Genomic DNA, 144,179 nt, shown 5'->3' with positions numbered 1-144,179 from the left:
ATTAGATAAGGTCAGGCTTTTGTTCCTTTTACCTGTGATCCTGTTATCATACAGGAACCCCTCTGGAGGTGGTGGCAAGGTCTGGGGAGAGGAAGCTTTCTACAGTCAGGTTAGGTCTTTGGGTTAGCCTGATGTGGGTACTTCCCTTCCCCCAGGTCAGTTGGGCTTTAGTAAAACCCTAGTCAATTAGACCTGGCAAAATGGTTTCCCTTGAGCCCAGGCCTTGTTAAGGAGAACAGAGAGATAGGGAAGTAGTTCAGAATGGTTACTTATCTCCTCCTACTGCTGAAAGCACAGGAAGCGGTTTGTCTCCAGTCTTCCACTGTGAGAACTTAGCAGGGGTCCTGGAGGTAAAACTTAACAAAAGGGTGAACCCTCCCCAAGGAGGAAGGGAGTGGGCCCCCTGGAGTTTGTAACTCAAGCTTGTCCACACCAGCAATCCAGCAAATTTTTCATTACAGCTTAAAGTGTTTCTACTGGAGCTGGCTTCAGTGGCAGTTTTCTCCTAGGCTTCTGATCCCACTAACTGTGACTCTTCTGTGTCTGCCTGTCTGTCTCTCCAGTTTGTCTTCATTTTTTTTTTTTAGAGCCACACCTGAGGCATATGGAGGCTCCCAGGCTAGGGGTGGAATCGGAGCTGTAGCTGCCAGCCTACACCACAGCCATAGCAATGCCGGATCCAAGGCACATCTGTGACCTACACCACAGCTCATGGCAATGCTGGATCCTTAACCTACTAAGCAATGCCAGGGATTGAACCCGAGTCTTCATGGATACTAGTCAGGTTTGTTACCACCGAGCCTTAACAGCAACTCCTGTCTCTGCAGTTTGGGGGCAGCAGTTTGCATTGTGACTTCAACTTTCAAATGGATCTAAGAAGAGCTGTTCATTTTCAGTTTGTTCAGCTGTTTCTTGGGATGAAGACAGAAGTGATGAATTCTAAGCTCTTTACATTGCAGATTGGAATCTCTGGACATTTTTAGATGATCTCCCTCAAATATTCAGCAGAGTACAAATCAGTGCAGGTGTGTGAAGAAGCTTCCTGAAACCAAGATTTAGAGGAGTTCCCTGGTGGTCTAGTGGGTTAAGGATCCAGCATTGTCACTGCTGTGGGTTTAGTTACAGCTGTGGTTCAGGTTCAGTCCCTGACCCCAGAACTTCAGGCCACCGGCATAGCTGGTGCAGGTGGGGGAGGGGGGAGAGAGAGAGAGAAGAAAAAACATTAGAGTGGATTAGAGAATAGTGTCTGGCACTCACTCAGGGCTGGGAATAGTGCAAGGTCCTACCAGCCGGACTAGAAAAACTCATAATTCTCCATGCATTAGAAGAATACTTGGGAAGATTTTGCATCAGTCTAATTAGCCCTAGACTGAGCACTCTTCAGAGCTGCCAAAAAAATTATGAATTAAGAACAAAAAGGATCAAACTATTTCCAAGTAACTGAACTGAATCACAGAACAAAGCTCAAGGAGGTTCATAAAAATACAAAAATATTCAGTACCCCACAAGGTAAAATTAACAATTTCTACTGTTCAATTGATAATTACTAGGCATGCAAAAAAAGAGGAAAACATGACCCATGTTGAAAAAAAAAATCCCCAGTGGATGCATGCCCCCGCCCCCCAAAACAGAGCTCATATAGATTATAATCTTAAAAGCAACTCATCCTAGTGGGTTCCATTTTCCTTCTTTTGCAAAAGAGAAGTGTTAGATGACTTGCCTGAGACTTCCTCACTAACAGGTGCCAGAATTGGGATTCAAACCCCATCCAACTGATCCCAGAACTGGAGCTTCTTGGACTAAACTGTGCTATTCCCAACCATCTCCATTGTTTGGTCATGTCTTTATGAGAACTGAAACAAGAAGGCAGAGTGTCCTCTTGTTTTATTTTTTTATCATTACTCAATGAATTTTATTACATTTATAGTTGTACAATGATAATCAGAACCCCATTTTATTGCATTTCCATACCAAACCCCCCACCCCACAACCTGTCTCATTTGGAAACCATAAGTTTTTTCAAAGTCGGTGGGTCAGTATCTGTTCTGCAAAGAAGTTCATTGTGTCAAAGTTTTTTTTAAATTCCACAGCTAAGTGATAGCATATGACATTTGTGTCTCACTGTCTAACTTCACTTAGCATGATAATTTCTAGGTCCATCCATGTTGTTACAAATGCCGTTATTTCTTTCCTTTTAATGGCTGAGTAATATTCCATTGTGTATATGTACCACATCTTCTTTATCCATGCCGCTGTTGATGGACATTTAGGTTGTTTCCATGTCTTGGCTATTGTATATAGTGCTTCAATGAACATCGGAGTACAGGTATCTTTTCGAGTCATGGTTTTCTCTGGATAGATGCCCAGAAGTGGGATTGCTGGATCAAATGGTAATTCTATTTTTAGTTTTCTGAGCAATCTCCATACTGTTTGCCACAGTGGTTGTACTGATTTACATTCCCACCAACAGTGTAATAGGTTTCCCTTTTCTCCACACCCTCTCCAGCATTTATTGTTTGTAGACTTTTGGATGATGGCCATTCTGGTCTGCGTAAGGTTGTACCTCAGAGTGGTTTTGATTTGCACTTCTCTAATAATTAGTGATATTGACCATCTCTGCATGTGTTTTTTGGCCTCTGTATGTCTTTGGAGAAATTTCCATTTAGATCTTCTGCCCATTTTTTGATGGGGTTGTTTGTTTTTTTTGGTATTGAGCTGCAGAAGGTGTTTATAAGTTTTGGAGATTTATCCCTTGTCAGTCGCTTCATTTGCAAATATTTTCTCCCATTCTGTGGGTTGTCTTTTTGTTTTATTTAGGATTTCCTTTGCTGTGGAGAAACTTTTAAATTTAATTAAGTCCCATTTATTTTTATTTTTATTGTCATTACTCTAGGTGGTGGACCTGATAAGATACTGCCGTGATTTATATAGGAGAGTGTTCAGCCTATGTTTTCCTCTAGGAGTTTTATTGTATCTGGTCTTATATTTAGGTCTTTAAGCCATTTTGAGTTTATTTTAGTGTGTGGTGTTAGAAAGTGTTCTAGGAGTTCCCGTCGTGGCGCAGTGGTTAACGAATCCGACTAGGAACCATGAGGTTGCGGGTTCGATCCCTGCCCTTGCTCAGTGGGTTAACGATCCGCCGTTGCCGTGAGCTGTGGTGTAGGTCGCAGACGCGGCTGGGATCCCGTGTTGCTGTGGCTCTGGCGTAGGCCGGTGGCTACAGCTCCGATTCAACTCCTAGCCTGGGAACCTCCATATGCCGCGGGAGCGGCCCAAGAAATAGCCAACAACAACAACAACAACAACAACAACAACAACAACAAAAGAAAGTGTTCTAATTTCATTCTTCTACTTGTAGCTGTCCAGTTTTCCCAGCATCATTTATTGAAGGAACTGTCTTTTCTTCATTGTATATTGTTGCCTCCTTTGTCATAGATTAGTGGGTTTTTTTGGTGTGTGTCTTTTGTCTTTTGTCTTTTTAGGGCCACACCTATGGCATATGGAGGTTCCCAGGCTAGAGGTCTAATTGGAGCTCTTGCTGCTGGCCTACACCAGAGCCACAGCAATGCCAGATCCGAGCCGTGTGTGCAATCTACACCACAGGTCATGGCAATGCTGGAGCCTTAACCCACTGAGCAAGGCCAGGGATCTTTGATTTTTGACCTCATGGTTCCTAGTCAGATTCGTTTCTGCTGTGCCAAGATGGGAACTCCTCTCATATATTTGTTGACTGTAGGTGCATAGGTTTAATTCTGGGCTCTCTATCCTGTTCCACTGATCTATATTTCTGTCTTTGTGCCAGTACCATATGATTTTGATAGCTGTAGCTTCGTAGTATAGTCTGAAGTCAGGTAGATTGATTCCATTCTTCTTTCTCAGGATGGCTCTGGCTATTTTTGGTCCTTTTTTTTTTTTTTTTTTTTGTCTTTTTGCTATTTCTTGGGCCACTCCATGGCATATGGAGGTTCCCAGGCTAGGGGTCGAATCGGAACTGTAGCCGCCGGTCTACACCACAGCCACAGCAACATGGGATCTGAGCAGCGTCTGCAACCTACACCACAGCTCACGGGCAACGCTGGATCGTTAACCCACTGAGCAAGGGCAGGGACCGAACCCGCAACCTCATGGTTCCTAGTCGGATTCGTTAGCCACTGCGCCACGATGGGAACTCCTCTTTCTGATTTTTCATTGTTAGTGTATAGAAATGCAGTTGATATTTGTGTATTAATTTTGTATCCTATGGCTTTTCCAAATTCATTGATGAGCTCTAAGAGTTTTCTGGTAGAGTCTTTAGGATTTTCTAGGTATAATATCATGTCATCTGCAAATAGTGATAGTTTTGCTTCTTCCTTTCCAATTTGGATTCCTTTTATTTATTTTTCTTCTCCGATTGCCATGGCCATAGGATTCCTTTCAGGCCCTTCAGAATAACTAACTGTATGTCCCTTGAGAGGGATGTTGAAATTTTGGGGGAGGTTAACAGTCTGATTGCTAAGAATGTTCTTCATTCTTATAGATGCAGCAAAATGAATCAATAGGATAAAATGGCAATAAAGATTTTAATAATGACTTCAATCTTTTGATTCACATAGCTTAAAATTTTTCATGAAGTCCAACTTGTCTATTTCTTCTTTTTCCTTTTTTCTTTTTGGCCTTGCCCCCTGGCATGTGGAAATTCCTGGGTCAGGGATCAAACCTGGGCTGCTGCAGTGACAATGCCAGAGTTTTAACCTGCTGTGCCACAAGGGAACTCCTATTTCTTCTTTTTTTAAATATGTACATTTGGTGTCATATTAAGAAATTATTGCCAAATCCAATGTCTTGAAGCTGTGCCCAATGTTTTCTTTTAAGAGTTTTATAGTTTTAGATCTTACACTTAGGTCATTCATTTTGTTTTAATTTTTGTTGATGGTGTTAGGTAAGAGTCCAACTTCATTCTTTTACATGTAGATATCCAGTTTTCTCAGCACCATTCAATGAAAAGATTTTTCCTTTTAAATGGTTTTCAAACTCTTGTTGCAAATCATGTGACCACATATGTGAGAGTTTATTTCTGGGCTCTCTATTCTATTTCATTGTTTTTTTTTTTCTTTTTTATGGCTACACCTGGGCGTATGGAAGTTTCCAGGCTAGAGGTCAAATCAGAGCTGCACCTAAGCCACAGCCATAGCAACACTGGATCTGAGCCACATCTGCAAACTGCACTGTCCTGCAGCAGTGCCTGATCCTTAACTCACTGAGTGAGGCCAAGGATCAAACCCATATCCTCACAGAGACAACATCATGTTCTTAACCTGCTGAGCCACAACAGGAATTCCCCAATGTTCTATATGTTTGTCTTTATGCTAGTACTACACTGTTTTGTTTTTTCAAATACATTCACCTCTTTATTTTTTTTAGCCGTGCCCATGGCATGCAGAAGTTGCTGGGCCAAGGGTCAAACCCTGAGCCACAGCAATGACAACACTGAATCTTTAACTGCTAGGCCACCAGGAACTCCCACACTGTTTTGACTATTGTAGCTTTGTGTATTTTCCAGGTTTTCTCCTGTGATTGATTTCCACAGTGGTCAGAGAAGATGTTTATACTTAGGTCCACTGAAACTAGTTACCTAACACATAGTCTCTCCTGGAAAGTGTGCTATCTGCACTTGAGAAACATGTGTATTTTATTGTTGGGTAAAGTGTTCTATAAACACGTGTTAGATCTAGTCAATTTATTATGTTGCTCAAGTCTTCTATTTCCTTATCTTCTTTGTGGTTGTTTTTTCCATTATCCTGACTCGAGTATTAAAGTCTGCACCTATTATTGTAGAACTATTTCTCCCTCAGTTCTGTTAATTTTTGCTTCATATATTTTGATAATCATTATGTGCATAATTTTTATAATTGTTGTCTTCTTGCCATATTTGACATTTTATTAATGTATAATGTCCATGACTGTTGTAACCTAAACTTAAAAAAATTTTTTTAAGTCTATTTGGAGTTCCCATGTGGTGTATTGGGTTAAGGATCCAGTGTTATCACTGTTGCAGCTCAGGTCACTGCTATAGAACTTCCACATGCCATGGATGTGGCCAAAAAAAAGTCTATTTTCTTTGATATTAAGTAGTTACTTCTGTTCTCTTTTGGTTATTGTTTGCATGAAATATCTCTTTCCATTCTTCCACTTTCAATCTACTTGGCTCTTTGGATCTAAAGTGAGTCTTTCATAGACAGTGTCTAGTTGGATCACATTTTTTCTTTAATTCATTTTGTCACTCTGTCTTTTTTCCCTGTTGTTACACTCGTGGTATGCAGAAGTTCCCAGGCTAGGGATCAAACCTATGCCACAGCTGTAACCAGAGCCATAGCAGTGACAACACCGGATCCTTAACCCACTGAACCATGAGGGAATATGTCTATTGACTGGAGAGTTTAAACCATTAGTTGTTATTGATAAGGAGGGACTCCTGTCATTTTGCTATTTGTTTTCTATATGCCTTATAGCTTTTTCACCCTTCATTTCTTGCATTACTGTATTCTTTTGGGTTCTATTTTTTTTTAATCATTTCCCTTCCTTTCTCATTTGTTAACCATTTCAGTTCCTTTCTCATTTCCTTTTTTTTTTTTTGTATATCTGCTAGCTACTCTCTTCAAACTACCTTTTTTTCAGTTCTTTATTTCAATAATTATACTTTTCATACCCAGTACTTTCCCTTTATAACTTTTTATTCTTCCTTCATGTTTTCAATATTATCCCTTATCACTTTGAGGCTCTTTATTATGTTTATTTAAAATTTTTGTTCTTGACATTTCTTTGCATCTTCTTTTTTTATTTTTTAGGGCCACATCAATAGCATATGGAAATTTCCAGGTTAGGGGCTGAATTGGAACTGCAGCTGCTGGCCTGTGCCACAGCCACAGCAACTCAGAATCAAAACTGCATCTGTGACTTACACCATAGCTCATGGCAACGCTGGATCCTTAATCCACTGAGCAAGGCCAGGGATCGAACTTACATCCTCATAGATACTAGTTTGGTTCACAACATGCTGAGCCACAATGGGAACTCCTCTTTATATCTTATTCTATTGTTTAGTCAACGTATTTAATTTCTTCAATATTGTTTATCTCCTTAAATGTCTAATCTTTACTCAAGTTTGTATTCCTCTGGAAATATCAGCTTTATTGGCTAAGTAATTTTACCACGGAGAAAGGCAAAAGGCCAGGTATTGGTCATCTTTTTCTACCTCAGAGAGAACTCCTTGAAAATGAAATCAGTATGGAAGAAAAAGCAAAGCTTAACAATGAAAAGAAACAGAGCTGTGATGACATCATTTGCATGGTTTCCAGTTCTACCTGACTTCAATTTCATAGTTAAGTAATCTGTTTGCTTAAGCTAGTTTGACTCAACTTCTGTCACTGATTTAATAGCCTTCACTAATTCAGCTGCCTTCATCATATACTAAATTCCTTTATGTATCTGGTCCAGTGAGCTATCTATACCTATATAAATGTTATATTTCAAATTTCATTGCTTTATATACGAGTTCTAGTCTTTTTTTAACCTTCAGTTTTCTATGGACTTATTTTCATTAGTGGAATAAGTATATGTATTTTAGTCAGGGTTCTTCAGAGAACCAAGAGGAGGAGATTATACATATATAGAAGCAATGCCGAGTAGTTATGCTGCAAGCCACACGTGAGGTCCAAGATTATACATACATAAATTTGAGGGTATAATTTTGATTAAAGAAGCAAAATATAAGAGTTCCCATTGTGGCTCAGTATTAATAAACATGACTAGTAGTATCCATGAGGATGTGGGTTTGATCCCTGGCCCCGCTCAGTGGTATAAAGATCCAGCATTGACATGAGCTGTGGTGTAGGTTGCAGACATGGCTCAGATCTGGTGTTGCTGGGACTGTGGTGTAGGCTGGCAGCTGCAGCTCTGATTCAACCCCTAGCCTGGGAACTTCGCCATGTGCTGTGGGTACAACCCCCCAGCCAAAAAAAAAGAAAAAAAAAAAGACAAAGACAAAATAAAAGGCAAAATATAGCTTCTACATATTTGGATGAAAACCAACTAATATTAAAACTATGTTGGAGTTCCCGTCGTGGCTCAGTGGTTAACAAATCCGACTAGGAACCATGAGGTTGTGGGTTCCATCCCTGGCTTTGCTCAGTGGTTAAGAATCCGGTGTTGCCATGAGCTGTGGTGTAGGTTGCAGATGTGGCTTGGATCCTGCATTGCTATGGCTCTGATGTAGGCCGGTGGCGGCTGCAGCTCCAATTTGACCCCTAGCCTGGGAACCTTCATGTGCCAAGGAAGCAGCCCAAGAAATGGCACAAAAGACAACAACCCCCCCCCAAAAAAAAACTATGTATAAGGAAGAACCAAGCAGACACTAATATAAAGTACTAAAACAAGATGGGTGTAAAAGCATAAGTCTACTTGGGGAAAGAAAGTGGGTAGTCAAAGAGTTGATACAGGCTTCTTCAAGGGACATACTGGTAGAAACTCAGAGTCAAATAAGAGAATGAGAGGTTCCCTGGTGGCCTAGTAATTAAGGACTCAGCATTGTCACTGCTGTGGCTCGGGTTTGATCCCTGATCTGGGAACTTCCACATGCCATGTGCTCAGGCATTAAAAAAAAAAAAAAAAAAAAAAAAAAAAGCAGTAGGCTCCACTCGCCATGCTGACTGTCAGCGTGAAGCGCGATGTGCTCTTCCGAGCTCTGGGCCGGATCTACACCAATGAAGAATTTGATGAGGGAGTTCCCGTCGTGGCGCAGTGGTTAACGAATCCGAGTAGGAACCATGAGGTTGCGGGTTCGGTCCCTGCCCTTGCTCAGTGGGTTAACGATCCAGCGTTGCCCGTGAGCTGTGGTGTAGGTTGCAGACGCGGCTCGGATCCCGCGTTGCTGTGGCTCTGGTGTCGGCCGGTGGCTACAGCTCCGATTCGACCCCTAGCCTGGGAACCTCCATATGCCGTGGGAGCGGCCCAAGAAATAGCAACAACAACAACAACAAGACAAAAAAGACAAAAAAAAAAAAAAAAAAAAAAAAAAAAAAAGAATTTGATGAACTATGTTTTGAATTTGGTCTGGAACTCGATGAAATTACTTCTGAGAAGGAATTTATAAGTAAGGAACAAGGTAATGAAAAGGCACAGGGGGCCTCTGATGTTGTTCTCTACAAAATTGACGTCCCTCCCAACAGATATGATCTCCTTTGTCTGGAAGGATTGGTTCGAGGACTTCAAGTCTTCAAAGAAAGGATAAAGGCTCCAGTGTATAAACGGGTAATGCCCAATGGAGAAATCCAGAAATTAATCATCACAGAAGAGACAGCTAAAATACGCCCGTATGCTGTTGCAGCGGTTCTACGAAACATGAAGTTTACTAAAGATAGGTATGACAGCTTCATTGAACTTCAGGAGAAATTACATCAGAACATCTGCAGGAAAAGAGCACTTGTTGCTATTGGTACCCATGATTTGGATACTTTGTCAGGCCCATTTACTTACACTGCAAAGAAGCCTGCAGACATCAAATTCAAACCTCTAAATAAGAGCAAGGAGTATACAGCCTGTGAATTGATGAACATATACAAGACTGACAATCAACTTAAACATTATTTACATATAATTGAAAACCTCTGTATCCAGTTATCTATGACAGCAATGGTGTAGTCCTTTCCATGCCTCCAATCATCAATGGAAATCATTCCAAAATAACAGTGAATACTAGAAATGTATTTATTGAATGCACAGGAACTGACTTTACTAAGGCAAAAATAGTTCTTGATACTATTGTCACCATGTTCAGTGAATATTGTGATAATCAGTTTACGGTTGAAGCAGCTGAGGTAGTTTTTCCTAATGGAAAATTACATACCTTTCCAGAACTGGCTTACCGAAAGGAGATAGTGAGAGCTGATCTAATTAACAAAAAAATTGGAATCAGAGAAACTCCAGAAAATCTTGCCAAGATCCTTCTGACCAGGATGTGTTTAAAGTCAGAAGTCAGAAGTCATAGGCAATGGGCATCAGATTGAGATTGAGGTCCCTCCGACCAGAGCTGACATTATCCATGCCTGTGATATCATAGAAGATGCAGCTATTGCTTATGGATATAACAACATTCAGATGACTCTCCCAAAAACATACACCATAGCTAATCAATTCCCCCTAAATAAGTTCACAGAACTCCTGAGACATGACATGGCAGCTGCTGGATTCACTGAAGCACTTACCTTTGCCCTGTGCTCTCAAGAAGATATTGCTGATAAACTGGGTTTGGATATCTCTGCAACAAAGGCAGTCCACATAAGTAATCCTAAAACAGCTGAATTTCAGGTGGCACACACTACCCTTCTTCCTGGCCTCCTAAAAACCATAGCTGCAAATCGGAAGATGCCCCTTCCTCTAAAACTGTTTGAAATCTCTGACGTTGTAATAAAAGATTCTAGCAGAGATGTAGGTGCAAGAAACTACAGGCATCTCTGTGCTGTTTATTACAACAAGAATCCTGGGTTTGAGATAATCCATGGGCTCCTGGACAGAATCATGCAGCTATTTGCTGTGCCTCCTGGTGAAAAGGGAGGATATGTGATCAAAGCATCAGAAGGCCCTGCGTTCTTCCCTGGCCGCTGCGCTGAGATCTTTGCCCGGGGTCAGAGCATCGGGAAGCTGGGGGTCCTTCATCCTGATGTGATCACTAAATTTGAGCTGACTCTGCCCTGCTCCTGCTTGGAAACCAATATCGAGCCGTTCTTGTGAAGATGGGTCTCTGTTGTGTGGTTATCACCCCTCGGGCCCCTCTCTCCTTCCCAGTGCCCTTTTAGTTGTCCCCAGATGAATGTCCACTTGTGTTTGTGCATTAATGTTGAATAAAATACAGAGAAGTGTCAAAAAAAAATGAATCTATATTTGGAGTTCCCACTGTGTTTCAGTGAGTTAATGATCTGGCTTGTCTCTGTGGCAGTGCCTGCTGGATCCCCGGGCCAGGGCAGTAGGCTAAAGGATCTGGAATAGGTTTCAGCTGGGGCTCAGATTCAATCCCTGGCCTGGGAACTTCCATATACTGCAGGTGAGGCCATAAAAATGAGAAAAAATTAAACATGCATGTTTGAGAACTTTTAGGGTTCTATAGCTGTGTTGCTTCTCCCAAGGACTCTAGAAATGTCATTCTAATTAATAAATCACATAATTGTATATCTTGTTTTGACTATTTACCATTTTGTAGATATCACTGCATGAAGAAAATGTTGAACAAAAGAAAAGGGGCAAGGAGGCTCACAGGGAGGCTCACTCTCCTCATATCCCATGTGAGCTAGCCTGCGATTGTAGTAATCTAGAAATATTTTTCAGCTTGCTTATTGCCCTTGCCATCTCCCTAGAAGATTCAGCCTGCCTAAAGAGGGAGTACAATGAAGAATCAAAACCACTTCCTAGATATAAGAATGGATAAGAAGCTTATTTTTTACTTTCCTATTTTTTAGTGTTCCTAGTAGATAGTAGGTACTCAATGAAATGGTAGATACTTAATACTGATAATTTTAATTTTGCATTGCATACGTCTTAACTCCTCTGTCCTACTTTTGCTTAATTGAACTCATCTAGCAAAAATCAAAGTCATGATCAAATCCAATTCTGCCTATTCCATAGACATCGACTACTCTCTTTAAATTCTGCTTATTGCTATCAAGGGGTCTCTTTTTAGGCTGTCCAGAGATCATATGATTTTCTCTTTATTACATTGTTTCATGCTATATTCTCTTTCTTCAAACCTCCAGTGCCTCTTTTTTCATCTTCATTTTCATAAGATGACCTTGTTTTCTGTTTTGAGAAAATAGAAGCCCTCAGAAAAGAACTTTCACAGGAGTTCCCGTTGTGGCACAGTGGAAACAAGTCCGACTGGGAACCATGAGGTTGCGGGTTTGATCCCTGGCCTTGCTCTGTGGCTTAAGGATCTGGCTTTGCCATGAGCTGTGGTGTAGGTCACAGATGCAGCTCAGATCTGGAGTTGCCGTGGCTCTGGCTCAGGCTGGCAGCTGTAGCTCAGCTTTGACCCCTAGCCTGGGAACGTCCACATGCCGATAGTGTGGCCCTAAAAAGAAAAAAAAGAAAAAAGAGAAAAGAACTTTCACAAGCATGGACAGTCATATCTCTCCCACCCACCTAAATTTGTACTAACATATTCCTTTTCTTTTGTTTCAATGGCTGAATTTTTCATTTTCTAGCGAAGGCCAACTCTTCCACCAAAGAGGATAGCAAATAATCACATGCAAATATTCTCAACATCATTACTCTAAGAGAAATGCAAATTAATGGGATATGTGTGTATATATATCTCCAATGGGATATAACTACACACCTATCAGAGTGGCTAAAATCAGTGACAGGGAGTTCCCGTCGTGGCTCAGTGGATAATGAATCTGACTAGGAACCGTGAGGTTGAGGGTTCGATCCCTGGCTTTGATCAGTGGGTTGAGGATCCAGTGTTGCTGTGAGTTGTGCTGTAGGTTGCAGATGTGGCTCGGATCCCACGTTGCTGTGACTGTGGCGTAGGCTGGCGGCTACAGCTCTGATTAGACCCCTAGCCTGGGAACCTCCATATGCCGCGGGTGCAGCCCTACCTAGAAAAGGCAAAAAGACCAAAAAAACAAAGGCAGTTACAACACCAAATGCTGTGAAGGATGCCGAGGATCTGGATCTCTCATACACTGCTGGTGGGACTTTTCCCATTTGGTACAGTTTGGTAGCTTTTTAATAAAACTAAAAATGTAATTACTATTCAACCCAGCAGTGGTATTCATGGACATTTAGGCTAGAAAAATGAAAACTTATGTTTATACAAAAACATGTATACAAATGTTCATAGCAACTTGATTTGTAATAGCCTAAAACTGGAAACAATCTAAGTATCCTTCAATGGGTGAATTTTTCAACAAGTATATCGATAACATTACTCAGGGACAAAGAGGAATGCACTGTTGAGACACAAGGCAACTTGGGTAGATTTAAAGGTATTATGCTGTAGAGAAAGCCAGTCCTCAAAGTTATATGTTGTATGATTCCATTCACTCTTTTTCTCCCCCCTTTTTTTCTTTTTAGGGCAACACCCATGGCACATGGAAGGAAGTTTCCAGACAAGGGGTCAAATTAGAGCTGAAACTCCCGGCTTACACTACAGCCACAGCAATACCAGATCCAAGCTGCATCTGCAAGCTCCACCACAGCTTGTTGCAATACCAGATCCTTAACCCACCAAGTGAGGCCCTGGATTGAACCTGCATCCTTATGGATACTATGTCAGGTTCTTAACCCACTGAGCCACAATGGGAACTCCCCCATTCTTTTTATTTTTCTTTTTAGGGTCGAACCCAGAGCATATGGAAGTTCTCAAGCTAGGGGTCAAATTGAAACTACAGCTGCAGGCCTACGCCACAGCCACAGCAACATGGGATCCGAGAGCTGTGTCTTTGACCTACACCACAGCTCAGGGCAATGCCGGATCCCTGACCCACTGAGCGAGGACCACATCCTTGTGGATACTAGTTGGATTTGCTTCTGCTGCACCACAATGAACTCCCCATTCATTCTTGGAATGATGAAATTATAGATATGGCGGTAGATTAGTAGCTGCCAATGGTCAGGGATAGAAGTGAAGAGGAAAGTGGGTGTATTTATAAAAAGCATTACAAGGGATTGTTGTGTTAATGAAATCATTTTATATCTTGATTATGGTGGTGATTCCATGAATCTGTACATGATAAAAATGCACAGAAATACAATCACACTTTAGTACGTGTCAAACTGGTGAATTGGATTAAGATTAGTGGATTGTATCAATGTTTAATTTTCAGCTGTAATATTGCATTATAGTTATACAAGATGTTACCCTAGGAGAAACTGGGTGAATAATATGTGAGATCTTTCTGTATTATTTCTTGCCACTTTATGTAAAACTGAGTTATCTAAAAATAGCCTAATTTAAGTGTTAAATAAGATAGTTGATGGTGAGTATCCATGGCTTGTTTCTGATACTTTTATGGTTGTGCTCCTAATATTTACCTTCAAGTACGATGTTATTAGTAATATTGACTAGGTATATATATATATACTACATTTTACTGTTACAGAGATAACAATTTGTTCTAATTTTACCAAGGTTCTAAAAGGTTTTAAAAAATCAGGCATGGGGAGTTCCCTGGTGGTATAGTAGTTAGGATTCAGTGCTTTTACCACTGCAGCCTGGGTTCACTCCCTGGCCTGGGAAGTGAGATCCTACATCAAGCCACTGTACAATACAGCCCCTCTCCCTGGCAAAAAAAAAAAAAAAAAGCCATAAAATTTAAAGCTTTGCCAATGCTTTTATAACATTTACTGATCACTTTATTATTTTGTTGCCTTTCATAATTTTTCTAATATTTAAAACACCTGTAGGAGTTCCTGCTGTGGCTCAGCAGTAACTAAACTAATACCCATGAAGATGCAGGTGTGTTCCTGGCCTCACTCAGTGTGTTAAGGATCTAGCATTGCCCTTGAGCTGTGGTGTAGGTTGCAGATGTGATTTGGATCTGGTGTGGCTGTGGCTGTGGTGTAGACTAGCAAATATAGCTCCAATTCAACCCCTAGCCTGGGAATCTCCTATACTGTGGGTGTGGCCCCAAAAAGACAAAAAAAAAAAAAAAAAAAAGATTGGATGGAACAAATCCCTTTTCCTTCAGATTTGCCATCTTCTTTTTTTTTGTCTTTTTGCCATTTCTTGGGCCGCTCCTGCGACATATGGAGGTTCCCAGGCAAGGGTCGAATTGGAGCTGTAGCCACTGGCCTACGCCAGAGCCACAGCAACGCAGGATCCAAGCCGCGTCTGCAACCTACACCACAGCTCACGGCAACGCCGGATCGTTAACCCACTGAGCAAGGGCAGGGACCGAACCCGCAACCTCATGGTTCCTACTCGGATTCGTTAACCACTGCGCCATGAGGGGAACTCCTGCCGTCTCCTTCTAGTGTCCCCTACTGGCAGGGGATAACATAAATCCAGGCAGGGCAGAAATGTGCAGTGTTCCCTTCCATCACAAAGCTGAGTAAAGATGGGTGGGTATATAGACTACAGCATAATAACTGGTATATAGTTTTTCGTATTTACTCTTTTGCTTATTGCTTTGCATTCCTTCAAAGACTCACATGGGTATCAGGTTTTCAATATGTGATATTACTTTCTCTTGAATCGTTTTTATAGTCTAAATTTAAAATATTTTCTTTCCATTTCCACTCTCTATTTCTCTTAGGGACTGTCAACTGTGTTTATTCACTTTTGAGTTCCTCTAGCTTTTTTTTTTTTTCCCCCCTCAGGGCTGTCTACATGCAGCTCACAGCAACACCAGATCCTTGACCCACTAAGCGAGGCCAGGGATGGAACTCACACCCTCATGGATATTAGTGGGATTCATTACCAGTGTGCCACAATGGGAACTCCCTGTTTAGCTTGATTTGATGAATTAAATTTTTTGTTTTATCCAGATTTACTGTTCAGGAGTTCTCTTGTGTTAAGGATCTGAATGGTCACTGAAGCAGTTCAGGTTGCTGCTGTGGCATGGGTTCAGTTTCTGGCCCGAGAACTTGTACATGCCATGGGCGACACCAACAAATCTTATTGTTCTATATAATTTTGCATCATATATCACAACTCTTTTCTATTTCTCAGTCCTAAGTGAAACATATTTTCCTGTACTTCATTATTTTTGGCCTGCTCCTGGCATGCGGAAGTTCCAGTACCAGGGATCAAACCTGCACTACAGCAGCAACCTGAGTCACAACAGTGATGACAAATCCTTAACCCACTGAGGTTCATTCTTTTTTTTGGTATTTTTGCCTTTTTCTTGAGCTGCTCCTGCAGCATATGGAGGTTCCCAGGCTGGGGTCAAATTGGAGCTGTAGCCACCGGCCTACACCAGAGCCACAGCAACACGGGATCCGAGCCACGTCTGCGACCTACGCCACAGCTCACGGCAACGCCGGATTGTTAACCCACCGAGCAAGGCCAGGGACCAAACCTGCAACCTCATGGTTCCTAGTCGGATTCATTAACCACTATGCCACAACGGGAACTCCTATATCCTATTATTTTCACAAAGTGATTAAAATAAATGACCTGCTACTAAGATGTTTCTTTTGCTTCTCTCCCTCATTTCAATCTGTACATTCTTTCCTTTGCCTGTATTGTCTCTGTCCTATTGAGTTTGGGTCCACAGCTAGCAGTTTCTCCTTAAATGGGTTTTGTTTTGAAATGAAGCTTACTTTGTTAGTTTCAAGAGTTCATGAGGACCAAGACTACAACAAATTTGGAACTTAGCACAGTTCCCTTAACCCTACCAGGAAGGCAGTTCTGGCTCAGGATGAAGTTTCAGTCCTTGGACTCAATCAGTGGGTTAAGGATCTGGCATTGCCATGGGTTGCAGGTCACAGACTCAGCTCAGATCCCACATTGCCGTGGTGCATAGGTCAGTGGAGGCAGCTCTGACTTGGCCCCTAGTCTGGCAATTTCATATGCTGCAGGTGCGGCCATAAAAAGAAGAAAAAAAAAAAAAACCCCTGCAAATTGGCATGTGCAAGAACCTTCACTATTTTGACTGTTGTTTTCTTTTTTGAGGGGGGCTGGGCCCTGGGGCATGGAGAAGTTCCTGGGCCAGGGATGGAACCCACAACACAGCAGTGACACTGCTGGGTCCTTTACCCACTGAGCTATCAGGGAACTCCTTAGCTGCTGCTTACAAACTGTTTATTTGGGAGATTCCCTATTCTCAAGGTCATCAGATGTCCCATTGCTTTTCTTCCATGACTTTCCAAGACAGCCGGCACTACTTGCGTTTTACAGCTGCTTTGGAGCTTGTCATTATCTAATCTTATTTTGGGATTGTGGGCATACCATGTCACGAAGACTTGTAACTGCCATGCATGGGTGTTTTTGCTCTTATGCAGAGATTTGGGAGATTAAAAAACTAACACTGCTATTTCTGTCATCTTCTACTCTTCAATGTACTTCTGGTAATTAATTTTTTTTTGTTTTTTGATTTTAGGGCCACACTTGCAGCATATGGAAGTTCCCAGACTAGGGGTTCAATTGGAGCCACAGCTGCCAACCTACACAACCACAAGCAACGTGGGATCTGAGCCTCATCTGCGCCTATACCACACACAGCTCATGGCAATGCCAGATTCTTAACCCACTGAGCGAGGCCAGGGATCGAACCCGCAACCTCATGGTTCCTAGTTGGATTCATTTCCGCTGTGCCATGACAGCAACTCCTATAGTAGACAATTTAAAAAGTAAAAAAAGAAATAGGGAAAAACCACCCAACCTCTTGAAATTAACTTACTTCCACAAGATAGAAACCACAAATTCAAACAGCTAGAAATTAATGAAAATGAGAAAACACACTGTAGGCAAAGGTGACTTTTTTCAGAGGAAAGTTGATAGTGGTTAAACACCTTCATTACAAAGTAGAAAAGAATGAAAATACATGCAAAAAGCACTGAATACCAAAGATTATCTGTCCTCTATTTTTTTTTAAGAAATCAATGAGGGAGTTCCCGTCGTGGCGCAGTGGTTAACGAATCTGACTAGGAACCATGAGGTTGCGGGTTCGGTCCCTGCCCTTGCTCGGTGGGTTAACGATCCGGCGTTGCCGTGAGCTGTGGTGTAGGTTGCAGACGCGGCTCGGATCCCGCGTTGCTGTGGCTCTGGCGTAGGCCGGTGGCTACAGCTCCGATTCAACCCCTAGCCTGGGAACCTCCATATGCCGCGGGAGCGGCCCAAAGAAATAGCAAAAAGACAAAAAAAAAAAAAAAAAAAAAAGAAATCAATGAATTTTAAAAAGAATAAAATGACAATATTAAATGCTGGCAAGAATGTGGACCAACAGACACTCAGATATTGTGGGTGGGGACAGAAAAATGGTATAACCGAGAGGTCTAATTAAAGTGGAAGATTCATGTAGTCTTAGCCAATGATGTTCACCTTTAAGCAAGCACCTTCCCAACCTGTGGGCCAGGGATGGGTGGCTGAGTAAGGCCTTAAATGGCCACAGATCTCAAAGCCTCATTTTTCATCCTACACAGCAAGGAAATTTTTTTTTTTTTGTCTTTTTGCCATTTCTTGGGCCGCTCCCGCGGCATATGGAGGTTCCCAGGCTAGGGGTCCATCGGAGCTGTAGCAACCGGTCTACGCCAGAGCCACAGCAACACTGGATCTGAGCCATGTCTGTGACCTACACCACAGCTCACGGCAACGCCGGATCGTTAACCCACCGAGCAAGGGCAAGGATCAAACCCGCAACCTCATGGTTCCTAGTCGGATTCGTTAACCACTGAGCCACGACGGGAACTCCAGGAAATTTTTTTTTATACTATCATCTATTTAAGCAACCTCTTCTAATATTTTTCTTGGATTTTTACATTTGAAAGCACAGTTTTGTTGTAGTCAAGGCGTTATTTTATTCTCTACAGTACCTCCAGCCCCTGGAAGTGTCTGGTGCATAGTACTGGCTCAAAAAATATTTGTTGAATATATACCACATAAAAAATGATCACTGGAATACTATAAAAATGCAAAATCAGACAACGTAAGATGTCTATGTAATTAGAGGATGAACTTGGAGCTTCTGTTACGCCTCAGTGGGTTAAGAACCTGACATATTAGAGTTCCTTTAGTGGCACAGCAGAAACAATCCAACCAGTATCCACAAGGATGCAGGTTCTATCCCTCGCCTTGCTCAGTGGGTCAGGGATCCGGGTGTTGCTGTGAGCTGTGGTGTATGTCACAGACAAGGCTTGAATCCCCTGATGCTGTGGCTGTGGTGCAGGCCAGCAGCTGCAGCTCCAATTCGACCCCTACCCTGGGAACTTCCACATGCCACAGATGCGGCCCTAAAAAACAAAAACAAACAAACCCACCCACCCAGAACCTGACATAGTGTCTATAAGGATGCGAGTTTATCCCTGGGCTTGCTCAGTGGGTTAAGGACCTGGCTTACTGCAAGCTGTGGCGTAGGTCACAGATGTGGTTCAGATCTGGTATTGCTGTGGCTCAGGTGTAGGCTGGCAGCTGCAGCTCCAATTTGATGGATTGCCTGGGAATTTCCATATGCCACAGGAGTGGCCCTAAAAGGAAAAATAAAAAAATAAAATAAAAATGAACCTGTATACTCATATATAGAGGTTAGAATAAATTAGAAATCCATTTATAAATCTCAAACAACACTAAATGAAAAGAAGCAAATTGCAGAAAGGTTTAAGTACAATGCAACTTAAAGTTTTATGTAAAGTTTACAATCACGTGGAACAAGGCTATGTGTTAGGTACAAAATGATAAATGCATGGAATGATGCACACCAAGTAACCGTTGCCTCTGGGGAAAAATGAGGAAAATGTGATCAGGAAAAGATGTGCAAGGGAGCTTTAACGCCATCTGTAATATTTTATTTCCGAAACAAAAATGTGGAGCATGGCAAAATGTTAGGATTTAATAGGACTAAATGTTAATTGCTATGTTTTGTTCTTATATGTTAAAATCGACCATAATTAAAAAATAAAGTAGGGGAGTTCCCATCATGGCACAGCAAAAACAAATCTGACTAGGAACCATGAGGTTATGGATTTGGTCCCTGGCCTCACTCAGTGGGTTAACAATCTGGCGTTGCTGTGAGCTGTGGTATAGGCTGCAGATGTGGCTCAGATCTGGTATTGCTGTGGCTCTGGTATAGGCCGGCAGCAACAGCTCCCACTGGACCCCTGGCCTGGGAACCTCCGTATGCTGTGGATGCAGCCCTGAAAAGGATAAAAGACGCACATAAATAAAGTAGGGTTGATTATAAATATAAGAATGTGTATGAAAAACAATGAAACAACGAATCCAAGTAGGAACCATGAGGTTGTGGGTTCGATCCCTGGTCTCATTCAGTGAGTTAAGGATCTAGCGTTGCCCTGAGCTGTGGTGTAGGTCGCAGACGTGGCTTGGATCTGCCATTGCTGTGGCTCTGGTGTAGGCTGGCCGAGACAGCTCCAATTGGACCCCTGGCCTGGAAACCTCTATATGCCATGGGTGTGGCCCTCAAAAGACAAAAGACCAAAAACAAAAACAAAAACAAAACAAAACTAAAAAAAAAAAAAAAAACCCAATGAAACAAAATAAATTTGTTTTGGCCTACTCAAGCTAGAAAATGTGTGTAGAAATCAATGAAGAAAGGAAGTGTAGGTAGAGAAGAAATTAAGAGAATACTTTCTACAACTCTAAGCAAACATATGCAAAAGACTCAATGAAATGTATGCTCTTTACAGAAAAATTACAAGTTATAAAACTGATGAGGAGTTCCTGTCATAGCTCAGTGGGTTGAGGATCCGGCGTGGCTGTGGCTGTGGTGTAGGTTGCAGACGTGGCTCGGATCTGGCGTGGCTGTGGCTGTGGTGTAGGCTGGCGGCTACATCTCCGATTTGACCCCTGGCCTGGGAACCTCCATATGCCTTGGGAGCGGTCCAAGAAATGGCAAAAGAAAGCAATGAAACTAGAACACACCTTCACACCATGCACAAAAATAAACTCCAAATGGCTGAAAGACTTAAATATACGACAGGACACCATCAAACTCCTAGACGAAAACATAGGCAAAACACTCTCTGACATCAACATCATGAATATTTTCTCAGGTCAGTCTCCCAAAGCAATAGAAATTAGAGCAAAAATAAACCCATGGGACCTCATCAAACTGAAAAACTTTGGCACAGCAAAGGAAACCCAAAAGAAAACAAAAAGACAACTTACAGAATGGGAGAAAATAGTTTCAAATGATGCAACTGACAAGGGCTTAATCTCTAGAACATATAAGCAACTTATACAACTCAACAGCAAAAAAAACCAATCAATCAATGGAAAAATGGGCAAAAGACCTGAATAGACATTTCTCCAAAGAAGATATACAGATGGCCAACAAACACATGAAAAAATGCTCAACATCGCTGATTATAAGAGAAATGCAAATCAAAACTACCATGAGGTACCACCTCACACCAGTCAGAATGGCCATCATTCATAAATCCACAGATAATAAGTGCTGGAGGGGCTGTGGAGAAAAGGGAACCCTCCTGCACTGCTGGTGGGAATGTAAACTGGTACAGCCACTATGGAGAACAGTTTGGAGATACCTTAGAAATCTATACATAGAACTTCCATATGACCCTGCAATCCCACTCTTGGGCATCTATCCGGACAAAGCTCTACTTAAAAGAGACACATGCACCCGCATGTTCATTGCAGCACTATTCACAATAGCCAGGACATGGAAACAACCTAAATGTCCATCGACAGATGATTGGATTCGGAAGATGTGGTATATATACACAATGGAATACTACTCAGCCTTAAAAAAGAATGACATAATGCCATTTGCAGCAACATGGATGGAACTAGAGAATCTCCTACTGAGTGAAATGAGCCAGAAAGACAAAGACAAATACCATATGATATCACTTATAACTGGAATCTAATATCCAACACAAATGAACATCTCAGAAAAGAAAATCATGGACTTGGAGAAGAGACTTGTGGTTGCCTGATGGGAGGGGGAGGGAGTGGGACGGATCGGGAGCTTGGGCTTATCAGACACAACCTAGAATAGATTTACAGGAGATCCTGCTGAATAGCATTGAGAACTATGTCTAGATACTCATGTTGCAACAGAAGAAAGGGTGGGGGAAAAAACTGTAATTGCAATGTATACATGTAAGGATAACCTGACCCCCTTGCTGTACAGTGGGAAAAAAAAAAAAAAAAAAGAAATGGCAAAAGGACCAAAAAAAACAAAAAAAACCCACAAAACCTGATGAGAGAGGAGTTCCCTGGCAGCTGGTGGGTTAAGCGTCTGTTGTAGGCACTGCTATGGGCTAAGGTCACTGCTGTGGCATGGGTCCAATCCCTGGTCCAGGAAGTTTTGCATGCTGCAGGCATGGCCAAAAAAACCTAAAAACCAAAACAACCCCCTCACCCCCCACAAAACAAAGTAAAACTGATGAGAAAAAGAAATAGCAAGAGAAAAGTGGCGGAGAAATATTCTTGGAAAAAAAACAAAAAAACAAAAAACAACCCAGGCTCAGATATATCTACCACTAAATTCTTTCAAGTCTTAGAGGAACACATTTCTTTTGTTATCTAAACTCTTCTGAAGTATAAAGATAGAAAAAGAGTCATTTTTTTCAGAATTATTTGAAAATAGTCATAATTTAATAAAGTACATTAAGAATTCCTATTATGTCATCAAGCTATTGTATCAACCAAAAATACAGCAATATTTAGATTTTTAATGTTTAAATGTGAGATTTCACAGAAAAGGAAATACAAATGGCTCAAGCAGATATTCAACCTTATTCTTAAGTGAAAATAAAAAAATTCCACTGTGATTTAATCTCTGCAGAGATTAACATACCATACCATTATTCAACTAACAGATTGGCAAAGATCAAAATGTTTGTTAACACTTTATCAAGATTCAAAGAAACAGGCACTGTTACACATTGTTGATAGGACTATAAACTGGCATAATCCTTGTAGAAAGCAATTTGTTAATATATCAAATAAAAAATGCAAAAATCTTCTGACCTAATAATTCCAATTTAAAGTTTTATCTTATAGCAATTCACTCATGTGCAATATGACCTATGTACTGGTTATTAAATGCAGCATTATTTGTAACACTAGAAGATTAGAAAGAATTAAAATGTCTATCAGTAGGGACTACTCCAATATTTTTCTGTTCTTTTGGCCACACCTGCAGCATATAGAAATTCCAGGCCAAGAATCCAACCTGTGCCACAGCAGAGACCCAGGAAGCTATAGTGACAGTGCTGGATACTTAACCTGCTCTGCCACAAGGGAACTACAGGGCTGCTCTAATATATTATGATATATTCATAGAATTAAATCTCATGCAGTTGTAAAAAAAAGAATCAAGAAATTCTTTAGGTACAAATATGGCACAATCTCAAAAATATGTTAAGTGAAAAAGGCAAGTTAAACAGTGTGCACTGCAGAGTACATTGAATAAGTATCTCCAGAAGGATATTTAAAAAACAGGTAATACTTCTGGGAGTGGGAACTGGGTATTAAGAGAAGGAGACATTTCACTGTACATCACTGTGTCATGAATTTTGAACCTAGTGAATATTACATGTTCTGATTTTTCTTATAAGACAGAAAAACTGAAATAAAAACTGCAATATCCAAAAGAAAAATTCTTTAACATAAATTCAAGTTAGAGACTATTATATTTCTTTCACCTGAAGGATAAATTTTTCCACAATTTCATTGAGTCTTTCAGGCTCCATCAGTTTACTTACTAATTCCTGCTCAACAGCCATTAGGGCCAAGCCACTAAGCTTTTCTTGTCCCCTGGTATGACATAAATATGTTTTAAGACGAGCCAGTATAGAAAATGAATTTTCAACACTTGCTGAAATAACTGGCCAAGACAAAGCAGTATATAATAGCTCTGATATGCAAGGAATATTATTGTGAAGACCATGCTGAATAAACAAATAACCAAGATTGCTGAAGTTGATACAATCATACTCTAGGACAAAGTTGAGCTTTGCATATTGCCGATAAAATCTAAGTTCTGGGATGATGTCTGCATCAAGTTTATAAAATTCTTGGACATCTTTGGCTGCTGCTTCATTTAATGGTTCATTCCATTTAAATAACAGTTCTGAAATTTGCTTCATCTTACAGTAATCAAATTCTGAAAAACACAATTTTAAATTTTGTAATATAGTATCCAAGCCTTGGTAATAAATGCTAATTTTATATTGTTCTTCTGTTGAGGCAGGAAAAAACGTGCACTCTGAATTGCCAAGATCTACTGTTTTCTTAAGTTTTTTTCTTTTCTGAAATGAAGGTCTTTCAACCTCAAAACCTTTACAAGTTATTTTTTGACAAATTTCTTCTGCTCCATTCCAGAGAGTTTTGAAATAGTTATCATTTCTTTCAGATGATAAACATTCCAAGATTGCTTCTATTTTTGAAGACAAAGAAAAAATGTCTATGGTTTCACTTTGAAGCTCCTTAGAAAGAATTCCTGTAACACTTAGTACTCGATAAAGAAATTTCAAACAAAAGATAAATTCAAATTTGGAAACCAATGCCAACAAACCACTCAATTCATCAGCTGAACTTGTGTTTGAAGAATGGCTTGACAGAACTTCCAGTGTTTCAATGATCTCTGGAAGACCCTCAATCACAGACAGTAATGTACGATCACGGACTGTCCAACATGATTGCGAGGTATCTTTCTTGCATGTTTTGTTTTGACTTAGTTTATAAATGTTTCGAAAATGTGCAGACATTTCCCTAGACATATGAATAGTGTTGAACAAAGAACTGAGAGTATTTAGAGCGCTTCGGAGCTCTTTTACTTCTTTACAAAATCTAATCACCGCTAAATCCAAAAAATGTGCATAACAATGTAAGTACAAAGCTCTTGGCTCTTCCTTCTTGAATTCTGCTGCAATTTTATTAAATTTCTCCCTCCAATTACTGGTACTATCATATGCCTGGCCTCGTATTTTATTCAAATCAATTCCAATTTGCTGCAGGTAAGTTTTAATAGTCCCATGTAAGCTAGTCCCAGTCTTCTCTTCAAAATCCATGAAACCCAAAAATCTTTCTTTAATTAATATAGTTTTTGATGTTTTTTGTGGGTACCTTACACAAATTGAGAGCTGCCCTTTAGTGGCACTATCAGTTATCTCATCACATATTATTGAAAAAGCTGAGGAGACATTGATCTCATTCACAATATCTTGCAACATTTCACTCTTTATTATTTCAATAATATCATTTTGAATTTGTGTACTATTATAGAAGTCAACTTGCGAATTCATAAGTTGAAATACCTGTTCTCCTTTATCTTTTGCTCGAATTTCTAACAATTCTAAAAAATTGCCTTTATTCACAGATGAAATAGACTGGTCATTTCCTCTTATAAGTAAACACTGCTTTCCAAGAAATAAAATATTTTCAATTATAAGCTTTAGGTATTTTTTATTTCCATCAATCTGTTTCGAATGTTTAGATAAACTGTCATTAACAGCTTCATCACTAACAACTTCTTCACAAAACTGGTGTTCCTTCCAAAACTGCAATGACTTCAAATGCATTTCACTTTTTTCATGCTTTCTAAATTTTTCCAGAGCTTTTTTCCAATTGGAAATTCCTTGGGCTGCAAATGATTCTCCTCTACAGCTAAAAATTTTCTGGCAGAACAAATGGCACGAATAACAGAATATCACATCCTTTTTAATACTGTTTTCTAATTGCTGAAAATTTGAACACCAAGATTTTTTAATACTTCGTGATTTACCTTTAACTTTTTGTACTTTGGATGTAAATTTTGGATGACATAGTCCATCGCTTATTTTCATAGATTTCATATTGTATGTAGCATCTTGGTTTGACACATGATCTTTTTGTACTTCTGTACTGGAGCCAACTGTGTGCTGACCAAGTACTGATGAAGATGGTGAAAGGCTTGGCTGCTCCACATCAGCAACACCATTACTTGATTCACAGGGTGAAATCTTAGAAATCTTGGGAGAAGAATGATAACATTTAACAGTTTTCAAATAATAAATTAAAATATCAAACATGGAGTTCCCGTCGTGGCGCAGTGGTTAACGAATCCGACTAGGAACCATGAGGTTGCGGGTTCGGTCCCTGCCCTTGCTCAGTGGGTTAACGATCCGGCGTTGCCGTGAGCTGTGGTGTAGGTTGCAGACACGGCTCGGATCCCGCGTTGCTGTGGCTCTGGTGTAGGCCGGTGGCTACAGCTCCGATTCAACCCCTAGCCTGGGAACCTCCATATGCCGCGGGAGCGGCCCAAGAAATAGCAACAATAACAACAACAACAACAACAACAAAAAGACAAAAGACAAAAAAAAAAAAAAAAAAAAAAAAATCAAACACATCCATTCTAATAACAAAATCAATAGATGATAGTAGTTATAGTATGAGCTCCAATAGGGGGAAACACTAGCAATTATATATAATTTAGTATTCTTATTAATAATTTCATGTCAAACTTGAGATTTCAGAAGCTGAATGTGAATACAAAAAGGTGTTTACTGGGAGTTCCCATCATGACTCGGCAGTAACGAACTCAACTAGTAACCATGAGGATTCGGTTTTGACCCCTGGCCCCACTCAGTGGGTTAAGCTTTGTCGTGAGCTGTGGTGTAGATTGCAGACCCAGCTGGGATCCAGCACTGCTGTGGCTGTGGCTGCAGGTGAGGCTCCAATTCAACCCCTAGCCTGGGAACTTCCATATGCTGCAGGTGTGGCCCTAAAAAGCGAAAAGAAAAAAAAAAAAGAAAGAAAAAGAAAAAGAAAAAAAAAAGTTTATTGCTGTACATTGAGACAGGAATGAATATGCTCACTCTCACACACACACACACAGAGTACGTTTAAGAAAAGGAAAAGTTAAAAGAGACTGTGAGTCCCCCAGTGGCCTAGTGGGTTAAGGATCCAGTGTTGTCACCATAGTGGCTCAGGTTGCTGCTGTGGTGTAGGTTCAATCCTGGGCCCAGGGAACTTCCACATATTGCAAGCACAGCCAAAAAGAGAAAAAAAGAAAAAAAGAAAAAAAAAAAAAGAAGAGACAGAGCAAAAACAGTAAGAATAAAACTTACATCCGAAATGACATTTGCTGTTACTGAAGAAACTGTACCTGTTAAAATAAAGCAGTAATTCAAGGTCTTATACCAATCTATAAAATAGCATCATTAAGTATAATTGCTTATTTCATATTAGGCAACAAAAGAAAACTTAAAAGAGAGATTCTATATTCTAATCAAGTATGGGAAAACTGTATGTCAGACATCTTCACATCAATTTTTACCTTGTAATACATCAGCGTTCATGATGGGCAGGGTATCATGAGTATCTGCCAATGACATTATATTGCTTATAACTGGAGTTGTATCTTTCTTTGGAGAAAGGAGATCCATTGAAGCATCATGCACCATGGGAACATTTACTGATAAAACAATTTAAAAATTTCTTATAAATTAGGCAGAATCAATTCATCAGAAAATACTGTTTAATAACAAGTGTTTCAACAAATACTGCCAATATCTGATAGCTTTAAGTACTGCTGGGTATTAGAGTAATTTTTATTAGGGTTTAGGGATAGCCAGGTTCTTTAGGATAACATTTATACTGATAATTTACATTTCCCACCATTTTATCTTTCACCTTTGCACACAATTTCTCAGTTCTTTCATTCTATTCACTTAAAATGTCACACAAATCTTTACTGAGATATTACCCATGAAGAACAGAAAAGAGATTCTATAGAATCCCCTAATGAATATCATTTGTAACTCTTTCAGGATTCATCTTTCTCAATACAAATGGAGCTAGGTGGTATCTAAGTTCCTACTGGAGAGATTTCTATAATAAGCCAATATGCATGATGGACAAGCCTCAGAGGAATCATTCACTCCACTGTCCATGTAATTACTAGAACGACTGCTCCTACATGAGGCTATTTGATGGAATATATAGTTGGCCCTGAATTATCTGGCTTTGTCTATTAGTGAACATCAAGGAATTTCCAACTAACTCTACTTCATGTGAAAAATGTAATCGAATAGACTCATTTTTATAAAGCGGGGCTAAAGAGAAGATTCTATATTCCAATACAACAATCTTTACAAATAAATATTAAATTTCTGGTGGTGAAGTAGTCTTCCTTTTATGCAAAAATACTGGAAAACATTTCTTAGAAACAAGTTTTAGATTATTTTGACTTTTAAACTAAATCTTTGATAACTGATAAACAAGTATTACCTGTAGAAGAGTCCATCTTAGTTTTACTATAAGTGGAGAAACAATTAATAGAACAGAAAAGCTCTGTCTTCCCCAGGTCATTGGTAGTCTCAATTATTTCATCTGAGGACTTCAATGATTTGCAAACAACAGATATAAGTGTTTTGGCTGGTTTCTGTCAGAAAGTAAAATAATATTTATATTCCTAGTATATGACATATACCCACTACCATCCCTCTTATTTGAAATATTATTAATAACAACAATGAAGTTATATTTTTGCACTTCCTTAAAAACCAGAAAAAGGGAGTTCCCACTGTGGTGCAGCAGAAATGAATCCATGATAGTGTAGGTTGAATCCCTGGCCTTGCTTAGTGGGTCAGGGACCTGGCATTGCTGTGAGCTGCAGTGTAGGTCACAGATGAGGCTAGGATCCTGAGTTGCTGTGGCTGTGGCGTGGGACAGGAGCTGTAGCTCTGATTCAACTCCTAGTCTGAGAACTTCCATAGGCAATGGGTGGGCCCTAAAAATCAAAAATCAAAAACAAACAAAAAAACCAAAACCAGAAAAAAAGGCACTTGTAGATTTGTAAAGACTAAAATGAAGGAAAATCAATGCTAGAGAACTATTTGTCGATTTGTAGTACTTGTCAGATAGATAGATTAATAGCAATCGTAATACAATGAAGAAAGTAGTCATAAAAGATTCTCATCATCCCAGGCAACCAAAGCCAACTGGATAAATGAACGAAAGTCTTATAGATCTTTCCTCAATGCCAACTTGAGCATCAACTTAAGAAAGCCTTCTACTGGTGCTAAGGAGGAGCCAAAGAGGTCTGCCTAACACATATTACAAGATACTGTGGGAAATCACTGTTTTCTTTTTGTCTTTTGTCTTTTTAGGGACGCCCCCGCAGCATATGGAAGTTCCCAGGCTAGGGGTCTAATCTGAGCTGTAGCCGCCAGCCTCCACCACAGCCTCGCTGGATCCTTAACCCTCTGAGCGAGGCCAGGGATCGAAGCTGCAACCTCATGGTTCCTAGTCGGATTTGTTTCCAGTGCGCCACGACGGAAGTCCTGAAATCACTGTTTTCTAGGCTAACTTTAGGTAAACATTGCAAGCACATTTTAAGAAAGCAGCACGGAGTTCCCATCGTGGCGCAGTGGTTAACGAATCCGACTAGGAACCATGAGGTTGCGGGTTCGGTCCCTGCCCTTGCTCAGTGGGTTAACGATCCGGCGTTGCCGTGAGCTGTGGTGTAGGTTGCAGACGCGGCTCGGATCCCGCGTTGCTGTGGCTCTGGCGTAGGCCGGTGGCTACAGCTCCGATTCAACCCCTAGCCTGGGAACCTCCATATGCCGCGGGAGCGGCCCAAGACATAGCAACAACAACAACAACAACAAAAAAAAAAGACAAAAAAAAAAAAAAAAAGAAAGCAGCATACAAGCAGTGGAGGTATAGAACACAGTACATTGTGAATACAGATTTTCTGTGAAAGAAAGGGATACTGGCAAAGGAACAATGATACAAAAAGCAGGGTAATTTTCTGAAAATTACTATTTTTTGTCACAGTAATTATATTTGTCAAATAAAAGTACATATTTATTAGTATGAATTTTGACATTTTCAGAAATATAACAACTCACCAATATTTAACATTAACTAAAAAATTATAGTGTAATAATTTTAAAATAATTTTTTATTTATTAGAAAAGCTAATACTTAACTAATATACTCTATTAAGAGGATGTGGCAGTTCCTGTTTGGCTCAGTGGGTTAAGAACTCGACTGGTATTCATGAGGATATGGCTTCGATCCTGGCCTTGCTCAGTGGGTTAAGGATCTAGTGTTGCCATGAGCTGTGGTATAGGTGGCACATGTGACTCAGATCTAACATTGCTGTGGCTGTGGTACAAGCTGGGAGCTATAGCTCTGATTCGACCCCCAGCCTGGGAACTTCCATATACTGCAAATTTGGCCCTAAAAAGCAAAAAAAAAGAAGAAAAAGAGGATGTGCTTGGGAGTTCCCACTGTGGCACAATGGGATCGGCGACATCTTTGCAGGGCCTGGATGCAGGTTTGATCTCCAGCCCGGCACAGTGGGTTAAAAGGATCTGGGATTGCCACAACTGTGGCTGGGATCTGATCCCTGGCTTAGGAATCCCATATTTTGTCTGTGGTGCAGACAAAAAAGAAAGGAAAAAAGAAAAAAAGATGTGGCCAAATTATTTACAATTAAACCAAACAAGCCATTTTTTAAATTAAAAGGCACTTATCAGACACAACCTAGAATAGATTTATAAGGAGATCCTGCTGAATAGCATTGAGAACTATGTCTAGATACTCATGTCGCAACAGAAGAAAGGGTGGGGGAAAAAACTGTAACTGCAATGTATACATCTAAGGATGACCTGACCCCCTTGCTGTACAGTGGGAAAATTAAAAAAAAAAAAAAAAAAAAAAAAAAATTAAAAGGCACCCCATTTTTGGATTCATAGGTTTGAATATTTTTCTAATTCTTGATTATAGTTCACTAACAATATGGGTTTTCTCCATTATCACTATCGCACGATTTTTTTTTTTTTTTTTTTTGCTTTTTTTAGGGCCGAACCTGCAGCATATGAAGTTCCCAGGCTAGGGGTCCAATCGGAGCTACAGCTGCCGGCCTACACCACAGCCACAGCAATGCAAGATCCAAGCCACGTTTGCAACCTACAGCTCAGCTCACAGCAACACTGGATCCTTAACCCACTGAGCAAGGCCAGGGATTGAACCCGAAACCTCATGGTTCCTAGTCTTAATTGTTTCCACTGGGCCACAATGAGAACTCCACTATCACAATATCTTAAATGCAGCAGAGCGTATTAGGTGGTGCTTTTTAACTCATATAGCCACATGAACCCTGCTCTATCACATAGGCTGAGTAGTCAAATACAGGCTCTTAAAAATAGAACAAGATTTACTGAGTGTGAGGGATAAAGAAAGGAAGGAATGGCATTAATTGCTTTCAGATAAAGGGTTCTATGCCTTCTATTTTCCTATTTTTGGTCCCAAGGCAGGATATTCTCATGGTGTAGGCTTTCTGCCATAGAAAAAATGTGGCTCACAAATTACCTATTTGAATTGTAGCTTGTTTTAATTGTTCAATTGCTTGTTTTTAAGGAAGAATTTATACAGAGAGTTGAGTTTCAAGCATCATCTGAAAGAGTAAAATATTTTGACAGTCCACCTCATGAAAGGGGCTCAGATCGCTAATTGTGATTATCTCACTTAGTCCAACAGATCAGGGCCAGCTTCTCTGCTCTCACAGCCACCCACCCAAGCCTCTTCCTATCAGCAACAGGGGGGATTACTTCTCTTTGGTTTATTGCCTCCTATGACTCCTGATTGAGGAAAAGCATGTGACATTCTTGATTCACCTTAACCTTGCTTAGGTGTAAGAATTAAATACATGGAATTAAAGATAAAAACACTTTTGTGGTTGAGTCTCACTGACCATAGACTATTCTATTCCCAATGATACTAAAATCTATACCCTCACATTTTCCTAAAGTGCAAACAATCACAAGCCAACTAACCGAAGGGACTCAATCTTCCTTTTATTTTCCCCGAGTCCTATACAATCAAATTCAAATTTCAAATGGAGTAGTCTCACTTGATGCAACAGATCTTTATTCATACCTGCTTATATGCTATGATACTCTTTGAACTATTAAAGGAATGAGACTGTCCTTCCATCTGAAGCATATCAAACAGATTAGAGCTGGTGTAACAGTAAGCTCCACAGTTCTCACAACAGTTCATGATGAGGTTGTTAGCAGAGTGAAACTTGGAAAAACAGGCATTACTGCAAAGACTATGTTTCACGTTCTGGTATTTTACTTCATATTGAATCTAGGATTAAAAAAAAGATTCAGTAAAAATTCTGATATTTAAGCAGAATAATAAGAGCCCTTAAAGGTTAAGAAAAACTGCAACTTACAAGAGTAGTCTTCTGACACATACTGCACTTGGTTGAAATACTATTAGAACATATGGTAACAAATGGTTTTCTTTTCTCATATGATGAAAGGCAAGACTGGCTGCAAAAATTTTTACTTGTGGTAGTATCTTCCAGCTGGACACTGATCACATCCTTTAGATTTAAAATATCTCTAAAAATAAACAATAAGGGCACTATTAAACTGTTTTACCACAATCTCTTTCTCTTCATAAACTAAATCACTCCCTTAACTACTCTCTCCTGTTGTTTCATGTACTTGAAAAACTGTGAAATAGTAGGAACATCATCAGCCTTGAAATACGAAAACCTAGATTTGGTATCTAGTTCTATCACTTACATTAAGTAGTAATGATTAAGTCGTTTATAATCCCTAAATGTTAATTTCCTCACCTATAAAGTAAGGATTATAAACACATCTGACAGTACAGTTTTGAAGATTACCTGGGCCTCCATTAGTTGGTGCTAGTGATGATAAAATGCTTTTGAAAAAAGTCATATATTCATACCTGATGAACTCTGCAATCTACAAGACAGAGGATTTTAAAGTTTGATCTACAAATCTCTCAGGACTTCCCACATACTTTCTGGAAGCCTACAAGATCAAAACTATTTTCATAATATTAACATGTTATTTGCCTTTTTCACTGTGCTGACATTTGAGCTGATGGTGTAAAAGCAATGGTGGGCCCCTGCAATTCCACTTCTAGGTATATACCCCAAAGAACTGAAAACGAGTACTCAAAAAATTACATATACACAAAAGTTCCTAACATCGTTATTTACAATAGTCAAAAGATGGCAACAGCTCAAATGTTCATCAACAAATGAATAAACAAACTGTGGTACACAAATTATGATACATTGTTCAACTATAAAAAAAGGATGAAGACTCCAATAAAATTTTTTAAAAAGTAAATAAATAAAATGAATCAGTAAAACCAACAAGGACCTACTATATAGTAGGGAACCTACTATATAGCACAGGGAACTCTACTCAATATTGTCATAACCTATATGGGAAAAGAATCTGAAAGAGAATGAATGTATGTATATGTACAACTTAATCACTTTGCTGTACACCTAAAACTAACACAACATTGTTATAGTGAATCAACTATACTCTAATTAAAAAAAAAAAAGGATGAAATACTGATATACATGCCACAATATGGATGAATCTTGAAAACATGCTAAGGGAAAGAAGCCAGACACAAAAGATCACACATCTTATGACTCCATTTACATAAAATATTCACAACAGATAAATTGATAGAATGCAGACTGATAGCTGCCAGGGGTTGAGGGGACTGGACATAGAGGAATGGGGAGAAACTGATTGATAATGCTCTTTAGAGTGACAGAAATGTTTTGGAACTAGATAGAGGTACTAGTTGTACAATACTGTGAATGTACTAAATAGCACTGAAATGTTTGGGGTTTTTGTCTTTTTAGGGCCGCACTCATGGCATATGGTAGTTCCCAGGCTAGGAGTCCAATAGGAGCTGTAGCTGCCAGCCTATGCCACAGCCACTCGGAATTAGAGCCACATCTGCGACCTTACACCACAGCTCACGGAAACGCCCGATCCTTAACCCACTGAGCGAGGCCAGAGAATGAACCCACGGCCTCATGGATACTATTTGGGTTCATTAACCACTGAGCCACGACAGGAACTCATGAAATGGTTTTTGTTATATGAATTTCACCCCAACAAATTGGGAGGGGGAAAAGAAAGCAATGGTAGGTAAAACTGCCAGAGCCTTACTTAAGACAAATCAGGGCAGTGATACAAAAATGTACCAGTATTTGTGCTATTCACTGCCATGAATTTGCTGTAAAGTTATTTACTTTATTAAAACTCAACCCTTGAGTACATCTTTTTAATATTCTGTGAGATGAAATAGGACAGAGGCATAAAGTATTTCCCCTACATGTCAAAGTATGATGGTTATCTCAAGAAAAATCCCATGTGGAAATGTTAAGAGTTACAACCTGAGTTAGCTACATTTTTCATGGAATACATTTTTACTTGAAAGAATGACTATTAGACAAACTATGGCGAGAAGTGGCTATCTGGCAGGTATTTTCTCAAAGATGAATAAAGTAAGACCGTTACTTCAAGGGAAAAAACCAGTAGAAATCACTGCCAATGGTAAAATCTGAGCTTTCATTGAAAATGAGAATTGCGGAGTTCCTGTCGTGGTTTAGTGGTTAAGGAATCTGACTGGCATCCAGGAGGATGCAGGTTCAATCCCTGGCCTTGCTCAGTGGGTTGAGGATCCAACGTTGCCATGAGCTGTGGTGGAGGTCGCAGGCTCAGCCTGGATCCTGGATCCTGCGTTGCTGTGGCTGTGGCATAGGCCAGCAGCTATGGCTCCAATTCAAGCCCTAGCCTGGGAACTTCCATATGTCTCAGGTGCGGCCCTAAAAAACAAAAAGAAAAAAAAAAAGAAAATGAGAATTGTGGGAAACTTCTGACACCTTCTGCTTGATAACTTCTTAACACGTAAGACTTTCTGGATGAGATCAGTGATTTTTGAAAAAAATATGATTTTTAAAATACTACAAATGAAACATGACAACATTTGAAAGATCTGCATACCTCAGTGAACCAATATTTTCCAATAATGATAGCAAAAATTATTCATGGGTAAAAAAGTACAAATAGACAAATAAATTTTAACATGACAATATAAAACTCACTGACATGGTTTCAGATTCCACACTGCAACTAACCTTTAAGAAACTATCACTCATATAGTATCAAAGAACATCTACAATTATCTGAAAGGCTATTAAAACACTCCTCCCTTTTCAAATATTTATTGTAAGGTCAGATTTTCTTCAGACTTCAACCAAAACAACTTTTGGTAACAAAGTGAATGCAGAAGCAGATATAAAAACTCACCCAGATAGTAGTTCACCAACTAATAAAACAATATTAATTTTTTTTTGAAACTTCTCCTCACCAAGTTTTAAAAAGGCTATCTTTCATAAAAATACCATTAGCAACATGCACCAAGTTTACTACTTTTAAGTGAGTTAACAATTAGTTAAAAATTACTCAGTTTTAATTTCTAACATATGTATAGGTAGATGTAACCTACATAAACTCTTTGGGTCTTCAAAAAATGTTAAGAGTGTAAAGGGGTCCAGAAACCAAAAAATTTGAGAACAGCTACTACAGGAAATACTAAGATACCTGGCAACCTAGAACTCTTAAGAGTATCAGTCTTCCAGGATAATGGTTTTCCATATGAAATATTCTTGAAATAAACATTATTTTTTTTTTTCCTTTTTGGTTACATCCATGGCATATGAAGTAACAGAACATCATAGCTTAGCCTAGCCTACCTTAAATGTGCTCAAAACACTTATTACCTACAGTTGGGTAAAATCATCTAACACGAAGCCTATTTTATAATAAAGTGATATCTCATGTAATTACTGAATAGTGTACACAACATAAACAACAGAATGGGTGTATGGGTGTAGAATGATTTAAGTATATGAGCTGTTTACCCTCCTGATCATGTGGCTGAGTGGGATCTGGGCTCACTGCCGCTATTCAACATCATGAGATTATCATACTGAATGCTACCGTACTAGCCTAGTAAAAGATCAAAATTCAAAATTCAAAGTAGGTTTCTACTGAATGTGTATCACTTTAGTACAACTGTAAAGTCAAATCACTGTTAAGCAGAACCACTGCAAAATGGAGACTAACTGCATTATAATTTTCCTATCTACTAAAATAGCACCAAAATAACAGGTTAATTTTCAGTATCACAAAATCAGTTATTTTACTGACTTAAAATGTAGCTCTACATGCAGTATCTGCAAGTTCCTGCTGCGATGCAATGGGATCAGCGTCATCTCTGGAGTTCTGGAATGCAGGTTTGATCCCCAGCCGGGTAAAGTGGGTTAAGGATCCGACACTGCCACATCGGGAACTCCATATGCTGCAGGGTAGCCAAAAAAGAACAACATAACAAAATAAAATAAATGCAGTATCTCAGTTGTGACACACTTTTTTCCTATGATTCACTACATGCCAGGCAGTGTATAGGCCTTGCAGTTATAAAGATGAGTATGGGCTGGGAGTTCAGTGGAAACGAATCTTACTAGCATCCATGAGGACGCAGGTTCAATCCCTGGCCTCACTCAGTGAGTTAAGGATCCGGCGTTGCCATGAGCTATGGTGTAGGCCAGTTCCAATTCAACCCCTAGCCTGGGAACCTCCATATGCTGCAGGTGTGGCCCTAAATAAAAAAAAAAAAAGAAAGAAAAAATGAGTATGGGGAGTTCTCTTGTGGCACAGTGGGTTAAAGATCTGGCACTGTCACTGCAGCAGCTTGGATCATGGCTGTAGCACAGGTCTGATCCTTGGCCTAGGAGCTTCTACAAACTGTGGGAATAGCCAAAAATAAAAATTAAAAAAATTGAGGATAATCTGGTCACTAACGTTAAGAGATTCTGAGAGTTCCCTGGTGGCCTAGTGGGTTAAGGATTTGGTTTTGTCACTGCTGTGGCAGGGGTTTTATCCCAGGCCTGGGAACTTCTGCATGCCATAAGTGAAGCCCCCCCAAAAGAGAGAGAGGTTCATAGTCTAACTGAGGCAACATCAATTATTTAAAAAATATTACTTTTGTGATCAATGCTTTGGGAATTAAGAACACTATAAAAAACACAGACCATGGAACAACTGTCTGGATGTGGGGGGTGGGTAGTAAGAGGACAGGAAGGAATGGTATGGGAATAGACAAGGGGGGAAGATATTTGAGGCAGACCTTTAAGATAGCAAGAAATCACCCATACAGAAAGGAAGGCAGAAGAAACTACACTGGCAGAAGCATGGTAGTCTGAAAATGCTTACTGGCTTTTACTGCAACTAGCATGCTAGATTGCTAGCTTCTAATCTACTAAGGCCTTATTTAAAAAGAAAATCAAAGAGTTCCTGTGTGGGTGAGTGGGTTAAGGATCCAGTGGCACTGGCACTGCCTGTTATGGTACAGGTTCCAGCTCTGACCCTGGAACTTCCATATGCCTTGGGCACAGCCAAAAAATAAATAAATAAATAAATAAAAATAAAAAACTTTAGGAGTTCCCGTCATGGCGCAGTGGTTAACGAATCCGACTAGGAACCATGAGGTTTCGGGTTCGGTCCCTGCCCTTGCTCAGTGGGTTAACGATCCGGCGTTGCCGTGAGCTGTGGTGTAGGTTGCAGATGCGGCTCGGATCCTGCGTTGCTGTGGCTCTGGCGTAGGCCGGTGGCTACAGCTCCAATTTGACCCCTAGCCTGGGAACCTCCATATGCCGCGGGAGCGGCCCAAGAAATAGCAACAACAACAACAACAACAAAAGACAAAAAAAAAAAAATTTTTTTAAAAGAATTTTTTTTAATAAGTTCCTAAAATTAGCTTAACCAAATGCTGAGCATAGGTCTGAACAACTTTCCTACAAATAATACAGCATTAATGCCTGGGCCTCTTTTGAACTCTATTGATTTCTTTCAGGATCTATGGATGGTTTTAACTGGGATACAGTATAAAAATTGGAATTCTCTTCTAGCTCAGCAGATTTAAGGATCTTATGTTGCCACTGCAGCAGCTTGGGTCCCTGCTACAGTGTCCAGAACTTCCCCATGCCTCAGGTATGGCCAAAAAAAAAAAAAAAAAAAAAAAAAAGTATGGAGACGACACTTAAACTCGTAGCTTTCAAAAAAGGAGTCTTATCTTTCTAACGTAATTTACAATGTCCTTTTCAAAGCTATCATTCATTTGATTCATGAAGCAGAATAAAAACTATATCACACAAAACAGATTTTAAATCATTGTTATTTGGAGTTCCCATCATGGCTCAGCAGAAACCAATCTGACTAGTATCCATGAGGATGCAGGTTTGATCCCTGGCCTTGCTCAGTGGGTTAAGGATTCAGCATTGCCATGAGCTGTGGTACAGGTCACAGACACGGCTTGGATCTAGCATTGCTGTAGGCCAGCAGGTATAGCTCCCATTCGACCCTTAACCTGGGAATCTCCACATGCCATGGGTGCAGCCCTAAAAAAAGAAAAAAATCTCATCAGTAACTGATAATTAAAATCTTGAGAACTTTATATCAATACAAGAGGCTAATGAACGTAGAATAAAAAGTTCTAAAAGAGATCACATTGTGGTTCAGCAGGATAAGAACCTGACGGTCTGTGTGAGGATGCGGTTCCAACCCCTAGCCTAGCTCAGTGGTTAAAGATCTGGTGATGCCGCAAGCTGCAACATAAGTTGCAGATGCAGCTTGGATCCAGCATTGGTGTGGCTGTAGCTCTGATTTGACCCCTAGCCCAGGAACTTCTATATGCTGCAGGTGTGGCCATTAAAAAAAAAAAGTTCTGAAAAAAGTACAGATTACTCTGAACAATGGATGGCCTCTCCTAGCCTAAGCATCACTATACCACCTTTCCACCAACCTATAAAATAGTATTTTGTACCAAAACAATTTTATTCCAAAGGAAGTAAAATTTGTTTTATGTTTTGTTCATATTGGACTCCTCTGCTTTAATGAACAACTTACACACTAAATCTTCCCTGTTTTGGCCTTTACAATCTTAGAGCTCTGCTGAAGCTGTGTAATGGGTAAATTCCAAACATAGCAACATGATACCTTAACTTCTCAGGGCCTCAGTTTCCTCAAAACCAAAAGAGAATGTTTGGATTAGATGATCTCTAAGGTCCCTTCCAGTTTTTTGATTCTGTAGAGAGAGAAAGCATGCTAAAGAGAGTGCCATATAGCCCACAGCAAACAAGAAAAAGGACAAAGTATAATATTAAAGTGTTTAAAAAGCACAGGAGAAAGGTAAGTAGAGTTCTGGGAAGGAAGACTTGGAGCAAGGGGTAACTCCTGAAGCAGCAGCCAAATGAAGAACTGAAGCAACCAATATAAAGGGTTTGTGAGTTTGTTAAGAGAACAATAGCAACAGCTAACATACATTGGGTTCTTACTATATGTCAGGATTGTTCTGATCACTTAAATATATTATGTAATGATTGTAATTCTTACATTTAACAAAACAGGTGGGAATACTAAGACAGAAGTTCTCACTGCTTTTCAAAACTTTAGCACATATATGAATCACTTGGGGATAAGTGCAGTTCTGATTCAATAGGTCTGGTGAGACCTAGGATTCTGCATTTCTAACAAGCTCTCAGATGTCGCTGATATAACTGCTCAGGGATCACAATGAACGGCAAAATGTAAACTGAGGAAGCAAGGTTCAAATTATGGCGATCTGATTCCAAAACAAGAGATTATTTGAAGAGAATTTATTACATTTAGTAGCAAAACTGGTGGACTATGTGTTTTCTTATTCTGAAACAAAGAAATTGAAAACATAACATTAGAATTTAATGAATACTAGGACTCAAAGCACTCATCCTTTATACATCTCAGTGTAGAGTTCAAAGTTCTGGACGTTACGAAATACTACTACTTCCTTTCTCCTCACCTAAAAAAGTTAACAAAAAAGACCCCAATAATAGTTCAAAGAAAACTTTAAAGATAACATACATACATCTATGTTCACCAAAGACTATTCTATTTTTCAAAAGAATTAAATATCTCCATTTGCTATTACAAGAGAAACATTATATAATTTTATACCTTGGAAGATCCAAAATAACTGTTACATGATTATTTTTTTAGTAGGCTTCTCCCTATACATTTAAACAGTAAAATAGAATGGGTATGCAATAACTCCACTTACAGAGAATTTCAAATAAAAAGAAAATGAAAATAAGTTTCGGAAGTCACATTATTTAAAGCTGAAGTGAAACACAACTCCTATCATTTTAACTTCTGCAAATCTCTTGATAAACAAAGAAACTATTTCTGAAGAGTCTATTAGAGGAACTGAAGCTTCCTTTCCCCAAACCAAGATGATTACTTCTTAAGACAAAAAAGAAAGAAAGAAAATGTAGAAAATTATAACCAAGATCTATGTGGGGAAGTAAAAGGGGACATAATTTAGAATGATATACTTTGAGCAGTTTGAACAACTTCTCTTGGGAAGAGCTGGTGAATTGACAGATGAAATGTATTCCGTGATGCATGGCGTGGAGCAGAAAAGCTGAGTAGACCCTTTCCTCTGATAAGCAGTTTGTCCCTTCTGAAAAATTTTTTTACAACCAGAACAGGAGACCTGAATTGCTGTAGTTGAAACCGAAGGAAGCATCTTATTCATGCCAGATGACTCCAGAGAAAGCTGAATGCCTGTAGTCAACTGAGAAGCTATAAACACAAAACAGGAAGGAAAAAAAATTGTGTTTACATAAAATTAAGTACTTTTTCATTATCTTTTAGTGGTTACTTCTCCTGGACTTGAAACCCAAAACAAATAATGCACTATTCAAAGGCATTCTTGGAGTTCCTGTTGTGGCTCAGCATGTTATGAAGCCAACTAGTCTCAATGTGGATGCGGGTTCCATCCCTGGCCTCACTTAGGGGGTCAAAAAGGATCTGGCGTTGCCATGAGCCATGGTGTAGGTCGAAGAAGTGGCTCTGATCCCATGTTGCTGTGGCTGTGGTGTAGGCCAGCAGCTATAGCTCCGATTCAATCCGTAGCCTGAGAATTTCCATAGGCTGCAGGTGAGGTCTTTAAAAAAAAAAGAAGAAAAAAAAAAGGCATTCTTAAAAAGTAGACTAAATTATAAATTGGCTGTCATATGGGTCAGATTAACTTAAGTAATTCTATTACCACTGTCTGAAAATGTAGTGTTTATTTTCAGGTCATTCTCCTGAGTTTTGGGCTGCTGGGCTTGACGATACTCCTAAAAAAAAAAAAAAAAAAAAGTTGAAAATAATGAAAACAACCAGTCAATCAATAGAAAATGATAAATGATACTTAAGTCTGTTTAGTGAACTGTATAATTGAATTGAATATGGACGTAAGCACTCTCCTTTTAGTGACCTTCAGCTGATAATACCCATCAGTTAGTACAATATTTTCTACTGTACCTAGATATGACTTTACTTTCCCTCCTTGTTCTGATCACTGACAGCTAACATGTATGAAGACCTTAAACACAAAAATTGTTAGAATGGGCTGAATGAGTCTTACAAAGCAGGATTTTTTCAGAGCAGCAGGCAATCTACCTAAACTTAATCCATGTCTGAATATCTGTGGTTTGAAAAAGCAACAGGTACTTCCTAGATGGACAACATTCTCCTCTCTTACCAACAAAACAGGAGTCATACACTCACTTGGTATTGATTTACTTTAGGCTATTTCTAAACAGAATATAAGAGATAAATTAAAAATGAAACTAATTTGGATAAATAATAAAGAAAAATTCTAAGAATTTAAAATGTACCAATTCTACTACTTGATAGAGACAGCAGCATAAAAACACATAACTACTTATTAGTACAGTTTCAAATTAAGAAAAATGAAAACAAAAATGTGTTAACCTCAGTTAAGCCCATAATACCATAAGCAATCCTTTTATGAACCCCCAAAACTCATCTCCAGTCTATCCTACTCTCATATTCTTTTTTTTTTTCCCCCTGCTTTTTGGGGCCACACTTGAGGCATATGAAAGTTCCCAGGCCAGGGGTCGAATCAGAGCTACAGCTGCCAGTCTACACCACAGCCACAGCAACAAAGGATCCAAGCTGCATCTATAATCTATACCACAGCTCAGGGCAACACCGGATCCTTAACCTACTGAGCGATGCCAGGGATGGAATCCGAATCCTCATGGATCCTAGTTGGGTTCATTAACCGCTGAGCCGCAAAGGCAACTCCCCTACTCTCATATTCTTTCATATACTCACTACGGCACTAACCATACACCTTTGTGTTACCTGGTCAACTGCTTTGGGGAAAGAATTAAGATTTTCAACTAATAAAGCTGCATCTGCATAACCAAAATTTATAATTAATGCTACTCTAGAAAAAATAAAGTAAAATATTTACCTGAGCATTGTCGGGTTCTGTCTTAATTTCGTCTAGCCCCTTCAGTTGTGGTGCCACTGTTTTGTCACATTCACCATCTATTGGTAATTCTTTCATTTTAGCATCTGATGCAAAGAAATTCTCCAGTTTCCAACTAATGGGGTTCTTCTTGGAGAACAGTTTCCAGATTTCTAGAATAAAATATGAATGATGGCAGTCTGATTTTTAAAAATTAGTCCTTTCAAATATAGTAATTTTCTGGAAGCACAAAAGGCTCTTAAAACAGCTTGCTCTGAGGTTCTTCACATTACCAACACTGGCTTCCTTCCATCTATTACTCCCCAGTATAGCTTTGCTTTACACTTCTCCAGGAGATAAACCTCTACGCTTTCTTCTATCATAGAGACTAGTATTCTCTACTTCCATTCCCCCAGGCCTGACTATAACATAAAGCCACAAAACCTATCGGGTTCTTAGAAAATGTAAAGCCTTCTGAGGTTAATCCAATCATCTATACTCACTACCTTTCCACCACATTGCCCTCCTCTAGAGCTAGTTATCATCTGCATCTTTAACTCTTCTTCTCCTTACTGGTTCTGAAACCAAGTAGGACCCTACGGGGCTCTCCTGGATACAAGTCTTTTCTTTATCTGTTCCCTGCGTGTAGGAAATAGGTTTCATTCAGCCCCCTTGACCTTTCCTAGTTGCAAAGGGCAGATTCAAAATAGTTGCTATGAGTTCCAATTGTGGTTCAGCAGGTTAAGAACCTGACACAGTGTCTGTGAGGATGCAAGTCAAGGATTCAGAGTTGCTGCAAGCTGCTGTGTAGGTCACAGATGTGGCTCGGATCTGGCGATGCTGTGGCTGTGGCATAGGCCGGCAGCTGCAGCTGATTCAACCCCCAGCGGGGAACTTCCATATATGCTACAGGTGCAGCCTGAAAAAGAAAAAAACTGGTTGCTAATCAGGGAAGGGAGGGAAAACAGAAACAAGCGAGGAATAGTCAGGAAGTTCCCTTCGTGGCTCAGCGGTTAACGAACCCGGCTAGGATTCATAAGGACGTGGGTTCGATCCCTGGCCTTGCTTAGTGGGTAAGGATCTGGCGTTGCCATGAGCTGTGGTGTAGGTTGCAGACGCAGCTTGGATCCCACATGGCTGTGGCTGTGGTGTAGGCTGGCAGTTGGAGCTCCAATTTGATCCCTAGCCTGGGAATTTCCATATGTTGCAGGTGCAGCCCTTAAAACCAAAAAGGAAAAGAGAGGAGTAGTCAAGATACAGTAGTGCAGCTTTGGGGGCAGGGTCTTGGTTCCTCCTCAAGGAATATGTTATATCTTTGAGCGCTTCTGCAGAAAATAAGGCCCCTACCCAGGTGGAGGATGGTAACTTTGACCTGAACACAAGATTCCTAGAACACTGCCCTGTTACCAAACAATCAGTAGAAAGTCACACCCTCACCTCAGATTTTGTCTTTTAAAAACTTCTCCCAGGGGAGTTCTGGTCGTGGCGCAGTAGTTAATGAATCCGACTAGGAACCATGAGGTTGCGGGTTCAATCCCTGCCCTTGCTCAGTGGGTCAAGGTTCCGGTGTTGCCGTGGGCTATGGTGTAGGTCGCAGACGCGGCTCGGATCCCGCGTTGCTGTGGCTCTGGTGTAGGCTGGCAGCTACAGCTCTGATTCAACCCCTAGCCCGGGAACCTCCATATGCCACAGGAGTGGCCCAAGAAATGGCAAAAAGACAAAAAAATAAATAAATAAATAAAATTAAAAAAAAAAAAAAAACAAAAAAAACTTCCAGGGAGTTCTCTTTGGTGGTTCAGGTTAAGGACTCAGCATTGTCACTGCAGCAGCTTGGATTGCTGCTGTGGCATGGGTTTGATCCCCCATCTAGGAACATTCACATGCTGTGAGTGCAGCCAAAAAAATAAATAAAAACTTCTTCCAGAAAACCATCAGGGAGTTCAAGGTTTCTGAGCATGAGCCACTCATTCTCACTGCTAAGCCCTGCAATAAACCTTCTTCTGCTCTAAACTCCAATGTTTTGGTTTGTTTGGCCTCACTGTGTATAGGACACACGAACTTGTGTTCAGTTATAGTTCATCTCATAGAAGCATTTAAATACAGTCAAAAATCCAACTTCTAGAGCTACTTACTGCTCCCCTCTGACCACTCCTTCTCGTCTTTAAATAAAAAATTCTGGAGTTCCCTTCGTGGCGCAGTGGTTAACGAATCTGACTAGGAACCATGAGGTTGCAGGTTCGATCCCCGGCCTTGCTCAGTGGGTTAAAGGATCTGGCGTTGCCCTGAGCTGTGGTGTAGGCTGCAGACATGGCTCAGATCCTACGTTGTTGTGGCTCTGGTGTAGGCCGGTGGCTACAGCTCTGATTCGATCTCCAGCCTGGGAACCTCCACATGCCGTGGGAGCGGCCCTAGATAAAGCAAAACAAACAAAAACAAAAAAAAATTCTCTCCTTCCTTGAACCCTATGACTCTAAGACCTATTTCTCTTCCTCTTTGCCAGTCTTTTCAAACATTCAATTCACGTGTTTCTAAGTTTTGGGTTTTTTTGTTTTTTTTTTTGTCTTTTTGCCTTTTCTAGGGCTGCACCCACAGCATATGGAGGTTCCCAGGCTAGGGGTCCAATCAGAGCTGTAGCTGCCAAGCCTATGCTAGAGCCACAGCAACGCAGGATCCAAGCTGTCTCTGCAACCCATACCACAGCTCACGGCAACGCCAGATCCTTAACCCACTGAGCAAGGGCAGGGATTGAACCCTCAACCTCATGGTTCTTAGTCGGATTTGTTAACCGCCATGACGGGAACTCCACCTGTTTCTAAGTATTTGTGTTCCTCCAGAGCACAGTTCCTCAGGACTCTCCTTGCATTTTCTATGAGCACAACCTGGAATTCGACCATCATCTAGGCTAATTTTCTCCTGATCTCTAGCCCATATACCTAACTGCCTATTAAACAGCCCTACTTGGATGCTCCACAGCTTCTTCAAATTCAAGAGATTTAAAACTATGTTCTTATTTTATCCCCATAAAACTGCTTTACACATGTTCCCTTTCTTGGGAACTGGCACTACTGTATATACCCAATTTCCCAAGCCAGAAATCTAGAGAGTCCTAAGTTCCTCTTCTTGCAAAGTTCCCACATCTAATTGCCAAATTGGATCAATATACCTTGTAATTATGTCTCAAATCTATTTTTCCATTACACTTAATGCCTCCCCAAAACCCCACCAATGATTTCCTTTTTGGTAAGTAATGTTAAAAAGACCACAAGCCCAAAATGGACTTACTTGTGCTAAGTCCCACCAAGACTTAATACCTAACCTAAATGCAGTTTTAGCCTTTCCAAGAGGAGTGGAATTTTAAGCCAATCAGTTGGTTAATTTCCTGGTTAGCACTGGTGAAGTAATCTACCCAAGACCCCCTGCTTTCCTTTAAGGGAAGGTGACCTTGCCTAAAATAATCCACCCTTTTAGCTTCCTTGTCCTACCCTCTTTCCGCTACAAAAACCTTCCTTTTGCACATCTCCATGGTAGCTCCCTGCTATTTACTAGATGGGATACTGCCAGATTCATGAATAAAACCAAATTTACTAGGTTGAATTTTTTTTTGAAGTAGCTATTTATTCATTCATTTATTTATTTAGCAGCACTCATGGCATATGGATATTCCCAGGCCAGGGAATGAACCCACACACCACCTCAGAGATCCTGATCTTTAAGTATCAGGCTTTGCCACAGTGGGAACTCTGAATTTTTGTGTTTTTTTTTTTTTTTTTTTTTAACAATAGCTAAAATCCAAAATCAAAATATAAAAGATTGCTGTGAATTCAAGCTTAAAAAAGAATTCCATCTTGTAACTTTTGAGGAACTACAAGAGCCTTGATTGTGCAGCCCCAAGTTCTCTTTTTCAAAGACAGACTGGTTCCTTGTGCTCTTTTTCCTCAAATGAGGTCTATTTTCCATTTTTCTGGTAACTGCTGTCTCCAATTCTAAATCCTTTGGGATTCTTTCTGTTCCTGCAATCCTAACTTGGCTATAGATTACAAGTCTCCTAGATTCCCCTTCTTACATCATCTCCAAGAGAAATGGATACATTAAAAAGAGGGGAGGGGGGCTTCAAGTTCCTTTTTTTTTTTTTGTCTTTTGTCTTTTTGTCTTTTGTTGTTGTTGTTGTTGCTATTTCTTGGGCCGATCCTGCGGCATATGGAGGTTCCCAGGCTAGGAGTTGAATCGGAGCTGTAGCCACCGGCCTACGCCAGAGGCACAGCAACACGGGATCCGAGCCGCGTCTGCAACCTACACCACAGCTCATGGCAACGCTGGATCGTTAACCCACTGAGCAAGGGCAGGGACCGAACCCGCAACCTCATGGTTCCTAGTCGGATTCGTTAACCATTGCGCCACGACGGGAACTCCGGCTTCAAGTTCCTGTTGTGGCTCGGTGGGTTAAGGACCCGCCACTGTCTCTGTGAGGATGTGGGTTCAGTGCCTGGCCTGACTCAGTGGGTTAAGGAACCAGTATTGCTGTGGCTGTGGCATAGGTCACAGCTGCAGCTTCAATTCGCCCCTAGCTTGGAAACTTCCAGCTAGGGTGTGGAAGTTACGCAGCAGGTGTGGCCATAAAAAGAAAAAACTAAAACTAAAAAAGGGCTTTACAACTAATGATTATGGAGGGTAAGAGATAATTAGAACAGATACGGTTAAGTTAAAGTTCTTACTGGAGTAATTCTAGGTCTATGATTTTATTCTGAGTTAGTATATTGAAAACCCAAAATTCTGTCATTTTTTATTTCTGAGGTTCCTGATCTTTAACTCAGCTTTAACTGAAAGCTCCCATCCCACAGCAGAAAATTAAAAAAGACCAGTCTGTGAAGTGCAATAAAAGCTGATATGATCTCTGCTTAGCCCATATGAGCATTACATACAACCAGCAAAGCAAAAGTCACTGGAAATTAACTACTAGACTACCATTAAGTAGATTCCCTTCACCTGAAAGTAAATATGCTATGTAAACCTAAAGATGAATTAAAAATAAAACATTTATTTGGAGTTCCTATTGTGGCACAGCAGAAACGAATCTGACTAGGAACCATGAGGTTGCTGGTTCAAACCCTCAGTGGGTTAAGGATCCGGCGTTGCTGTGAGCTGTGGTGTAGGCTGAAGATGCGGCTCAGATCTGGCGTTGCTGTGGCTCTGGCATAGGTCGGTGGTAGCAGCTCCAATAAGACCCCTAGCCTGGGAACCTCCACATGCCTCAGGTATGGTCCTAAAAAGACAAAAGACAAAAAAATAAAACACCTATGAACTCTGACATCTTGGAATCCCTTGATGCATGTCAATTATCACACAGGCAAAGAATAGAAAGTACCCGGAAAATATAATTAATCTAAAATGTATTTCTGAGGCAAAGGAAAATAGTATATAACATTTCTTTTTTTTTCTTTTTTCGGTTGTTGTTATTTCTTGGGCCGCTCCCGCGGCATATGGAGGTTCCCAGGCTAGGGGTTGAATTGGAGCTGTAGCCACCGGCCTACGCCAGAACCACAGCAACGCAGGATCCAAGCCGCGTCTGCAACCTACACCACAGCTCACGGCCATGCCGGATCGTTAACCCACTGAGCAAGGGCAGGGACCGAACCCGCAACCTCATGGTTCCTAGTCGGATTCGTTAACCACTGTGCCACGACGAGAACTCCCTTTTTTTTTGTTGTTGTTGTTGTTGATAACATTTCTTTACTACTAAAAACTACTAAAAAAAAAAAAAGAGCAAAAGACATACATGAATAACAAATTCAATACTTCCTTTCTAGTAAGATCAACACAGGAAATATACAAGTACTAGAGACCTCTTAACATAGTTCCACCCATCTTTCCAAACTGTGGCTAAACCACACATATGCTGGAGACTATCAATAGTCATAGGATAAATGTGGCATAACTTCCTACTGGTTAATATCACTTGGTAATAGGGTTTTTTTTTGTTTTTTGTTTTTGTCTTTTTGCCTTTTCTAGGGCTGCACCCACAGCATATGGAGGCTCCCAGGCCAGGGGTCGAATCAGAGCTGTAGCCACCGGCCTACGCCAGAGCCACAGCAACGCAGGATCCGAGCCGCGTCTGCAACCTACACCACAGCTCACGGCAACGCCGGATCGTTAACCCACTGAGCAAGGGCAGGGACTGAACCTGCAACCTCATGGTTCCTAGTCGGGTTCGTTAACCACTGCGCCACGACGGGAACTCTGGTAATAGGTAATTTAAAACATTTTAATTTAGCAATCTGTATCAAATTACCCATGACTTTTTTTTCACAGAATTAGAGCAAATAATTCTAAAATTTATATGGAACCATAAAAGACCTGGAATTGCCAAAGCAATCCTGAGGAAAAAGAACAAGGCAAAGGCATAACACTTCAGACAATATAACAAAGCTACAGTAATCAAAATAGCATGGTACTGGCACAAAAACAGACATAGAAATCAATGGAACAGAGTAGAGAGCCCAGAAACAAACTTGCACACCAATGGACAATTAATCTTTGATAAAGGAGGAAAGAATATACAATGGGGAAAAGACAAATCTCCTCAGCAAGTGATGCTAGGAAAGTTGGACGGCCACATGTAAATCAATGGTGTTAAGAAAAACAAAATGCAGTTCCCTTTGCGGCACAGCAGAAATGAATCCAACTAGTATCCCTGGCCTCACTAGGTGGTGCTGTGAGCTGTGGTGTAGGTCACAGACACAACTCAGATCCTACTTCGACTTGATCCCTAGCCTGGAAACTTTCATATGCTGCTGGTGCTGGCTCTAAAAAGCAAAAAAAAAAAAAAAAAAAAAAAAAAAACCAAAAAACCAAAACAATTAAGTTAGAACACATCCTCACACCATACATAAAAATAAACTCCAAATCGCTTAAAAACTTAAAAACAAGATAAGACATTATAAAACTCCTAAAAAAGACTATGGCAAAATATTCTGACATAAATTGTAGCCATGTTTTCTTAGGCCAGTCTCCCAGGGCAACAGAAATAAAAGTAAAAATAAACAAATGGGACCTAATCAAACATAAAAGCTTTTGCCCAGCAAAGGGAACCATAAACAAAACGAAAAGACAACCTATGGAATGAGAGAAAATATTTGCAAATGTTGCAACCAACAAGGGCTTAATTTCCAAAACATACAAACAATCCATGCAACTCAACAACAAAAACCAAACAACTCAATCAAAAAATGGGCAGAAGAACTAAACAGACATTCCTCCAAAGACTACAGATGGCCAATAGGCACATCAACATCACTAATTATTAGAGAAATGAAAATCAAAACTACAATGAGGTACCTATCACCTCACACCAGTAGATGGCTATCATCAAAAATTTATAAATAATATGGGAGAGGGTGTAGAAAAGGGAACTCTCTTACATGGTTGGTGGAAATGTAAACTAGTGTGGCCACTATGGAAAACAACATGGAAGTTTCTTAAAAAACTTAAGATAGAGCTACCATATGATCCAGCAAGTCTATTTGTAGGCATATATCCAGAAAGGATGAAAACTCTAACTCAAAAAATACATGCACCCCAATGTTCACAGCAGTAGTTTACCATAGCCAAGATATAAAAACAATCCAAGGGCTTATCAACAGACAACTGGCTTCGGAAAATCTGGTGTAAACACACACACATACACACAGGAATATTACTCAGCCATAAGAAAGAAGGAAATAGTAGGATGGACCTAGAGAATACTAAGTCAGGCAGAGAAAGAAACAAATAATATATATCACTTCTATGTGGAATCTAAAAAAATACAAATAAATCTATATACAAAATAGAAACAGACTCACAGAAAACAAACATGATTACTAAAACTGAAGGAGGGGGAGGGATAAATTAGGAGTATGAGATTAAGCAATATAAAACAAAAATTTATTGTATGGCACAGTAAATATAGATATTATATACTGTAATAACTTATAATGGAAAATAATCTGAAAAATATGTGTATAACTGAATCACTTTGCTGTACATCTGAAAACACAATATTGTAAATAAACTATACTTCAATAAAACAAAAAATAAACAAAAACCCATGAGGCTGCAAAGAAATTGCACGTTATCAGGAGTTACTTCCAAATCCTGTGAAATTGGATTGTTATGATCATTATATAACTACAGATGTGATAAATTCAAGTAATAAAAATAAAATGGTAAAAAAAAAAAGAGTTACTTCCAGATACACAAATTAGTACAATACTGCATACATAAACCAGTTGAAGAAAAATTAATCAATAGTCAATCTAAGGAGTTCCATTGTGGCTCAGTGGGTTGAGCACCAGAACCTTGGTTGTCTATGAGGATGCAGTTGTTGCTGTGTCGTAAGCCTCAGCTGCAGCTCTGATTCAACTCCTAGCCCAGCGGTGGGGTGGGGGTGGGGAAGGGGAAGGAAAGGAAATGACAGGAACGGAAAGGAAAGGAAGAAAGCAAGCTGAGGACTGTTTCACCTGTCAGAAGTTAAAGGCATAGTATTCATGTCACTGCTGTGGCCCAGGTTTGATCCCTGGCCTGGGTACAAGGGAGTAGCAAGTCATCGTGACCCCTCAAAGAGTTGGGGAAGAATGCCAATCTTTTTTTGTTGCTGTTGTTGCTACTATTTCTTGGGCCGCTCCCGCGGCATATGGAGGTTCCCAGGCTAGGGGTTGAATCGGAGCTGTAGCCACTGGCCTACGCCAGAGCCACAGCAACACGGGATCCGAGCCGCGTCTGCAACCTACACCACAGCTCACAGCAACGCCAGATCGTTAACCCACTGAGCAAGGGCAGGGACCGAACCCACTGAGCAAGGGCAGGGACCGAACCCGCAACCTTATGGTTCCCAGTCGGATTCGTTAACCACTGCGCCACGACGGGAACTCCCAAGAATGCCAATCTTTTAAGAAGTTACCTTGCTAGCATCAGAAGAAAGGGAAAGAAAAGTTGATCTTAATAGTCCAACAAGCATTCCCACCTTTGAGGTCTGGTTAATGTATAATGCATGCAGAGATTTTTTTTTTTTAAGGGCTGCACCTGTGGCATATGGAGGTTCCCAGGCTAGGGGTTGAATCGGAGCTGTAGCCGCCGGTTTACACCACAGTCACAGCAACGCAAAATCCGAGCTGCGTCTGCAATCTACACCACAGCTCACAACACCACCAGATCCTTGACCCACTGATTGAGGCCAGGGATCGAACCCATAATCTCACGGTTCCTAGTCGGATTAGTTTCCATCGCGCCACGATGGGAACTCTGCAAAGTGATTTTTGCCTATTCAAATTCTACTCAGATTCTCCTTTTTATTTATTTATTTGTTGGCCCCATGCGGAAGTTCCAAGGCCAGGGATTGAACCGGAGTTGCTGCAGTGACAAGACTGTATCCTTAACCTGCTGCACTGTGCCAGAGGGGAACTCCAAATTCTACTCAGCTTCTAAACCAACTCAACTCCAGATTTTGTCAGACTGGCAAGAATTAAAAATAATATGCCTGAAGTTCTTTTGTGGCACAGTGGGTGAAGGATGTGGTTTTGTTGCAGCTGTGGTACAAGTAACAATTGTCATGGATTCTGCCACATGCTGTGGGTGCAGCAAAAAAAAAAAAAAAAAAAAAAAAGAGAGAGAGATATGCTTAAATAAGATAAATTTAGTTATAGCAGAATAGCTTTTAGCATGCTAAAGCCTTCCAGTGGAAACAATTATAAAATTAAGAGGCTTTACCTCTGAGGGCACTTACCAGGATAGAGTAAAAAGCCCAAGCAGAAAACAGCAGCATAGTGAACTGAAGAAAAAGGAGTTTTTGGCTGCCTAAGTAGCTGAAACTCAAAGGTACAATCTGGGAGGAAAGAATCTCAGAGACATCAGCCTCCAAATTTGCACACACATATTCCCCTCTTCCACTTATTAGCTAAACTGCACATCCACAGAGCAAGACTCCAAAAATCCCAGCAGAAAATAGCAGTTAGGAGGCCTAAGACCTGAAAAGAGGTTACAGCAGCTTTGCAAGGCTAAGAAGAACTGAAATTTAAGCCTAGCTAAGGTAGAGAGGACTAGGTGTGGACTTTCAGTTGAGACTCCAGGGGATCAAACCCTAGGTCTAAGGGCACAGCCCAGGAGAAAAGACTACATCCCAGAAGAAAGAGCAAACCCAAATAGATCAGTCCTATTAATGCCTTACAGGATCCTTCAACAAGATCAGTGTAATCTGCTAGTACTACCTGCCTGCCTAAATGAAAAGTAACCATCTCTGGCGGAGTCTCTAAAAATTTTCAGAGGAGTTCCCGTCGTGGCGCAGTGGTTAACGAATCCGACTGGGAACCATAAGGTTGCGGGTTCGGTCCCTGCCCTTGCTCAGTGGGTTCGGTCCCTGCCCTTGCTCAGTGGGTTAACGATCCGGCGTTGCTGTAAGCTGTGGTGTAGGTTGCAGATGCGGCTCGGATCCCGTGTTGCTGTGGCTCTGGCGTAGGCCAGTGGCTACAGCTCCGATTCAACCCCTAGCCTGGGAACCTCCATATGCTGCGGGAGCGGCCCAAGAAATAGCTAAAAAGACCAAAAAAATAAATAAATAAAAAATATCATAATAAAAATTTTCACCCACAATGTCCAGAATAAAAATGTATGGGCAGGATTTCCCATTATGGCTCAGTGGGTTAAGGAACCATCGTCTCTGTGAGGATGTAGGTTTGATTCCTAGCCTTGCTCAGTGGGCTAAGGTTTCAGCATTGCTGCCAGCTGAGGCACAGGTCACAGTAGCAGCTCCAATTCAATTCCTGGCCAGAGAACTGCCATATGGCCACCAGTGCAGCCAACCAAAACTCAACAAGACCGAAAACAACAACAGAAACAAACCCAAGAGACCCAAGGTGACTCATATTGGTATTATCAGGTAAGGACTTTGATGGGTTTAGGAAAATATGAAGATGGAAAAGTTCAGCAGAATCCTGGAATTCACTTAAAAAAAAGTTAGTAGATAGTAGTAAGACTGATGCATAAAAGGATAAAAATAAAAAGCAAATAATGGAGTTTCCTTATGGTGCAGCGGGGTTAAGGGTCCAGCACTGTCACTGCAATGGCTCAGGTCACTGCTGTGCATGGGTTCAATCCCTGACCTTCCACATGTCTTGGAGGTGGCCAAAAAACCCACAAGTAATGTAAACAACCTGTGACACAGAGCAAAGAGGTCTGACACACACGTAAACAAAGTCCGAAAATGAGAGAAAACAGCCAATGCGACAGAAGCAATGTTTGAAGAATACTGGCTGGACAATTTCCTCAAAATGAACAAAAACACAAAACCACATGAATTCAAGAAGTTCTATGAATAAAAGTAAGGCAAATATAAAGGAAAACACAACTACACACATCACAGTCAGTGTGGTGAAAACCAAAGATAAAAAGAAAATATTAAAAGCAGCTAGAGAAAAAGGACATTAACATACAGGGTAACAAAAGTAAGAATGAAGGCTGTCTGGTCAGAAACAATGAAGGCCAGAGAGCAGTGGGATTATCTTTAAAATGCTGGGGGGGTGAGCAACGTAAAATTCTAGTCAGTAAAAATACCCTTCAAAAATAAAGGTGAAATAAGGACATTTTTAGATAAGTGAAAATGTAAGAATTTACCACCAGCAAAACCTACACTGTAGAAATACTAAAGGGCTTGTGTGTATGTGTGTCTTTTTAAGGCTGCACTCTCAGCATATGGAGATTCCCAGACTAGGGGTCCAATTAGAGCGGTAGCTGCCAGCCCACACCATAGCTACAGCAACGTGGGATCTGAGTCTCATCTGAGACCTACACCACAGGTCACGGCAATGCCGGATCCTTAACCCACTGATGAAGGCCAGGGATTGAATCTGTGTCCTCATGGATACTAGTCAGATTCGTTTCCACTGAGCCACAATGAGAACTCCTAAAGGCAATTCTTTAAGCTCAAGTGAAATACATGATAGAAATTTGGCATAAGGATCGGAAAAGAAGTAAACAAATTGTCTTTATTTGTAAACAGCATGATTGCATATATAGTAAACCCTAAGGAATCTCCTCTTCCTTTCCCCCTGCCCCCATAAAACTACTAGAGTAAAATTCAGCAGGATCATGGAATAATACAAGGCGTGCGTGTGTATTTTTTTTTTTTTTTTTGGCTGCACCTGCGGCATACAGAAATTCCTGGGTCAGAGACTGAACCTGAGCCACAGCTGTTGACAATGCTGGATCCTTAACCCACTCGCCACCAGGGAACTCCCACAAGGTCAATATTTTAAAACATCCTGGAGTACCCTGGTGGCCTAGGGGGTTAAGGGTCCAGAGTTGTCACCACTGTGGCATGCGTTCTGTCCCTGGCCTGGGAACTTCCACATGGCGCAAGAATGAGAAAAAAAAAAATCCTAGCGGGAGTTTTTATGGAACTTTAAAGAAGATTATAATGTACATAAAATGAAGACACAACCTAGAATAGGCACTACAATCTCAAAAAAGAAAAAAGTTGGAGAATTTACTAAAAGTCATAGTAATCAAGATGGTGTGGTATGGATACAAGCCACAGCAGCAACTCCTACAGCTACTTCTTTATGCATTACACTTTGCAAAGGTTTGCTGAGTTCTGCAAGCTCTTTTGCTGGCATGAGAGGGAGAGGGAGGCAGAAGCCTAAATGCTTCTCAAAAGAAACTAAAATGTGTCCATTCTTAGTTCTGTGGTAATGGGGAGCCACTACTTATGAAGTGCATAGATATGGGGGTTAGACTAGGGTGTGCAGACTCTCATAAACCTCTGCCTAGAGTTCCTGTTGTGGCTCAGCGGTAACAAACCCAACTAGTATCCATGAGGATGCAGGTTCAGTCCCTGGTCCCACTCAGTGGGTCAAGGATCCAGTGTTGCCATGGGCTGCAGTGTAGGTGGAAGTTTCCACTCTGATCTGGAGTTGCTGTGGCCTAGGCCTGCAAAGATTCAACCCCCTAGTCTGGGAACTTCCATATGCCTCAAAAGCAAACAAAACAAAACAAAACCTCTGCCTAGAACAGTATGATAACTGCAACAATGTAAACATATATGAGGTACAAAGCAGAAATGAGGGAAGAGAAAATGGTCAAAGAAATCTTCTAAAAGGTTAAATTTCAACTAGGTTTTAGTTTACTTTTTTAATTTTAATTTTTTTAAGGCCGCATCTTTGGCATATGAAAGTTCCTGGGCTAGGGGTCGAATGGAAGCTGCAGCTGCTTTATAGCAATGTCAACACCAGATCTGAGGCTCATCTGTGACCTATGCCACTGCAGCAGCACCAGATCCTCTGAGTCCAGGGATAGAACTGCATCCTCAAAGACACCATGTTGGGTTCTTAACCTGCTGAGCCACAAGGTAAACTCCCTTGAGCTGGGTTTTAAAGTAGGGGTCTGGAGTTTCCCAGTGGCTCAGCAGGTTAAGGATCCAGCGTTGTCACTGCTGCGGCTGGCTGGGGTCGCTGCTGTGGGGAGGGTTTGATCCCTGACAGGAGAACTTTGGCATGTGTGGGAGCTGTCAAAAACAAACAAGCACCACCATAAAGGAGCTGTCTATGAAACAATGATGGGGGATAGTCAAGGTATAGGGATAGCTTGTGGAAAAACACAAACATATGAGAATTTTAAGAAATGAAGTTATTGTTGAAGATAAAGTAAGCGTGATAGTGGAAGGAAATTAAGTTAGAAAAGCATGGGTCATATCGGGAAGATCCCTGAACACCAAAAACCTTGAACTTAATTTTGTACATAGAAACTTTTGGCGTTAAGGAATCATTTCATTTGTATTTTTTTTTAATCTAAAAATTTATTTAATGCTCTTGCCTCAACCTAAGAGTTAAATGGGCAAAGTGTTGATTCCCGCTTCCATCACGGTTAAGAGTAATACAGTTCTTGCACCTTCATCTAATCCCCATTTCAAATCAGAATACAGCACGAGCCAAGATTTTAAAGTAATTAAAAATAAAAAAAACTTCTTTTGGCTCAGATCCTGTTACAACTCTACTTGCAAAAGGAGTTCCACGATTTTTTTAAGTTTGAAAAAAAATCATTCATTGCTTAACGAAGGAGAGCCACAGGTGTGATCAAATGTATGCTTTAGAAGCGGAAGCCGAGGAGGGAGACCAAAGGCTGAAATCCCAGTTACACCGCAGGAGCAGCAGGCGGCCGGCGAGAAACGTTGGAAGCTGTAGACCACGACACCCTACTCGGAGCGCAACGTGAAAGGAGACGACAAACACGACCCGGCGGCGTGACCCTGAACGCCCACCCCCATAAGGCGACATCCACACGCAGGCCGGGTCCCCAGAACCCGGGCCTCCCGGACACTTCATCCTCCCTCCGACTGGCGAAACTCTCCACCTACCTCGGGTAAAGCACAGGACTAAAGACCAACGCCACAGCCGCTCAAGGAGGTTCACAAGTTTCGCTGAAGGACGTTCACCGCGCCAGGATTCTCAAAGAAACTGCGACGCGAAATGGTCACACAGACCCCACCCCCTTCCCGTAGTGCTTTGCGGCCGAGCCTGCGCAGTGCACTCCGCTGGGCTTGGCTCCTGCTCCAGCAGTCGAAAAAGGAGGCTTTGGGACTAGAAAAGGGGTGGGAGAGGGGCGGGTTGGACTGGGCGGATAGGCGCTTAGCTATTAGCCCTTGAAGCCTTGTCTAGATGGCAGTCAAATTTAGCTAGAGCAGCAGCCGACGTTGACTTAGATAGAGCTCAGGAGAGGCAATTACATTTACTGAATTCGAGATATGGCTCTGTTGGCAACTTCGGTAACATACCAATTTCTTCACCAATTATCTCGGGATAATTATAGTGCCTACAGTATAAACTTGCGAAGATTAGGAAGATAATGGTTAGGAGTTCCCGCCAGTTCCTGGCATGGCGGGTTAAGGATGTCACCTTGCTGCACGTGGCTTGAATTCAGTCCCTAGCCCAAGAACTTCCACATGCCTTTGAGTGTGTCCAAAAAAAGAAAAGGCAATGGTTAGTAAAGTGCCAGGTATAGAGTATATTCCCACCAAAAAGAATTAATCTGCAGAGATAATGATAGGGATAGAATAGGATAGTTACACAGGTAGTTGTAGAAGTCCCACTAGGGGATTATATATAGGGAAAACTAAGGAACTTTGGGAGATCACTGTAAGTTAATAATTACTCAGGAAAGCCATCAGAATGTGGTGGAATGAAGCAGGTGTGCTTACCTATAAAACCATAAATAGAAGCATGATAAAGATGAAATGGGACCTACATTCAAGTTCAGCAAAAATAATGATCCTTAGGCTCAAGGACAGGAATTTAAGCTAAGGATGATATTCCAAAATAGGAGACCCTCATTATACAGAAACCTGAGATGATTCAACATATTTTAGTTTATGTTAGGTCCCTTCTGCTGATTTGAATAAGCACCACGAAAATCCTAGTTTGATCTCATAGGGTCAAATACTCTCTTACCTGATACAAAGGAGGAGCTAATGCTGTAAGCCTGAAAAATAAGGAAGAAGGAGGTCTTCTTCCCCTCCCCACTTTCCTTGGATTGTAATCTGATCCTAATCCTCAGGACAGAACCACCCCATCTGCCTGCTTGTATCCCTCACTGTCCTAGCCCAAGCTAGGGGTCCAATCAGAGCTACAGCAGCAGCAACACCAGATCCGAGCCACTTCTGCGACCTGCACCACAGCTTAAGGCTGTGCCAGATCCTTAACCCACTGAGCGAGGCCAGGGATAGAACCCGCAACCTCATGGTTCCTAGTCAGATTCATTTCTGCTGAGCCACGAAGGGAACTCCTCATGTCCTATTTTATATATCCATTTCTTTCCTATCACGTTGCCGCTCGCTGAGTTCCTTCTGCCCTAAGACACAAAAAAACTTGAGCAAGTCCAGACAACAGGTGAATGATTCTAATTTAAAAACTGTGGGTTTGGCAGTCCCACTGTGGTGCAATAGGATCAGCAGCCTCTTGGGAGCACGGGACGCAGGTTCAATCCCTGGCCTGGCACAGTAGGTTTGGCTCGGATCTGATCCCTGGCCTGGGAGCTCCATGTGGTGTGGGGCGGCCAAAAAAAAAAAAAAAACAACAACCAAAAAACACCTGTGAGTTCAAGTCCCAATCTGGGTTTTGGCTGCATTAAAGTCAAACGTGTTTTGGTTTCAATAAGAGAAAGAGAGTTCAGGCTTCTTCCATTTTGAGGAGCTCTCAGTATATTAACATTAAAATAATCTCAAAACGGTGTGGCAAAAAAAAAAATCATGGTTGTTTTAAACGCTATTTAAAAAATTTAACAGTCTCAACACCTCAACAAATAAGTATAGGATCAAACAGTTGTGCTATTCCTCAGGTCATAATAGGATGATAAAAGATAAAGTTTAATGATGAATTTAGGGGACCATGGAGATGTTACCACTAACAAGCTATGGCTTGAGCAAGTCCCTTGAGCTTTCTGAGCCTCAGTTTCTTCATCTGTAAAAATGGATTACAGTAAACCCCACTGGAGCTATTGGGAGGATTTGAGATATTTTATTTTATTTTTAGGGTCACACCCATGGAATATGGAAGGTCCAAGACTAGGGAGAGAATCAGAGCCACAGCTGCCAGCCTGCGCTACAGGCACAGCCATAAAGATCCGAGCCACATCTGCAACCTACACCACAGCTCAAGGCAATGCTGGATCCCTGACCCACTGAGTGAGGCCAGGGATCAAACCTACATCCTCATGAACACTATGTTGGGTTCTTAACCTGCTAAGTCACAATGGGAACTCATAAAATGTTATCTATTTATCTCCTAAATAGCCCCAATCATAACCTTGTATCACTTTATTTATTGTCTTTTTAGGGCTGTACCCATGGCATATGAAGGTTCCCAGGCTAGGGGTCAAATTGGAGCTGCAGTTGCTGACCTATACCACAACCACAGCAAGGCAGGATCCGAGCCACATCTGTGACCTACACCATGGCTCATGGCAACACTGGACCCTTAACCCACTGATCAAGGCCAGGGGTCAAATCCACATCCTCATGGATACTAATCAGGTTCATTATCGTTGCACCATGGCAGGAATTCCCTGTATCACTATTATAATGAGGAGAAACTTCATAAATTCAGGGGAAAAAAAAATCAAGAGTCATGGAGTTCTCTTGCGGCACAGTAGGTTAAGGATCCAGCACTAGCATTGCAGTGGCTTGGGTCACTGCTGTGGCATGGGTTCAGTCCCTGGCCAAGGAACTTCCATATGCTGTGTGCGTGGCCAAGAAAAATAAAATCAAGAGTCAAAGAATGATGCAAAATAGTAATACATGATTACTTGTTAGTACACAACAAGCACTAATCAGCTTTTTAGTACACAGCTAATTGGCAATAAGTGAAAAATGTGCAACGGAGAGAATAAGAATGAATCATAATTCTGTTTTTCTCCTGGAAGAGCCCGTCTCCATCCTTAAGATTGTTTACGCTAAAATAAGTTTTTTTTAAAAAGCACCCTAATTATGTGTCTCAGGACAACCATTTGAAATACATTCTGGGTTTTATTTTCTGGTTATCACACAAACTCAAATGAAACTTTCTGTCTAGGTCTTGCTCTGCATCTCTGCCTGATATACACTTTCTCTGGTTTTGAAAATGGATATCTTTGTTACATCTCATACCCTAGTAGGTAACACAATAGGGGGGCAGCTAGTCACTAGGTAAATATTTGTTTAATGAACTGAATAGGTGAATGTATCCTTTCTGCCTCAGGATATATTTGTTTCTATTTCTCAATGTAATTCTTTCGACTATGAATTCAAATGACAAAGTACTAAATAAACTCACCTTGAAACTGGCTTATTTTTTCTTTTTTTCTTTTCAGGGCCACACCCATGGCATTTGGAAGTTCCTGGGCTAGGGGTTGAATAACAGCTGCAGCTGCTTGCCTACACCACAGCCACAGTGAAGCCAGATCTGAGCTGCACCTGCAACCTATGCCACAGCTTTCAGCAATGCCGGATCATTAACCCTCTGAGTAAGGCCAGGGACTGAACCTGCATCCTCATGGATACTATTCGGGTTCTTAACCCACTGAGTCACAGTGAGGACACCCAATAATACTTTCTTTGTGGAGTTGCTGAGATCAGATGGGATAATGTATGTAAAGCATGATATCTGCCCTAAAGTAGGTGCTGAAAAGGAGTTCCTGTTGTGGTGCAGTGGTTAATGAATCTGACTAGGAACCATGACGTTGCAGGTTCAATCCCTGCCCTTGCTCAGTGGGTTAACGATCAGGCGTTGCCTGAGCTGTGGTGTAGGTTGCAGACGCAGCTCGGATCCTGAGTTGCTGTGGCTCTGGCGTAGGCCACTGGCTGCGGCTCTGATTGGGTCCCTAGGGAGCAGCCCAAGGAATGGCAAAAAGAACAAAAAAAAAGAAGTAGGTGCTGAATAAATTAATTATTATTAAAAAATATCTGTTGAGTGTTGTTTATGTGACAGGCACTGTACTAGATGGTGGTAATTTTTTTTTTTTTTTTTTTTTGTCTTTTTGCCATTTCTTGGGCCACTCCCGAGGCATATGGAGGGTCCCAGGCTAGGGGTCGAATTGGAGCTGTAGCCACTGGCCTACGCCAGAGCCACAGCAACGCGGGATCCGAGCCGCGTCTGCAACCTACACCACAGCTCACGGCCATGCCGGATCCTTAACCCACTGAGCAAGGCCAGAGATCGAACCTGCAACTTCGTGGTTCTTAGTTGGATTCGTTAACCACTGCGCAAGGACGGGAACTCCCAGTGGTGGTAGTTTTTTAAAAAAACGCACCAAGATAGACAAAAGTTCCTCCCTTCCTGAAGCAGCTCTAGTGGGGGATTTTGACATGTAAATAGATATTGCCAACTTGAGGCTATGATAATGGAAATGAAACAGGAGGGAAGGGAGTAGGATACAATCCTTTAAAGAATGACATAGACCATGAGGATACAACAAAAACCTATTGGAACCAACCAGGTCCAAGATACCATTAGACCTTGAACCTGATTATATGCTCATTGTAATACAATGGCAGCTAAATGACACACCCAGAGGCACAAAAGGCCAAAAGCCAAAAGCGGCCCAATTCCTGGAAATTTCCCCCCTTTCCCTGAAATAGTTGGAATAATCCTCCCAATTATTAGCCTATGCAATAACCCAGCCTATTAAAAAAATCACCCATTTCAGGGCTGCTGTCTTGCCTTTTGAGACAGGAACTTAAGTATGTCCTGAGACCACGTGTGTAATTATTTTTTTTTCTTTTTAAAGCTGCACCTGAGGTGTTGCAGAGACATGTTTCTACAACATTTTCTTAGCCTCTTTGCTGAAAACTCCATCTTGTCCTTCTTTACTTTACCTCATCTTCCTGCTTTATCCAATCTTCCTGCTTGGAAAAACAGTCACAGTGCTGGTTAAATGACTTAAGCTTAAGAACAAAGACTGTTATATGCCTAAAGGTCAGAGTAAAAGCTTAACTTTTTACCAGCTAAGTGGCTTTTAAAATAGTAAAAGAGGAGTTCCCGTCGTGGCGCAGTGGTTAATGAATCTGACTAGGAACCATGAGGTTGCGGGTTCGATCCCTGCCCTTGCTCAGTGGGTTAACAATCCGGCGTTGCCGTGAGCTGTGGTGTAGGTTGCAGACGCGGCTGGGATCCTGCGTTGCTGTGGCTCTGGCGTAGGCCGGTGGCTACAGCTCCGATTCGGCCCCTAGCCTGGGAACCTCCATATGCCGCGGGAGCAGCCCAAGAAATAGCAACAACAACAACAAAAGACAAAAGACAAAAAGACAAAAAGAAAAAATAATAATAAAAGAACTTACAAAATAGTAAACAAACCCTATATCCTCCACCCATAGCCCCTCCTCACTTGATCTCATCTAAAGAGCCCAATAAAAGTGTGTGGTTTCTTGAGGCAGTGCTCTTGGTCCCTGAGACCTTGAGTCCCCCAGTTCCCACCTTTACTTAAGATAAATGTCTCTGTGTCTTGTTTTATGTTAACTCTTTTCCTTAAGTTCCACAGCACCCGTTCTTCAGGCCTATCCTGCTGAGCTGGTCTCGGCACTGAGGCATGTGGAATCCTGGACAAGGGGGGAAATCAGAGCTGCAGCTGCAGGTCTCTGCCAGAGCCATAGCAACGCCAGATCTGAGCCACATCTGCAAATGATGGTGCAGGTTGCAGCAATGCTGGATCCTTGACCCAATGAGAAAGGCCAGGGAGCGAGCCCACACTTTGTTGGGTTCTTAACCCACTGAGCCCCAATGAGAACTCCCAGGTGTGTAATTTTATTTTATTTTATTTTATTTTATTTTATTTTAGTCTTTTTGCCTTTTCTAGGGCTGCTTCCGCAGCATATGGAGGTTCCCAGGCTAGGGGTCGAAATGGGGCTGTAGCCGCTGGCCTTCACCAGAGACACAGTAACGCAGGATCAGAGCCACGTCTGCCACCTACGCCACAGCTCACCACAACGCCGGATCCTTAACCCACTGAGCAAGGCCAGGGATCAAATCTGCAACCTCATGGTTCCTAGTTGGATTTGTTAACCACTTCGCATGAGGGGAACTCCCAGGTGTGTAATTTTTGTTAAAAGACAATGTGTTTGAGGAGTTCCTGCTGTAGTCCAGAGGGATTAATGATCCAGTGTTGCTGCTGCTGTGGTGTAGGTCACAGCCATGGCTCAGATTCCATCCTGTCCTGGGAACTTTCATATGATATGAGTGCTGCCTTAAAAAAAAAATATATGGATCAGAGATGATGGTGGCCTGAACCTGGAGAGTAGAAGTGGGAATGGAGAAAAATGGATAGATTTAAAGAGATGTTTAAGAGAAGAATCACCATGGATTAGCATGGAGATTAAGAAGTTAAGCATAATGATCAGAAGGCCTGGTATCTTTCCATGAGATAGTATACACAGGAGAAGGGGAAGCAGTTGAGGGAGTGGGAAACTGGGGCAAATAATTGGCTCAATTTTAGATATAATAAGTTTGAGTTCCAATGGAATACTCAAAGGGAAATATTTAATAGGCAGCTGAATCAGTTCTGAAAAAACATCTGGGAGAGAATTATAAATTTGTGAGTCATCACAGAGCTGATGATTTTGCCATAGAAGTGGGTGATGATATTACACTCATTGTGGGTAGAATGAGGTGAAAAGAAGGCCAAAGAGAGGAATCTTGAGGAATATTGATAATAAAAAAATAATCTAGATATGGGAACATAAGAAAGATTAAGACGAAATGGCCAAGGCATATGAGAACATGGTATCACAAAGCAGTAAATATGGTATCATAGTAGTGGATTGAAGAGTAGTTGTGATACAAAGAAATGAAAACAGTGAGTGTCATCAGGTTTTTTTAAGAGACGTGTAAGACAAAGTAGATACAGTGGTAGCTGGAGAGACATTCCCTCCTTTGTAATTGGAGGAAAGAAAGAACAGTATGTCTAGTTGCAGAAAACCTTGTGAGTTCGGCGCCAGGAACAGAAGTTCTGATTTAATGACTTCTATGGTATTTTTTTCTGTAAAGTAAAGAGGTCAGATCATCTTCTGAGTGAGGAGACAGGGTCAGAGATTTGAAGAGTAGGGAGAAACTCTGAACAGTCATTGTGAAGAATGTAAGAGAGAACTAACAAAAGAGGCATGGAAAGGTTTCTGGTCAATACTATTAGCACAGATTATTTATTTATTTATTTATTTTTTTTGTCTTTTTGGTCTTTTTGTTGTTGTTGTTGTTGTTGTTGTTGTTGTTGCTATTTCTTGGGCCGCTCTCGCGGCATATGGAGATTCCCAGGCTAGGGGTTGAATCGGAGCTGTAGCCACCGGCCTAGGCCAGAGGCACAGCAACGCAGGATCCGAGCTGCGTCTGCAACCTACACCACAGCTCATGGCAACGCCGGATCGTTAACCCACTGAGCAAGGGCAGGGACCGAACCCGCAACCTCATGGTTCCTAGTCGGATTCGTTAACCACTGCGCCACGACGGGAACTCCAGATTATTTATTTTTATTATTTATTTATTTATTTTGGTTTTTAGGGCTGCACCCTAAGGCCATACCCACAGCATATGGAGGTTCCCAGGCTATGGATCTAATCAGAACTGTAGCCACTAGCCTATGCCACAGCCACAGCGATGTGGGATCCGAGTGGTGTCTGCGACCTACACCACAGCTCACAGCAATGCCAGGTCCTAAACCCACTGAGCAAGGCCAGGGATTGAACCCATGTCCTCATGGATGCTAGTCGGGTTCATTAACCACTGAGCCACAGTGGGAACTCCCTTGATTTTTTTTTTTTATGGCTGCACCTGTGGCATGTGAAAGTTCCTGGGTCAGGGATCAAACCTATGCCACAGCAGTAACAATGACAGATCCTTAACTGCTAGGCCACCAGGGAACTCCTGTCCCCAATGTTTATAGCCACATTATTTACAGTAGCCAAGGTATGGAAGCAATCTAACTGTCCATCAACAGGTGAACAGATAAAAAAGGAGTCTCACACAGACACACACACACACACACACACACACACACACACGCACGCACGCGCGCGCACACACACACACAATGGAGTATTACGCAGCCATTAAAAGAATGAAATTCTCCCATTTGCAATGTCATGGATAGACCTAGAGGGTACAATTCTTAATGAAAGAAGCCAGAGAAAGACAAATACAGTATCTTATCACTTACAGGTGGAATCTAAGCAAACAAATGAATATAACAAAACAGAAACCGACTCACAAATATAGAGAACAAACTAGTGGTTATCAGTGGGGAGAGAGTTGAGGGGAGAGGGTATCAGGCACAGTGGAGGGTAAGCGGGGATGAAAATAGGATATAAAACAGTGAAAGTCTGCAAATGGAATGATGAAACTTGGAGTCCTCTGCTCCCATATTTTGCCCAGGTCACTGATTCATCAGGCAAGAACTTGAAGAGCTGAAGAATTTTTCCCTGGAGAAACTGAACGCCTTAGAGAAATCCTTTTTTTTTTTTGGCCACGCTTGGGGCATGTGGAAATTCTAGGACCAGGGATCAAACTTGAGCCACAGCAGCAACAAAACCAGATGCTTACCTGGATGTACCACAAGAGAACTCTGAGATATCTTTAGATGAGCCACTTGGAGATCCCTCAGTGAAAAGTCCAAGTGAGTCCACTTCTCCATGTGCTTCACTAAAAAATTAATACAGCACCAAGGATCATCAGATACATGAGGAAAAATTTAAGGTGAAAAAGAGAAACCAAAACTAACAAGCAGGAAAAAGAAATCTGGAATAAATAGACACAATATAGGAAACAGAAGAAAATGACCTAAAAACTCACCAACTTTAATTAATTAATATACCCAGAGGATTAAGATAATTTATTACATTTACAAAATAAGAGCACAATGCTTGAAAAAGTTGAACAGGAGTTCTATTGTGGTATAGGCAGTTAAGGATCTGGTGTACTTGCTTCTGTGGTGTGGGTTTGATGTCTGGCCTGGAAACTTCCACATGCAGTAGGCATGTCCAAAGAGAAAACTGAGGAGTTCCCATTGTGGCTCAGCGGAAATAAACCTGGCTAGCATCCATGAGGATGCAGGTTTGATCCCTGGGTTAAGGATCAGTGGGTTAAGGATCTGGCATTGCCGTGAACTGTGGTAAGGTCCCAGACGTGGTTTGGATCTAGCATTTCTGTGGCTGAGGCCTAGGCCAGCAGCTGCAGCTCCCATTCAACCCCTAGCCTGGGAACCTCCGTATGTTGCCTATGTAGACCTAAAAAAAAAAAAAAAGAAAAAAAAAAAGAAAGAAAATTGAACACAATAGAGAATAAGAAAGAGTTCTTGGGAGTTCCCGTCATGGCTGAGTGGTTAATGAATGCAACTAGGAACCATGAGGTTTCAGGTTTGATCCCTGGCCTTTCTCAGTGGGTTAAGGATCTGGCATTGCCATGAGCTGTGGTGTAGTTTGCAGACGCGGCTCGGATCCCTCGTTGTGGTGGCTCTGGTGTAGACCGGTGGCTACAGCTCTGATTAGACCCCTAGCCTGGGAACCTCCATGTGCCCCGGGAGCGGCCCTAGAAAAGGTTAAAAAAAAAAAAAAAGAGTTCTTGGAAATTAAAGAACATGGTATCTGGCATCAGAAATTCAACAGCAAATAAAGTTAAGGAAACAACTAGGAAAGTAGACAAAAAGATACTATGGCAGCTCAACTTTCTTTCCCAGAAGTGAGGAATGCTGAATTAAGAAGAAATATACCCATATCAAAACCCCAGCAAGCTTCTTTGCAGAAATGGATAAGCTGATCCTAAAATTCATGTGGAAATGCAAGTGAAATGATAAGCTGATCCTAAAATTCATGTGGAAATGCAAGTGACCCAAAATAGCCAAAACCATTAAGTTAGAGGACCCATACTTTCTGAATTCAAAACTTACTACAAATCTCTAGTAATCAAAACGATGTGGTATTGGCATAAGTATTGACATATAGATCAAAAAATAAAATTGTGAGTCTAGAAATAAACCTTCATATTTACTGTCAATTCATTTTGACAAGGCTGCCAAGACAATTCAATGGAGGAAAAAAACAGTTTTTCAACAAATGGTGATGGGACAACTGATATCCACATTCAAAAGAATGAAGTTGGACGCCACTACCTCACACTATATACACAATAACACAAAATAGATTGAAAAGACTTAAATGTAACATTGGATTAGGCAATGGTTTCTTAGATATGACACGTAAAAGCCCAAGCAACAAAAGAAAATAAATTGCACATCAGCAAAATTAAAGAGTCCACCAAAAGAGTAAAATTGTAGCCTAAAGAATAGGATAAAATTTTTGTAAATCCTATGTCTGAGAGTGGTATTATAACTAGACTATATAAAGAAATTTTACACCTCAATAACAAAAATACAAGCCAGTTAAGGGCAAATAATCTAAATAGATATTTCTTCAAAGAGGATAAACACATGGCCAATAAGCGCATAGTCTTCAAATATAAATCAAAAACAGTGATATACAACTCCACACTCACTGAGACAGCTATCATCAGAAAGAGAGATAATAATAAATGATTGTGAGGATGAGAAGAAAATGAAACTCATACACTGCTAAAAGGAATGTGAAAATGGTACAACCACTTTGGAAAACAATCTCAAGTGGTTAAACACAAACTTACATAATTTAGCAATGTCAGTCCTAGGTATACACCCAAGAGAAATAAAAAGATACATCCACACAAGAACTTGCTGTTGATAGCAGCATTTACTCATTACAATAAAAAAGTTAAGGGGTTTCCACTGTGGCACAGTGGGTTAAGGATCTGGCGTTGGCACAACTGTGGCATAGGTCACAGCTGTGGCTGGGATTCGATCCCTGGCCCAGGAACTTCCATAGGATTTGGGTATAGCTGAAAAAAGAAAAAAAAGTAAACAACTCAAAAGTCCATTAAATGACAAATGGATAAATAAAATGTGGTATGTCCATACAATTGATGAGTAAAATATGGTAATCCATCCATACTATTTGGCAATAAGAATAAAATACTGATACATGCTACAACATGGTTGAACCTTGAAAACATGCTAAGTGAAAGAAGCCAGTCATAAAGGATCACGTATTGTATGACTCCATTTATAAAAAATGTTTAGGCATTCCTAGGTGGCTGAGTGGGTTAAGGATCTGGCACTGTCACTGCTGTGGCTCAGGTTGCTACTGTGGCATAGGTTTGATCTCTGACCTGGGAGCTTCTGTGTGCCATTGATGTGGCCAAAAGAAAAAAAGTTTAGGTGAATCTATAGGGAATGAAAGTAGATTGGTTGTTGCCTAGGAGTTGGGAGGAAATGGGAAGTGATGACTAATACACATAGGATTTCTTTTTGGGGTGATGAAAATGTTTTAGTATTGATGGTGGTAATGGTTGCACAACTCTGTGAATACACAGATTTCATTGAATTGTACACTCTAAATGGGTAAATTGTATGTTATGTGAATTATATCTCAATAAAGCTTAAACATTTTTTTCTTCTTTTTTCCTTTTTAGGGCCACCCCGGCCACATATGGAAGTACTCAGGCTAGGGGTTGCATTAGAGCTGCATTTGCTGGCCTACACCACAGCCACAGCAACATGGGCTCTGAGCAGAATCTGCAGTCTACACCACAGCTTGCAGCAACACAGAGGTCCTTAACCCACTGGGCAAGGTCAGGGATCAAACCCTCATTCACAAGGATACTAGTCCGGTTTTTTTTGTTGTTGTTGTTGTTGTTGTTGTTGTTGCTATTTCTTTGGGCTGCTCCCGTGGCATATGGAGGTTCCCAGGCTAGGGGTTGAATCGGAGCTGTAGCCACCGGCCTACGCCAGAGCCACAGCAACGCGGGATCTGAGCCGTGTCTGCAACCTACACCACAGCTCATGGCAACGCCGGATCGTTAACCCACTGAGCGAGGGCAGGGACCGAACCCGCAACTTCATGGTTCCTAGTCAGATTCATTAACCACTGCACCACGACGGGAACTCCACTAGTCCGGTTCTTAACCTGCCACACCACCATGGGAAGTCCTGAAAAAAAAAATTTTTTTTTTGGTCTTTTTAGGGCCATACCCGAGGCATATGTAGGTTCCCAGGCTAGGGTTGACAGAGCTGTAGCTGCTGGCCTATGCCACAGGCATAGCAACGTCAAACCCAAGCTGCGTCTGCAAGCTACACCAGAGCTCATGGAAACGCTGGATTCTTAACCCACTGAGCAAGGGCAGGAATGGAACCTGCCTCCTCATGGTTGCTAGTCAGATTCATTTCCACTGAGCCACGACGGGAACTCCGTGGTTTCCATCTCTTGATGGGAGAATCATCATGCTCATATACAGAGAGGTGGAATTATTGGTGCCATCTTTGGAAACAATCTTTCATAGTTCACCTTCTGGCCATAACAATTCATGTCCCTTATTAATATAAATGCAATCATCTCCTCATCCATTATGACAGCAGATCAAGTCCAGGATCTCTGTATAACTGTTGGCATAACTGACCTCATCTTGGGCCCATTCAGTTCCTCTTGTCCTTCTACTGATCCTACCTAGGACTGTACTCTGTAGTAAATTTCTGCTCTGTTGTCAAGGGCTTAGCAGTTAATAAATATTGTTTAATGATCTTTAGGTCCAGGTAGTCCCTCTGCTCCGTTAGTCTCTAAACAATCTTGAAGATCTTTGCTGATATATTCCTGCTGCCCACAAGACTAGTTACCCAATCATCTGTCTTGATTTAGGATTGTACTTCCTATTTCCAAGCAGGTACCCCCATACCCTAGGATAAGTAGAAAATTATTCCAATGGTCCCTCGGTGGTGTGGAGTTTAGCTGGAAATAGTTCCAGATCATAGTCCTCCTAATCTTACGCAGTGTGCATGTTACCCTGTAATAAACTGATCCATTGATTATATGAGCTTCCTGCTTTGTTTTTCAGTTTCGAAATAACCTTCTCAGTTCAGTAGGCATTTTTTATTCCCTCCATCCTCCAACAATCTCATATAAATCAAATCTATCAAAATGAAACTCCTCAGTTGCAGCTGCTCAGGTGCAACTTTCTAGAGGCCTGATAACTAGACAGACTGGCTATCTGTTTCCCCTACCACCTGCTCCTCACACCCAATACATCTGATGATAGAGACATAATGACTCCCATAGACACTCCTGTTCAAAAAGAGGACGAACATAAAACACGTAACAGTGGTTTATTCATAGTGATTCACAACCTGGGTACCTGTTGTTAGATTCTCTAAGGACAGGGAATGTTCTTTGACTTTCCTGTTCTCTGGGAACAGTGTTATAATCCATTTTTCAGGTGTATTTGTTTCTGCTCTCTGGGCTTGTGGCTTTGCCCTCTGAGAAATTTTCCTTTTCCATAAGAAATGGTCCATTTCTGCAGCTGAGTAAACTTTCAGCTTCTCTCTGCCCATAGAAAGTTGGAACCCAGAAATCTTTTTCATTTCAAATTGCTATTGTGCTTTATAGTTTTGCTTTTACCAAAATACTCCTTTTAAAAACTTTGTGGGTGTTTGTTTTATGAGTTTTACTGGGATTCACTCTGTGCCCCCAAAACCACATCCATACTTCTTTCTGAGACAGTGCTTTCTCTACTTTGGGTGTGTCAGATTGCTATGGGACCATGTCCTTACATTTCTTAGAAGCTCTTCAGTTTATTTTATTATTATTATTATTATTGTCTTTTTGCTATTTCTTGGGCCACTCCTGCGGCACATGGAGGCTCCCAAGCTAGGGGGTCCAATCGGAGCTGTAGCCACCGGCCTGCCACAGCCACAGCAACGCAAGATCCAAGCCGCGTCTGCAACCTACACCACAGCTCACAGCAACGCCGGATCGTTAACCCACTGAGCAAGGGCAGGGACCGAACCCGCAACCTCATGGTTCCCAGTTGGATTCGCTAACCACTGCGCCACGATGGGAACTCCCAGTTTATTTTTTAATTTATTTATTGTTTTGTATTTTAGGGTCACACCCACGGCATATGGAGGTTCCCAGGCTGGGGGTTGAATCAGAGCTGTAGCTGTTGGCTTACACCACAGCCACAGCAAGCAGGATCCAAGCTGCCTCTGTGACCTATACCACAGCTCATGGCAACGCCAGATCCCTGACCCACTGAGTGAGGGCCGGGATCGAACCTGCACCTTCATGAATACTAGCTGGATTCGTTTCCACTATGCCATAACGGGAACCCCAGCTCTTCAGTTTAGATGAGAGGGTCTATGAAGTACTGTTTAACTCCTTATGAGGTCTTACTGCACTCTCTCTTTTTTTCCCTTTTAATAACCACATCTGAGGCATATGGAATTTCCTGGGCTAGGGGTTGAATCGGAGCTGCAGTTGCTGGCCTACACCACAGCCACAGCAATGTCGGATCCTTAACCCACTGTTCGAGGCTAGGGATTGAACCTATATCCTCATGGACACTACAGCAGGTTCTTAACCTGCTGAGCCACAATGGGAGCTCCTCTTACTGCACTCTTGAGTTGATCTTGACCTCACAGGTTATTACAAAAATTCTAAAGCAAATATAGTATTTAATGATTTTATGTTGAAAGCAACATAGGAAGAAGATACAGATTCCCAATGTCATTATTTCCATTTAACACATTACTAGAGGTTTTAGCCAGTGCAATAAGGCAAGAAAATTAAATAAATAAAAGTTAGTCATATGCTTGGAAAAAAAAGTCATATGCTTGGAAAAGGGAGAGATAATTTGTCATTATTCTCTATATAGTTGGAAATTTAAAAAATTTAAAAATATATGGATAAATTATTAGAATTAATAAATGAATTTAGCAAAGGTGCTGGCTTCAAGACCAATATACAAAAGTCAAATGTAGTTCTATACATACCAGAAATAAATCACTAGAAAATGAAATTTTTCTATTTAAAATAAGATAGGTCTTCTCGTCATGGCTCAGTGGTTGGCAAGCCCGGGTTCAATCCCTGGCCTTGATCAGTGGGTTAAGGGTCCCACACTGCCATGAGCTGTGGTGTAGGTTGCAGACGTGGCTTGGATCCTGTGTTGCTGTGGCTGAGATGTAGGCCAGCAGCTATAGCTCCAATTGGATCCCTAGCCTGAGAACCTCCATATGCTGTGGGTATGGCCTTAAAAGACAAAAAGACCAAAAAAAAAAAAAAAAATTGGAGTTCCCATTGTGGCACAGTGGAAAGGAATCTGACTAGGAACAATGAGGTTGCAGGTTTGATCCCTGGCCTCGCTCAGTGGATTAAGGATCTGGCATTGCTGTGGCTGTGACACAGGCCAGCAGCTGTAGCTCTGATTTGACACCTAGCCTGGGAACCTCCATATGCTGCGAGTGAGGCCCTAAAAATCAAAGAAAAAAAAATAACAAAACATCAAAGATCTAGAAAAAAATCTTAACGAGATGTGAACTCTATACACTTAAAAACAATAAAACATTATTAGGAGAAATTACAGGCATTTAAATTAATGGAGAGATAGATCATTTTCATGGATTGGAAGATTCAACCCTATATAATCCTATTGTTGTTTCCTGGGCCTGTGGTTATAAAGTGCTAAAAATAAAAATTTATTGTCTCAATCCTGGAGGCCTGAAGTCCAAAATCTGTTATCAACACAGCCATTCTCTCTCTAAACCTGTATGGGAGAATCTTTCCTTGCTGCTTCTGGTGTGCATCAGCAATCCTTGGCATTCCTTGGCTTGTAGCTGCAGCACTTTTTTTGTTTTTTCGTTTTTAGGGCTGCACCTGAAGCATATGGAAATTCCCAGGCTAGGGGTTGAATTGGAGATCCAGCCTTTGCTAAAGCCACAGCAACACCAGATCCGAGCAGCCTCTGTGACCTACACTACACCTTGTGGCTATGCCTGATTTTTAACCCACTGAGCAGGGCCATGGATCAAACCTGCATCTTTATGGATACTAGTCAGGTTCATTACTGCCGAGCCACAATGGGAACTTCCAGCTGCAGCACTTCAATCTCTGCCCCAATTGTCATCTGGCAGTTTCCACTCATATGTCTATCTCTCCATCTCTTCTTCTTATAAGGATAACAGTCATATTAAATAAAGGGCCAACTCTACTCCAACATGACCTCATCTTAAGCAATTACATCTGTGACAACCCTATCTCCAAATAAAGCCATATTCTGAGGGTCAAGACCTCAACATATCTTTGGGGGGACACAATTCAATACTATGAATAACAAATGCCATTTCTTCAAAACAAGTCTATAGCTTTAGTGTAATACTAGCTGATTCTAAAATTAATTAATTAATTAATTAATTTTGTCTTTTGTCCTTTTAGAGCCACACCAGCGGCATATGGAGGTTCCCAGGCCACTGGTCTAATCGGAGCTGTCGCTACCAGCCTACACCAGAGCCACAGCAATACCAGATCCGAGCCTTGTCTGTGACCTACACCACAGCTCATGGCAACACTGGATCCTTAACCCACTGAATGAGGCCAGGGATTGAAGCTGCAACCTCATGGTTCCTAGTTCTAAAATTTATAAGGAAAATTTTGTTATATTTGGCAAGCCGATTCTAGAATTCATGTGAATATGCAAAGGGTCAAGAAATTCCAAGACAATCTTGACATAATGAGACAGGACTTTTTCTACCAGATGCCAAGATTTATTATAAACTTGTTATAGAAATTAAGACAATGTGATATTTCCCCCAAAAGAAACAAAAAGAATAGATTACATTGTCTTTAAACAAACCCACACATTTATAGACAATTTATTTATTTATTTATTTTTTATTTATTTTTATTATTATATTTTTTTGTCTTTTGTCTTTTTTGTTGTTGTTGTTGTTGTTGTTGCTATTTCTTGGGCCGCTCCCGCGGCATATGGAGATTCCCAGCTAGGGGTTGAATCGGAGCTGTAGCCACCGGCCTTCGCCAGAGCCATAGCAACGCGGGATCCGAGCCGCGTCTGCGACCTACACCACAGCTCACGGCAATGCTGGATCATTAACCCACTGAGCAAGGGCAGGGACCAAACCCGCAACCTCATGGTTCCTAGTCGGATTCGTTAACCACTGCGCCACGACGGGAACTCCTATAGACAATTTATAATTGCAAAGTTGACAATAAAGAACAGTGGATGAAAGACAGACTTTTTAAAAAAATGGCGCTTAATTAATTTATCATTCACATGGAAGAAATGAAACCTGAGTTACCTCATACCATCCACAAAACCCAACTTCAGATAGATTGTAGATTTAAATGAAAAAGACAAAGTAATAACATTTCCATAAATTAATCAGGACCTTTGGTAGGAGTATTTTTTCTTGACAGGCACAAGAAACACTAAGCATAAAGATCTTTTATATTCATCAGAAGACACCAATAATAAAGTGAAAAGGCTGACCACTGAGTGGGAGGAGATATATGAAATGCACATATTCACAAAGAACTCATATCCAGAATATATATCCATAAGGAAATGGCAGACAATCCAATACAAAAATGGGTAAGAGTCTTGAACAGGCACTTCATAAAAGAGGCCATCCAAATATCAAAAAACATGAAAATGGGTTCTCATTAGAAATCTGGGACCTCCAAATTAAAATCACAATATGATACCAATAAGCCCCCGCCAGAATGGTTAAAATCAGAAAGATGTACAGTAGTAATTATTGGCAAAGATGTGTGGCAACGGGAAATCTTATAAATGGCTAGTGGCAGTACAAACTGAAGCAACCACCTTCTAAAATTGTTTGAAACTATTCTCTTAAGTTTCACATATACACAACAAACAATTTCATTGCTAGGGATAAACTTAGCATATGTGTCACAAAAGGCAGGAATGTTTACAGCAGACTATAACTAGTAGCCCCAAACTGGAAACAATTAAAATGTCCATCAGTAGTAGACAGTTACTTTGCAGCACTGCCATTAAAATGTAATACTATACAGCAGTCAAAATGAATGACAGTCTAATCTATCATAGCTGTATCTCCAAAACAATGTTGAATGAAAAAACAGTAAATTTTGACTTTGAACAAGTTAATTAATCTCCTGGATAAAATTTGTGCATCTGAGGATTGTGGTGAGGATTAAATGGAAGATTCAGTCAGATTTGTTTTTTTTTTTCTTTTTTCTTTTTAGTAGCAGTCATGGCATGAGAAGTTCCCAGGCCAGGGATCAAACCCATGCCACAGCAGTGACCAGAGCCACAGCAGTGACCAGAGCCACAGCAGTGACCATGCTGGATCCTTAACCTACTGAATCACCAGGGAACTCCTCATGTCAAGTGTTTGGCTTAATAAATATCAGCTATTATTTATTCATAGCAGGCCACATCCTTGGAAATGATCATTAAAGTATGGTGCAAGAATTCCCTTGTGGCTCAGCTGGTTAAGGATCTGGCATTGTCACTGCTATGGCTCAGGTTACTACTGTGGCACAGGTTCAGTCCCTGGTGAGGGAACTTCCGCATGCTGCCCCACCCCAATGTGGTGCAGCGAACTTACAGCATCAACTATATACACCCCTAAGAGTCTCCCCTCAACCACTTTCTCTACCTTTTCCTCATTGGGTCTCGGTCTCTTTAAGAAGTCAACCATAGCTGAAGAAAGGGGAATGCTGGGAAGGTCCACTCAGCTCAGGTTTGGAGCACTATGGGAAAAGGGGCGGAGACTATGGCTGCGCACGCTCAGTTGTCCGGGTGTTGCGTTGGGATGGATCAGGCGGAGGAATTCCAGTAAAAGAAAATAATCTTCATCCCCGAGCAGGGCCCTTCGGTTTTATTCCTCTTTTCTTCGTCGGTGTTCCCCGGGAACAGGAAGGCCACTAGAAGGTGAGCGCGGCAGGTGGCAGCGGGAGGGGCCGCACGGGGCGGGGCAGCGGCTGCGCCACGTGACGAGGCGGGCGCCGGGCGGAAGCGGAGCAGTCGGACTGGGCAGCTGACGCGTTGCGGTTTTGCTGCTGGGACGCGCTGACAAGCATATGCGGGTTGTGTTCTCACCATTCGATACAACGTTGCCGCGTTTGTACTCGGTGACCGGCGTGGGAATTACTGGTGGGGACGAGATTTTCGGAGCGAATATGACACGAGCGTCCATAGATTATTTTAACTGTGGCAAGTGGTTAGAAGTTCTCATCTGTAGTACAGGCTATTAAGCCAGCTGCCCATTTCCATGTCTGGCTTGACTGTTTGGATTAAAAACAACTTTGAAGAGCCTCTTTTTTGCTTCAGGTTTACTGCGTCCTATTTAGTACGTTTATTTTTAGGGGATGGGAAGTCTGCTCGATGACTAATAAGAGTATCTTGTTTACAAGAAGGCGATTGGAAAGTGGAGCTATGAGGGGCTCATACCAGGGCACGGCCCCCTTGGAGACCCTGAAATGTGCAGGTGGTCAACTTTACCTGTGGTGGCATCTTGCGCTCTGATGTATCATTAGGCCTTGTGCTCTGATCTAGCGTTAGGCCAAAGAGGTTGGGTGCTTAGGGAGGCTTCCAGTAAAGACTGAGTTCGAGGTAGAGGTGGGGAACTTCATGTGCCTCACTTTTAAAGGTAAAAGCTGCTGTGGGCCTCCAAATACTAATTCTCATGGAGTCAGAAACTGTATTTCTGAGTCCTTTCTTCTAAGAGCTTGGTAACTTCCTCCCACGTCTTGCTTTGCTAGTCTAATTTTCTCAGTAACTTTCAACATATAAAAGACCAATGTTTGTCTTTAAAGATATTAGGGAAGTGGGAGTTACTGCTGTAAGACTGTTTTCTTATGTGAAGGTAGCTACTAAAAGAGCAGAAGGCAGGAAGAAGAGAGAATAGTCGTGGCCCCAGAAGGGTTGTTTTTTCAAATGCCTGCTCCTGAAACCTTGTGCTCAACATAAAGCTTTTGATGTAAATAAACATGGGAAAAAAAAGAAAGAATAAACCCGAATACCAACCCTTTATGTTGTGTTTTAGGAATCCAGCTATCCATCACCAAGAAGAAATCTATTAGTTTTAGACTGGGGAATTCCTTTCCATAAAAACTTAGAATGAAAGAACCTTTGGATGGTGACTGTGGCAAAGCAATGGCACCACAGCAGGGACTTCTGGACAAAATTAAAGAAGAACCTGACAATGCTCAAGTAAGCATTTCATCTTTATTTTTAAAAACTTTTTTTTTTTTTAAATTTCTTCTTTTCTAGCTGGTGAATTCAAATTTTTAGGTAGTTTCTGACTTACAAGGTAACCCAAGTTGATTTTTTTCCCTACTTTAGATGAGTATATCACCTTTTCTGCTCTTTGAATGAAAAAAGATCTTGGTAACTCTATGATATTTCTTTTTGTGAGAAGAAAGTAATCTTTGAATGAAAAAAGATCTTGGTAACTCTATGATATTTCTTTTTGTGAGAAGAAAGTAATGTGTATTACCGTTTTTCCGTTACTTCTTAACTTAAAAAAAAATTCTCTTGTATCTGATAGTGGTTGCTTTTTATTCTATACGTGTTTGTGGCCTACTCTAGCCAGGCTTGGGGGATCCAGGTGTGAGCACAGTCAGTTTTAGTCCCTTTCCTTACAGAGCTTGCAGGTTGGTAGAAGAGATAGACATTACATAAGTAATTGTTCAAATAATATATATAATTACAAACTATGATGAGTACTGTGGAAGAGAAGTCTAAAATGGGGAATCTGACCTAGTTTTGATTGGGGACAGGGGGCTAGAGAAAGATTTGTAAGCTGCATTATGAAGAATGAATTGACTAGGTAAAGGCATGGAGGACAGTGTTCCAGATAGAAGGATCTGTGTATAGGAGAGCTCTGAGTTGGGAAGATGCATGGTTCTTTTGAAGAACTGCAAGACCAGTGGGCCTGGAACAGAAAAGGTGTGAAAATGGTGAAGATGAGGATGACAATGATGATCATAACAGCAATACTAACTATTAGTGATATTAATATATTAATATGTAGAGTATATCATTATAATGTGACATTATAACTATTAACCTATTATTATTAATACTTATAGTGCTTAGAGTGTGCTGGGCACCAGTCTCACAACCATGTTATTATGTCCATTTTATTTTTTAATTTTTAAAAAACTTTTTGGCTGCGTCGGTGGCATGCAGAAGTTCCTAGGCCAGGAATCAACTTGTGCCACAGCAATGACAATGCCAGATCCTTAACCCACTGAACCATCAGGAAACTCCCTTATTATCTCTGTTTTAGAGATGAGGAAACCAAAGTATAAAGAGGTCATGCGGTTTACCATAGCTCACAGCTCATAAAGGGCAAAGACTGGATTCAAATCCAGGTGGTCAGACTTCAGAGTCTATGCTGTCCTGCTTCTAGAATGAAACCCTGTAGGTGGTTTGAGGCCAGATTATGTAGGACCTTGTGGACCTTGTTACGAATTTTGATCTTATACTGAGAGCTTTGGGAAGCTGTTGTAGGGTTTGATGTTGGAGAATAAGATGATCATGTTTGGAAAGATCATATGGCTACCATTCAGAGACCCAGATTGGAAATCTGTGGAGATAACGTGGAGAGACCAGTTAGTTGCTTTGGTAAAAGATGATTTTTTTTTCCCTTCTTGGACAGTTCTTTTGCTTTATCCTCGAGTTAGTGGCTTTCTTGTATAAGTAAGCCATTACTACCAAAAGTATTAATAATAAAATAATTAAATAATAATGATAATATTTTATTTCTCATACTATCTCAGAGGAAGTAGTATTCCAGGATAGGGAGGCCAAATAGGTTTTGTCGTGTTCTTTTTTTTTTTTTTTTTTTTGCTTTTTAGGGCTGCACCTGCAGCATATGGAAGTTCCCAGTCTAGCGGTCTAATTGGAGCTGTGGCCACCAGCCTATGCCACAGCCACAGCAATGCGGGATCTGAGCCGTGTCTGTGACCCACACTACAGCTCATGGCAACGCTGGATCCTTAACCCAGTGAGCAAGTCCAGGGATCGAACCTGCGTCTTCACGGATACTAGTTGGGTTCGTTAACCACTGAGCCATGACGGGAACTCCAGTTTTGTCATATTCTTCAACTTCACGCCCTCCTAAAGTGCTGTACTTTGAAGGGTTCTGAGGTAGTGTCTACAGAATGAGGGGTGGGGGGGTGGTGGTATCCATGACACTTGTTTTCCCTCCAAATGGTAAATTCTTCTTCTTCCATTGCCAGAAGTAACCATTTGTTTGCCAAGTTTTCTGGATTCTGCCTCTGAAGAATTTTAAAATTCTGTCTCTTCCCTTTCCTCCCTGTTTCATTATTTCTCCTCTGGACTCTTCAACAGTTCCCTATTCCTCCTCATCTCTTTAGACACATATCTCATCAGAACATTATATAGTGATACCATGGTACTTTTTTTTAAGGACAGGAGCCAAGTTTTTTACTTGATCATTTCTTGCCTTTTTTTTTTCCCCCCATTGATTTTTAGGGCTGCAAGTGTGGCATAGGGGAGTTCCCAGGCTAGGAGTTGAATCATAGCTGTAGCTGCCAGCCTATACCACAGCCACAGCAATGCTGGATCCTTAACCCAGTGAGCGGGGCCAAGGATCGAACCTGCATCCTCATGGATACTAGTTGGGTTCATTACTGCTGAGCCACAGCAGAAACTCCCATTTCTTGTCTTTAAAGTAAAGACTTTAAAGTACTCCTCAATGACACTCTTGGTATGAGACACTTTACTATAGTCCTTAACCACCACACAACTGCAACCAAATGCTTTACAGGGTTTTCCTTCTCTGTCAGTTTTACGGAGGACTATCCATTCCCTTAGTTTCTTGTTGTCATCAATCTTAATTAGGTTGATTTGTTGTTCAGCACAAGAGCTTCCACCAACTTGACATAAGCGAATCAGTTAGAGGCAAGCACACAAAGATCAGCCTGGTGCTTGTCTGAGGCTTTGGTAGCTTCGGAATTGTGTGTACTAGGAAGTTGTGTAAGAGGGCATGAGGGTCGTGTCAGCACCTCTTGTGGAACAATATTAATGTCCATTACACCTCCAGCAGAAAATGCCTTCCTTCACTGAGGCAGTGGGTTACCACCAAGATGCCATGGCAGTAGTATGGGTAGTATTGACCACACCTAAGGCATGTGGGTGTTCCCAGGCCAGGGATTGAATTCCAGCCTTAGCCACAACCTGCACCGCAGCTGTGGTAACACCAGATGCTTAACCTGATGCACCACAGTGGGAACTCCTGGAGCCAAATCTTGAATGCACCTGAGCCTTCATCTCCTGCATGACTTCCCAGAGACAGGGAAAGAGCATCATGGTTCTCATTATAGATCTAATGCTATTGCTCTCTTTAAAGATCCTGCCTCCTTATGTGGGATAAAACATAAACTTTTTAGTGTGACATTCAAACTATCCATGTTTAGGCCTTGGCTTCCCTTTTCAGTATCATCACTCATCCTTCCCACCTTTTCTATCCTGTGCTCCTGCAAACTATCTGCATTTCACAAAAAGGTATACACTGTTGATTTTTATTTCCTTGTCTTTGCACATGCCATTTCTTCTGCCTGAGTGTCTTAAACTAGGTAGCTTGGTGAAAAGTTTCTCCTCTTTTATTTATTTTTTTTATTTTTTAAATTATTTCTTTTTTAAATTTTTTATTTTATTTTATTTTATTTATTTATTTATTTATTTTTTGTCTTTTTGCCATTTCTTGGGCCGCTCCCGCGGCATATGGAGGTTCCCAGGCTAGGGGTCGAATCGGAGCTGTAGCTGCCAGCCTACGCCAGAGCCACAGCAACGCGGGATCCGAGCCGTGTCTGCAACCTACACCACAGCTCACTGCAACGCCGGATCGTTAACCCACTGAGCAAGGGCAGGGACCGAACCTGCAACCTCATGGTTCCTAGTCAGATTCGTTAACCACTGTGCCACAACGGGAACTCCCTCTCCTCTTTTAAAATACAGTTTGTCACTCAGAGGTAGAGTTAACCATTTTTTTTCTCTCTTTTTGTTAAAGGTATAGTGCCTTCACTTTTATTTTGGCATCTAAAGGTCAATGAATTTTATTTTCAAAGAGATGGTTCTTATTTGACCAGAAACCTTAATTTCAGGTCAAACCTTAATACAACAACTGTACAAAGTATAGGCACAATAATTAGAATAAAATGTCCTGTGTTTCATAGATGAGGAAACTGAGACTGAAAAAATAAATGTTTTCACCGAGCTCTCATGGCAAAGTTGGGATACAAAATTCGTTTTTTAAAATTCCAATGCAGTATTTCTTTCATTGTACTTTGCCTGTAATATAAAAGTTTAACAAATATTGTATTGTGAGTTAAGTGCATGTTCTTTCTAATAAAAAAATTGTGGTAGGAGTTCCCGTCGTGGCTCAGTGGTTAAAAAATCCGATTAGGAACCATGAGATTGCGGGTTCGATCCCTGGCCTTGCTCAGTGGGTTAATGATCCGGCGTTGCCTTGAGCTGTGGTGTAGGTTGCAGACGCGGTTCGGGTCTTGCGTTGCTGTGGCTCTGGCATAGGCTGGCAGCTGCAGCTCCGATTGGACCCCTAGCCTGGGAACCTCCATATGCCGCAGAAGCGGCCCAAGAAATGGCAAAAAGACAACAACAAAAAAATTATGGTAATGAAAAATCCCACTGTCAGCTTACATTGTAAATTTAAGTGAAAAGTGACCTACTCAGTTCTCTTTGGTTTATATTAATGCTTCAAGGTAAATAGGCTGTAATTTTTCATGATTGAGCGTCTGGACTATGATGGAAAAGCCAAATGAACAAATGGTGTGTGCTGTTTTTAATGTTGTATTTGAATACTGGAAAATAGACAAAAAATGAAAAAGATTAATCTTTTCAGATATACTAAGGGTCTGTTCTGCATATTAAAGCTATAGTTAAGCTCTCATTTTGTTTGTTTGTTTGTTTTGTCTTTTTGTCTTTTTAGGGTCACACCTGTGGCATATGGAAGTTCCCAGGCTAGGGGTCGAATTGGAGCTGCAGCCGCCAGTCTGTGCCACAGCCACAGCAGTGCAGGATCCAAGCCGGGTTTGCAAATTACGCCACAGCTCATGGCAATGCCAGATCCTTAACCCACTGAGGGAGGCCAGGGATCAAGCCCACATCCTCATGGATACTAGCCAGGTTCATTAACCGCTGAACCACGATAGGAACTCCCCATTCACTGAGTTTTTGTTCCTGCTTAAATAATCTATAGCACTTATTGAACATGGTTGTAAGCAGTTTACATAATGAATCCATGGGTCGCTTATAACCCTACAAGTACTGTTCCTATTCTCACTTTAACACATAAGGAAACTGAGACACAAATAGTCACTTGCTAAATGTAACACAACTAATAAATGGTTGAGCTAGCATTTGAGCCCAAGCAACCTGATTTAAGGGCCCAAACCCTTAACCAAGATACTAAGCCATGTTAGTTATTTTGTTTTCAGAGAGCTACAAAGATGAAAAGATGGGGCCTCTGCTTTCAAGTGAATTGGTAAGGGGGAGTAAAGGTATGGAAATGAGGGAGGTAATTATTTGTTGTATGACTGTGCCCTGCCAGAGGTATTCTAAGTGTGTCTTAGGCATTCTCATTCAAGCTCTACCACCATAGGAAGAAAATATCCTTACCCCATTTTACAAAGGAGGGAACTGAGGAAACGACTGGTTAAGTAATTTACAAACTCAAAAGAAGCATCAGAGCTGGAATTGGAACTAAGTTTTGACTGGCTTCAAACTTGTATTCTTTCTGTTGCTTTGTGCCATCTCTGTACAGTTACAGAGTCACAGTATTATGTAATTACTGTAATTAAAAAAAATTGTGTAAGGTGCATGCATTGGGAGTATAGGGAAGGGAACCCTTATGTCTGTCTAGGGTGGAGAGGAAGCCTTCTTCACAGGGCAAGTAGCACTTGAATTATAACCATCGATTACAACCTTCAGACAGGAGTTCCCTCTGTAGCGCAACAGGATCAGCAGCATCTCTGCAGTGCCAGGACACAGGTTCCATCCCTGGCTGGCACAGTGGGGGTTAAAGGATCCAACATTGCTGCAGCTGTGGCATAGGTTGCAACTGCAGCTCTGGATCTGATCTGGGAATGCCACATGCTGCGGGGCAGCCAAAAAAGGAAAAAAAAAAGACCTTTGGACAAGAGAGAACTGCTAGTCATGCAGGTGGAGGCGAGAGAATATAGTATGTTTAGTGGTTGAGTATTTAAACAGTAAAGTGGGGGAAGAGAATAGATCTTAGGTATTTAGATATAATTGATTTAACTTGAGGTAACATATGCGATATGAGGGTCAAGGAAGAGTCCAGGAATGCTCAGAGGTTTCTGGCTTCAGTAAGTTGACTTCGTGGTGATGTGGTGATACCATTTACTGAGGGGCTAGGAACAGGATTTAAGGGAAAAGTAGTAAGTGTAGTTTGGGATCTGTTGTGTTTAAGGAGCTTGTGGGACCTTCAAGTGATAATCTGCACTAGGAGGCATTTGTACGTATGGATGTGGTATTGAGAGATTAGAAAGTTAGCTACCTGTAAGTGTACGGTTGCCAGATAAAGTATAGAGTGCTCAGTTAAATTGTGCCTGGCAAATAAACAGTGAGTGCTTTTTTTCATACAAGTATGTTGCATGCAGTATTTGGGCCATACTTATACTAAAGATTATTGTTTATTTGAAATTCAAATTTAACTGAGTGTTTTATATTTCATTTGCTACATCTGGTAGCTGTATATAGGTGATAGTTGAAGTCATGACTGTGGATGAGATTGTTCAGGGGACTAGAGTAGAGAAGAGTAGAGCTCAGGATATAAAGCTGGGAACTGGATTAATCTGAGGCTTCAGAATGGCTTCAAAGTAGTTGCCCAAGCAGCAGCCTCATCATTGTCTGGGGACTTGTTAGAATGTATATTCTTGGGCCCTGCTCCAGCCCTGCTGAGTCAGAAACTCTGAGGCTGAAACCCAACAGTCTGTGTCTTAACAAGACTTCAGGGGCTTCTGATAGCTGTGATTTGGGAACCACTGACATAAGGGGTGAATGTAAGAAGAACAGTGAAGCTTACTAAGAAATCAGAATTCCTTTGTGGTGCAGTGTGTTAAGGATTTGGCGTTGTTGCTGCTGTGGTGTGGGTTCCACTCCTGGCCCCGGAACTTCCACATGCTGCTGACATGGCTCTCCCCCAAAAAAGGGTGAGGGGGAATACTAAGAAATAGTAATAAATTGAAGTAACAATCAAAAGACAACCAGTGGAATTATTGGCACTGTCAGATGTATCTGAAAACCCAAGTAAGATAAAACCTAAAAATAATTATTGAATTAGGCAATTGTGAGGTGATTGGTTATGTCAGTTGAATCAATACCCTGACTGCCTTGCATTCAAAGTGAGGAAGTAGAGGAAGAATGGAATACTTTTCCTCTAAGTTTGGTTGTAAAGGAAGAGAGTAAAGAGAGCAGTAGTTCCTTGGAGACTAGATAAGCTGGAAGGAAGAAACCAATATGGAGGCTGTGAAAGGCGCAAAGGTAAGAATGACAGAGACTGCCTCGAGGAGCTCCATATGTGCTGCCCATGCTGAACTTCAGCTGAACTCTAACATGAAACTGCTGAATAGTTGCTGAGTTGCCAAAAGGAAAGAACAATGCTGAAAACTGGACTTTTTCTGGACGAAGGAAACCATACCTTTCTCTAGTAAAAGATGGGATGTGCTTGGTAAACCCACTCATATGTATAGACCAGACTTACCCTCCAATCGAAATTCTTGGTAAACAGCCTGTGTAAGCCTGTGTGAACTTCCTCCTTTTCCCATAAAAACCCCTCCCCACCTTCCTCCCGTGGCCACTATTCTGGGTTGCTCCAGAATCTGTGATCCCTGAATTAAAATTCTAAGAACCCAAATAAATTACCTTTTTGTCTCTTTACAATTCATGCTGCTTTCAGTTGACAAGGTGGAGAGAGGCTGAAGATATACAAAGATAGTATGAAGTGCTGTAGGAAGAGAGAGGGAAAGAGATCCTGAACACAAGCACTATTTTAGCCATGGATGAGAAGGTTGCCTTTCCTTAAGGTTCAAGGACAGTTTGCTGATTCATTTGTAGGCATAATGGAGGGAGAAATCAGGATGTTGAGGGAATTCGTGCATAGCTGTTTCTATTTTCTTGGTGAAATAGAAATATTATTGAGCAGGAAATGTGTGGGGTTGGGATTTAGGAGTGATGAAGGTGTGGAACAGTTACTTTGCGAAGTAAAAGCAACTGATCAGGGAAATGTAACAGGTGTATTAGAAAAATATTAGAGATTAAGTTGATGATAAGGTGAAGTAATTTTTATTGAGTCTTAAGTGTTCTTTTGGTAAGTCGAAGGAGGTACTTTTAACTTCCTCCTCATTTTGCACATGCCAATAAATAAATACCATTATTTAAGTACAATACTAAGAACATCCACTTTGAATCAAATGAACTTGGATTCAGTCATTTAACAAATATTTATTAGATGCCATCATTGTGAAAATAATAATAAGAACATTTTTGTTTGTAATTATGTCTAACTTTTGGCCAACTGTAAGGCATCATGCTACATATGTTATTTGTGTTAAATCATTTAGCTACCATAAATCTAGTCCTATGGGTTAGCTTATATTATTTTCACTTTATAGATAAGGAAGTTGAGACTGGGAAAAGATTAAATAACTTGTTTAAAAACTAGGATCACAGAGTTCTCGTTGTGACTTAACAGGTTAAGAACCTGACATGGTGTCAGTGAGAGTGTAGGTTTGATCACTGGCCTTGCTCAGTGGATTAAGGTTTGGCATTGCCGCAAGCTGCGGCGTAGACCCAAGCCACTGCAGTGACAGTGCTGGCTACTTAACCCCCTGAGCCACATGGGAACGCCTTTATTTGCACATTTATGAGGGAGATAGCATGGGTTTGAAATAGACCTCGGTTTGATTCCCATCTGTGTGCTTAGTATTTTTGTGACCTTGGACAAGTTGATGAACATCTCTAAGCCTCATTTCCTCATCTGTAAAGAAGATACCAAGAAAAAAAAAAGAGGAAGGTAGAAAAGTTCCTACCTTATTGGCAGCAGCTTGTTTGGTCCCTTAACATACATCATGGAAAGTAGTAAATTACTACAGTGGTTCCTAGTCTTTAGCATTTAGTAGTCCAAAGAAATTTCAAAGTAACTTTGGGACCTGCTGTATTAGTTATTTTTTTTGCTAAGTATAGGGAGATTGAAAATACAACTACCATTTGTTATCACTATTGTTTCAAAAAAGTAAGACTATTTTGGAGTTCCCTGGTGGCTCAGCAGGTTGGAGATCTGGCATTGTCACTGCTGTGGCTCAGGACATGCTGTGGTTGAGCCCCACCCCCCAAAAAATTAGATTAAAAAAATACTTTTTCTTTTGAAACATATAAGACTTTTTTTTTTTTTTTTTTTTGATCAGGGAGTGCTGTGCTTGCAGCACACAGAAGTTCCCGAGCCAGGATCAAACCCATGCCACAGCAGTGACTTGAGCCATAGCAGTGACAATAGCAGATCCCCAACATGCTGAGCCACCAGGGAACTCCTGAAATATGTAAGACTATTTTATCAACTCCCTCCCCAAAGTAGGATGGCTCTGATCTCAGAATAAAGGGCAGTCTTTTTCAAGATAGGTATGTGTATTTAATTTGTTTTCATGATTATGTGTTATTTTAAAGCATTTTGAAGGACATTTTAGGATAAACCTGATTTAGTGTGTGATGATTTTGTGTATAATGAACAGATTACATCGAAACTCTTGTCTTTCCTGCCTGTAACATACATGACAACTTGCAAACCTATTGGCTAAAATTGCTAATTTGATCCAAACTCTAAATCATTCAGATTTAATTTCACTTTTTGCTCCCTGATAAACACAGCCTAAAAAAGGGGTAATGCTCAGCATTGAGATTGATGTGCATTACTCTCATATATCAAGATTACATTTGAGGAATTCTCTTTGTGGCTCAGTGGCTTAACGAACCAGACTAGTATCCATGAGGATGTGGGTTCTATCCCTGCCCTTGGTCAGTGGGTTAAGGATCCAGCATTGGCGTGAGCTGTGGCGTATGTCACAGACAAAGCTCCGATCCTGCGTTGCTGTGACTGTGGTGTAGGCTGGCAGCTACAGCTCCACTTCAACCTCTAGCCTCAGAACTTCCATATGCCACAGGTGTGGCCCTAAAAAAAGAAAAAGAATAATGATAATTAAAAAAAACCTGAAAAGATTACATTTGAAAAGTAGATATAACTATCATAAAAGATTCTCCAATTCTAAATATCCTTTTTGTAGCAATTAAATCTAGCCTAATAACTTGTAAATTTTGACTTTTGAGGTATTTGTGAAGGTGATTATGATTGTAATGTAGAAGAGATGAATATGACAATTATTTTTTGTTTCAATTTCTAGTTTAGTTTGATACTAACACTGTATTAATTTCTCTCTTTTTTTTTCCATTAAGGAATATATACATGATTCAAAGCCAAAAACTCAAGAAAGTGAACTGAAAATTAGCGCTGTGTTTTCAGTCAGTGACAGTCCTCTTGGTAAGATATGCAACTATAAGTTAGTTACAATTAGTATTTTTTTTTTATTATTATTATTATTTTTTTTTGTCTTTTGTTGTTGTTGTTGCTATTTCTTGGGCCGCTCCCGCGGCATATGGAGGTTCCCAGGCTAGGGGTTGAATCGGAGCTGTAGCCACCGGCCTACGCCAGAGCCACAGCAACGCAGGATCCCAGCCGCGTCTGCAACCTACACCACAGCTCACGGCAACACCGGATCGTTAACCCACTGAGCAAGGGCAGGGACCGAACCCGCAACCTCATGGTTCCTAGTCGGATTCATTAACCACTGCACCACGACGGGAACTCCTACAATTAGTATTTTTATATTCTCACTAGTAAAAGTACCTCTCGATGTCAGTCTTTTTCTTCCTTTAGCTGAAGCAGTGCTTTACAAACTGGCTAGCTGGTCTTGACCAACATTTTAAAAAGTGGACTATAATAAGATTTTAGTTGGCCCTTGAACAACACCAGTTTGAACTGTGTAGGTCTACTTATATGTGATCTTTTTCAATAAATGCAGTACCTGTATTTTCATTTTACAGGTCTTTAACTACGTGTGGGAAAATATTTGTGTCTGATTGGATTTCACGGTATATGGAATCAAAAGAACTAGGTGAAAACAAAAACAAAACAAACAAAAAGAGAACTAGAGTTCGAGTCCTGATTCTATCCAGACTGTTTCAGTTCTGTGCCCTTGGATGAGTCATTTATTGTCTCCTTTGGTTTTGAGGCAGAGACAGCCAGGCACAGATTTTCGATTGTGTGGGGTGGGTGCCCCCTAACCCTTCAGTTGTTCAAGGGTCAACTGTATACAAAATGTGATGCGTATAGTAAGAAAACATTATTTCATGAAACTATTATTTCAGTTATTAAAGTTTATATACAAACACACGTATACACGCGCATGTGCACACACACACACACACACACAAATGCTGTATGTGTCTCCTGGGTTATAATGTGAAATGTAGTTCTTACTATGTGCCATGGTTTAGAAAGTTTGAAACTGCCTGTTTTATTAGATTGCTTATAGCCTCAATTTTGGATTTCAAGACTGAGGGAATTTGTCCTAAAAAGTAGAGAATATGTGTATGTTCATGTTGATATGAAAACTATTTTTTATTTATTTTTCTTATTTTGTTTTTATAGCCCAACAGTTGACCCCAGGCTTTCAGCTTTCTCCTGCATCATCTGGCCCAAATATATCACTTCCTTCTGTTCCAGCCGTAGCTATTCAGGTTTTTTGTTCTGGTTGTAAAAAAATGCTTTATAAGGGGCAAACCGCGTATCATAAGACAGGATCTACTCAGCTCTTTTGTTCCACAAGGTGCATCATTGGATATTCTTCACCCGTCTGCCTACCACCTCCTCCCAGGAAAACCTGTGCAAACTGCTCAAAGTATGAAATTCTTAATTACTTTGTTTTTTTAGCATGTTTAGTTCAAACATACCATTGTGATTTTAAACCTCTTTAGCACATTTCCTGGGAAATACTTTTTAGCTAATTGAGAAATTTGCAAATTCTGAAGTTTTATAAAGTTAATACGTGATGTAAAAAAGTATTACCTAAACTAGTTTTCCTATCTTTTTCAGTTTATTTTTGTCTTTTTAGAGTCACACCTGTGGCACATGGAAGTTCCCAGTCTAGGGGTCGAATCAGAGCTGCAGCTTCCAGCCTACGCTACAGCCACAGCCCCACCAGATCTGAGTTTTGTCTGCAGCCTATTTTGCAGTTCATGGCAATGCTGGATCCATAACCCACTGAGTGGGGCCAGGGATCAAACCTCATGGATACTAGTTGGGTTCATTACTACTGAGCCACAACGGGAACTCCTTGAAAGTTATTGAAATATAGAATGAAATAATATTAACCCTTATAATAGTATATGAAAGTTATTTAATTCTTTAGAAGAGTAAAATCTCTAAATGGGCACAGAAATAGTGAGTGTATTTCTAAAAAATCCTTTTGAGCTTTTGTGGGTCACTGTCCCTTTGTAATAATACATACGTGGAGAGAGAAAGAAATAGCAACAAATTCACATAAACTTCTTTCTTTGCCTCAGTAAGTTTGAAGAATTTGGCGTGTTTTGCCTATTTGTGTGGTAGTATAATTCTAGGAATATAGTGTGTTGTCAGTAGTCACTAATATAGAGCAGAAAAATTAAGAGCTTGGTTTTCAGTTGTGGCTCTATCACTTATTTGCTCTATGATCTTGGGATAGATATTTCACTTTTCTAGGCCTTAGTTTCTTCACTGGTTAATGAAGAAACTAAGGTTTTAATGAGACAGGTTTTTAGTCTAGCACAGGACCTAGCACATAGCAAATGGTTAATAAAAAGGGTCCTGTTATTTTTAATAACAAATTTGATACTATTGTGTATATTTAAACATATAATTTATGGGCCACTATTTTGTCTTCGGGGTATCGATAGTTTCTTTATCTGCTTAATGCGTTGGCCTAAAGTTTCTAAAAGTAGATCCTATTAAAATGGAAATCTTCAACTAAAAGGAAAGGGGAATTTTAAAATATTTTACTTAAATATTCAAATTTAGTTCTGTTCCAAAATACCTTTATAATAATTCCTTACTTTAACTCTTCTATGTCATTCTCATGAAACTGATTTGAAAGAGTAAATTTAGTTTCCTGTTTTTATTTATTAAATTAATTGATTTTTTTTTTTTTTTTAATGGCTGCACCTGTGGCACCAGGCCAGGGATTGAGTCTAGCTACAGCTATGACCTACAAAGCAGCTGCGATGACGTTAGATCCTTTAACCCACTGCGCTGGGCCAAGGATTGAACTTGCACTTCTGCAGAGACCTGAGCTACTGCAGTCGGATTTCTAACTCATTGTGCCACAGCAGGAACTCTTAGTTTTCTGTTTTTAGTTATTCAGTTTTGACATAATATCAAAAGAAAGCGAATTAAATTTTAAAGAACATAAGAGGACATAGATCCAAATACATGTTGTTCTCTTAAAAATACTCTCGGAGTTCCCATCGTGGCGCAGTGGTTAACGAATCCAACTAGGAACCATGAGGTTGTGGGTTCGATCCTTGCCTTGCTCAGTGGGTCAAAGTTCCGGCGTTGCCGTGAGCTGTGGTGTAGGTCGCAGACGCGGCTCAGATCCTGCGTTGCTGTGGCTCTGGCATAGGCTGGCAGCTACAGCTCCGATTCGACCCCTAGCCTGGGAACCTCCATATGCCATGGTGCGGCCCTAGAAAAAGGCAAAAAGACAAAACAAACAAACAAACAAAAACAACAACAGAAAAAATAGTTACTCTCCTCATTGGCTTTTTAACCACAGTGCTATTGTTATTCAAAAACTTTTTCTTGTCTTGATTTGACATCGCCTTCAGAACCTTTGAAACATTCCTTTAGACTAAGATAGGTGATAAATCTATCTTTTCAGCCAGAGTTTGATTTTTGCAAATTGCCGAAATTTACTTGATGTCTTACCAGCTAACTATTGAGAAGATTAAACTGAGTCATACTGTTAAACATGATATCTGATTATAAAATTTAAAGTTGTGTTTAGGAGTTTCCATTGTGGCTCAGTGGGTTAAAGGCCCAACATAAGCTCTGTGAGTATGTGGGTTCAATTCCTGGCCCCCCTCAGTGGATTAAGGATCTGGTGTTGCTTCAAGCTGCAGTATAGGTCACAGATGCCGCTTGGATCCAGTGTTGCTGTGGCTGTGGCATAGGCTGGCAACTACAACTCCAGATCAATCCCTGCGCCAGGAACTTCCATATGCCACAGGTGTGGCCATAAAAAGAAAAAGAAGGTTGTGCTTAGAGTTCTTTTTTTTTTTTTTTTTTAAGAATTAATTTTTTCGGAGTTCCTGTTATGGTGCAACGGAAACAAATCCGACTAGGAACCATGAGGTTGCAAGTTTGATCCCTGGCCTTGCTCAGTGGGTTAGGCATCCGGCATTGCCGTGAGCTGTGGTGTAGGTTGCAGACAGGGCTCGCATCTGATGTGGCAGTGGCTGTGTTGTAGGCCGGCAGCTATAGCTCTGATTGGACCCCTAGCCTGGGAACCTCCATATGCCATACGTGTGGCCCTAAAAAGCAAAAAAAAAAGGAAGAAGAATTTATTTTTTCTATTATACTTGATTTACAATGTTCTGTCAATTTCTGCTGTATAGCAAAGTGACCTAGTCATATATATATACATTCCTTCTAACATTATCCTCCATCATGTTCCATCACAAGTGACTAGATATAGTTCCTTGTGCTACACAGCGGCAGAGTACTTATATACTAAAAGAGAAATTAGAGAAAAATGTTTGAGCCACGTTGTTGGAAGAGGAATGTTTTTTCTAAGACAAATGTTAAGGTATAATATTCATTGGATGTGTAAGGTTTAGAATGCCATTCTCATTGGTTTACTTATATATACATGGCACCTGTAGATTTACATTATTAGATAAAAAAATTTTTTTACCCCTCCCTGCAAGGCATGTGGAGTTCCAGGGCCAGGGATCAGATCAGAGCTGCAGTTGCAACCTACGCTGCAGCTGTGGCAATGCCCGATCCTTAATCCACTGTAGTGGGCTGAGGATCAAACCTGCATCCCAGCACTCCAGCGCCAGTGCCGATCCCGTTGTGCCACAGCAGGAATTCATATGAAATAAAATTTTTATTTTTTTGGTTTTTGTTCTTTTTTGTCTTTTTAGGGCTGCACCTGTGGCATGTGGACGTTCCCTGGCTTAGTGTCAAATCGGAGCTGAAGCTTCTGGCCTATACTCCAGCCATAGCAATCCCAGATACAAGCTGCAACTTCAACCTGTACCACAGCTCACGGCAACACTGAGCGAGGCCAGGGATCGAACCTGCATCCTCATGGATACTAGCTGGGTGCTTAATCCCCTGAGCCACAATAGGAACTCCTTAGATAAAATTCTTAATTGCTTTAATTTTAGTAGGAAAATCACTGTATAACATTAATGTACATGTAAGCACATCCACTTGGTTTCTAAAACTCACTGTCATTTTTAAGGTTAGGAGAGTTTTGGAAAATTAAAGTAGTGCTCTGTCACTGTTTTTTCATAGTTTATCATGTAACAGTTTTCATAATGAAGGTACAGAATGGAAGGCAGAATAGTGGAATGATGAACTCCATGAACTGTAGAATCAGACTGCCTCAATTTGTATTCTGATTTTACTGCTTACCAGCTGAATGCCTTTAGCAAATACATATATATACACACACATATATATTTGCCTTTGATAAATATGCAGGTTCCCAGGCTAGGGGTTGAATTGGAGCTGTAGCCTCTGGCTTACACCACAGCCACAGCAACGCCAGATTCAAGTTGCGCCTGCAACCTACACCACAGCTCAAGGCAATGCTGGATCCTTAACCCACTGAACGAGGCCAGGGATCAAACCTGGGTCTTCATGGATGCCAGTCAGATTCATTTCTGGTGAGCTACTACAGGAACTCCACCTTTGACAAATATTTAACTTTTCTGATTTGGTCTCCTTATAATACTTACCTTACAGAGATTTTGTGATAATTAAATTGGATAATTTGAGTAAAAAGAACAATGTCTGGCACAAAGTAATCAGTATACATTATTATAGTACACAATATTATTACCATTATTATTCTTCACTTCGTGGCCTGTACTCATGTCTCTAATTAGTGACTATTTCCTTCAGTTTTTACACTTGTCAGAAGAATAGCAATAACTTTAGCCTTTGTTTTTATTGGCAGTGCTTATTGCAACAATGAGCTCCTATGAAATAACTCTAGGAATCTCATAGAGAAACTCATTTGTGTCTTTTTGTCTCATTCTTCTTTCCGTCTGTCCTCTGGTACCAAGCCTTAATTGCCCTTTTGTCATTTCTTTGATCTCTTCAGTTATAGCAAAGTTTCAGATATCATGCAGTGCTAATCTTTGGTAGTTCATCTGTTTCTCAAAACTTTCATTTAAATAAAAATTTTTTTTCACTCCTTGTCTCATTCATGTTTCTATTCTGGCAGCTCCTGGCTAGTAAGAGGACAAGTGTTTTGTGGTCTGGAGTTGAGGGATGGCCACTTGTTCCATTGGCTCCAGTGGATGAAACTTGATTGGAGCTGGAAGCCTCTGTGTTTTTTTCATGAGCATCTGGCTGTATATATTTTAAATATAATTATTCCTCAACACATCTATAAATTAGGTATTTTAAATCCCATTTTATACATGAGGAAATTGAGACAGTAATTGCCTCGCTCATTGTCACTCAGCTGATAAGTAACAGAACTAATCATCAAACCCAGTTTTCCAGATGCCTTATCCAGAGCCAGCCATTTTCTACTCTACAATAGCTGCCCTTAGTAAATGTAGTTATTTTAGCTCACAAAGAGGAAGAAATTACAATTATGAGGAACACATTTCATTCTGCCTTTGTTATTTATTTTTAGAGACATTTTAAATCCAAAGGATGTGATCACAACCCGATTTGAAAATTCCTCTCCTAGCAAAGATTTCTGCAGCCAATCATGCCTTTCTTCTTATGAGCTAAAGAAAAAACCTGTCGTTACCATATATACCAATAGCATTTCAACTAGGTGCAGTATGTGTCAGAAGAATGCTGATGTAAGTTACATTTCACCTTTATTGGGATTCTGCTCAAAGATGAGAGATTTTTAACTGGCCCTGCTTATTTTGTATCTGTGTGTTTTTATTTCCTAGATTCGATTTGAAGTTAAATATCAAAATGTGGTACATGGTCTTTGTAGTGATGCCTGTTTTTCCAAATTTCACTCTACCAACAACCTCACCATGAACTGTTGTGAGAACTGTGGGAGCTATTGTTACAGTAGCTCTGGTCCTTGCCAGTCCCAGAAGGTTTTTAGTTCAACAAGTGTCACAGCATATAAGCAGGTATGAATATCAGTCTATTGCATACAGTTAGGCTTAGTCCTCCTGAGATGGCTGCACAGGGATGAAGTGCAGAATAAAAGCGTGAGCTCTTCCTACTAGTTGATCTTGTGTGATTTCCCCTCCAGGAAAATGGGATAGATTCTAATACTGTAAAGGCTGATTTTGGTAGTGAGGTGATGCAGATGAACTAGATCGTTTTTTAGGGAAACTTCATGGCCAAGAATTCACAAATGTAATTTCATGATTTGCTATGAGTCTGAAGTATTTTGTGACATATATGCCATATAATTGTGAATAAATCGTGACTGAGTTAAAAGATGATAAAATCAGTGAATCTAAAGGATCTTTTTTCCTTTTATTTATTATTATCATTATTATTATTTTTGCTTTTTTTAGGGCCACACCCTTGGCATATGGAGGTTCCCAGGTTAGGGGTTGAATCGGAGCTGCAGCTACTGGTGTACACCACAGGCACAGCAGTGCCAGATCTGAGCCTCGTCTGAGGCCTACCCCACAGCTCATGGCAACGCCAGATCCTCTACCCACTATGCGAGGCCAAGGATTGAGCCCAAGTCCTCATGGATGTCAGTCAGGTTCGTTAACCACTGAGCTGCAATGGGAACTCCCTTTTTTCCTTTTAGAAAATATATTTTTAAAAGGTGTTAAAGTGTTTTTTGTGTTTTTTTTTTTTTGTCTTTTTAGAGCTATACCCGCGGCACATGCAAGTTGCCAGGCTAAGGGTGGAATTGGGGCTGCAGCTGCCAGCCTATGCCGCAGTCATAGCAATGCCAGATCTTTAACCCACTGAGTGAGGCCCAGGATTGCACCCAAGTTCCCATGGATACCAGTCAGCTTCGTTTCTGCTGAGCCACCGTGGGAACTCCTTAAAGTCTTTTTTTCTTCTGTGCCAGTAACGTGGAAGTTTCTGGGTCAGAGATCGAACCCATGCCACAGCAGAAACCCCAGCCTCTGCAGTGCTAATGCTGGATCCTTAAACCACTGCACCACAGCAGGAACTCCAAAAAGTTATTTTTTAAAAAACGATGTAAATAATGATTAATTTTTTTTTCAGTTAACAAGTTTTTGATTAAAAAAAATTTTTTTTTTTTTTAGTACCACACCTGTGGCATATGGAAGTTCCCAGCTTAGGGGTTGAATCGGAGCTGCAGCTGCCAGCTTATGCCACAGCCACAGTAACGTGGAATCCTAGCTGAGCTCACGGCAACACCGGGACCTTAACCCACTGAGCGAGGCCAGGGATTGAAATTGCATCTTCATGGGTATTAGTTGGGCTCATAACCCGCTGAACCACAATGGGAACTCCCAAGTTTTGTTTATTTTTAGTTCCTCTAAGCAGTTGGTAATGGACATTCATTTTTGGAAAGTATTCCTTTTCTAGGACTTAGCCACTTTTGGCAGTCTAGTTACTACTTTTACAAGAATAGAATCCATGTTATTTATATATTATGTGTCTTCGTGTGCGCGCGTGTGTGTGTGTGTGTGTGTTATTCCCAAATCAGTTCCTTCGTAATTCTGTTACCAGTATACTCTGTCAATTGCATAAATGATGTTCTTTTTCTACCAGGAAGATTATGTATTGAAACTTCACAATTTATATTCTTCTGCTGTTTACCTCTCTCTATAATATCTTAATGAAAGACCTTACATTGTGTTAGTGACAGGAGTAGCAGATAGGAGCCTGGACTTTGGAGCCTGATGAAGTAAATTTAATCTCTTACTTTTCTGATCATTAAGTTAATCAAAGTTATTTTAAACTTTGTTAATATAATTTTAAAAAGTATCTCACTGTGTTATTGAAAGGGTTTTGTGGTACAGTATATATTAATTGCTTAGTAGGGAGCCTGGCTCATGGTAATCACTCAGTAAGTAATAATATTGGTAATTTATATAAATGGTAGCCATTATTATTATTGTTGTTGTTTCTTAATACATGAATATATTTACAGGCAAATTTTTTTTTTTTTTGTCTTTTTTTTTGCTATTTCTTTGGGCCGCTCCCACGGCATATGGAGGTTCCCAGGCTAGGGGTCAAATTGGAGCTGTAGCCACTGGCCTACGCCAGAGCCACAGCAACGCAGGATCCGAGCCGCATCTGCAACCTACACCACAGCTCACAGCAACGCCGGATCGTTAACCCACTGGGTAAGGGCAGGGACCGAACCCGCAACCTCATGGTTCCTAGTCGGATTCGTTAACCACTGCGCCACGACGGGAACTCCTACAGGCAAATTTTATTATGAGACTCAGCTTGAAAAACAGGTAGTTCTGTAGGATCTCCTAATATACGTTAAACACCATTTCTACCTCCTGCTAAATAGTCTTACTAGTTATGCCACCTTCAAGGTGGTTGACCCTCTCCTAGATTGATGTCCAAGTCTGTCCTGAGGGTAGTCCTTTGGTTCCTGGATTACTTGGTTTTCTCTGATTATTTGTGATGAGAGAAATACATTATGAGCACCTAATTGATGACTTTTAATGTGTTGTTGCTAATATATTTGAATAGTTACTGATTTTCTTCAGTTTGCATTTTATGGGCATACCTTGGAAATATTGTGGGTTGGCTTCCAGACCAATGCAAGGAAGCAAGATTTTATATATGTATGTATGTATGTATGTATGTGTATGTGTGTGTGTGTATGTGTATATATATATATATACACATACACACACACTTACATACACATATACACAAATATAATTATATATATATATATATAATGGCATATATTCTTGGTTTAAAGAGTATGTTTTAGGTCTCTGTAGTTCTTTTCAAAAAGTGAACAACAAATCCTTAAAGAATTCTAAAGTAGCATTTATAAAGAAGTTTCATCAATTAAGAGTTTTAGAGACATGATTAAATTCATCCGTTTCTATAGCTAGGAAAGCAGTTTACTAGATGACTAACTTACATAGATTATGTCTTTTCCTTACTTTTATAAAGAGAGCATTTATAGGCACACCTCAGAGGTACTGCCTGTTTAGTTCCAGACCACCACAGTAAAGCAAATATTGCAGTAAAGTGACTCAATGAATTTTTGGTTTCCCAGTGCATATGAAAGTTCTGTTTAGAAGTTCCCACTGTGGTGCAGTGGGTTAATGATCCAGCGTTGTCTCTATGGCAGCACGAGTTTGATCCCTGGCCCCATGCAGAAGGTTAGGGATCCAGCATTGCTGCAACTGTGGCATAGGTCGCTGTCGAGATTTGGATTTGATCTGTGGCCTGGTAACTTCATATCCTCTAGGTGTGGCCTAAGAAGAGAAAAAAAAGTTGTGTTTACACTATACTGTAGTCTGTAACGTGTGCAGTAACATTATGTCTTAAAAAACAATGTATATACCTTAATTTAAAAATACTTTATTGCTTAAAAACGCTAACCATCATCTGAGCCATCAGTAAGTCATGATCTTTTTGCAGAGGAGAGTCTTGCCTTGGCATTGATGGCTGCTGACTGATCATGGTGGTGATTACTGAGGTTGGGAAGGCTGTGACAATTTCTTAAAATAAGATAAAAATTAAGCTTGTTGCATGGATTGACTCTTTTTTTCATAAACTCTTTCTCTGTAGCACACAGTGCTGGTTAATAGCATTTTACCCACAGTAGAACTTCTTTGAAAATTGGAGTCAAGTTTCTCAAACCTTGTAGTTGCTTTATCAACGAAGTTTATGTAATATTCTAAATCCTTTGTTGTCATTTCAGAGTCTTCACAGCATCTTCACCAGGAGTAGATTCCATCTCAAGAAGTCACTTTTTTGCTCATCTATAAGAAGTAACCCCCTGTTCATTAAGTTTTTTCATGAGATTGCAGAAATTCAGTCACATCTTAAGACTCCACTTCTAATTCTTTTTCTCTTGTTATTTCTACCACATCTGCAATTATTTCCTCCACCAAAGTCTTAAACTCTTCAAAGTCACCCATGAGGGTTGGAATCAACTTCTTCTAAACCCTGCTAATGTTGATATTTTGATCTCTTTCCATGAGTCACAACTGTTCTTAATGGCATCTAGAATAGTGAATCCTTTCCAGAAGGCTTTCAGTTTACATTGTCCAGATCTATCAGAAGAACCACTGTCTATGGCAGCTGTTGCCTTAAGAAATGTATTTCTTTTCTTTCCTTTTTTTTTTTTTTTTTTTTTAATAATGGGCACACCTGCTGCACATGGAAGTTCCTAGGCTAGGGGTTGAAATGGAGCTGCAGCTGCTGGCCTACACCACAACTATGGCAACTTTGGATCCTTAACCTGCTGATTGAGGCCGGGGATTGAACCTGCATACTCATGGAGAATATGTAGGGTTCTTAACCCACTGAGCCACAATGGGAACTCCTGAAATGTTTTTCTTTTTACTTTTTTTTTTAATTCAGTGAGTTTTATTATATTTATAGTTGTACAACTGTCATTGCAACCTAATTTTAGAACATTTTCACCCCAAACCTCCAGTCCATTCCTCTCTCCTAACCTGTCTCCTTTGAAAATCATAATTTCAAAGTCTATGAAGTTCATTGTATCTTTTTTTAGATTCCACATATAAGTGATAGCATATTATGTTTGTGTCTAGCTTTCTAACTTCACTTAGCCTGATAATTTCTGGGTCCATCCATGTTGCTGCAAATTCCATTATTCCCATTATTTCGTTTTTATGGCTGAGTAATATTCCATTGTGTACATGTACCACTTCTTCTTTATCCATTCCTCTGTCGGAGATTTAGGTTGCTTCCATGTCTTGACTATTGTATATAGTGCTGCAGTGAATATTGAGGTACATGTATCTTTTCAAGTCACTGTTTTCTTCAGATAGATGCCCAGGAGTGGGATTGCTGGTAGTTCTTTTTTTTTTTTTTTTGCCTTTTTCTGGCGCTGCACCCGCAGCATATGGAGGTTCCCAGGCTAGGGGTCTAATCAGAGCTGTAGCCTCCAGCCTACGCCACAGCCACAGCAACTCGGGATCTGAGTCGTGTCTGTGACCTACACCACAGCTCACGGCAACGCCAGATCCTCAACCCACTGAGTGAGGCCAGGGATCGAACCCACAACCTCATGGTTCCTAGTTGGATTCGTTAGCTACCAAGCCACAACGGAAACTCCCGTATGGTAATTCTATTTTTAGTTTTTTGAGGAATTTCCATACTGTTTTCCATAGTGGTTGCACCAGTTTACATTCTTGCCAATAGTATAAGAGGGTTCTGTTTTTTCCACACCCTCTCCAGCCTTTATTGTTTGTAGACTTTTTGATGATGGCCATACTGTGAAGTGGTACCTCATAGTAGTTTTGATTTGCATTTCTCTAATAATTAGTGATATTGAACTTCTTTGCATGTCTTTTTTGGCCATCTATATGTCTTCAGAAGATTGTCTGTTTAGATCTTCTGTCCATTTTTTGATGGGGTTGTTTGTTTTTTTGGTATTGAGCTGTAGGAGGTATTTATATATTTTGGAGATTAATCTTTCATCAGTCCCTTCATTTGCAAATATTTGGGTTGTCTTTTGATTTTGTTTAGAGTTTCCTTTGCAGTGCAAAGACTTTAAGTTTAATTAGGTCACATTTATTTATTTATTTGTTTGTTTGCTTTTCAGGGCTGCACCCTTGGCATATGGAAGTTCTCAGGCTAGGGGTTGAATTGGAGCTGTAGCTGCCAGCCTACACCACAGCCAAAGCAACTTGGGATCTGAGCTGCATCTGCAGCCTATACCACAGCTTGTGGCAATGCTGGATCCTTAACCCACTGAGTGAGGCTAGGGATCATCCTGCATCCTCATGGATTCTAGCGTGTTTGTTACCACTGAGCCACAACAGGAAGGCTGTTTATTTTTGTTTTTATTGTCATTATTCTAGGAGGTGTATCTGAGAACATATTGGCTGTGGTTTATGTCAGAAAGTGTTCTGCCGAAATTTTCCTCTAAGAGTTTTATAATGTCTTATAGTCTTATATTTAGGTCTTTAATCCATTTTGAGTTTATTTTCGTGTATGATGTTAAGAGAGTGTTCTTTTAATGTAGCTGTCCAGTTTTCCCAGCACCATTTATTGAAGGGACTATCTTTTTCCACTGTATATTCTTGCCTCCTTCTGTCATAGATTAGTTGACCCTAAGTGCATGAGCTGAAATGACTTGGAAGTCAAAATTACCCTTTGATCCATGCACTACAGAATGGATGTTGTGTTAGCAGATGTGAAAGCAATATTAATCTCATTGTACATTTCTGTTACAGTGCTTGGGTGACCAGATGCATTGTCAGTGAACAGTAATATTTTGGAAGGATTTCTTTCTTCCGAGGAGTAGGTCTCAGCAGTGGGCTTAAAATATTCAGTAAACCATGTTGTCAACAGATGTGCTGTCATTTTTGTTGTTCCATTTATAGAGCACAGGCAGAGTAGATTTATCATAATTCTTAAGGGCCCTAGGTTTTTTAGAATAATAAATGAGCATTTGACTTCAACTTAAAGCATTGCCCCTGACGAGAGAGTCAGTCTGTCCTTGAAGCTTTGAGGCCAGGCAGGCATTGGTTTCTCTCTAGCTTGAAAGAGAGAAGACTTCTTCCAGTAGAAGACTGTTTCATCAACATTGATGAAAATCTATTGTGTAATGTAGGCTGCCTTCATTAATTATCTTAGCTAGATCTTGCGGATAACTTGCTACTTCTGTATCAGCTCTTGCTGTTTCACTTGCACTATTCTGTCATGGAGACTGCTCCTTTCCTTAAACTTCATGAACCAACCTCTTTTAGCTTCAGACTCTTCTTCTGAAGCTTCCTCACCTCTCTCAGCCTTCACAGAATTGGAGAGAATTAGGGATTTGCTGTGGACGAGGCTTTGACTTAAGGGAATATTGTGGCTGGTTTGATCTTCTTTCCAGACCACTAAAACTTTATATCAGCAGTAAGACTGTTTTGCCTTCTTATCATTTGTGTGTTCACTGCAGTAGCACTTTTAACGTCCTTCAAGAACTTTTCTTTTGCATTCACATCTTGGCTAACTGCTTGGCACAAGAGGCCTAGCTTTAGGACTGTCTTGGGTTTTCACATGCCTTCCTCACTAAGTTGAATCATTTCTAGCTTTTGTTTTGAAGTGAAAGACTTGTGACTCTTCCTTCATTTGACTACCTAGAAGCCATTGTAGGGTTCCTAACTGGCCTAATTTCAGTAATGTTGTGTCTCAGGGAATAGGGAGACCTGAGGAGAGGGAGAAAGACAGGAAATGGCCAGTTAATGGAGCAGTGAGAACACATACCACATTTATCAAATAAGTTCATCTTAAATGGGCAAAGTTCATGGCACCCCAAAACAGTTTACAATGGTAATGTCAAAGATCACTGATTAGAGATCACCAAAATAAATACAGTAATAATGAAAAAGTTTGAAATACTGTGGGAACTAACAAAATGTGATACAGTGAGCAAATACTGTTGGAAAAATGACACTGATAGACCTTGCTTAACACAGGATTGCCACAGATCTCCAGTTTGTAAAAAATGAGGTCTCTGCCAGGTGTAGTAAAGTGAAGCCCGATGAAACAAGGTATGTCTGTATTATAGTATGAAAGAACCTATTTTTTCCACATCCCTACTTTTAGGAAAGTCTGTACTTAGTGTAGCTTCTGTCATTGTTCATGCTCAGATATTTCAGCCAAAGATATTAGTTGTAGGTAGCTTTTCTCTTCTCTTTCCTTAAACCATATGTATTTATGTATGCTCGTACTAGGCGTCTAAATGTTATTTTGTTTTAATAGAATTCAGCTCAAACTCCTCCTTATGCCTTGGGGAAATCGTTGAGGCCCTCAGCTGAAATGATTGAGACTACGAATGACTCAGGGAAAACAGAGCTTTTCTGCTCTGTTAATTGCTTATCTGCTTACAGAGTTAAGACAGTTATTTCCTCAGGTAAATGTTTAAGTTTGATAAACTTATAGATTTTATAACTATTGAAGCAGGATGTAACTGCTTTTCTTTCACTTTGTTACAAACTAAATTGATCTGTATAAATGAAGGCCTAAGATTGTTTTAGTTTCAAAGAGCTGATTTTTAAGTGAAAATAGTTTTTCAGTGATTTTCTTGGTTGAAGTATTTATTTTGTAATTTCATAGGTGAAAAGAGAGAAACAAACTCTTATAAGTTCCAAGCTGTCTTTTTTTGTAAGTGGGACTTAATTGAGGTTAGCTTTATATATTATTGTAAAGTTCCTTCATCTGTGTTTTGCATGTTACTGAATATTTGTGTGTTTTTTTTTTTTTTTTTTTTTTTTTTTTTTGTCTTTTTGCTATTTCTTGGGCCGCTCCCGCGGCATATGGAGGTTCCCAGGCTAGGGGTCGAATCAGAGCTGTAGCCACTGGTCTACGTCAGAGCCACAGCAACGCGGGATCCGAGCCCGCGTCTGCAACCTACACCACAGCTCACGGCAATGCTGGATCGTCAACCCGCTGAGCAAGGGCAGGGACCGAACCCGCAACCTCATGGTTCCTAGTCGGATTCGTTAACCACTGCGCCACGACGGGAACTCCTGAATATTTGTGTTTTTACTCTCCTAATAGATTTTTGGATTATTTGTTCATCTATGTAACTTACTCACTGGTTTTTATTTTTTGCCACCAAGGTGTCCAGGTTTTGTGTCATAGTTGTAAAACCTCAGCGATCCCTCAGTATCATCTAGCCATGTCCAATGGAACTATATACAGCTTCTGCAGTTCCAGCTGTGTGGTGGCTTTCCAGGTATGATCTAAGGTAGTATTTCACCCTTGCAGTTCTCTTAGGCATTGGTCTATGGCAAGATGTTGACTGCCAAAGGACCATACTTATAAAAGATTAAGTTAGGAAGAAAAAAATTCTGTTCAACTGTGGTCTAAGAGGTCATTTCTGCAGAATGTCTGAGCCTAAGATTTGAGCCTCAGTCCTTCTTTATTCAGAGTTCTCACCTAAACTGCCTTTTCTTCCTACTTTCTCCCTTGCCTCTCCCCCTTTCAAAAGAATGAAAGCTAGGCTATGTTTTGGGTCGATGGTGTGGTGATGTGCTCATGTGTCGCTTCCTGTCATCCTGGGTCAGACACATAATGACTCCAGACATGGCATTGGAAGCCTCCACTTGTTTGTCCCATTTTCTCCTCACTCTCTGATGCATAGAGAGAGGGTAGAGTTTAGCCATCCTCCTGGATAGGAAGATGCAAGTCATGTACTAGAGATCTTTGTCTGGAAAGCCTGAATTTCAGTCCTCAACCTTTTATTTATTTGTTTGTTTATGTATTTATTTATTGCTTTTTTAGAACTGCACTCACAGCATATGGAAGTTCTCAGGCTAGGGATCAAATCGGAGCTGTAGCTGCCAGCCCACACCACAGCCACAGCAACGCGGAGTCTGAGCTACGTCTTCAACCTACACCACAGCTCACGGCAATGCCGTATCCTTAACCCACTGAGCGAGGCCAGGGATTGAGCCCTCATCCTCATGGAGTTGGGTTTGTTACTGCTGAGCCACCGCAGGAACTCCCCTCAACCTTTTAATGTTGCATTTCTCAGCCTTGTTCGGGAAGTATGCCATTTAAACTCTTTTTGTGAACTGCTTAATCAAATTTTAAAGAAACGTTTAGGAGGAATTAATTTATTAAAATGAGAAAATGAAAATGACCAGGTTACCTTCTTTCTCAGTTGATAAAATCTTTACCTTATTTGTGTTCATTCAGAATGTATTTAACAAGCCAAAAGGAACAAACTCTTCGGCAGCGCCCGTGTCTCAGGGCCAAGTGGTTGTAAGCCCACCCTCTGGGTCAGCAGTGTCAGCGGGAGGAGGTAACGCCTCTGCCGTTTCCCCCAGCTCCATCAGTGGCTCTGCCGTAGCCAGTCTCCAGCCTCTCGCTGCTCAGTCCCAGCAAGCTGCTTTAACTCATAAAGGTGTCAAACTCAAGTGTCAGCACTGTAACCATCTGTTTGCCACAAAACCAGAACTTCTTTTCTACAAGGTAAAGCAATACCATGAAAGGGATCGAATATGAGTATCCAATAAAAGCATTTTTATCTTTTCATCTTTGATAGTTGGCTTTGACATGAGAAAGCAAAGGATTTCTTAAAAATAAAGCAACTGCTTACTTAGATATTAATGACTGTTCTTCCTCTGCAGGGTAAAATGTTTCTCTTCTGTGGCAAGATTTGCTCAGATGAATACAAAAAGAAAAATAAAGTTATGGCAATGTGTGACTACTGTAAACTGCAGAAAGTTATAAAGGAGACTGTACGATTCTCAGGGGTTGATAAGCCATTCTGTAGTGAAGGTAAAGAATAAAGCTCAGTTTTAGCCACAGGGCATGTTTGTGGGTTGTTATGAAATAATTCCTGATGAGTTAGGCTGTTAATCCACAATTAATTTTCAAGTGATTTGTTTTATGAGGTATAATTTAAAGCATTTTTATTGAGTTTTAATAAAAACTCAACTTTATTTCGCTTTAAAGTCTATCCTTTTTTATTTTTATTTATTTTTTATTAAAGTATAACTGTTTTAGAATGTTGTGCCAATTTCTGCTGTCTAGCAAAGTGACTCAGTCATACACACACACACACACACACACATATTCTTTTTTAAAAGTATTACTTTCTATCATGGTCTGTCTTAGGAGATTGAATATAGTTCCCTGTGTTATACAGTGGGACCTTGTTGCTTATTAAAGTCTATCCTTTTAAATGTTATAATAATCTCAATAAAGAAACTGAAAATATAATTAGATCATAGGTGCTAGTGTATAGAACATCTCTTCATTAATTTAGCTATGACTGCAGAGATCTTTTTGTTTCTGCACCCATTTATAAAGAGGTACTTAAGCAATTACTGCTTCTTGGCTTAAGAATCTTTTATACCTCTGATTTTCTGAATATAGACAACGTACTATTTAGACTGTATATTGCAAAGGTAATGTGAATTTGATTTGTGAATGTAGAGACTATCTTTTAACCTAGAGGCTTAATAATTGTGTCAAGTATTTAGAAAATAGCTTCCAGTTGTTATCTTAAGTCTGTAGAAACTCACTTTACCTCCTTTAAATTAATGTAAACTTGATGGTTCTTCCTTTTATCCTTTCTGGATCTCAGTTTGCAAATTCCTCTCTGCCCGTGACTTTGGAGAACGATGGGGAAACTACTGTAAGATGTGCAGTTATTGTTCACAGACATCCCCTAATTTGGTAGAAAATCGATTGGAGGGCAAGTTAGAAGAGTTTTGTTGTGAAGACTGTATGACCAAATTCACTGTTCTGTTCTATCAGGTAAATGTAATAAATATACCTCTTCGGCTTTCTGAAGTTAGCACAAATTATTTTCTTTTCCTTTTCTTTCTTTCTTTTTTTTTGGGGGGGGCCACACTTGCAGCATATGGAAGCTCCCAGGCTAGGGGTCGAATCAGAGCTGCAGCTGCCAGCCTACGCCACAGCAATGCCAGATCCACGCTGCATCTGTGACCTCCACCAAAGCTCATGGCAACAGCAGATCCTTTAACCCACTGATTGAGGTCAGGGATCGAACCCCTGTCCTCATAGGTACTAGTCAGGTTCTTAACCCACTGAGCTGCAATAGGAACACCCACAGATTATTTTTTGTTTAAAGTATATTCATATTATGTGAAGAAAAATTTGGTGTTTAGAACTGGGTAAATAAATTATGGGCTCCTAAAGCAAAACTCAATTGAATATAAACATGAAATCAGAGTTCCCGTTGTGGAGCAGCAGAAACGAATTGGATTAGGAACCATGAGTTGCAGGTTCGATCCCTGGTCTCGCTCAGTGGGTTAAGGATCCGGCGTTGCCATGAGCTGCGGGGTAGGTCGAAGATGCGTCTCGGATCTGACGTTGCTGTGGCTGTGGCATAGGCCAGTGGCTATAGCTCCAACTAGACCCCTAGCCTGGGAACCTCTGCGTGCCATGGGTGTGGCCCTAAAATACAATAATAAATAAATAAATAAGCATGAAATCTTTGTGGTAAGAGTAGGATTTCTGGAGACTTTGTTGTTGTTTAAAGATATGTTCCGGAGTTCCTGTCGTGGCGCAGTGGTTAACGAATCCGACTAGGAACCATGAGGTTGCGGGTTCGGTCTCTGCCCTTGCTCAGTGGGTTGACGATCTGGCGTTGCCGTGAGCTGTGGTGTAGGTCGCAGACGCGGCTCGGATCCCGCGTTGCTGTGGCTCTGGCGTAGGCCAGTGGCTACAGCTCCAATTCAACCCTTAGCCTGGGAACCTCCATGTGCCACGGGAGCGGCCCAAGAAATAGCAACAACAACAACAAAAGACAAAAAGACAAAAAAATAAAGATATGTTCCTTTTTTTTTAGAGGTAGAACTGATGAATTTATTAAGGAACAAAGCACACTTAAGGGGCAATATTGAAAAATCTACCGAGGAATACTACCCTTACTCATGCCTAAACTGAGGGACTAAAATGTTAGTAGAGGTAATCCAAGACAAGAGGTTGGCCCATCACCTGTGTGAAACGTAGTCAGTAAGACTGAGAGGCTCTTCCTTCTCAGGAGACTTCCTAGAGCATATGTCAAATAGGTTAATAAACCAATTGTAGTTTATGAAGTTTATTGGAAATGAAGTACATTGAACATTTTTTACTATTAAAAGCAGAAAAAAAAGATATGTTCTTTTTTTTGTCTTTTTAGGGCTGCACCCATAGCATATGGAAATTCCAGGCTAGGGGTCAAATTGGAGCTGCAGCTGCTGGCCTGTGCCACAGCCACAGCAATGCCAGATCTGAGTCTTATCCACACCCTATGGTGCAGCTTGCAGCAACGCTCCATCCTTAACCCACTGAGAAGACAGGGATTGAACCTGTGTCCTCATGGATACTAGTCAGGTTCTTAACCGGCTGAGCTATAGATTCCTTTATTTTTGCTTTCTGTTTTTGGCTGTGAGAGGTGGAAGTTCCCAGACCAGGGATTGAACCCATGCCATAGCAGCGACCCGAGCCACTGTAGTGACAAGGCCTGATCCTTAACCTGCTATACCACAAGAGAACCTCATATTTTTGCTTTCTTTCTTTTTTTTTAAAATTTTTTTATTACTCAAATGAATTTATCACATCTGTAGTTGTATAATGATCATAACAATCTGATTTCACAGGATTTCCATCCCACAGCCCAAGCGCATCCCCCACCCCCCAAACTGTCTCCTCTGGAGACCATAAGTTTTTCAATGTCTGTGAGTCAGCATCTGTTCTGCAAGGAAGTTCTGTCTGTCCTTTTTTCAGATTCCACATGTCAGTGAAAGCATTGGATGTTGGTGTCTCATTGTATGGCTGACTTCACTTAGCATGATAGTTTCTAGGTCCATCCATGTTGCTAAAAATGCTAGTATTTCGTTCTTTTTAATGGCTGTGTAATATTCCATTGTGTATATGTACCACATCTTCTGGATCCACTCCTCTGTCGATGGACATTTAGGTTGTTTCCATGTCTTGGCTATTGTAAATAGTGCTGCAATGAACATTGGAGTACATGTGTCTTTGCAAGTCGTGGTTTTCTCTGGATAGATGCCCAGGAGTGGGACTGCTGGATCAAATGGTAGTTCTATGTATAGTTTTCTGAGGAATCTCCATACTGCTTTCCACAGTGGTTGCACCAGTTTACAATCCCACCAACAGTGTACTAGGGTTCCTTTTTCTCTACACCCTCTCCAGCATTTATTGTTTGTAGACTTTTGGATGATGGCCATTCTGGCTGGTGTAAGGTGGTACCTCTCCAGCATTTATTGTTTGTAGACTTTTGGATGATGGCCATTCTGGCTGGTGTAAGGTGGTACCTCACAGTGGTTTTGATTTGCATTTCTCTAATAATGAGTGATGCTGAACATCTTTTCATGTGTTTCTCGGCCATCTGTATTTCTTCTTTGGAGAATTGTCTGTTTAGATCTTCTGCCCATTTTTTGATGGGGTTGTTTGTTTTTTTTGGTATGGAGCTGCAGAAGTTGTTTATAAATTTTGGAGATTAATCCCTTGTTAGCCACTTCATTTGCAAAGATTTTCTCCCATTCTGTGGGTTGTCTTTTTGTGTTGTTTAGGGTTTCCTTTGCTGTGCAGAAACTTTGAAGTTTGAGTAGGTCCCATTTGTTTGTTTTTCTTTTTATTGTCAATACTCTGATAGGTGGATCTGAGAAGATGTTGCTGTCATTTATGTCAGAGAGTGTTTGGCCTATATTGTCCTCTAGGAGTTTGATAGTGTCTGGTGTTATATCTAGGTCTTTAATCCATTTGGAGTTTATTTTTGTGTATGGTGTTTGGGAGTGTTCTAATTTCATTCTTTTCCATGTGGCTGTCCAGTTTTCCCAGCACCACTTATTGAACAAGCTGTCCTTTCTCCATTGTATAGTCTTGCTTCCTTTGTCATAGATTAGTTGGCTGTAAGTGCATGGGTTTAATTCTGGTCTTTCTATCCTTTTCCACTGATCTATATGTCTGTCTTTGTGCCAGTACCATGCAGTTTTGATGACTGTTGCTTTGTAGTATAGTCTGAAGTCCGGGAGCCTGATTCCTCCAGTTCCGTTTTTCTTTTTCAGTATGTCTTTGGCTATTCTGGGTCTTTTGTACTTCCAAACAAACATTAAAATATTTTGTTCAAGTTCTGTGAAAAATGTCCTTGGTAATTTGATAGGGATTGCATTGAATCTGTAGATTACCTTGGGTAAGTATAGTCGTTTTGATAATATTAACTCTTCCAATCCACGAGCATGGTATATCTTTCCATCTCTTTGTGTCATCTTTGATTTCTTTCATCAGTGGCTTGTAGTTTTCAGAGTACAGGTCTTTTGTTTCTTTAGGTAGGTTTACTCCTAGGTATTTTATTCTTTTGGATGCGATGGTAAACGGGATTGCTTCCCTAATTTCCTTTTCTGCTTTTTCATCGTTAGTATATAGAAACGCTATCGATTTCTGTGTATTGATTTTGTATCCTGCAACTTTGCCAAATTCGTGGATAAGCTCTAACAGTTTTCTGTAGAGTCTTTAGGATTCTCTAGGTATAGTATCATGTCATCTGCAAATAGCAATAGTTTTACTTCTTCCTTTCCAATTTGGATTCCTTTTATTTCTTTTACTTCTCTGATTGCTGTGGCTAGGACTTCCAGAACTATGTTGAATAGTAGTGGCGAGAGCGGACATCCTTGTCTTGTTCCTGATCTGAGCGGGAATTCTTTCAGCTTTTCACCATTGAGAATGATGTTCACTGTGGGTTTGTCAAATATGGCCTTTATCATGTTGAGGTGGGTTCCCTCTGTGCCCACTTTCTGAAGGGTTTTTATCAGAAATGGGTGTTGGATTTTGTCAAAGGCTTTTTCCGCGTCTGTTGAGAGGATCATATGGTTTTTATTCTTCAGTTTGTTAATGTGGTGTATCACACTGATGGATTTGCAGATATTGAAGAACCCTTGCATCCCTGGGATAAATCCCACTTGATCATGATGTACAATCCTTTTAATGTATTGTTGGATGCGGTTTGCTAGTATTTTGTTGAGGATTTTTGCATCGATGTTCATCAGTGATATCGGCCTGTAGTTTTCTTTTTTTGTGGAGTCTTTTTTTTGTGTGTGTGTGTGGAGTCTTTGTCATATTTTTGCTTTCTTAAAAGGCACTTGACTTTATTTGTAACTCTGGCTTCTTTCTAGTTAGAACTTTACATAATTCTGTTGCCTTAAGTGGTTCTCCCATTCAGAAGGTTACTCTGAGGAATTTGAAGTTAGACTTTGTTCTCACTTCATAGATCAAATAACTATGACTCACCTCCTTACCCCTCACCTGTCTTCTTTTTTAAAAAAATTACTTTTTTTGCAACGCTAACAATAACAGCTACAATTAATTGAACCACTAATACACGTCTGGTGCTTCATAAATGTTATTTCATTTAATCCTCATCACAATCCTAAGAGGTGGGTATATCATTGCCAGTTGATAAATAAGGAAAAATAATCAAGTCCAAGAGGTTAAGTAATGTTCCCCTGAAGAAGCTGGTAGGTGACAGCACCTGTAGCACCCTACCTAAAATATAATTTTCTTAGGTGGGAGGTATGTCTTTTTCATAATTATATGACCAGGACCTATCACAGTGCTCAAGATGAAAGATACCTAGTTAAATATTCATTGAATGAATCAAAGTCTTAATGACTCAAAGCCTATATTCTTTCAACTGTAATAGGTTGCCTCTTAACCATTAAAAAAATTTTTTTTAAAAGGCTGCCTTTAGGGAGTTCCCGGCGTGGCACAGTGGTTAACGAATCCAACTAGGAACCATGAGGTTGTGGGTTCGATCCCTGCCCTTGCTCAGTGGGTTAACGATCCGGCATTGCCATGAGCTGTGGTATAGGTCGCAGACGCGGCTCGGATCCCGTGTTGCTGTGGCTCTGGCGTAGGCCGGTGGCTACAGCTCCGATGGACCCCTAGCCTGGGAACCTCCATGTGCCGCGAGAGTGGCCCAAGAAATGGCAAAAAGACAAAAAGACAAAAAAAAAAAAAAAAAAAAAAAAAAAAAGGCTGCCTTTAGATTCCTTCATCAGTAATTTTGAAAATAGGAGATCAACTTTATATCCTCTCAATTGAGGGCATCCATATGAAACAAATTTTATATATATATTTTAGCTACAATATTTTAAGGTAAGAACCTTACGTTTTGTGATCTCACCTGACTCATATGTCCTGTTTTTATAGTTCCTTCATGTCTTAGGGTTAATGATTTTTTTTTCATTGTTTTATAGTTTTAAGCCTCTCCTGTTTTACGTTTCTTTCTCAGATGGCTAAGTGTGATGGCTGCAAACGGCAGGGTAAGCTAAGTGAATCCATAAAATGGCGAGGAAACATCAAACATTTCTGTAACCTATTTTGTGTCTTGGAATTTTGTCATCAACAAGTTATGAATGACCCTCTTTCACAAAACAAAGGTAAAGTTAAACTTGGCTAATGGGATCTTTGTATCAGTACACACAGTTGTAAATAATATAATAAAAACAAAATTCCACTGGATTCAGATAGCCTGAATTTCCTTCACTGTCCCTGTAAGAATCCTTAAAGATTGTCCTTGAGGGAAAATTAATCCTGATGCTTTTTGCTACCAAAATGAAACACACTGAGGAATTATTAAATATGTAAGCACTAATTTTGTAGGAAAATTAGATTTGACTGCTTTTGATTAAATTTATCAGTACCCAGATAACTTACATTAAGGGATATATGCTATTTAGTTAATACACTAAATAAATATAAATAAAAAATAAATAAAAATAAAATAAAAAATCAGGGCAAACAAAGGAAGAGGATATAAATATGTTAATATAGTTGTTGTGACTGACGTAAGATTTGATCCAGAGCTTGCTTGTAGCCAAGGAAGAAAGAACAACACATTAATTATATCAGAAAAAATAAAGTAGACCAGTTCTTCATGGGTATCGAAGTTTTTCTGGCTAAGAATAAAATAATTTTGCAAGTAGGACAGCTAATGCGGTTAAAATAACCAGATGAATAGATATGCAGTATGTTCTTAAAGTAGCTCTCAAAAGTAGCACTTCTCTGAGTCTAAAAACATTTGATTTTATGTTCTCTCATCAAAGCCTGGAGTGCTGCTGAATTGACAGAGTTTGCATGCTTTGGCCTTACAGTCTGGCCTTTGTCCACCGTTGTCATCTTATTATTCATTATTTTAATCACCTGTGCCTTGTGCTAATCTTTTGTGTTCTCATCCATTCCCTAAGATCAGTCTGGGTTGTAGTAGAATTTTCATCCTATAAGGTGGGTTGACAAAATCAGTATTCCGTTGTGGATGGATAGCTACCTCACCAACTTATTTATAAAAATTATCATGTTAAATTTTTATTTGGGTCAAGCTTAGGGATAGGAATTTTAATATTCACTAATAGAAAAGTCCAGTTAATCTTAAAGTTGATAACTGTGTTTTTAACATAATATCATTTGAAGTTTATAATTTTAGAGAATCAGGCACCATTTGAGTCCTGATGAACTCTAATCTGAACACAATCACTCAACCCAGCATTATACAGAGTTAGTTATTTGCATTGCATCTTGAAACTCAGTTGTTAAACAAGGTTTTGTGTGTGTGTTTGTGATCCTTTTGTTTATACTAGGTCTTACCTTTTTGTTTATTTTAATTAGTAAACATCTCCAAGGCTCAGACTGCTTCAGTGAAGCTCCTGTCTTCGAGGACAAGTACAACACCAGTTATAACCAATGTGGTGTCGTTGGCAAAAATATCTCCTGCCCAGCTCCCAGGGAACGGTGTTTTAAAAGGTATGATGGGAGTTCCCGTCGGGGCGCAGTGGTTAACGAATCCGACTAGGAACCATGAGGTTGCAGGTTCGATCCCTGCCCTTGCTCAGTGGGTTGAGGATCTAGCATTGCCGTGAGCTATGGTGTAGGCTGCAGACATGGCTCAGATCCCTCGCTGCTGTAGCTGTGGTGTAGGCTGGCGGCTACAGCTCCGATTGGACCCCTAGCCTGGGAACCTCCATATGCCGTGGGAGTGGCCCAAGAAATGGCAAAAAGACAAAAAAAAAATTATGAAGGAGCATGATAATGTGAGAAAAAGAATGTATACATGTATGTGTAACTGGGTCGCCATGCTCTTCAGTAGAAAAAAAAATGTATTGGGGAAATAACGATTACAATTTTAAAAAATACTGAAACAAATAATAGGGCAAATTAAAGTTGTCTGAAAAAAAAATAAAAGGTATGGCTTAGGGTAGCATGCGTGGGGAAGGAAGTGTCGTGTATAGTTTATTTTTGTATTTTTGAAAGAACCGAAATGATTTTTAATAGTGCTGCCTTTACCATCAGAGATTCTAATACAGTAGGATGAGATCGGGTCCCAGTAGTCCCTGCCTTTACCAAGCACCCCAGGCGATATTGCTGCCAAAGGTCCTGGTACCATTTTTTGAGAAATTCTGGACTAGACAATAGTATTCTAGGGATAATAATGTATGTTTTAATTTATAACAGGTGCAGTTACTACTAAAGAGGCAGCAAAGATCATTGAAGATGTAAGTTTTATTATTAATTATTTTCCTGATCACTGCTCCTTGGGTTTAGCTTCATTTTGGATATAGCCTTCTAATATATATATGAGTACATTTCTATTTGTTGCTTAGTCTTTTTAAAAAGTAGAATAATGTATTATGCACTAATTTTTGTTTTTGAATCTTAAAGTTAGATCATTAATAAGAATGTATTCCTGATTTATTTTATCATTTGTGTTCTGGCCCCTTAGTTTCTTTAAGTACTTGTTAATTCCATCTGGTTGCTTATTTTTCTCTTTTACTACACTTGAGTATTTTTCTTTTAGATTAGGTCTCTTGAAAACTTCAGTATATTGTTGTTTTATGCATCTTTGAATTACGTGAGGCTGAAAATAGTGCAAAGTAAAAATACATTTAAGTTCCCACTTTATTGTGAAACTTCCCAAAATTAAAAAATAATTTTTAAAGAAATGTATAATTTCAAATATGCTAGGCTGAAAGAATTGCAAACTATGTCATTGTTGTCCTGTGTCAACCTCACTTTGGCAGGAAAACAAAGTTGCCATCATCCCTTATCAGTATCACACAAACCTAATATGTCAGATCTTTGGTTAAGGTTTTTAGTGACTCTTGTGTTGCTCTCTTAACATTTGCTCTTGATACTTTTAAAAATCATTTTAAAAAATATAATAATGTCATTCAGGTTCATTAAATGGTGGTGCTATACTAAAAAGTGTGCTGAAAATGTCATAAATTTGGAGCAGAAGTTAGATGTGATAAAACTGTGAAGAAGGCCAGACCATTGCTATGGTATCTCATGCTGTTAATTTAGGAGAGTGCACCCTGCGGTGCGTTAGAGATAATGCTCCCAAAACCCGAAAGCGGTATATCCTTTAGTTCACGAAATTATATTATAGCCAGGCAAGGATAATGGAATAACTGGAAAAAATCCTGGCAACACAGCTGCAAGATCAGTGCTGCATAATGCACCCCTAAGGCCAAGCTATCATCTGTGCTAAGGCACGAAGTATTTTTGATGATTTGAAAGGAGGTGACACAGAGACAAAAAGGTTTACTACAAGTCACGGCTGGCTTTCCAGTTTTAAAGCCCACCAAGGTTTTAAGAATATAAAGATGAGCAGGCAAGCTATATCTCCTAATGCTGAAGCTATCAAAACATTTTCAACTTTACCAGAATTTAAAGAGGCTTTAACTTGGAAGACACCATAACATCTGCTAATACAGAAGCTTTGAAAATGGTAAAGAAGGTAAATTTGTGCAAGGCTGACGAAAGGGATATTGAAATTTTGCTTGGGTTGTTGCCCAGGGATTAATAAAGGAAGACTTGCTAGAATTAGAAAAGCAAAGGCAGCAGGAAGAGGGCCCCAGCAGTTAGCCTGGCCCTTCAAGTACATTAATTAGCAGTAAAGTGACTGGCGTAGACTTTTGACCATATTTCAGTAACAGTTGCCGTTTTTGAAGATGATTCAAATGTGGATTGCAGTTCCATGGTGGCAAGGTGAAAGATGGACAGTATGTCTGCATATCAAGAAAACCTCAGTGAAAACAATGAGAAGAAAACCAAACCACATTAGATTCATTCTTTAGCCAAATCCTTCTAGGGAATCAGACCAACCTTCACCATAATGCGGAGAGATAATTTATCTTACCTAATTTAATATCTTTTAACTCTCCCATTTATTAGTGTTGTTGGAAGATGATAACGATTGGGTCTACTTAATTATTTTCAGGCAGTATACCACATTAATAAATGAACTATCATTAAGTTAATTTTGTATTTATTATATATTGTACATTAAATTACTTTTTAAAATTACATGATTAATAAATCATTTTGTTCTAGAACAATTTTGTTAACTTCCTAATTGTATAATGAATTGTTATTAATGTATCTTATATTAATAAGTATTATTAATATATATTATAAAATATCCTATGTTGGTTGTAGATTTATGTACTCTGATAAGGCAGCCCTCCTCTTTATGTGTATGAGACAGTGAGTCTTAAATTATGTTAGTTTTAAATTATTCAGAATTTTCAGGAACATACCCCTCATATTAAATGTGACTGCCCTGTATATGTTTTCCTTATGTGAAGTCAGTACTTTGTAATTCACCAATCATTTAAACTTATCTTATGGAGTAGCTCTGATAAATATTTTGAGTCTGGTGTATAAAAACTATAATAATAAATGATGTAGTTATTATGATTTTTTTAAAAAAACTGACAGTTTTAGAATCTTTTCTTTGTTTCTCAAAGACTTCAGTCTGAAACTCCATCAGATTATTTAAATGGTCATAAATTGGAAGGAAAGGTGATATATAGGAAAGGGCAAAGAAAATATACTGCAAATGTGAGTAGACTTTTCTGTAAAGCTTTGAAGGGTAAATATTTAGACTTTGCAGGCCAAACAGTCTCTTACAACTCCTCACCTCTGCCGTTGCAGTGCAGAAGTAGCTGTGGACAGTACATAAATGAATGGCTGTGTTCCAGTAAAACTTTATTTACAAAAACAAGTGGTAGGCACATGAGCCATACTTTGCCAACTCCTGCTCCTCTGTATTCCCACCATCCATAGTTGACCATTGATAGATTTGGCTTATTTGCTCACATTTCTTTTTCTTCTACCCTCCTTTTTTCCCCAAATGAATCACTACCTTCAGTCCCTTTCACATACCTAGATGCAACTACTGTTAGAGTTTGATGTGTGTCCTTTGAGAATATTTTTAATCTTTCACATTGGAAAATAATGTTGAAAAATATCCATGTGAGGAGTTCCCATTGTGGTGCTGTGGCTTAAGAATTTGACTGTGGTGGCTCAGGTCACTGGGGAGGCATGGGTTCCATCCCCAGCCTGGTGCAGAGGGTTAAGGATCCAGTGGTGCTGTAGCTGTGGTGTAGGTTGCAGGTGTGACTCAGATGCAATCCTTGGGCCAGAAATTTCTATTGCTGCGAGTGCAGCCCCCCCCGCCAAATCCCTGTGATAGGTTGTGGTACATTCCTATTGCTGCTGTGTAACATTGTGTTGTATATAGTTCCACACTTTATCATTCCCCTGTTGATGAAAATTAGTATTGCTTCCAGTTTTTTGCTAATAAAAACCTCTGCTACAGTGAACATTCTTTTTTATATCTCCTTGTGCATGTGCACAAGGGTTTGTCTAGTGTGTAGACATGGAAGAGTGAAATTTGGGGGACAACACATATTTGCATTTTTAGTTTTCAAATTTCCCTATAGAGTGCCTATTCCAGTTTTTATTCCTATCAGCAGTTTATTTTTGTACCTATTTCCTACAGCCTTACTATCATTTGATGTTGTGAAATTTAGATTTTTTTTTTCCAATTTGTTTAGTAATATCTTGTGGTCTTATTTTGCATGTCGCTGATTGCTGGTGAGTTTGTTTATATTTCTGTTTTTGAACATTTGAATTTTCTGTTCTTTGAATTTACTAGTTTTAATTTTCTCCATTTTTGTGTTTAATTGCCTTTTCATATTCATTTATAGGGTTTCTTTGTGTATTCTGGATTTGCCTCTCTTTCCACTCATCAATTTTTTTTTTTGGCCCAAATCTGCAGCATATGGGAGTTACCAGGCTAGCGGTCTAATCGGAGATGCAACTGCCAGCTCCACTCATCATTTTTATCAACACAAAGACATGCAGTAATATTTCCTACCAGAAAAAAAAAAAATTCTTTAACACCATGGCCTTTCAGCTTCTGTCCCATTTCTCAGCTCTCTGTTTTGGAAAAACTCCTCTAAGTGTGGCTACTACATGCCGCCTCCATTTCCTTATCTGTTATCCTCCCATTATCTCACTCTAGTCAGGTTTTATCTGCACTGCTCCACTGAAACTGTTCTTTTCAAGGTTGTCATCTGTCTTTATTTTGCCAAATCCAGTGGTCAATTTTCATTTCTCATTCTACTCATCCTTTCAGTAATATTTGATGCAGTTGATCTCTCCTTTCTTCCTTGAAATAGCTTCTTCAACTTCCAGGTCATCATACCTGTGTCTTTTGTCAATCTGCATTTCTTTGTAGGGGACTTATTGAGTCCTGTGGTTTTAAACTGCCTAGATGGTGGCAGGTTACCAGATTTATTCATCTTGCTTTGACCTCTGAACTCCAGGTTCATATATCCATCCAACTGCCTACTTGACATTTACGCTTAGATGATTTTTTTTTTTTTTTTTTTTGTCGCTATTTCTTGGGCCGCTCCCGCAGCACATGGAGATTCCCAGGCTAGGGGTTGAATCGGAGCTGCAGACACTGGCCTACGCCAGAGCCACAGCAACGCGGGATCCGAGCCGCGTCTGCAACCTACACCACAGCTCACGGCAACGCCGGATCGTTAACCCACTGAGCAAGGGCAGGGACCGAACCCGCAACCTCATGGTTCCTAGTCGGATTCGTTAACCACTGCGCCACGACGGGAACTCCCGCTTAGATGATTAATAGCCATCTCAAATAATATGTCAAAAGCAGAACCCCTTTATTTCCCCAACACTTACTTTCCAGATTTCCTTATTTCTTGTCACTTCCACTGCTACCTCCTTAGTCTGAGCCACCATCATCTTTCTTCTGGATTATTGCAATGACCTACTTGTCTTCCTGCTTTCTTTCTTGCCCTTTGCAGCTTTTTTTTTTCCTCCACCCTTTTGCCAGAATGATCATCTTAAAACACAAATCAGATTATGTCACTCCAGTGCCTTAAAAACCTTCAATGAAATTCTGAAAAAGAATAATGAGAAGAGCTAGTTTCCAAAATTATAGGATAACAACATTTTTATAAAGCTACATAGTTAAAACAGCAAGAAGTCATGGGTGTACAGACAACTCAAATAGAAAAGAATTCCAGAAATAGACATATATATATATATATATTTCAATATGTATGTGAATTTAGAAATAATAAAGGTAGCAGTTCAGATCAGTAGGAGAAATCTGGATTATTCAATAGTGTTGTGACAACTGGGTAGACATATGGAAGAAAAATACAATTGGATTTCTACCTCACAAGTTAAACCAAAATGATATCCAGATGGAGAAAAGATTTAAATTTTTAAGAAATAATAAAAGCACTAGAGAAAAGTATAGGAAAGAATTTTAATGCAGGAGTGAGGAAAGCTAAATATGTCACAGAACCCAAAAGTCATAAAAGATTTGTTAGGGAAATTCAACTACATTTTAGAGTCAAAAGATAACTCGAAAAGGAGTTCTTTGATGGCATAGTAGGTTAAAGACCTGACATTGTCACTGCTGTGGCTTGGGTTGCAGCTGTGATGTGGGTTTGATCCCTGGCCCAGGAAATTTTGTGTGCCAGAAGCAAAGCCTCCCCAACCCCGCCAAGACACATGAAAAAGTTGCAGTTTATCTCATAAGAGGCTAGGTCTTTTTTTGTTGTGTTTTTGTTTTTGCTTTTTAGTGCTGCGCTGGTGCCACATGAAAGTTCCCAGGCTAGGGTTGAATTGGAGCTGCATCTGCCAGTCTTTGCCACAACTGCAGCAAAGCCAGATCCAAGCCGAGCCTTCAACCTACACTGCAGCTCATGGTAATGCTGGATCCCTAACCCACTGAGCGGGGCCAGGAATTGAACTGGCATCCTCATGGATACTAGTCAGGTTCATAACCCACTGAGCCACAATGGGAACTCCCATAAAAGTCTGGTTTTTTAATATGTAAAGAGTTTCTGTGAATCAATAAAGAGATCCAACACTCATTGGGAATATGGGTAAAAATATGATTCATCAGCTTACAGACTAGGAAATAAAAATAATTCTTACACATATACAAACATTCAACTTCAGGATTAGAGAAATGCCATTTAGAATTAGTTTTTTTTCAGATGGAAAAGTTTAAAATGATAGATAACACTTTTAAGGCATTTTTACATATTGTCAGTAGTACAGAGGACATTTTAATAAAACTTGTTAAAATTTAAAATGTAACTACTGTTTTACCCTGGAACCCCAGTTTTCAGAATTTATCCTTCAGGAGTTCCCTGGTGGTGAATTTGGTTAAGAATCTTGTATTGTCACTGCTGTGGCCTGAGTCGCTGCTATGGCATGGGTTTGATCCCTATTCTGGAAATTTCCACATGCTGCAGACATAGCCCCCCCCCAAAAAAAAATTTATCCTTGAGATATATTTTACGTATTTATGGAATGATGTACGAGGATAATAATTGCAACATTGTTGGTTGTAGCAAAAGCCTAAAAACATCCCGATTATTTTTATTTATTTATTTATTTATTTATTTTTTGTCTTTTTGCCATTTCTTGGGCCGCTCCTGCGGCATATGGAGGTTCCCAGGCTAGGGGTCTAATCAGGAGCTATAGCTGCCAGCCTACACCAGAGCCACAGCAACGCTGGATCCGAACCATGTCTGCGACCTACACCACAGCTCACAGCTAACCCACTGAGCAAGGGCAGGGATCGAACCCGCAACCTCATGGTTCCTAGTCGGATTCGTTAACCACTGCGCCACGACGGAAACTCCGACATCCTGATTCTTTCATCATTGGTCATAGCCATTGTGAGTTTATCCTGAGTTATTGTGCAAATAAGAAAACAGTAGCCCTGTGTGTACCCTCTCCAATCCTACACTTAGTCACCTGGCCACACTACACAGTGGCTCTGTTGTGACTATAGTTAAATATGCTATATCCCATAGTGGAATACTATGAAATACTATGAATACTATGAAATATGCTATATCCCATAGTGGAATACTATGAAATACTATGAAATTAAAAAGAATGTGGCAGATCTGTCTGTACAGACATAGAGTTATCTCATATATAAGTGAGAAAACACAAAACACATGCCTGTACATTTGTGTAGAATATCTCTGGGAGGCAGCCAATAAATAAATAATATTGATTACCTCTAAGGAGAATTCTAAGATGGGGAGATTTTAAGAGGAAGAATTAATTAATTTTTCATTGTTTACTATTCGAATCTTTAAGTTTTGTCACATGTTACCCACTCCAAAAACATGCATAGAATTTTTTTTTTTTTTTTTTGGTCTTTTTAGAGCCACACCCAAGGAATATGGACATTTCCTGGCTAGGGGTCGAATTGGAGCTGTAGCTGCTAGACTGTGCCACAGCCACGGCAGCATGGGATCATTAACTGACTGGGTGAGGCCAGGGATTGAACCTGCGTCCTTATGGACACTAGTTCCCATGATGGGAAATCCACACATGGAATTTTTTAAAAGATATGAATAGATAGTTCACAGAATAGAAACTATAAATATATAAATAATGCTTAAACATGAAAAATATCTAAGCACACTACTGTTAAATAATTTTTCCCTTATTGAGAAATAGCAAAACAGTTTTATAATAATGTTTAGAGTATTGGGAAACAAACTCCCATACGTTGTAACATGCGGATTTTCATATACTTTGACCTGCCAAACAGCACTTATAAGGCCTTATCTAGTCCGTGTGCGAGGCAGTCCTGCAGATCTGTCGCTTGCTTCAGTAGTATCTGGCTGGAACGGACTCAGGGTCATCTCCTCTTCCAGCCTCTGATCAGCCTCCAACGTCTTTTCCAGTTGTAACCTTCAGAACCATTTTCTCAGCCATCCTCTGTCTCTAGGACCAGCCACCTTGGTCCTATTGCCAGTCAGCCAAGAACTCCCAGATTGGTCAAAATTACTCCACCAGGATGGAGGCTGCCATCAACGCCTGGTCAACCTGCATCTGCAGACCTCCTACACCTACCACTATGAGTATCTATTTCCACCATGATGGTGTGACTCTGGAGAGTGTGGGCCACTTCTTCTGAGAGTTGGTCTGTTGAAGATGTATAACCAGTGCAGTGGCCGTGTTCTTTTCCAGGGAGTCCGGAGACCATCCTGGGATAAGTGGGGTAAAACCCTGGATGCCATGAGAGCTGCCGTGGTTGTAGAGAAGACCCGGAACCAGGCCCTTTTGGATCTTCATACCCTGATTCCACTCGTGCAGATCCCTACCTCTGCGGTGTCCTGGAGCATCACTTCACAGATGAGGAGGCGAAACTCATGAAGAAGATGGACAATCCCCTGATAGATTCCGCAGGCTGGGCTAGGCGAGGATCTCTGTGAAGGCTCACCCTCAACTCAAGAAGGGCCAGGAGCTTCCAGCCCAGCTGCCTTTGAGGAGCCCCTCTGGCATCTCCCTGGTGTCAGGGCTTCTACTAGAGCCTCTTCCTGCTGCCCCTGGAACCCTCGCCCAAGCCATGGACCAAATGGAAACAATAAAGCTTCTTGCAGGGGAGAAAAAAAAAGACCTTAGTCTGTAGATATACTGGCACATGTAGAAATCAATTTGTATGTAAAGATATTTATTGTAGCATTGTTTGTAATAGCAAAAGATTTGTAACATTTAAATGTTTAGTAGCATAGGTTAAGGATCTGGCATTGGCTTTGTCTCTGCCGTGCCAAGGGTTCGATCCCCAGCCCAGCACAGTTGATTAAGGATCCAGCATTGCCACAGCTGTGGCTTAGGTCTCAGCTGCAGCTCAGATTCAGTCCCTGGCCTGGGAACCTCCATATGCTGTGGGTGCAGGGAAAAAACAAATTTAGCAACAGAGACTTCAAATTATATACAGTACATTCAGTGTATAAAGCTATTACTAGGCAGCTTTGTATAAAGTTATATGAATATACCTCCAAGATAGTTTCCCAAGTGGCAAGGCAAGGTGCTAAAACTTGCTAATAATATGTTACCATGTGTAGTCAGAAGCAGCTTATTTAATTACATAGCCCATCTCTAGAAGGATGTATAAGAAACTGGGAGCACTGTGTTCAAGTTTGAGTCTGGATAGATGGCAGAGAGGTGTGGAAAACTTAATTCTCATGCATACACTTTCATACCTTTCAAATTATTACATCATTCAAAATTATTTCATCTATTACCTATTTAAAAAATAAATTTAAATACAGTACCCCCCCTTATCTGGAGGAGATACATTCCAAGACCCTCAGTGAATGCCTGATACCATGTATTGAACCCTATATATACTACATTTTTTCCTGAACATACATATCTATGATAAAGTTTAATTTATAGATTAGGCAGTAAGAGATTAACCACAAAAACAATAAAGTAGAACAAGTATATATAGAGTAGAACTCTTATAACTGTAATAAAAGTTATATGAATGTGATCTCTATCTCAAAATACCTGATGTACTGTATTCACCATTCTTGTGACATGAGATGATGCAGTGAGATGAAGTGAGTTGAATAACAGGCGTTGTGATGAAGTGTTAAGCTTTTCCCTTTGTACTTAAAGGATGCACTTTAGGGGTTTTCTTTGGCACATGTGAACTACCAGCATCACTGCCCTTGTGCTTTAGAGCCATTATTAAATAAAATAAGGGTTACTTGACCACAAGCACTGCAAGACCATGACAGTTGATCTGGTAACCAAGACGGCTGCTAAATGACTAAGGAGCATGATATGCTGGACAAAGGGATGATTCACTTCCGGGGCAGGACAGAATGAGAGTTTATCATGCTGTTGAGAGTGGCACATAATTTAAAACTTATAAATTGTTTATTCCTGAACTTTTCCATTTAATATTTTTGGACTGCAGTTGATCACAAGTAACTGAAACCGACCAAAGCAAAACCACAATGAGGAGCACTATTGTGCACTGTTTGGTGGTTTTCCACCACATTTAAAATATAATCCTATTATTATTTATTTATTTATTTATTAAAAACTAAGACCTTCCAGGTCCTGGAGTTCCTGTTGTGGTGCAGCAGAAATGAATCCGACTAGTATCCATGAGGATGTGGGTTTGATCCCTGGCCTTGCTCTGTGGGAAGGGGATATGGCGTTGCTGTGAGGTGTGGTGTGGGTCACAGATGCAGCTAGGATCCTGCATTGCTATGGCTGCAGTACAAGCCAGCAGCTGTAGCTACAACTCAACCCCTAGCCTGGGAACTTCCATATGCCTCAAGTTAGACCCTAAAAAGAAAACAAACAAAAACAAAAACAAAAAAACAACTTCTAGGTCCTGTACAATTTGGTTTCTGCCTACCTTTCCAAACTTAGCATTCTAGCCCCCTGCTTACTTTATTTCATCCTTGTTCTTGTTGATTTTCCTAAAGCATGCCACACTCTTTCCCACTTGGGGCCTTTGTGCCTCAGTTCCTCTGCCTGTGATCCTCTGACCTCAGGCGTTTGCAGGGCATACCCCCCCCCCCCGCCTTTTTGGTCTTTTTAGGGCTGCACCCAAGGTATATGGAGGTTCCCAGGCTAGGGGTTGAATTGGAGCTGTAGCTGCTGGCCTGAGCCACAGGAATGCAGGATACAAGTCTCAGCTGCGACCTACACCGCAGCACAAGGCAATGCCAGATCCTTTTTTTTTTTTTTTGTCTTTTTAGCTATTTCTTGGGCCGCTCCCGCGGCATATGGAGGTTCCCAGGCTAGGGGTCGAATCGGAGCTGTAGCTACCGGCCTACGCCAGAGCCACAGCAACGCGGGATCCGAGCCGCGTCTGCAACCTACACCACAGCTCACGGCAACGCCGGAACCTTAACCCACTGAGCGAGGCCAGGGATCAAACCTGCGTCCTCATGGATCCTAGTTGTATTTGTTTTCGCTGAGCCACCACAGCAACTCTGCGAGGCATACCCTTTTGAATATTCAGAAGGTCTTTGCTCAGATATTTACTCCAAAGTTACCTCTCCTCTGAGCTGTCATTCTCCATTCCCTTATCCTGCTTTCTTTCTTTCATAGAGCCCTTATCACTACCTGGAATTACACATCTCGTATTCCTTTTACTTGTTTATATTCTGTGTCTCCTTCTCGAATGTAAGGCCCATAAAAGCAGGGCTTTGTCTCTGCCGTATCCTCAGGGCTTAAAACAGGGCCTGGCCTATAGTAAGCATTCAGTAAATGTTTATTGAATGAAAGAACATATTTTTACTATATTCTTCCACTCTGTTGCTTATCCTTCAACTTTAAAGACCTTTGCAGAAGTTTTAGATTTCAAGGTAGTCAAATGTATCAGTCTTTTTACTTTATTTTTCACTCTTTTATATTTTATTTAAGAGTGCTTTTCTGAGTTCTGGTTATTTGAAAATTGTCCATTGGGAAAAATAACAAAAATCAAAGGATTTCCCTTCATGGCGCAGCAGAAACCAATCTGACTAGGAACCATGACGTTGTGGGTTCCATCCCTGGCTCCGCTCAGTGGGTTAAGGATCCAGCGTTGCCATGAGCTGTGGTGTAAGTGTTGGATCCCGAGTTGCTGTGGCTGTGGCGTAGGCCGGCAGGTGTAGCTCCAATTCGACCCCTAGCCTGGGAACCTCCATATGCCAAAGGAGTGGCCCAAAAAAAAAAGAAAGAAAGAAAAAGAGGAAAAGAAAATTATCTATTGAGTTTAAAGATTGTTTTTTTTTCATGTCGAGGTCTTTAATTGATATGGGATGTTTTTTACATAGAGGTTGGATCTAATTTTTCTAAATAGCCAATTGTCCTAATCAGCAAAGATTGTTTTCATTGTTTTGATTGTACTTATTTTAGACAGAGTACTTTAAAACTCAATAAATGGAACTGGGAAATTCCTCATGTGGCTCAGTGATAACGAGTCTGACAAGTTTCCTTGAGGATGCAGGTTTGATCCCTGGCCTGGCTCAGTGGGTTAAGGATCCAGCATTGCCGTGAGCTGTGGTATAAGTCGCAGACTCAGATCCTACATGGCTGTGGCTGTGGTATATGCCAGCAGCTGCAGCTCCAATTTGACCCCTAGCCAGGGAACTTCCATATATACCATGGGTTTGGCCCTAAAAAGCAAAAAAAAAAAAAGGAACTGATTACTGGTTTGAAGAATTAGGAATTAGAGGGTGTATTTTCCAAAGTGACTTTATTGTGCCACTCTTTCAGAAAATTATATTTCTCTTGATATGTGTCACCTTTCAATTGATTGCAGTTTAATCAGTGAGAAAGTACTAAAAGATCTCTCTTTGGTTTCTGAATTTGTTTTTACCTAGGGAAGTATGAAGACAGATGCCATGAAACTTCTGTCTCCTCAGTCTTCGAGGCTTTTAAAGAACAAAGCCGTACTATGCAAACCCGTCACACAGACCAAGGCCACCTCTTGCAAACCACATATACAGCACAAGGAATGCCAGACAGGTATGTGTTGTGCTTTCCACATGTTGTAAGTTGTTTTCTGTTTTGTGTGTGTTTTTTTTTTTTTTTTAAGAGAGGAAAATAAAATTGACAATTTCTAAAATGTGAAAACATACATTAATTCTTGGATCATATTCTTTGAACATCTAATTGATTCCTGTTGTATTTATTGTCACTAGCACTAATAACTACTAATTTGAATTTGTATGCACACAAAGTACTATGTGTAGAGTGGCCAGGCATCTTCTGTATGTGTGCATTGCTTTTCAAATGTACAGACAAGCCGTTATAATCACTAAGATACAAATTTAAAAGCATCAGTGTTTTTTTTTTTTTGGCCACATGCATGGCATGAGGAAGTTCCCAGGCTAGGGATTGACCTTGTGCCACAGCAGTGACAATGCTGGATCCTTTAACCATTAGGCCACCAAGGAACTCCAACAGCATTAGTGTTTTAACCTTGGTTCTTTTTTAAAACACTGAATTGATTTACTAAAAGTAAAACTGTATGAGGTGCTGGTGATCAGGAAGATTATTTGAATTCATAATAGAGAATATTGTACATTGTTTCCCCAATCCATGTTAACTGCTTTTAATCCCACTACCCTTATATTTTCAATTATTCTTACAGCCCACTCTGTCCAACATATAAATATTTATATATTTTTGGCTTCACCTGTGGCATGCAGAAGTTCCCAGGTCAGGGATCAAACCCATGCCATAGCAGTGACAATGGTGGGTCTTTAACTGCTAGGCCACCAAGGAACTCCTGATTTTTGTTTTTAATGATAACTTTACTTCACATAATATACTGTATTTAAAAGCTTAGTCTGTCAGCAACTAACCATAAGTTTTTATGTAGGATGGCTTTCTTTTGGTAGGAGTCAAGGAGAATTCTGTTTTCTTTCTTCAGTAAATTTGATTGTTTTACATGCTAATGATATAAAATGTATAAGGTGTATAATACGATACACTCTTTGTGTGCATGAATTTATATTAAATATACATTCACATGTGGAAAATAGTAAGGGATCTGTGGACATCTATATATGTGGGTATGGGTATGCTTACGCATTTTTTGAATTTCTAAATTAAATTTTAGGATGTATTCTATATACTCTTGTAAACTACTTTTTCTTTTGACACTGCACGAAAACATCATTTCACATCAGGGTATATTTAAATATACATTGAGATTCTTAATGGTTACATAGATTCAAATGTGTATAATGTATAGAAATACACAATGTATATCCATCCTTCTAAGGCTGGACATTTAGATTGCTTCGAGTTTTTTAATGTTATCAACAGTACTGAGTTAAGCCGTGTAAGTGGATCTTTCTCCACTTGTCTAATTATGTCCTTAGGATAAATCCTGGGTAGTGGAATTACTGATTCAAAAGCTCTCATAGATTTTTAAGGCTTAGATTTTGATGTGTAGTGCAAAATTGCCTTCCTGAAAAGTTATATTAATTTATGCTCCAACCAGCAGTGTTTGAGAATATCCATTTCTCTACACCTTCAGTGACACTGGGTATTGAAACTAATAGCCACTTTTCCCCTCAACTTACTTTTGAAAACTTTCAAAATTCAGAAAGATTGAAAATGAACACCCTTGAATTAATATACACAATGAATAAAACCCGTCATCTAGATTCGCCAAATGTTAACTTTTTGCAACATTTTTTTCTCATCTTTTAAAAAGTAAAAGAGTTTATTCTTAATTTGGTGTGTTCTGTAGACATCAGCCCAAATTCCACTAATCTATTGAATATGTGGCATTGTTAGTACATGTACCACAGCGTACAGCTTCACTACAGTCGATGACTAAGCTTTGGTCAAAGGAGAAATTCAGTTTTCAGTAGCATCATGGAAGCATTATGGTTTGTGTTTAAACCTTAATTAGTATATGCTTGACAAATATAAATGGTAACAAAGTATAAATTTTAAATGTGCGGGGGACAGACATAAAGAACATTGCTCAGAGTTCCCTTCGTGGCTCGGCAGTTAATGATCCTGACTAGGATCCATGAGGATGCGGGTTTGATCCCTGGCCTCGCTCAGTGGCTTGGGGATCCGGCATTGCCATGGACTGTGGTGTAGGCCGGCAGCTGTGGCTCTGGTTCAACCCCTAGCCTGGAAACTTGCATATGCCATGGGTGTACCCCTAAAAAGCAAAAAAAAAAAAAAAAAAAAAAAAAAAAAAAAAAAATTGCTTCTTTTTGAAAATAACAGTGATTCAAATATTTCATTCAGATTTATCTATGCCTAATGAAAAAAATGATGCAGAACTTGATTCTCCACCTGCAAAGAAAAAAAGAATAGGTTTTTTCCAGACTTATGATGCAGAATATTTAAAAGTTGGTTTTATTATCTGTCCGGGATCAAAAGAAGGTTCACCAAGACCACAGTGTGTCATTTGTGGAGAAATTTTATCCAGTGAAAACATGAAGCCAGCAAATCTTTCTCATCATTTGAAGACAAAGCATTCAGAATTAGAAAACAAACCAGTAGATTTTTTTGAACAAAAGTCTCTTGAAATGGAATGTCAAAACAGTGCTTTGAAAAAGTGTTTACTAGTTGAAAAGTCACTTTTGAAAGCTTCGTATTTAATTGCTTTCCAAATTGCTGCCAGCAAAAAGCCATTTTCCATTGCTGAAGAATTAATTAAACCATATTTAGCAGAAATGTGTTCGGAAGTTTTGGGTTCCACTGCTGGAGACAAAATGAAAACCATTCCTCTTTCTAATAATACGATTGGACACAGGATTGATGAACTATCTGCAGACATTGAAGATCAGCTGATTCAAAAAGTCAGAGAATCAAAGTGGTTTGCCCTTCAGATAGATGAGTCATCAGAAATGTCAAATGCCGCCCTTCTTTTGTGCTATATTCGTTTCATTGATTATGGTTGTAGTGATATAAAAGAAGAATTATTATGTTGCATTGAAATGCCTTCTCAAATGACTGGTTTTGAAATATTTGAACTAATAAATAAATATATTGATAGTAAATCTCTGAATTGGAAACATTGTGTTGGTCTCTGTACAGATGGGGCTGCAAGCATGACTGGTAGGTGTTCTGGTTTAAGGGCAAAAATTCAAGAAGTTGCCATGAATACAGTGGCATTTACACACTGTTTTATTCACCGTGAACATTTAGCAGCAGCAAAGTTGTCTCCATGCTTACATGAAATTCTTTTGCAGTCAGCACAAATTTTAAGTTTTATAAAGAGCAATGCATTGAATTCACGGATGTTAACAATTTTGTGTGAAGAGATGGGGTCTGAGCACTTGAATTTACCACTTCATGCTGCAGTACGTTGGATATCGAGAGGGAGAATTTTAAAAAGATTATTTGAATTACGACATGAAATTGAAATATTTTTAAATCAAAAGCACTCAGATTTGGCTGAATATTTTTTTGATGAGGAATGGGTTGCAAAGTTGGCCTATTTATCAGATATTTTTTCACTTATAAATGAACTAAACTTAAGTCTCCAAGGAACTATGACCACTCTCTTCAGTTTGTATAATAAAATTGATATGCTTAAGGAAAAGTTAAAAATGTGGTTGAAGCGCACACAAGAGAATGATTATGATATGTTCCCTTCATTTTCTGAATTTTCAAACTCATCAGGCTTAAATATGAGAAGTATTTCAAGCATTATTTTTGAACACCTCGAAGGACTTTCTCAAATGTTCAATGACTGTTACCTACCTGAAGAAGACTTGCGTTCAGGAAATTTGTGGATAATTAATCCTTTTATGAACCATCAAAATAGTAATCTCACGGACTTTGAAGAAGAAAAACTAGCACAGTTATCTTCAGATTTAGGATTACAATCAATATTTAAATCAATGTCTGTAACTCAGTTTTGGATAAATGCAAAGGCAAGTTACCCAGAACTCCATGAAAAGGCAATGAAATTTTTATTGCCTTTTTCAACTATTTATTTATGTGATGCTACATTTTCAGCTTTGACTGAGTTAAAGCAAAGAAATCTGTTGGTTTCTGGCCCTGCCCTACGACTTGCAGTCACGTCTTTAATTCCGAGAATAGAGAAATTAGTCAAGGAAAAAGAATAGTAATGTGCATATTGCTTATTATCAAAGTCTATAATTTTGTGTTAAATTTTGTATGAGATAAATATCCTAAAATATAATTTCCTAATATGGATATGTGTTTTTGGTGATTTAATAAGTGTTTTAATAATTTTTCTTTTTGTTGAGGAATTTATATATGCATTTACAAATAACTATAATTTTAATAATCCAGGATAGAGAATTAGCTATTTTATTGATTGATCACATAATTTGGATTAGTGACAAAGATGTAGGTACTGACAGGCCCAGTTTATAATGTAATAGCTAGCACACCTGGACATTGAAACGGCTTGGCCTTTAGAAGCACATGGGACATTTCAGTCTTCAGCCAGCCAGCTACCTACCCAGCAAGTTGCAGGTAGGTAGAAAACGAAGTCCAAGCAGCCCTGCTAACAGGAAGTGGAAGCAGGGGAGAGTTTGAGACCCCTCTAAAGATCCTCTCTGGCTCTCTAGATCGGGGCTTGGCAAACCTTTTTCATAAAAGGCCAGGGTAGTGAATATATTAGGCTTTGTAGGCCGTAAGGTGAGAACACTCAGTTCTGTGTTTACAGCACAAAAGCAGCCAACTGCAGACTATATACAAATGAATGTGGCTGTCTTTCAATAAAACTACTTATTTATGACCACTGAAAAATGAATTACATGTAATTTTCATGTGTTATGAAAGCTTCCATAAAAATTTTTTATCATTGGAGTTCCCATCGTGGCTCAGCGGTTAATGAATCCGAGTAGGAACCATGAGGTTGAGGGTTCAGTCCCTGGCCTCGCTCAGTGGGTTAAGGATCCAGCATTGCTCCTCTTTGACCCCTAGCCTGGGAACCTCCATATTCCTAGGGAATGGCCCAAGAAATGGCAAAAAAAAAAAAAAAAAAATATATATATATATAATTAAAAAATGTAAACAAATACATCGTTAGCTGGGGGAGGGGGAAGGAGTAAAAAAACCCAGAGAGCTGACCGAGTTTGTCGTATTGGTCATCTAGGTCTAGGTAGATCTCCAGGTAAGAACAGACGGGCCAGGAGTGGCCTGTAGGGTTTGTTCAACCAAAGCCTCTCTACTGACAAATTTAATTACTCGTTACTGATTTATTCCTAATAATTTTATAAATTTACTAATTTACAAATAACTCTTTTGAGTTCTTACATGTGCCAGGCATTGTGCTAGGCCTGCTCCAGGCTCAGATCGACATTATCCCCATTTACAGATGTAGACACTGAGGCCCACTGAAGTTAGGTGTTTTGATTATAACCGAACTCTTCTGCAAGCTGCGTCCAGGTACCCATGTTTGGTTCTACCCAGTCCATACTGGCTGGGAGACTGTCCCTGAATTCAGAGGGCCCGTTTAGTCAATTAAGAGCAAGTGAGCCTCGGTGTCCCCATCTGTGCAATGGGTGTCCCCGCCCAAGCTCCTTTTCCTCCCGCAGCCCGTGCTGGGTCAAAAGCGGGAGGCACCCGCCCAGTAAGGTGAGGACGGGAGGCTCTAGCGCAGATCTTCGGGCCGCCGCTGAGGGAGGACTCCTACGGGCGGCAGGGGGCGGGTTTGCGGCGGGGCCTGCCCGGGGGCGGGCGCCGTCTGGGAGGCCTGCGCGGCCATGGCGCTCCCGCTTGCAGCTCTGCGCGTCCTTCTGGGCGGCTTCTTCGCGCTCACGGGGACAGCAAAGCTCTCGGGGCAGATCTCCGCTCCGGTGTCGGAGCAGATGGTGAGCGGCGCGGCGTGGGCGGTTGGGCGGGGGGATCGGCCATGCGCGGCGGCGGCGGCGGCGGCGGCGGGCTCTGCAACCCCGGCCGTGACCCCGGCGCCCTGCCAGCCCCGGCCCCGCGCCTCGCGGACCCGCCTGGTTTCAGGCCCGGGCTGGGAGAGAGCACCGGACCGCGACTTAGACGTGGGCCTCTTCCTGGGCAGTTCCTCTCTGGATTTTCCACAAGGGCGTTGGTGGCCTCAGGCAAATCTGGAACCCGAGCAGGACCCAGGGGGAGGGAGTGGGACCTGCTTGCCCGCCTTCGTTTGCTTCCATTCTTGGGAGGTTCATGAGGCAGGGGTTTTTTAACCCCCGCTTGGCAGGATAGGAAACCCGCTCTGAATGTGAAGTGTATCTGCTAAAGGTTGCAGGCCACTCTGGAAACAGGAACCAAATCCTGACTTTGAATCCAGAGAGGGAAGTGTAGAAGTTGCCCTTCAGCTTTCCGTCTAGTTGCACACTCTCAAGAAAGCTTTCCTGTCCTTATGTCTGTCAGTCTGTCCAGCCCCTCAGATAAGCCCCACTTCTAGGCCTGCCAGCCTCCCTCTCCCAGGCCTGGATTCTCCTCCTCCTTCTTGGCTTAGGGTGGTGGGTTGTTTGGGGAAGGACATCCTCAGAGCCAGACAGAGTTTTTTCCTTACAACCCTGGGTACAGGAGGTAGAGCTGAAATGGGGGAGCAGGAAAAGGTAGCCAACCTGAGGATTGAGATGTGGCCCAGGACAGAGTTTGACTCAGTGAGATGAGTCACTCACTTTGACACCCTCAACTCCCCTTCTAGCAACTGACATGAGATCCAAGTCCCAGCATCTGATACTGAGTGAAATCTGTTTAAGGAACAACCTTCCCTTCCATCCTCTTCCTCATCTCCAAATATCCCCTGCATGCTAGCCTGAAGAGAAACCAGGCCAGGCAAGGAAGAGAAGCTGTGGCGTCCCAAAGGCCTTGGTCCTAGATGAGAAGGCCCAAGTCTCGCTTCCCCTTCCTGGGATTTGGGGCTGGGTTGTAACCTGGTGAGAAAATCAGTCCATCTCTGTACCACCATTCAGCCCTTCTTGGAGCATAAAGCCTATCCCTGATCCCAAAGCTCTGCTCCCTCGGGAGGCCCTGTCCTTTCCAGGCTGGCTGACTTCAGCCCTGGACTTGGCCTAGAGTAGTGACTTCTTTGCTAGGGGAGTCAAGGGCACTGGGACAGAGTGCCCCTGTGGAGCACCTGGGGAGTGGATCCTTGGTGACTGTGGCTGACAGGCATTCCCTGCCATCTCTAGAAAGCTCTGTTCGTGCAGTTCGCTGAGGTGTTTCCACTGAAGGTGTTCGGCTACCAGCCAGATCCCATGAGCTACCAAGTAGCTGTGGGCTGGCTGGAACTGCTGGCTGGGTTGCTGCTGGTCCTGGGCCCACCGATGCTGCAAGAGATCAGTAACTTGCTTTTGACTCTGCTCATGATGGGTAAGGGGGCTGCACCTGGGCTGGTGAAATGGGGACTTCTTGGGAAGGGTGACACAAAATTCTGGCTGTTCTCTTTACTGTTGCAATCCTTTTTCTCTGAAACCAGAAGCACTTCCTGCTCTATTGCAGTTTCCTGCTCTACTGCAGTTTCCAAGGCCTTCAGATTAGGACAGTTTCTTTTTAAACCTAATCTAACACTTTGTCAAATATACTTTGTCATCAATTCTATTGGCTGCATGGTATTTTCATTATAATATATTGTAAATTAAAAGCCCCTACCCCTTTCTTTTCACCTCTACCCTGAAATGAGGGGATGGAGTAGCAGCTGCCACTGGACTCATGTGTCTGGCAGGTGGGAACAGAGAGCAAGGAATCTGGGCCCCCTGAACAGAAAGGCAGAGAATTTCCCTGTGGCCGGCATTCCTAGAGGGCCCCCTCATAGCAACTCTGCCCACAGGAACTGCTGATGTACAAAGACAGCTGCTGCTTCGAAGGCTAGACATCTTCAGGCGCTTCCGTTTCCTCTGGCCTTAAGTCACTATTGCTTCTGCCACCACTGCCCTTCTTCCAGGCTTTCTTTCCATCTCTGTAGCTTCCCTCATTTCCAGATCTTTCCTGCACCTCCACCACCAACTCCTGGGCCTCCTTCCTTCCACTAGGATTGAGAAAGGAGAAGGATCAGGGAGAATTTGTTCCAAAATTCCCACCTACTCACCTACCTAACCTATTTGGTTGGATTGTTCCTGTTTCTTTCTTGCCAACTGAGAGGGGGCTACGTTCAAGAAACTTCTGATTTCTGGTTCTGCTTTCTCTGAGAGAGATGAATGCAGCTAGTTGAGGGTATTTGGGTATGTATGTGGGAGGGGAGTGTTCAAGAGAGGGCTTAAGCTGGAGTGGGTCAGCCTTGGCTGGAGGGCTCTGAGCCCCTGAATCTCCTGGGCACACCCAGGGGGGAGCCTCAGGGACCTCATTTTCCATTCTAGGGGCCATCTTCACTTTGGCATCTCTGAAAGAGTCACTGAACACCTGCATCCCAGCCATCATCTGCCTGGGGCTCCTGCTGCTGCTGGATATCTGCTAGCTCTTAGTCTAAACTAAAAAGATGTTCAGACCTACTAGGAAGAATTCTCCCAGTGAATTCAAGGACTCCTGGGAGTAGAGTGTCTCTTGCCTCTTCATGCCATGTCACTGTCAAAGCAGGAACATGGTGGAAGACAAGAGTGCCACCTCATTGCCAATACTACCAAGGTCGGCCAGTGTTGAAGTAGACATCTGGTCTACCTGGCCCTGCTTTCTCGCTTAGATGGTTACCGCTCTTTTTTGAGGGGTACGTGTTACACATTCCAGCATTCCTCATGTCATTTGAAAATAGTAAGTGTAAATCACCCAAAATTTTAATGCCCCAAGTAACTACTTTCAATTCCTTTGTGTAACTGTACCTTCCAACTTTTTTCTGTGCCTTTATTTAGATATTGTTTAATGAAAATGAGAGTTTATATTTGACTTTATTACCTGCTTTTTAAACCTAATACATTGTAATACCATTCCATGTCTCTTTTCCCTCATTGATATTAATGGCTGTGTAGTAGTCCGTTGTAAGGATGTACCATAATGTATTTATACGAGTTCCCACTAAGGAACATTTGTACTGTTCCCGATTTTTTGCTGTTGTAAACCTCACAGTGAATCACCTTTGCATACTTATTTTCTTTCCCTAGAAGTGAGGGTGCTGGTTCAAAAAGCATGCACATTTTAAAGGTTTCTGTTACATGCTTAGAATGTCCCCATTGAGCATGGCGGAGTATTGAGTACATCTGCTTCTGCCTGTGCCCTTCTGAACCACATGAGGTTTTCCCTCCCGTTCCTTTTTATCTCATGCATTTTAGAATTGCAGGGGCTAACAAAGGTGGGCATCAAACTGTTGTTTTACAAGGCCTGAAACTGCCAGGGCACTCAGTGCAGTGCTCCTTGGACACCTACCTGGAGGCAGGAGACAGCCAACTCCAAGGGATGCTGTGTGTTAAAGCAGTGCTGGAAACCTGGGGTGAATCCCAGAGGTCCTAGACAGTTGTCAGAATGGTGTGTGTGTGTGTGTGTGTGTGTGTGACAATTCTCAGGGAAAGTGACCATGTTAGGGTACCTGCTATCACTTCACCAACCATCTTCACCTCAGTAGCAGTCTTTTGGGAGGTGATGTGCCTCCCATAAGAAACATAGTGAAGAAAAAAGAATTCTTTTGTTTTATGCAAATACACCAGCCACTAGCCTACGCATTGCTTTTTGGGGTAGGGACAGTGGCTTTTGGGAGCCCACAGGAGTGAAAGAATCTATGTATATTACTCCATTTCCTCTTTACTACGGAATGGGCATTTCTGCTCTGACACTTGAAACCTCAGTCAGGTTGGCACTCTTAGGGCTTCTTGTATCTGAAAGCACAGTGATGCAATCTATCTATAGTAAGTGTGTGTGTGTATATATATGTATGTATGTATATATATATTTATATATAGTAGCGTATGAATACTACATACACAGAGTATCAAAACAATAAGGACACTTTTAATCTCACATTAGAGGTCAAGAGATAACATAGCTTCATTTTCAAGGAGTATTTTGGCTGCTTTATGTTGACATCAAGGACTGATATTCTTTCAGGTTTGTGCTCTGCTGCTTTTAATTTATTGACTACTGCCCTTGGGGTTACAAAATAGCTGCAGCAGCTCCAGACAGCACATTTGCACATAATATTCAAAGGTGAAAAGAGAGGGGAAATCTCTCTTAAAAGACCCTTAGGAGTTCCCGTCGTGGCACGGTGGTTAACGAATCCGACTAGGAACCACGAGGTTGCGGGTTTGATCCCTGGTCTTGCTCAGTGGGTTAAGGATCCGGCGTTGCTGTGAGCTGTGATGTAGGTTGCAGATGCGGCTCAGATCCCGCGTTGCTGTGGCTCTGGTGTAGGCCAGCGGCTACAGCTCCGATTGGACCCCTAGCCTGGGAACCTCCATATGCCGAAGGAGCGGCTCAAGAAAAGGCAAAAAGACAAAAAAAGACCCCTAGATTTCCCCCTCATATCCCACTGTGTAGAACTGTCACATTTCCATTCTTAGACCAGTCACTGGCAAGAAAAATGGGATTCCCAAGATGGACTTAGAATAGTTAAGATTTACCCACACTGGTCAAGTGGTCAGCAAAGAAGGGTAGATAGTGCTACTTACTAGCTTATTTGCAAAATATGGATAATAATGGCAAATATTTCATTAAGATTTGTGAAGATTTAGGAGTTAAAGTGCTTAAGTAATGCCTGGCACATAATAAATGCTCATCAGTAAATGCTATTAAATAGTGCTTGTCATTAAATAACTGTTTGTTCTCCAGATGAGAAAATGGATTCAGAAAACAAGTGCCTATATGTTACCTGAGGTTAGAATTAAGGCCTGACTGACTCCAGAACCCACACTTTCCAAAGCACCAGCTGCCAAAGTTGGAAGTGGGCAGGCATGGCACCCCTGCTCTCTTTACCTTGAAGGTAGATGGGGTGACTGAGCCAGTATGATTAAATCTGCACTACTTCACAGAATTGCCCCTCAGCATGAAAATTTTGAAGCCCTCGAAAGTAGAGCCTGGAAACCCTAGGATCCTGGCCTCTTACCATCTCTACCCCTTCCAGGATTCCACAGCCAGCCTGTCTCCAACCAGGACTTTAAGTAAAACCTCTCAGCTGGCATGAAGTCTCTTGTTTATCAAGGCTTGGCCTGTAAGCTGATTAGCAGCTACAGGGCCCCACAAGCTTGGTTGTAGGGCCCACCCGGCAGCTGCAGGAAAGGCAGGGTGCTGGAGAAGTAGGCTGGCCAGCTGGTATAGAGGAGCAGTTGGGATTGACAGCAGCAGGAGTATCTTCGGCGCCAGCAGTGCCTCCTCAGCCCAAGGAGAAGCAGGTCTTAGAAAATGGGCCCTTTTAACCACAGGCTAAACTTTGGCCAGGTCAGCATAAGGACATTCAACTGCAAGGCCTATCTCCCTCTCTGTGCCCCCTTGCCTTGAATTGACACTCCCTTCCCTTGGCACCCTGGCTGCACCCCACAAACCCAGCTCACAGTTGCCACAAGTGGACTCCAGCTGTTGGGCCCATTCTTCATGTCATGTCCTGGGATTAGTTGGTTGATGGGAGGGTCTAGGATGTGTGGGTGGGAGTGGATTCTGCTCTAGCTCAGCTCCTGAAGTCCAGGGCCCCAGAGAGAGCTGTAGCAGCCAGAAGAACAAGCGGTAAGAGAAGAATGATCTGGTGGGATGGCAGGGAGAGGTGCAGGGCGGAGCAGTTGGGAGCTAGAGCCATGGTGGGCAGAGCTGAGAGGGAGGGGGAGATGGAATACACACCCTCAGGGTCCCGGAAAAGACTGGCGCCTGAGAGTGTCAAAGGCAGAAGTACAAATTTTGATATTGGAGGATCCATGTTTGGGGACACCCTAGGAGTGTAACTATGTGCCAGAAATACAAAAAGGACATTGGCTTGTGCACTTACCCCCCTTGGGGAGAGGAGGCATGTGCAAGATGTCTCTGTCTCTAACACTCTGTGTGACTGTGTGGGTGTACACATTTATCCGTGCTGCCTGGAGGGGAAGGGAGCTAATGGTTATGAAGTATCTCTCCAGTGTCAGCCAGTGCTCAAAGTTTTACTCATGTTTTCTCATAATCCTCTCAATAACCCTGTGAGGTAGGAATTTTAATCTCCATTTTACAGCAGAGAAGACAGGTTCAGTGAAGCTGAGTAATTTGCCCAAGGTCACGTGGCAGATAAATGTGTGTATTTAGAATCTGCCTGATTCCCAGGCCTGTGCTCTTTTTGCTTTGCTGCCCAAAGTTTCAAATCAAAACCAGGACTTGTTTGTGGTCAAAGACAAGGGAGAAGGAAACAGGCTGGAAGGCCTGAGAGATGTGAAACATTTTCAGCCCTGCACAAGGTGCTCCAGGCAAGCCCCAGGAGAGGACCTTCACCAAGGTAAGTCCAAGGCCACTGTGCATCCCAAGACCGTAATAACTCCATCCATGCCTTGCTTCCCCCCTCCCCCAACTGATCTGGATGGCACATGGAGTGAGCCGAGAAGATTGGGCTTTTTCTGGGAAGGACTCTATATTCCAGCCTAGCTTCTCCATAACTTCCCGTTGGCTCAGCCTTGCTTGGGCTTAATGTACATGCCTGTGCCCCACAAACTGGAACCATACTCTATCTGTGAGGGGCACCTCCACCCTCCCAGTCCCCAAGGTTGGAGATTTCCAAGCCATCTGGGATTCTAGCCTCTTCCTCATTTTCCACATCTTGTCACTATGCCTATTCTACTTCAAATTCACTCTGGAGTCTTTGCCTTCCTCTCCATCCCCTCAAGAACTGCTTGAGCTTGGTTCTCAGCCCTACACATGGGCTTTCGTAGTCTCCTCCCCCTGAAAAGAGAGGACGGGGACAGGGTGAGGGAAGGTGGGATGGGGGGCTTCTTGTGTGGCTAGCCTCCAGAGTGACCGCTTCTCCTCTCGACGGTCCAAGGTCCGAGATGAACAGCAGCGTTGAGGACCTGGGTGTTGGCAGCTGCAGCCCCTGGGACGACCCTGCTCGCTTCATCGTCGTGCCTGCGGCCTACGCCTTAGCGCTGGCCCTGGGGCTGCCGGCCAACGTGGCGGCCCTGGCGGTGTTCGTCCGCAGCGGCCGGCGCCTGGGCCAGGCCCTGCGTCTCTACCTGCTCAACCTGGCCCTAGCCGACGTGCTCTTCACGCTCACGCTGCCGCTGTGGCTCACCTACTACCTTGGCCCGGCCCACTGGCCCTTCCCGGAGGCCGCCTGCCGCGCGGCGGGGGCTGCCTACTACGTGTCCACCTACGCGGCCGTCGCCTTCGCCGCGCTCATCAGCGTGTGCCGCTGCGGCTCGGTGCGCCGGCCCGGGCCCAGGGCGACCGCCCGCTCGGCGCTGCGCCGCCGCGGGCCCGCCCGCGCCGCCTGCGCCGCCGCCTGGCTGGCGGGCCTGGCTTGTGCAGCGCCCTCACTGGCCGCCCCGCACGCGCTGCGCCCCGGACCGGGCGGCTCCGCTCGCTGCCTGGAGCGCGGCTGGGCGCGTGCGGGCCTGGCCTACGCCACCGTGGCCTTCTTCGCTGCCGCCTTCCTGCTGGTGCTCGCGGCCTACGTGAGCCTGGCGCGGGCGCTCGCGGCGCCCTCGGGCCCGGGCCCGGCCCCCACCGGCCCGCACCGGCGCGCGGCCAGGACCATGGTCCTGGGGCTCTTGCTGGTCTTCGCCCTCTGCCTGGCGCCCTACCACCTGCTGCTGGCGCCGTGGGTGGCCGGGCAGGAGGGCGCCGCGGGCCCCGACGGCGGCGGGTGCCGCGCCGCCTCCACGCTCGACGTCCTGCACACTCTCAGCCTAGCACTGCTAAGTCTCAACAGCTGCCTAGACCCGCTCATCTACTGCTTCTCCGTGCGCCGCTTCCGCCAGGACTGCTGGGCGTTGAGCTGCCTCCCGGGAGTGGGGGTGCCCGGGGCGCACGCGGCATCTTTGTCCTCCTCGGCCTCCTAGAGCGGGCCTTGACCTGCTGTCTGCTTCACTACTGCCACCCTCTCAGTGGCGTCCTGGGTGGAGAAAACTCTTTGGAAGGACCTAGAATCCAACCCCGATGCAGCCACATACTAGCCTCGGTAGCTGTAAACCTCTGGGCTCTGACCAAAAGGGAAAGAACATTCTTTGAACCCGAATGTTCCCAAGACTTTGCCAGCTTTTGGATACACATAAATGCGATTGCTTTTTAAATCTCCTGGGATGAAACCCGAGGTCCTTAAAAGGGCCTGAAAGGCCTAACTGGCTTCTGTTTCCCTCTCAGCATCCTCTCATCCTCATCCTCCTTCTTTTCTGCCACCTCTGCCCCTCTCCGCAGCTTAAGTCACCTTCTCGGTCCCTGGAATAGACCTGTTTCCTGCCCTTCAAGGCCTTTGCACCTGACTGCCAGGAATGATATCCTTCTGTCTCCCTTGGTAAATTAATCTCTTTTCCCCCTCACCTCCTCAAAAGCAACTATAGGGAAGGCTTTCTAGACCAGCGCCATACACACCATACCCTAGACTGGATTAGATATGATTGCTCCTTTATAGCTCTTTCCATAATTGCAATCAAGCAATTAATTCTTTTTCTTTTCCTTGGCTGTGGCCCTGGCATGCAGAATTCCTGGGCCAGGGATAGAACCCAGCCACAACAGCACCTGAGCATCAGCAGTGACAATGCTGGATCCTTAACTGGCTGAGTCACCAGGGAACTCCCAATTTTTTTCCCTTTGTTCCTTCTCTTTTCAGAATATATTCATGTTGAGCCATAAGAAAGTGCTGTGTTGTTTTTTTTTTTTTTAGTCCAAAAACGTCGAATAGTAGCAATTTTGTTTTCATCCAATTCAACTTAAATTCCATGTTTGTCTTATTTACTGCTTGCTACTGTGCATGTAGTAAGACCTCAATATGTCAGAAGAATACATGAAACCTGAATATATCATTAGCTTAACATGCTCAAGGACTCACTCAGACCTTCCAGTCTCTGGTAGATTTTCCTCAAGTGCCTCTGGGATTTTACAAGCTTGTATTACCCAGATGCATTCCTGACCTGGTCCTGATGATTGCTTCCTTCTGCTGTTGCTGGATACCTGCAAGTCTGCCATCACCTCAACTGTGCCAAGACTCCTGTGCCAAGACTTGGTGATAACCAAGCTGGAGATCCGTCCTGCTGTTAGTTGGGATAGGGATCAGCCAGACTCACTGCCTTCTGCTTCGGCTGAGCTGGGACTCTGTCACTGGGTGCAAATCCCTGCCAATGGCTCTGGCCACCAGTGCTTTCCCTCCTTGTATCTTGATGACTCAGCAGTTGGCTTCAAGTGGGGAAGGGAACCACTCTCTCTCCTCAGCCATGCTATTGGGGGCCCCACAGCAAGACTGCTTAGGTCTCAAGGAGTTTACCTTAACAAGGGAGGGCTGCGTGTTCATGTTGCCAAGTTGGCTGGGTTGGGAAGGGTTTACTAATCAGCCACCATGTCTTATGGACCTCAGGCCCTATTGCTGAATTTGCCTTCTAATGGTAAATTTGGTAAATTTCTTTTTAAAAAAATTTATATTATAGTTGATTTCAATGTTCTGTCAATTTCTACTGTATAGCAAAATGAATATAGTTCCCTGTACTGTACAGCAGGACCTTATTTATCCATTCTAAATGTAATAGTTTGTACCTACTAACCCCAAACTCCCAGTCCATCCCAATCCCTCCCCCCTCCCTTTGGCAACCACAAATCTGCTCTCCATGTCTGTGAAACTGTTTCTGTTCTATAGATAGGTTCATATGTGCCATATTTTAGATTCCACATGTAAGTGATATCGCATGGTATTTGTCTTCTTTCTGACTTCGCTTAGTATGAGAATCTTGATGTTGCTGCAAATGGCATTACATTGTTCTCTTTTATGGCTTAGTAGTATTCCATTATGTATATGTACCACATCTTCTTATAAATTCCTTCTTGTAATTTTGATAAATTACCTTTCGTTGGTCCCTAATTCCTCCTTTAAATATTTTCTTTTACATTTTAAAAGTAATGCATGTTTATGAAAATAAGTTCAGTTCCCTTCTGGCACAGCGGGTTAAATATTCAGTGTTGTCACTGCAGTGACCCAGGTCACTGCTATGCCACAGGTTTGATCCACATCCTGCAGGTGTGCCACCACCCCCCGCCTCTGCATAAAGAAATTAAGTTCAAAGCAGTAGAGAACAACGCAAAATAGAAAATAAAGGAATCCCCAGAGGTAACCACTGTTCAGTTTCTTGTGTAGATCTTTCCCGAGGTTTTCTATTGCAGTACAAAATATATATATAGTCAATTTCCTTCAAAAATCCACACATGGGATAGTATTAGAAGGCTATTCTGGGCTTTTCTCTTTTAATATATCTTGTACATCTTTTTATATCAGCACATATAGATCTACCTCATTCTTCTTAACAGATGCAGAGTATTTATTTCACTCGATTGGTCCCCCTGTTGATGGACAGTTGTTTCCATTATTTTACTGTGATACACAATGATGCAATGAGTGTTCTTGTCCACAAATCTTTGCCCACTTCCAAGTCTGTAGAATAAATTCCTGGCAATAAAATTGCTGTCTCAAAAAGTATGTGTATGCACTTAAATTGCTTAATTACATCACCAATTTCCCTCCCAAAGTGTGGCACCAATTACATACCCATCCATAGCATGTAACCATCCCCATTTTACCACACCCTCAGGGGGACTGGATATTATCACCTGCCTCCTTCTTGAATCTGAACTCTTGTCTGTATTTCAACTCTGAGCATGGTTAACTTGTTTCTTTTTCCTAGAAGGCTTCTCAGTCTCCTCCATAGCTATTGGAAACCCAGTGGGGCGGGGGAGTGGGAAAAGAAAGGGCAGAGCCTGAGACCTCACACCAGCCAAACCCTAGTGTATCTGGCTTCCTGGAGAAATTAACCTGAAAGCCCAAATACACACTGATAGGTCCACAGTAGTTGTTGTCTCTCCTTTCTTGGAAATTAGGTTGGCTTATTTCATGCAGTGCTGACCATCATCTCAGGCCAAGGCCAGGAGACAGCCTGGGCCCACATCACTTCACTTGGTCAGGTGGAAAGAATTGCTCAGCCCCACAGGCTGTGCAAATCTGGGTTTCTGAGAAATGATCCTGTGTCCACACTAGAGCCCGCTGAATCTCCTGAGGCTGAGTTTGATTCTGTCCAAATAAAAAATGATCCCCTGTGGCATCATCCTTCCCTGTAGTCTTGTACTGTCTTCCTTTTGATGTGACTTTTCCCTTAATAAACTTGTCAGTTCCCTTTGGGAAATGTTTAGCTTAGTCTTCTGTGTTTGACCTGGAGAAAAAGAATTTGAGAGTTGATTGCCTATGGGAGGACAGACACAGTGGAAGGACAGCCTCTGTCTGGAGTTACAGTGTGTGGGAATTACCCTCCTCTCTCCTTGTTGACTCAGGAGAGTAGAAACCTGGGGTGAGGACCCAGAGGCAAAGAGCCTGAGGTATGAGAGAGAGCAGATGTTTTGTACTGTCAATCCTTTTGGATTCTTGGTTACCTTACTTATTCTAAACTTTCAAAAATTTGACCAAAGACCTTCCCTCAATCCAGGATGGAGAAGAGTGAGCCTAGGTTGGTCCTTGATTAGATGCCAGACACCGTCTTTCTCTAGGATCCAGGAAAAACTCATCTGTCAACTGTTTTCAGCAGGTAGGGGGAGTCTAGGGTGTGTTTTCAGTATGCCCAAGACCCCTCCTCCTCCTGATAGGGCCAAGGATAGCCAAATCCTGCCCCTGCCCACCCAGGCCACACCCTGTGGCTGTGAGGTCCTAAAGTGGCAGGGGGAAGTTGCTCCTGACACAGAGAGGAGAGCCTCCCTTTTCTTTTGGACCTGCTCTTTCTCTCAGCTCAATTACAGTCCAGATCTCTGAACCCCGCCGAACCCTGTTCCTGCCTTTGGCTAGGGCTGCTCCAGGTTCTTGGCTCTGCACACACTTGCTTGGGGTCCATCAGAAAGCCCTCCATCCTCTGTGACCCTCTGTGCTCTTCCTGAGTCCTCACCTCCACACCAGGCCACACCTGTTCCCTCTGCCTCTGTAGGGAAGCCTGTCAGACTGCAGCTTTTTTGTTGTTGTTGGGGGGCCACACCTGTGACATATGGAATTAATTTCCCAGGCTAGGGGTCGAAGCAGAGCTTCAGCTGCTGGCCTACACCACAGCCACAGCAACACAGGATCCAAGCCACATCTTTGACCTACACCGCTACTCATGGCAATGTCGGATCCTTAACCCACTGAGCGGGGCCAGGGATCTGACCATGTCCTCATGGATACTAGCTGGGTTTGTTACCTCTGAGCCACAACAGGAACTCCTAGTTATTTTATTCTTCAGCTCTCTTTGGTGCTTCTATTCTAATTCTTTGTTGAAATGCTCATTGTATTCATCCATTCTTCTCCCAAGTTCAGTGAGTAACTTTATGGTCACTACCTTGAACTATTGGGTAGGTTGCTTATCTTCACTTTGTTTAGTTCTTTTTATGTGGTTTGTTTTGTTCTCTTATTTGGAACATATTCTTCTGTCTCCTTATTTTGCCCTATTCTCTGTTTTATTTCTATGTATTAGGTAGGACAGTTATATTTCCCAATCTTGGAGGAGTGGCCCCATGTAGGAGATGACCTATGGGGCCCAGTAGCATGCTCTCCTCTGGTCACCAGGACTATATATTCTAGGGCTGCCCCTATGTGGGCTTCATGAGCTCTTGTGCTGTGATGAGGCCAACTACTGTGGACAAGAATGGTAGGGGAGTTTAGTGCCTGGCCCAGTTGTATGCCAGGCTCTTGTGATGGCTGTGTCCTCACTGGAGGGCAGAATAGACTTCCTGTGTAGCTGGTTGTGGGGCCTGGGGGAGGGGAAATTTGGGCTGGCGCCCGCCTACAAGTAGGTGGGACCAGGTCCCCAGCACTAATAGTCTAGAGGGAGGATTCCAAAATAGTGCTTGCCAGCACTGGTGTTATTGCAGTGGAATGAACTCGCCAAAATGGCTGCTGCCAGCATCTCCATCCCTAGGGGAGAGTCTCAGTTGCTTCTTTCCTCTTAGGAAGGCACTCAGGACCAGCAATGGGTCTGACCCAGGTTCCTTTCAAACCAATGCCGCTGTACTTGGATTCATGGCACGTGAGGTTTTTAGAGCAGAGTCTCTGTTTCTTATAGCCTTCTGGCTCTGCTGAAAGTTCCACTAATTTTCAAAGTCCACCTTGTCCATCTCCCTCTAAATATTTTCTAATTTTCCTCATGATCTCTTCTTTGATCCATTTGTTGTTTAAAAGGGTATTGTTGGAGTTCCTGTTGTGGCTCAGCTGGTTAAGAACCCGACTAGTATCCATGAGGATGCAGGTTTGATCCCTGGCCTCTCTCAGTGGGTTAAGGATCTGGCATTGCTGCAAGCAAAGATTGCAAATGCA

General features: G+C 41.2%; 5 protein-coding genes across 24 annotated transcripts; 4 read left to right on the top strand and 1 right to left on the bottom strand.

Moving 5' to 3' along the window:
• On the top strand, window positions 5,425-10,903 carry LOC110261142 (phenylalanine--tRNA ligase beta subunit-like). The gene is given in 4 exon segments (XM_021095896.1): window positions 5,425-8,741; window positions 9,056-9,631; window positions 9,634-10,004; window positions 10,006-10,903. Coding segments are annotated over 4 exon segments (1,770 nt in total). The 5' UTR covers window positions 5,425-8,677; the 3' UTR covers window positions 10,765-10,903.
• On the bottom strand, window positions 22,246-56,368 carry ZMYM1 (zinc finger MYM-type containing 1). 9 transcript variants are annotated; one of them, XM_021095889.1, is made up of 11 exons: window positions 56,211-56,368; window positions 41,837-42,006; window positions 40,616-40,688; window positions 38,527-40,149; window positions 35,680-35,830; window positions 31,848-32,019; window positions 31,547-31,759; window positions 27,887-28,040; window positions 26,934-27,071; window positions 26,725-26,762; window positions 22,246-25,626 (listed from the first exon to the last, which is right to left on the bottom strand). In XM_021095889.1, the coding sequence occupies exons 5-11, from the start codon at window positions 35,742-35,744 to the stop codon at window positions 23,305-23,307; spliced, it is 3,102 nt and encodes a 1,033-aa protein (XP_020951548.1). In that variant the 5' UTR covers window positions 35,745-35,830; window positions 38,527-40,149; window positions 40,616-40,688; window positions 41,837-42,006; window positions 56,211-56,368; the 3' UTR covers window positions 22,246-23,304. The 9 variants fall into 9 exon arrangements, with proteins under 9 accessions (XP_020951548.1, XP_020951550.1, XP_020951547.1 ...); XM_021095891.1 differs by having other exon boundaries at window positions 40,061-40,149; window positions 56,211-56,365; XM_021095895.1 differs by lacking the exon at window positions 35,680-35,830 and having other exon boundaries at window positions 22,328-23,780; window positions 25,401-25,626; window positions 39,900-40,149.
• Window positions 74,988-129,599, top strand: ZMYM6 (zinc finger MYM-type containing 6). Of its 12 annotated transcripts, none has more exons than XM_021095879.1 (16): window positions 74,988-75,153; window positions 76,268-76,434; window positions 86,740-86,824; window positions 87,995-88,244; window positions 93,258-93,432; window positions 93,529-93,720; window positions 101,465-101,615; window positions 102,325-102,440; window positions 103,406-103,681; window positions 103,840-103,990; window positions 104,802-104,974; window positions 110,478-110,625; window positions 111,851-111,985; window positions 112,694-112,734; window positions 124,726-124,870; window positions 127,124-129,032. In XM_021095879.1, exons 2-16 carry the CDS (start codon window positions 76,342-76,344, stop codon window positions 128,953-128,955), a joined length of 3,963 nt encoding a protein of 1,320 aa, XP_020951538.1. In that variant the 5' UTR covers window positions 74,988-75,153; window positions 76,268-76,341; the 3' UTR covers window positions 128,956-129,032. The 12 variants fall into 12 exon arrangements, with proteins under 12 accessions (XP_020951538.1, XP_020951543.1, XP_020951540.1 ...); XM_021095878.1 differs by lacking the exon at window positions 74,988-75,153 and adding an exon at window positions 75,222-75,375 and having other exon boundaries at window positions 127,124-129,046; XM_021095873.1 differs by lacking the exon at window positions 74,988-75,153 and adding an exon at window positions 75,226-75,709 and having other exon boundaries at window positions 127,124-129,599.
• TMEM35B (transmembrane protein 35B) lies at window positions 130,517-133,706 on the top strand. Its single transcript, XM_021095886.1, has 3 exons — window positions 130,517-130,674; window positions 131,980-132,160; window positions 133,144-133,706. Exons 1-3 carry the CDS (start codon window positions 130,567-130,569, stop codon window positions 133,239-133,241), a joined length of 387 nt encoding a protein of 128 aa, XP_020951545.1. The 5' UTR covers window positions 130,517-130,566; the 3' UTR covers window positions 133,242-133,706.
• LOC110261138 (platelet-activating factor receptor-like) lies at window positions 135,106-142,918 on the top strand. The gene is made up of 2 exons (XM_021095872.1): window positions 135,106-137,156; window positions 137,697-142,918. The coding sequence occupies exon 2, from the start codon at window positions 137,704-137,706 to the stop codon at window positions 138,712-138,714; it is 1,011 nt and encodes a 336-aa protein (XP_020951531.1). The 5' UTR covers window positions 135,106-137,156; window positions 137,697-137,703; the 3' UTR covers window positions 138,715-142,918.

Source organism: Sus scrofa, chromosome 6, assembly GCF_000003025.6.
Source record: "Sus scrofa isolate TJ Tabasco breed Duroc chromosome 6, Sscrofa11.1, whole genome shotgun sequence".
Taxonomy (NCBI): Eukaryota; Metazoa; Chordata; class Mammalia; order Artiodactyla; family Suidae; genus Sus; species Sus scrofa.
The sequence above is the reverse complement of the archived record's forward strand: the minus strand, read 5'-3'. Positions and strand labels throughout refer to the sequence as shown.

What these genes read in the sequence shown, in the direction of transcription:
- ZMYM1 (XM_021095887.1), bottom strand. Translation starts at nt 41,932, where the DNA reads ATGAAAGAATTACCAATAGATGGTGAATGTGACAAAACAGTGGCACCA. An exon ending in GTATCATAGCATATAAGCAG is followed by an intron (nt 28,041 to 31,546) that starts GTATGAATAAAG and finishes ACTTTCTGACAG; the next exon opens with AAACCAGCCAAAACACTTAT. An exon ending in CAGCAAATGTCATTTCGGAT is followed by an intron (nt 25,627 to 26,724) that starts GTAAGTTTTATT and finishes TCTTCTCCCAAG; the next exon opens with ATTTCTAAGATTTCACCCTG.
- ZMYM6 (XM_021095873.1), top strand. Translation starts at nt 76,342, where the DNA reads ATGAAAGAACCTTTGGATGGTGACTGTGGCAAAGCAATGGCACCACAG. An exon ending in AGTCAGTGACAGTCCTCTTG is followed by an intron (nt 86,825 to 87,994) that starts GTAAGATATGCA and finishes TTGTTTTTATAG; the next exon opens with CCCAACAGTTGACCCCAGGC. An exon ending in CAGAACTTCTTTTCTACAAG is followed by an intron (nt 103,682 to 103,839) that starts GTAAAGCAATAC and finishes CTTCCTCTGCAG; the next exon opens with GGTAAAATGTTTCTCTTCTG.
- TMEM35B (XM_021095886.1), top strand. Translation starts at nt 130,567, where the DNA reads ATGGCGCTCCCGCTTGCAGCTCTGCGCGTCCTTCTGGGCGGCTTCTTC. An exon ending in CTCCGGTGTCGGAGCAGATG is followed by an intron (nt 130,675 to 131,979) that starts GTGAGCGGCGCG and finishes TGCCATCTCTAG; the next exon opens with AAAGCTCTGTTCGTGCAGTT. An exon ending in TTTGACTCTGCTCATGATGG is followed by an intron (nt 132,161 to 133,143) that starts GTAAGGGGGCTG and finishes TTTCCATTCTAG; the next exon opens with GGGCCATCTTCACTTTGGCA.
- LOC110261138 (XM_021095872.1), top strand. Translation starts at nt 137,704, where the DNA reads ATGAACAGCAGCGTTGAGGACCTGGGTGTTGGCAGCTGCAGCCCCTGG.